Source organism: Sylvia atricapilla, chromosome 3 (genome assembly GCF_009819655.1).
Source record: "Sylvia atricapilla isolate bSylAtr1 chromosome 3, bSylAtr1.pri, whole genome shotgun sequence".
Taxonomy (NCBI): domain Eukaryota; kingdom Metazoa; phylum Chordata; class Aves; order Passeriformes; family Sylviidae; genus Sylvia; species Sylvia atricapilla.
In genome coordinates, this window is record NC_089142.1 from 102950259 (window position 1) to 103093895 (window position 143637).

At 46.1% G+C, this 143637-nt stretch overlaps 2 protein-coding genes and 1 long non-coding RNA gene across 6 annotated transcripts in view; 1 reads left to right on the forward strand and 2 right to left on the reverse strand.

Moving 5' to 3' along the window:
• Nucleotides 1–15350: 15350 nt before the first annotated feature.
• Nucleotides 15351–94156, reverse strand: SERTAD2 (SERTA domain containing 2). Of its 4 annotated transcripts, XM_066316473.1 has the most exons (3): nucleotides 93838–94156; nucleotides 37601–37758; nucleotides 15351–20837 (listed from the first exon to the last, which is right to left on the reverse strand). In XM_066316473.1, exon 3 carries the CDS (start codon nucleotides 20831–20833, stop codon nucleotides 19889–19891), a length of 945 nt encoding a protein of 314 aa, XP_066172570.1. In that variant the 5' UTR covers nucleotides 20834–20837; nucleotides 37601–37758; nucleotides 93838–94156; the 3' UTR covers nucleotides 15351–19888. The 4 variants fall into 4 exon arrangements, with proteins under 4 accessions (XP_066172570.1, XP_066172573.1, XP_066172569.1 ...); XM_066316476.1 differs by lacking the exon at nucleotides 37601–37758; XM_066316472.1 differs by lacking the exons at nucleotides 37601–37758; nucleotides 93838–94156 and adding an exon at nucleotides 36808–37131.
• Nucleotides 94157–98196: 4040 nt separating this feature from the next.
• LOC136359648 (uncharacterized) lies at nucleotides 98197–140228 on the reverse strand. The gene is made up of 3 exons (XR_010743312.1): nucleotides 140062–140228; nucleotides 134197–134340; nucleotides 98197–98410 (listed from the first exon to the last, which is right to left on the reverse strand). It is a non-coding gene; the product is annotated as an uncharacterized lncRNA (long non-coding RNA).
• Nucleotides 139769–143637, forward strand: part of SLC1A4 (solute carrier family 1 member 4) — a 25789-nt gene continuing 21920 nt past the window's right edge. The window contains exon 1 of the mRNA XM_066316469.1: nucleotides 139769–140360. Coding sequence (XP_066172566.1) covers nucleotides 139834–140360 — 527 coding nt within the window. The 5' untranslated portion in view covers nucleotides 139769–139833. The remainder of the gene's footprint in view (nucleotides 140361–143637) is intronic.

The window sequence follows — 143637 nt, forward strand, 5'->3', positions numbered from 1 at the left end:
GACTCTTCCATGTCTTTACTATGTGCTCAGTAGTCACCACCAGTTCATCACTTGACATCCAGTTCTGAGTAATCTCTAAGCGTGGGTATTTTTAATCTATCATTCGAATTCTTTATTGTCTGACAGCACTTGGGTCAGAAAAGCCAGAGTTTGATGTCATCAGCTGGGTAAGCTGAAAGGTTGTCCTTGCAAAAGGAAGCTTTTTACTTGAAATGTCCTTGAGAGACTAATGCTGGGGTTCCATCTTTGTGAATGCAGGAGTTTCAGTAAGTGGTGGCTGCTCAGAATTGGGAGGGCAGCTCCTATGGCTATGGTGAAGTTAATTTGTAAAGGCTAAATTGTGTCCTTTGCCCTCTAATTAGTCCTGCAGCATACAGTGATGTGGTATCAAACTGCACCCTGTTATAGCAGAAAAGGTTTAAGCAAAAGCCATCTGCTTTACCATGTAGCCCTAAACCCACTTCTGTTTGCTGTTTCATTACAGCACTGACTTCATGCCTGTTACATGTCAAAATTAGCCTTGCTAATCTCCCAGGTTTAGCACAGTATTCTTTAGTGCGTGCTTATTATATCATTTTGCTCTGGTGTTGGGCTGCTGTAGGTTAAAATTGGTGCCTTTGTTTCCGTGGCTGTGGCGTGTCCCTTGGAGCTGGAGCAGTGGGATGACTGCAGCACTGAGCTATAGCTATTGTTTCAAGGAGAATATGTTTAGGAGCTGACTCATGATCCTTGTCTGGCAGCGAGTGGACTGAAGTATTAAGGAGAGGTGGGGGTGGAAGTGCCAGCTGCAAGTTGATCTTTAGTCTCCTCACAATTGCCTCCAGAGGCAGCTGCCCATTTGTCTTCCAGTCTCTGAGTGCAGTTCTGGTGGCCTGCCGTGGCTGGGGGAGGGGGGAAAAGGAGATTTCTATTGTGACTGATGTACCAATCTGAAACTTTGTGAAACCTGGTAATACCCGGAATGTGTTTATGGGATTTTTATGTTCTCTCTGCATCCCACAGACTTGCAAAAGCTTACGTCCAGATTCAGCCTTTTGGGCTGGATGCTGCTTGCCTTAAAATGTAGGACTGCTTTTTGTCTCCTAGCTTAAGCCTCATTTTTTGTTGTTGATGGTGGGGTGGACAGACAGCATCCTCTTGCCTCTCTCCTCTGTCTTGTACAGGCAGCTTTGTCCATATGCAGAAAGTTTTGGCTGACAGATTCAGCTGCATCGGGGTTGTCCTTCCATGCTGTTCCCCTTGACACAACATGCCTTGTCTAGTTAAATCTTGCCAGTAGCCTCCTGGGCAGGATGGCAATTGATACTTTGTGCACATTTGTGTTGCTGTGCGTTGCCACCAGACACGTCGGGGTGCATCTTTTCCACCCCAGAACTGGTGTCACCGAGGAGAGAGTGCTCGTGTGCCCATCCAGCACAAGCAGCAGAGGACACCTGGCTCAGATGCAATTCCCTCAGCTGGCACATGTCCATGAAGCAAAGTCCAAAGGTCCCGCTGTGGAGTGAGCTGCAGGCTCCTGAATGACTGCTGAGAAGGGCTGGGCTCTGCTTGTGTTATCTGAAAGACTCTGCTGTGAGACTTGGGGTTTCAGCTCTGCCTTGCCCAGAGCACCACCACCTGCTGCAGGTGCTGGCAGTGCTGCACTGCCCACAGCACCCAGAACGTTCACACCTTCTCAGAATATCATTATCTCAGCAAATTCATGCTGAGATGCCAGAAGTAAAGCTTGCAAATAATGTGTGTACGTGTCCTCAAATGCAGTGAGTGTCTACTGAAGTTAACTCTTCATCACATGGAGTTGTTGCACAGAATTTTGCCTGGTAATGAAATCCTCGTGTGGAAAGTTGGACTGCTGCACTTGAGCTGAATATCTGGTGGGCTTTATAGGATGTGAGAGATGTAGCTCAGTGCATGTGAGCACCATTGGTCCCTTGGTCCAACCATTGGTCCAGCCATTACACTTTGTGCCAGTTCTGCAGCTCTGCATATATATCTTCTAAATTTCAGAGCATTTTGAAAATACAGGATAGTTGCAAAATACACTTGAATATATCTTGTAAAAGCATATGCCATTGAATAATTGCATAGTACCTGCTAGGACTGTCTGCTACAAAATCAGAGAAATTTTTTGTCTTCTGGCCTCTGCCAAAGAGCTCAGCCACTACTAAAGGCAGCAAGCAGCTTGGTCTGCTCACTCCAGAGAGCCTGGAATGTGGAAGGAGATGGGAAGAAACACATTTAAATTCAGAGGGCTAAAAACAAGGTGGGCAGGAACTGGAGGAAAACACAAAGCAGGAGCTCAGCAGAAGCTCTGAGTAGTGGAAAGAGGAAGGTGAAGAGTATAGGCAGCTGGGATAGCTGTAGGAGGAGCAGATGGTGGAGAAAGTGGGATACAAGCATGGGGAGCAGGAGCATTTGGAGAGAAGGGAAAGCCTGGGCTGGATTACAGGTGCACACACTGTGCCCACTGGCTGCTTTCCTCCCAAATCTGGAACTGAGCCTCAGAGATGTAAGGATCTGAATTCCTGTTGTGCAGAGGAAATGTGTCACAACCATGGGGTGAGTGGGAGCTGCATCACCACAGCCCCACTATTGCTGTCAGTTCCTGTTGGTAGAGAGCTGGACTGCAGACTAAGGGGATTAAATGCAGCCACTGGTGCCTTGTTGTAGCATTGATACCAGTCCAGATGTTACAAGACCTTTTTTAAGAATTATTTTTAGATAAGGAGGTACATTAGAGTTGCTCACTGTAGGTATAAAATCAAATCCTCCAAAGCAAAGCTCTGCCAGGGATTTGGAACTGCAGCTTCAGTCCCGTCATGTGTCTGCAATGTGACAGTTGTTGCTTACATATCCTCCTGTCTTCACCTGATCCTTGCCTCATGCCCTGTGCAGATTTATTCTCTGAATCAGCATCGTGCAGTGAAAGTCTTCTCTGAGGGGCCCCTGCTTCCTGCAGATGAAGGGAATGGAGGTGGCCCTTGGTGGAAATTGCAGAGAAGACACACTGGAGTATGATGCTCTCCTGGCTGGAAGCAGCTGGCCATGCCAGCTTTTTTTTTCTTTTTTTTTTTTTTTTTTTTGCAGGAGGTCACTTGTGCACTTCTGTCATTTGGTACCCAGCATGAGTTGCCTGATTGGGATGTGCAGAAATGCTAATTTCTCTGGGATGTAGCTTAAGCAGTTAGGAGCTTTGCTTGTTTGATACTCAGTCGTGGCTCTGTGGCACTGGGGGTCGGGTGCACGTGTGACGCATCCAAAACTGATGGAGCTCTTGCTTTCACCTTGTCAACCTGTACTTAAAAATGTAATATATGTTGTTAACCCTGTGTTACAGGTGGGTTGCAGAGATCAACTCTTTGTCAGCAATATGTGAGGAGGACTGGCACAGGTCTCACACACATTTCACAGGCAGAGGGGAATTCTTACTGTGAAATGTCTGGATTCACTATATGGTCACCCAAGTATTTTTCCTAGTTTAGGGTGTCTGAGACTTCCTCTGCAGCTCCACTGATTCTGTCAGGACCCTGCTGGCCTGGCACGTGTCTGCAGAGGCTCCTGGTGGTGTACACCACACAGTCATTGGATGCTGTGCCTCAACTAAGGCTTGGGGGCACTTACAGAATATGAAGGGGCAAAAAAATTATTTTTCCTTGAGCTCCTTGGTGGCATGGATGCAGCACCTTGTGCCACACTGGGGTGTTTGTCTGTTACAGATTTTAACTCCAGGAGCAAAAGGAGCAGACAAATTGGCCTCTCCCATGCTAGTTCCACATTGCTAATTGTCAGCTGCAGCTTATTAGTATAAGCAGCCCAAAGAACCCCTAGTAAGGGTCTCTCCTATGGCTTGAGGGAGCAACTAGTCTTGGTCAGAGCAACACAGGGGAAAGGAGGGCAGTCCTGCTGCTCCTGCCACACAACTTCGTCCCAACATGTCTTTCCAAAGGCAGGGGATAGCTCTATGATCAGAGGAGCAGATTGAGGTACAGTGGGATGTGCAGAAGACACGTGTGTGGTCATGGCAGAACTGTGTCTGTCTAATGTCTATGTTCTGGTGTCCTCTTGGGCTGTCACTGAGGTCTGCAGAGCTGTGGTATTGTCTGAAGTGTAATCTTGCTGTGGTTGGAGCTGGTTTTTCAGGTTGTCTTCAGCTGAGGAAGTCTGTGAGGAGGCTGCCTGGAAAGAACAAGTGAACGCTGGCAGCTGTGTGCAGATGCTCCATGAGTAGCTGGACTGCTGGTTTTTGTTGGTTTTTTTTTAATTTATTTCTTTATCCTCACCAGTCCAAGGAGTTTACAGAAGTCAAAGCAACAAGATTTGCTGAATCTCTCCCTAAAGCACTTCGGTTGCTCACGATGGTCTTAGAGAAGGATGTGGGAGCTCCTTCCACAGGAATTCAGAGCAGAGTGGAAAGTACCTAACAGGCACTTTCACAAATGCAGAGGCTGGTTCAGGATCCATAAGGCCTTTTCAGATCACATTTTGGTTTTAAACTACAGAGAGCCTTAGCACAAAGAGAAAACACAGATGTTTTGGAAACAGATCAAAAGCAGTCATGAAGTGTCCCTCTAACACCTTCAAATCCTCCCTTTCCTCTCTGTCTCCAGCCCCAAATATCATCAAACATTTTGTCCCAATCTCAGCAACTTGGACCTGAAACCTGTTTGCACATGAATTCTACTACCAAAAAGAGGGTATTTTTTTTCAAGGCTGTGTTGTTTTCCTGGTGCAGGGGCTGTGTTTTCATTAGGAGCACTAAAGCCTTTTGTCACTTAGTTAATGCTGAGGCAAGTTAAGAAGCAACGTGCAGCTGGCGACGGGTGTTGTGCAGCTGTTCAGACCCTGGCAGGTTACTTGGACTGAGCTGCCTCCCTCTGACAATGGCCAAAGGAGCAGTTGTGTGGCTGCTTTGTGCTCCTACAGGAATATTTTCTGCCCCTTTTCCATTTTGAAGGGGTGTCCTCTCCCTTTCCCTCTATCCTTGGCCACCTAGATGAAGTATCTTCTGGCAGCTTTCCCCCTCCTTTGGCTGGGGGGGAGGAAGCAGGGTGGAAAGGGAGGAACAAACAGCTGTCCTTTAGGTTTCAAATCAATGCAGCTCCTCAGCAGGCTGAGCTCAGTCCTTAGGAAAGCTGTTGTTTCATTCAGGAGGCAGCCTGAGCCAATTCTCCCCAATCCAGGGCTGAAGAGGTAGCGAGTTTGGTCTTTTCCAGCTTACAGGACCATTGCAGCTGGCACAGGCTCCTGTTTATTCCCTGTGTTTGGTTTGTGCAGTGCACTGGAGGACCATGCTGGCACAGGGGAGGTGAACCTGTCTCAGGACACTGCTGAAATGTTGCAGTGTGTGTGTGTTTAAATTTTCATCTCTTCACGAAAGCCACTTTCCCCTGAGACTGGGAGTGGGTGTAGAGAGATACCTGGGGAGGTGCAGCACTGCCCAGGCCAGTCTGACACCAAAACAGGAGGGGAGAGAGTTCAGGACTTAGTGTCAACAAACTCCTGAGCGTTCTGATCCCTGGAGTGAGGATCACAGCTGAAATCTTGCTGGCAAATAATGGGCCTGGTGTGCAGCAATCTGCCTCACTGACATACTGGTCTTACTCTGCCACTGGTGGTCAGCAGGGTTGAAAATTTCACCCTTGTGTTTGCAAGTGTGAACACGATGTGGCTGCCCTGGTTTGCAGGTGGTGGTGAGAAGAGCCGTGGTGTGCAGTGGCAAGGGGGATTTTAGTGTCTTTGCAGGAGGAATTTTACTGTTCTGGTGCTGTTGTTAGAGAAATTCCCTTTTTGGTGGATATAGAAAATGCTGTCTGCTGGGATTCCAAAGGTAGATGTGCCTGTAATAAGGCATCAGGCCTCATTTAGCTGCAGAAAGGTTGATCAGTGAAAAAAGTACTTTTCTCTGGTGCTCTCTGGTTTTCCCCATGAATTTGGGTGTCTGAATATCTGTCACCTGGCACACTGCTGAGTCCCAAAATCAGAAATGGTCCTCAAATCTGAGAGATTGCAGGGGCAGAACATTGCCACTGGCAGCAGATAAAAAATGAAAAAAAATTCAGTAATGCACTGAATGCTGTGTTATACTGCCCCAAATTAAATGTTTCCACCTTCAAAAGCAGAGCCCTGCTCCCCAAATTTTAAAGAAACCTTGCAAACTGCAGCTGAGCTGCTGGCAGGGACAGATTTGCAGGAAGGGGAACTGCACAGATGTGGCATTGCTTCAACTTAGGTGTGAGCATGGGATTTTCTGGCCTTGCAGAAGATCATCCGCTCCCCACAAACTTTTGAAAAATAAAAAAGGATAAGAGAAAGGGCTGGATGGGGGAAGCCTGGTTTTTTTTCCCCCTGTAAGGGCTGAGTTGGTTCTGCAGTGATGACTGTGATGGGCAGAATCCAGCAAAGCTGCACTGAGGGTTTCTCTCAGTGGAGCAGGAGCGTTTGGGCAAAGCTGAAGTATCAAGAGGTGGGGAAAGGCTTTGATTTATGCCTAAGTAGGGTTTAGTCAATCCTTGGTCTGCCTCTTTTCCTATTTTCTGTTTGCATTGCTTATTTTGTGAGCTCCTCCCAAGACTTCTCAGCTCGTTCCCGTTTAATCTCGGTGATTTGTCTACAGCCCCGCTGGCTCTAATCTCTGCAGGTCACCGTGCAGGGCACGTGGGGTTCTCTTTGGCTGTTTGCTGCCATCAGCACATCTGATCGTGGCTGAATTTACATCAGAGGAGCACCTGACAAAGCAGCCGGCCTGATAATGGGCTCTGGTTTCTTCTGAGCAGCCCAAACAGGTGGAGGAGGGCGAGGGAACGCTCCCAACAGGGCTTGCTTTTCCCTCCTGCCTGACAGAGCACTGCACACCCCGCTGCTGCTGTGAGCTCCCCAAAAAACAGAGCTGGCCCTGGAAAAGAGGAAAGAGAGACAGAGGTAGGCCTTGCTCTTCTCCTGCGAAACAAACTTGTATGTGGGAAACTAAGTAACTCACAGAAATAAATGTTGAGGCTCTGCTGCAGTCGGTGTTGTAGCTGCAGAGGTGCAGCCCCGGAGTTAGAGGTGTCTTTTCACTGCAGAGGGAGATGCCAGGTTAGGAAGGATGCTGCAGTCACAGTGTGATTGTTTGCTGCCTGTTGGAGCTGGTCACAAAAGGGGCTGATGAACCCTCTAGCCAAACACTTCCACTTACATGTCAGATAGTAGGGATTTGCATTTGCTTTTTTGTGTAATTTGTGCTGCCCAGACCATTTTCCCTGTTTAGAGTTTGCTGTGAAGGGCTGATTTTGAGTAATTACCATACACAGTTATATGTGATTATACACACACACAGGATTGATACAGGGAGACTTGTCCTGGAGTTGGAATCATCCTGAGAGGTCCTGGATGCTGTTTGGGCTGGTACAGATGTGTCTCATGAGCACAGTGCACATGGGAGCTGCTCATCTCAAGTGCTGCAGCAGTGACCAGAGTGCTTCCAGCACTCCTTGTTCCCTGCTGGAAGGAGAACCAGTGGCACCACATCCCATCTCCTATAAGGTTTCACCTGCTGCTGTTGGGTCCCTGATACTCTGAGGGCCAGAAGTTCTTGGAAAACTCCCAAGAACTCCCTCGCGTTTTTCAAGGAGGGAGTCTGTGGGCTCTCATCTCTCCTGGCAGGCTGTGTGTGCTCACCTTGGGCTGGAGAGCTCTGACAATGGCAAAGCTCTGCTCCCAAAAGGCTGTGAGGGGAGATTTGGAGCAAATCTGGTTCATGCCTCTGTTTGTCTGGGGATGTGAAACCAGCAGTAAGTGCAAGGGACAGGAATGTGTGTGCTGGGAGCTCCTTGCAGCGTGTCTCTCCCAGGGGTGTGGCCAAGGACTGCAGAATTCCAGGAATTCCAGCTCTCCACGCTCTTCTGCACAGAACCAACCATGTCTATTCTTTAAGTCAGGCTGGGAAGCCCCTCTGCAAAGCCTGGGTGTTCTGTGGGGTGCTGTAACCTGGAGGGGAAGGGAGGAGAAACTGCTGCCTTTGGCTGAAGGACAGAAGTGGTGACTGCAGTCAGTGCTGGAACTCTCTGGGCTCTCACTGTGCAGGGCTAAAAGCCACATCCACCCAGGAGGGTTTTCATCTCCTTTTCACTCTGAGCAGGGTTGGAGATGCCTGGTTCCTCTCCCAAGTGCTGTTTCCTGGGAGAGCTGAGGCTGGAAAAGCAGGACAGCCCTTGACACCTCACCTGCTGGAAGGCCCGAGGGAGCAGAGCTGCCCAGCTGCTCACCCCTAGCCCTGCTGTGCTCTTTGGGGATCACAGGAGCTGTTTAAACAGAACACTAATAATATCACTGCAGGCAGGTTTGATTTACTATGTAGGGACTCTGCTATCCAAATGAGCCCATGATAAATGGAAGTGTTGCCTCATTAAATATTGCTTTGGAGCTTGCCCTCGGGAAGGCTACGGTTTCATAGTGTAGTGGTGATTTAAGATGGTCCAAAATCTTCTTTGGGTGGGTGTTTTTGTTTTTTTTTTTTTTTTTCTGGTTTTTTTTTTTTTGTTACAAGGATTTCCATGGGTTTGAAGCCACTTTCAGTTAAAATCTGTTAAAACAATTTCCAGCAAACTGTCACTGTCTTTGTCTCTTTATGATATATGAAAACCAGTTGTTTGAGGTTTTTTTTTCTTGCTGGTTTTTGTTTTTTTTTTTCCTACTGTTTAAAACCCAGGCTTAGGTGAGATGTTTGGAATATCTGCTCTTTGCTTTCTTTCCACTGAGGAGTGTGATGGCATGTCTGGGAGCTGTGAATTATGGAGGCGAGCTGTGCTATATAGCCTGGCTAATTTAAAAGTACAGCAGTTAGAAAAATGAATTTCAAAGTACAGCAGTTAGGTGCCTCGCCCCCACTTCTTCCCTGGCATGTGAAACAATTGAATTCTGAATGAAAGGATTAATAAATCTGGATAAATCCCATCTCTGTCTCTGGTCCCCTAGTGTAGGGCAGTGTTCCTGTCCCAGCTGGCCAGCCTCTGTCTCCGAAGGCATCAGCAAACTCCAATATTAACCTCCCAGTGAAAAAGCCAAAACCAGGAGAGGGGTGAGGCCATCCCACTTGTACTCTCTGGAAATCCATATGGATGGGTGCCTTTTCTCCTCTATCCCAAGGGTTTAACTCCTGCTTTCCCTGGATCTTAAACATTTACAGCCACAGGGTCAGCTGCACCTGCAGAGCCCAGGCAAGCAGAGGCTTCAAACTAAACAAGGCAGGAAGTGAAACGAGAATCTCAGTGTGGCATGGCATTAAATGCTGGATTTGCATCAGGCTGAGTGGAGAGTCAGGAACCTGCATCCCCAGATTAAAAACACCACGGGCGTTGCTAATTGTGGGTTTACAGGAGCAAGGCAGAAACAGGCTGAAAAGTTGGCTCACAATGCCACTTGCTGCATCCTAATCTCCTGGTTCCTTTCTTGCCTTGTTAATAATAAGTAAGACTAATTTAATTTTCACAACATCCCAAATCTGTGGCTCTATGATTCAGAGACTTAATAAGATTCTCTAGCCGAGCCAAGAAAAGCTTAGTGGTTTTGAGCTTACTTTCTGTTGGGTTTCAGTTTCAGGACATTTGTGCAGTGTTGTTTGTTTGGGGTTTTTTTTCTTTTAAAAACAAACAAAACAAACTTGTATTCCATCAGGATTACTAGTGCCTCTCTTTAAATTATTGAATGTGTGAATTGGTTGTGCTGAAGCCGGGTAAAATCTTGAGCAATAAAAGGCAAATTTTGGCAAAATGAAAATGAGTTTATTTGATTTGCCACGCTATTTTTTTTCTTTTTTTTTTTTTTTTCCTAGCTAGAAAAGAAACAAACCTATTTTGTCTCAGTCTTTTCTGAATAAAAGGCTTTGAGATTTTCCTCTTTGAAGCAACTTTTCGTTTGGAATGATCTTCGGAGCAACTTTTGTTAAAGGGGCTGAAAAGTCAAAGCGAAACATTTGTTTCAGTCGACCCCAAATGAATATTTTTTTTTCCTTTCGAAACTTTTTTCAGGGTTGCCAGTGAACCGAAAAATCAGTTATTCACCCAGCTTTTATATCCCATATCCTGAGAGAAACTTCAGAGCCCCACCGTGACTGTTTATGTGCTGCAGCTGCCCCTAAGCCCTCCGTTTATATGTTGGTAAATTATTCTGCTTGCTCGGGGTGGTGTGAGACACTAAACCAGGAGTGAGTGCCTGAGTTTCCTCCCTTGGCAGTGTTTTACTAAGTGTTTTTAACTCTTCTTCTCCATGGCAGGTGTTGCCTTTGCTGGCCCAGGTACCGTTGCAGGGCCTGTTTCGTGCTAAAGGCTGTGTGAGGAGCTGGGTTTAAAGCAGCAGAGTTGAGCTCGGCTTTAGGGGTAGGTGTGCTTCAAAAAGAGGAGTGCAGTAATCAAGGAAAGTCAGTCCCTAATTTCAGGGTTAACCACAGTCAAACCCCACATTTAAAATGTGCTTTTCTTATGGTTACTCTGGGTGATAAATTATATATTACACGAAGCTGTTGGGTTGTTTTAACTCTTTTTGTCAGGGCACATTCTCTCTGCATAGAGAATTATCTGCAGATGGCACAGGGTGTTCTGGAACAACAGAGCCAAATTTGCCTGTTTGTTTCACTGAAGCTGGTGGAAAAAAGTTTGGATCAGTTGCTTTAGGACAGACACCACAACCAGAAATGGTTGGGCTGTGCTTGCCTGGTATGGATTGGCAGGTCTGCTGGAGAGGAAGGAGCCTGGCCAAAATGGGTTTGTTCCTGCTGTTTATCTCAAATCTTAATTTAGGCTTAAATCTTAATGCCTCTCCCTTGAAGCATTTAGAGCAGCACAAGCAAACAGGCTCGGGGTGTGTGTGTGTTCCTGAGGCTGCAGTTTTCCCTTGGTGCCACTGTCCCAGGAAACCCTTCCCAGCCAGCTGAGCACCTCCTGGCACCCAGAGCTGGTTTTGTCTGGGCAGGGCAGCTGGGCAGGCTGGAGCCACCCTGCCTGCCCTGAGCCTGGGGATGTCCTGGAGAGAGGACTACTTGTTATTTTTAAATTACATCTTTTTCATCCTCAACTTGGACCCTGCCCCAGGTCCAGGCGTGAAGTCAGAGCCACGTGGATTTGCCATCCCCAGGAGCAGCCCAGGGAAGGTTGCTTTTTCCTCCCATCCTTTCTAAGGGATGATTCTGTTTGGGAAGTCCCAAGCCCTTGGAGCCCTTCCCCTCATCCCCTGCTCCTCTGCTGCCCACGGGGCCCTGCCTGGGAGCAGCTCTGTGGTGGCTGGGCTGGCAGGAAGGTCACATCAGGAGCACAGGGCGTGGGAGGGGAGGCAGGAATTGGGAGTTTCTGGCAAGAGGGAGCAAGCTGGGACTTGCCACCTTTCCAAGCTCATCCCCAGGGCCACATGGAAGAGTTGTCCCTCCTGCCCAGCACGTTTCTCTCCCTTTTTCCCCTGCTGCTTTGCCTGGGATGACACAGTCCTGGGCTGTCTTTGCTTTCCTGTGTGGAACTCCAGACTGGTTGAACCAATTCGTAGTGGATGATTCACAGGGCACGTTTTGGCCCTTGCTTTGCTCCTTGAAGAGTCTGGTTTTGGGGCCCTGCTGTGGCTACTGTTCTGCATCTCTGCCATCCCCAGAGCCCCTGGGACACACCACAGGTGTGCAAATCACTGTGTTCTCCTCTCTGCAACTAATTCTGGGTGTGCTGGTCATCCCTATCCCACTAAGTTGAGGCATTTGAATAACCCAAACTGAGTGGCAGAGGTGATGAGGTGATTTTTCTTTATTTTTTGGTTGCATTGGAGTTCTTCACTCTGGTGTAGCCCAAAGCTGTGTCCCCACAGCCACCTAAGGGGGGTAGGATGCTCCAGTGCTTTAAAAATGAAGTTTTTAAAGGACAGTCAGGACATGTTTTCTCCAAACTGAGACCTCATCCCTGGAACTGGAGCATTAACCTGAGGCTAGAGAAGACAGTGGCTGAGGTGACCCTCAGGGTGACAGAAGCAACTTCTTTGCACTTTGCAGAGGCTGGGCTTTAAACTGGCTGGAAATGAAACTCCCCTTCCATTTGTGTCCCAAGCCACCTACCAGCCCTCCTATGAAAATGCTGCTACCAAACCAGTCAGGACTCACAGCCCCCTCATCCACAGCCCCTGGGTTTGTGGATTTTCCCACTGGGGCCTCCTACTTTCCCCCTCACATCCCTTAAGGTTATGTTAGGCACATCTCCTTCACCAAGTTTTCCCACCAAACAGCAGGCAGGGCAGGAAATGCAGACCCCTGTCATGTGGCAGATGTAGGTGGAAACCTTTGGTTGAAGTAAGGTGCCACTTTGGCTGCCACGATATTAACCCCTGGCAGGCAGGAAAAGTGGTGGTAGCTGCCTTTTTCTGCCATCAGGGCAGGGGGAAAGGGGTTTTATCCCTCTGTGCCTCCAGGAAGGAGCAGGCTGGCCAAATTAGCTCTGCCAAAAGGTTGCAAGCCAGGCAGTGAAATCCCTTTGGAGCAGCCCAAATAATCCCTCCATGCAAACATAAGGCAGCAGGCAAGGAAATCAAGAGCAGTGTTACCCTACCTGAGTATTGTCTTCTAGCAAGCTTCCAGGGGTTTGAGGCTTTTTTTTTTCTCTTTTTCCTCCCCCTCTCTAATAAATGCAGAGCTTGGCACAAGCCCACAATCCATGCCATCCCTGCCCACACCAGGAAAGGGACAAGGGCTGTAGGCCAAACTGTGTGAAGCACAGGGGAGGAGCAGGGCGAGGGGGAGCAAGCCCAGTGAACAGGGGGAAAAGGAGAGGAAATAGTCTAGGGAGAGTAGCATGAGTTGGGGAAGGCAGGGCCAAAAGAATGGCAGGAGATCCTTGCAGAAATGGGCCGTTTGAAAGCTTTGTTCTTTCTGTGCCTTCCCCTGGCAGATGCTCTGGATCTGGAGATGTTTGAGGAGGAATCAGCTGATTTTGGGGGACGTGGTGGTTGAAAAAGGGAGAGGGGCAGAGGAGCAAAAGGAACCCTGCCTGCCCCTGACCCCAGAGCACCTGGCACGCCTGGAGTGTGCCAGCCCAGCCCACTGCAGAGCCCCTGTGGCGGCTGCACACGAGGCCTTGAGGCTCCTTCCCCCACCGTGGCCACCTTGTTCTTGGGAGGAGAAGGAAGGGTGGGAGGGAAAACCCATGATCTTGCTGGCCTGCTGCCAGTTGCTAAGGCAGTTTCTTCCGAAGGGAGGGGAGCTGTGGAAGGAGGCAGAGCTGCCTGGAGAGGAGGCAGATGATGAACGCAGGGACCAGGCAGAGAGAGGAGCCTGCAGCCACCAGTGATGGAGACAAATGGGACTGAGTGGGAGCAGGGGCAAGGAGCCCAGGGGAGAGGGGTGAGGTGGAAAGGGGCAGGGGGAGCAGCTCCATGCACAGCTCAGCCATGGAGCCAACATCCCAGCAGAGCTGTCTGAGCTGATGGGCTCTCTGTGGTTCACAGCAGCTCCACGAAGCGCTGCCTGTGGCAGGAGGGGATTTCACTCTCCAGCGATTTTGCCCTCCTGTGTTGGCTCTGGTGAGTACGAGCTGCGTGTGGGAAGCTGGCTGTGCTGTGGGAGCAGGGCTGGCTCCTAATGCCAGTGCTGGAGGAACACATGGACGTGTCCCACGTGGATGTGCAGACTGTAGGCAGGGAGTGTTGCCCCTCCTGGGTGAGGGGGTGCCCATAGGTGCTGCTTTTGCCGTCCCCTCCTTGCCTCAGAGCCGTGTTTGGGTGTCCTCCTGCCCACACAGCATATACTGGAGCGAGGTCTGTGACAGCTGTGGCTGCCTGGCCTCAGCTCCCTGATCTTCGGGCCCCGAGAGGAGCTTGGTTTGGCTCTTGAGAGCCCTGGAATCGCTGCCCTGACTGGTGACACCGAGATCTGCAGAGCTGAATGCAGACCTGGGCCAAAGCTGCTGGAAAGGAGCCAGTGCCCGGTGCTCTGGTGCCTCCTCTGCCTGGAAACGCCACTCCCGGGCCGCAGCGGCACCACCCGCGGGCGAGAGGGACAGCTCTTCGGTCCCCAGGTACCCCAGGGCCCTGTCACCTCCAGAAACAAGGTGAGTGCCTCACTCCTCCGGTGTTGGTGTGAGAGATCCCGGGGCTGAACCTCACCCAGCCCGTTCCCGCCTTCCTCGTGCTCCCCGCACAGCGGGCTCAGGGCACGGGCTGCCTGTGGGCAGATGGCCGGAGCATTGCTCTGCTCGGGGCACACACTGCCGGGAGAAGCAGCTCCCCGCAGGGTTACCCATCTGAAAAGGCCACAGCGGAGGTTTGCCCTCGCTGAGGTGGAAAGTCGGAGGGTTGGAGTGGGTGGGAAGCTGCTCACGTCAGGAGGGGGAAGAAGGGCTCTGTGCACAGCCTGGGTGTTCTGCGCTGGAGGCGGCTCTCGCTGACAAGTCACCAGTGAGGAAATAAGCTCTTAAAAAGGTGGGTGGCAACAAAACCGGGGCAGCTTCGGGAGCGCGACAGCGGCGTCTCCGGCGGCCCTGCCTGCAGCGGCACCGGGCCGTGCCCGTCCGGAGCTGATCCCCTCGGGGCCGCAGTGGGAGCCGAGCCCCGGGAAGGGTTCGCTCCATCGCCCCGGCTGCGCTTGCTGAGCAGACAGAAATTCAATCTCGGGGCCGGCTTTAATTCTCCCACTTCTCCTCCTTTCTTTGCGTTTCTCGCGCCCCGTGTCCCCGCAGCCATTTGTCCCCGGGCGGCAGCTGCTGCGCCGCGCCGTAACACGAGCCGGCAGCCCGGGATGCTGCACGTCGGGACGGGGACACCTCGCTGCTCTTTCCCTCTGCTCTCTCGGTTCTCCGGAGACTCAAAATGGAGCAGTCGGTGCTGCCGTGGGTGCGGGAGGCCGGCCGAGGCGAGCGCAGGGGCTGACTCATGAGCTGAGCCCCGCGGCCGGCCCGGGGCGCTCCGGGGCTGCGCGGGCACGGCCGCTAAAGGCAGAGAGAGGAGATGTCCCTCCTGGCTGGCCCGGAAAGCGAACACCAGGCCCCCGGGGGAGCGGGGAGGGCGCTGATAAACGAAGCGGTGGATGAAGGTATCAGATGTTTCCTGCTGGGATTGAATGCCCCGGGCGCAGCTCCCACCTGGGCAGGGCCGAGCATCCCTCGGCGCACGGGAAAGGCCACGGCGGGCACCTCCCTGTGCCGGGAGCACAAAAAGCCTCTCAGCAGGAACACGCCTCGCACAAGGCGATGTTCCTCCTGTTCTGTCAGGCGGAGCGGGGTCACACCGCGCTGTCCCTCCCCTGTGCTTTGCCACCTCCCGCGGGTGCCACCTCCCGCCCCTCCTCCTGCAGCCCTCGAGGGGTTATTCCTTCCCCTGACCGCCCTCTTTCGTGGGGGGAAAGAACAAAGCCGGAATTCATTTTAATTGTTTATTGTATAATATAAAACTACAAAAGTAAGACTGCTCATTTCCATGTACATTTGTCCAATTGTATTTTTGATTACAGCCCATACCTACATGTGAATACAGTAATCTGGTTTCAGATGTCTGTAATATTGCATAGAAAAGGCACAGCTCTAAGGTCTGTGGGAGGGGAAGGGGAAATACAGCCTTTTTTTTTTTTCTTTTTTTTTTTTTCTTTTTTTTTTCTATTTTTTTTAACAATAACAAGCCCTGTTCAAACAACCATGCACTGAACATGTCACACTATTTACACCTTTTCCAGAATCTTGGCCTTTGTAGGCACTAGTATGGAATACGCTCAGAACTAGATAGGAGTTGAGGTTGGGATTTTATCTGCAATTTGTGTTTTAAGAGGTTCCAGAACTTGCATTAGGCTTATTTTTAGAAAAAGAAAAAAAAAGTGCTTAAAAAAGAACTAATTTATTTTAAAATGTTCAGTCTCGTTAATTAATAGAATATTGAAAGCAACTTGCACAGAAGCAGGATACTGAAGCCTGATTTGGGGGGAGAAAAAAACAAAAAAGAACAAAAACAAACCAAAAGAAACCCTGTAACAAGAACAAAAAGTTCAAAACATGCCAGAGTGAATCAAACCATTTGTCAGACAGGACCCCATTGCGATTTACTCAATTTAATGGTCATAAAGTGTAAACTTTGTATTCAAAACGATCAGTTTTAAAGAACCCAGGCTCTTACCACATTGAGGGGGGAAAACCGGATTACCTTGGACAAGGTGCGAATTTCTCCTGACACTGATTGCTTCAGGCGGCGGCGTTGCTCTCCCAGCTGGCTGCAGGCGGAGCTGGGGGATCCAAGAGGGATCTTCTTCCACTTTCCTCGGCTCCCAAGTCCTGGACTGACGCTGCTCTCTCCCCAAGAGGGATCTTCTTCCTCTTCCTCGGCTCCCAGGTCCCGCCCCAGGACACGGAGCCGGGGCGGTCGGTCCTGCCCGGCCCCACCTCCGGGCAAGGACGTGGCTCTGGCACAACTCTTGGGGCAGGAGGGAACATCCTGCCCTCTCTTCTATGGGCGTCCAGCCCCCAGGGAGTTCTGCCGGGCCTCCCATGAGTGTTTAAAAAATAAGGAGAAAAAAATATCATTTTTTAAACCTTTCCCAGGCCTGCGTGATGGAGATGATTGCATTTGTTCCTGTAGCGTGCCAAGGGAGGCCCCTCTCAAGAAGCCAGTGGGGGAATAGGAGCCTGATTAGGACTAATTTTGGACATAAACCTGTCCCTCCTCCATGCCTTTTTTTGCATATTTCAAACAACCAGACCCATATTAGAAAAAGGGTGTAGGGAAAAAAAAAATAATCCTGTGATCCATGCACATCCTGACTGGAACTCAATTCATTCTTTCTGAATCTGGCTCCCATACCCTTTTTCATACAGATTTACATTCCTACAAGAGGATACATTCCTACCATACATTCTGTACATGTTACAATCCAGATGTTGTTAGCTTCACAATAAAATAAATATATTTACAGAAGAAAAAAAAAGGAATAAATAATTTAAGAAAAAAAATCACTTCAAATCCAAAGCTCTCTTATTCTGCTCCCATCTTGTCACTTCATTGCACGTTAACGTCAATCTCCATCCCTGGTGTAGGTCTCAGAGGAATTCCATGCTTGGCTGCTGTTGGGACCACAGCGCAGGCCCAGCTGGAGACAGCCAGTGACTGTGCAGGGGGAAAGCCACAGCCCAGGCCTGCACCAACCTTCCCAACCTTCTGCTGAGTCCCACAAATCAAGTAGGTTTTTGTCCCGTGGGATTCCTGGGGGGATTCTGCCACAGGCCGTGTGCTTCAGCACCAAGGAGCCACAGACACTGCCCAAGTGGCAGAGTGGATTTAGAGCTCAGCTCCTGCTCTCTGGGTACAAAAACTTCAGCTGACTCCCCTGGTCTCTGAAAAGGCCACTGATGGGAGCTTTTGCCTGGCAGGTGGTGTTTATGCAGGTGTAAAGACTTAAGTAACCCCAAAAAACAGGCGGCTCCAGTGTCCTGTAAATCAGTTTTTCACCACGGTAAGGTAAGTGCTTACCAAGTTGTTGTGTGAGCCTGGTGCTGTTCAGGTTTGTGCAAGATTGTGTCCCCAGGTGCTGGAGGTGTGGGGACAGAAAGGCTGTGGGTTCTCCTGCTGTGGAACAAGGGCTGGGTGGGAGCTGGAGCTGTCCTCTTCCTCCCCACCCTCCCTTCCCCTGGCCCCTAAAGCTACACTTGGTCAATGGTTCTCCTTTTGAAGCAACAACTTCCTTTCACTTTAGTCTGTGTCAAATGACTGCGAATCCATCAGCACCCCGGAGCTCAGCTTGGGAAAAAGGAGAAGGCAAATCCACCCTTGGGCAGTGTCCCCCTCCTCCCCCAGCCCTGTCTCTCCCTGGCAGATTAACTGGGAGGCAGAAGCGCCTTTCGCAGCTGTGCATGATGCATTTCATCTCGATTAGGAGTTCCTTCATTGCAAAAATGTCTTTGCTCTCGTCCTGTGTCTGTGTGCATATCTGTGTTACATCTATCTATATACTAATAAATATATATGGCCCGTTTTAAAGTGCCAATTTATAAAAAAAAAGCTGCCTCCTTAAAAGGCAGGCAAGACCCAATTTCATCCATGACAAGAAGGGAGCAGAATTGACTGAATATTGCCAAATGACGTAAAACATAATTTAAAATTTCTTAAATAAATATAAAAGTTATTCCTAAAGAAGCCATAGGCATGTCAACAATACAGGTTGTAACCGGCACTCAACAACTAAAGTACCATTGGAAAACTAAAATGCCATAGCGACTTCAGCAATAGGCATGATACATTGCAAACAGTTTTTTGTTTGTTTGTTTGTTTTTTTTTTTCTTTTTAAATTAAATGTACACCACAACGAACTTAGGGAAAGAAAACAAAAACAGAAACAAAAAGACCCCAACAGCTATTGGTGCAGTAAGAAGACTTCTCAGGTGTTACAGGGGAAGGGACCATGCATAGAAAGCTGTGTCTGTATATTCCTTGTTGTAAAACGGGTCTATAAAGTGTAAAGCAGGTAACACAGTTGATACAAGAACCCAACTCTATACGAGATGCCAAGTGGTGTCACACGACTGGCTCCAGTTTCGACAGCAATGGATATTAAAGCAAGTCCATCCAGTGCAGGTACGAGATGAGCTTCACTGCAGTAATACTGAAGCTGCCCTTTTTTTTCAGCACTTAGCACAGTGAGGTGGGAGGGGGGAGGAGGAGGAAATGCTCCAAGAAAGGGCGAGCGGACGCTCCCAGCCCCGCTCAGTCAGGGAGGCGCAGGGCAGGCGGGATCTCGGTGGGCTCCGGGCACGTCGCTCCCGCTCTCACCATTCCCGGGAGCTCCCGGGCGAGGAGGTGCCGATCTCGGCCGGGTTAAGGCTCCACCTCGGGCGGGACGGGGCCTGGCAAGGCTCAGGACCTCGGCGGGTGAAGTTCCACAACTGTTTCCTGCCAACTGCTTCACGTACGTGGTGGAAAAGGACATGGCTCTGAGTTTCAGGAATCACAGTAGTGCGCAGTGGGTACAGCAGGGAGCAAACACTTGTGAAACTCCGACAGAAGCAGCTCCCAGCCCTTTCTTAAAGCACTTTTTTTGTTTGTTTTTGTTTGTTTGCATTCAGGGAAACCGACTGCAGGCTTATTTGATCCAATTTTCTCTTTGCACCATACACATATAAAACATTACAACTCTGTATAAAAGTACAAGTGGTTCTTGTACATCTGAATTATGCAGGAACTATGTGAGCAAATCCTATCAAAATAGCTATTTTTTTTGTGTGTATAAACAGCATTTGTTTTTAGAAAAAACAATACCATAAACTGCAGAATCTGTACAAAAATATAAAATAAATTTGGGCAGCAGTTTCTAAACAGCCATGTAAATGCAACACTTAAAGAGGAGCAGGTTAATGCCTCCAAAAGGCTGAATTGCTAAAGTCAACCTATACAGGGCTAAAATGGTATTGAGATTATCTAAATAATAAAATTTTTTACCTCTTGCAATAAAACTTATAGAAAAAATAGACAAGTATGCACATGCAATTTACAGCTTTCCCCAACATAATCCTTGTGCTTAGCTTTTACCTTTTTTTTTTCCTTTTTTTCTTTTTTTTTTGTAATAACATAACATTGTCTACAATACATATTCTTTCCTATACCAGGATATTCGGTCTTCCTTGAGGAACCACTTTAAAAAAAATACATTAGAAGTGGTCATACATGGATGAAGGCACTCCAACTCTGCTCGAAGCAAAAACTAGTGTGATCCTTTTCTTTTCAAAAAAGGCAAGCAAGGATGCATGCACAGTGCTGTGAATTGGGGCTGGGAGGGACTATGGAAATACTACCAAGTGTATATACTGGTACTTAAAATTATTTAAAAAAAAAACAAAAACAAAAACAAACAAAACAAAACAAAAAAACCCAAACAAAAAATAAAACCAACAGAAAAAAAAAGTTGCTATATTTCTTAATATTTTTAAGACCCAACAAGCACCTCCATGATGTGATCCAGTTCTGTGAGATCCATTTTGAAAGGCTGATTTGGAGTTACTGGTTGACTGCTGTAGGGAGCGAGAGTCTTGAGGAGCTCATCTGCTGAGACGGGAGCCATTTTTGAGGCAGCCCCCGTGGCAGACGTGCAGGGGTCAAAATCATACATGGACGTGTCAATGTCAGCGAACAGAATGTCATCCAGGGTCAAGTCTGTGAGGAAACCTGTGGAAGCCGTGATCTCAAAGTTGCCAGGCAGGGGGTCCATGAGTTTGGGCTCGGCCGTCCTGCTCTCCGGGAGGCCCTCGGGCTTGGGAACGTTGGACTCGCTGGGCTGCGCCTTCGGGTCGCCGGCTGCCGCTTCAGCTGCTACTGCCTCTGCGGAGGTAGGTGCTGGACAAAGCTCCTCGATTTCGTCCAAGGCTGAGGAGAAGCTGTCCTTGACTGCTTGGAGAGCAGGAGGTGGCGGCTTGGCGGGACCGTCGTGCTGGGCAGCCGGGGAAGTGCAAAAAGTGTCGTCCTCGAGCAAAGAGGCCGGGGTGAGGCAGGACTCCAGGGGCATAGTGCTAACCAGGTCTGCGGGCAGCAGCGGCGCCGAGGCCAGGTGGCTGAAGGCCGGCTGCGCCTCGCGGAAGTTGTCGCTGAGAGGGTCGGCAGGCTGCGAAGCGGCCACGAACATGGGCCTCAAGCTGCCTTCCTGTTTGAGTTCTTCCTGGATTCGCCTCAGCATGTTGTTAATTAGAACTGTCTTTTGCAAGCTTGGCTCGGTTAATGGCCTGTGGTTATAAAGTTTCATGAGGGAAATGTTGAAGATAGTCTGGCGCTGTAAGGTGTAAGACACCTTAGAGGGACCGTCGGTGGGAGACACCACTTTGCCTTCCAACCCATCTTCATGCTCGTCAAACTTCCGCTTTCCTCCTTTCCCCAACATATATCTGCGAGGGAAGAGAGGAGACTGATGAAGGCAGCGAAGCAGGTGCACATCTGTGCCCATCAATAACTCAGCCTTGGCCCACAGCAGCATGACACCCTAATGCAGGGCTCTGCTCCATCCACGTTTAGGCATGGCTGTGCTGGTGAATTCCAAGCAGGAATTCAGACAGCATCTACAATACTCAAGATCTGGCATGCTTGGCCAGATGTCCTCTTCCTTACATTAAGCAAATACCTGTCCATGGAGGCACAAGCCACAGGCACTGTACTGACCGTTCCCTCACATTCCCTGACCGAGGCAGTGCTATGCCTGGGAGTACAAAGGTAAAGCACCAAGGTTCTCACAATTAATTTCCTCTTTTTATTTAAAAGTGTGTTCACGTGGGAAGGGAAGTGAGGCTCAAGCAATTGTGTGTTGGGAGAAACTTCCCCAGTGAGGCTGGGAGATGCAGCCCTTTGGTACACCAGGATATACACACATGGGTTTATTTAGCTGATCACCTAAGGACTCAACTACCAGAGCAGGAAATGCAGTTATTATACTCAGAAATAGATAAATTACAGATGAAGATCTGTCAAATCTTTTAGTCTAATCCCCAAGACCACTCTTTGCACTACACTCTGCTGCAGGTCAGATGGCAGATTGTGAAGGAAACAAAGGGGATTTTATCAAACTTGCCCACATTATAAATAATTTCTGAGCTAAGATTAAGTAGGGCAGTTTAGTCCCCAGTGCCAACTCTTCCAGGATGTTTCAGAGCACCTGGAAATGCTCCCTCTACACAGCCCAGTCCCAACCTCATTTTGTCACCATTATTTTTGTGACACAAGGATCCCCTCCAAACACAGAGGAATGAAGAAGTCACTATGCTGTGACAGTAGTACGACCTAACGTGATGCTCTCTTATTTTCCCAGGTAGAGTGGTGAGGTGCTGGAGCTCTAACCCACTTACTGTCTTTTAATATGCTCACAAGCAGCTCCCTGTTCATTCCTGCCTCCCTTTCTCTCTTTAACAGATTCTTCTGGCATGAAGAATTCTGCCTTGTTTAAAGAGACAAAAAAAAAAAAAAAAAAAAAAAAAAAAACAAAAAAAAACCCACACCCAAGTAGAAGAGGCTTTCTAGCCACAGGTATCCGGAAAGAAGTTACAACAGCCACATAGATTTTTACCCCAGACTTGACCCATCTCACATTATGCAGCTATCATCTGGGAGACAGAATTTGCCTTCCTTATTTGAGTACAATTCCCAACCCTCCCAGTGGGATTAATGCCTGCAAAACAACTGCACTAGGCAGGTCTAACACGGTTTGGTGGTCACACACCAGTTCAGCAGACAGGCAATGTAGTTTAACATCACCAAAAGTGACTGACAAACATTTAAGAGCAAAGAGACCCTTGGAAAGCAGAAGAGGGGGCAAAAGAAGTCAGGATTTCAGCGCTACAAGAGCTTCAGAAAGTGTTTGCTGGGTGGTAAATCCAAAACCAGATCGGGTGAAGTGAGCCTCCTCTGGTTAAAAATAAGTCCCAAATCCAGATAATTTTCTAGCATATTATGCAATTAAAGAAAGCAAGGCGGGGCGAGGGAGCAGGCTGAGCAGAGCTGAGGAGCAGGTAGGCTGCCATCCAAGCTCCTTGGCCAGCTCCCAGCAATTCCTGCGCCTGGAACCTCGGGTGAACAAAACCTCTGAAATTTAGCACTACTGCTGAAGTCTGGTTTTTCTCTGCTCCCTAGTGTCACTTCCATGGACTGCTCTGGAGCTGTGCACGTGGGTCTGGGGTGCATGCTGGGGGGCTTTGCTACTCCAGTGCTCACAGTAGACACATTTCCTTTCACTTCAGACAGATAAGAGCAAGAAAGGGAGGATTGGGCTAGTGAGAATTAAAACCCCTGCCCAATTCCAGCACGTTTTTAAAGCAGCAAGGGGTTAGGAGGAGAGTTAACAGCTTTCCATCCCTTCCTGCTATCTCCTCCTCCTGAAAAAAGACAGACTCTGTCCTAAAGACATAGCAGTGCTCCTTCCACAATGCTCTATTTAAAGAAGACATTTTTAAATGGCTTGGGGACTAGAAGAGTTTGAAGTTTGTCAGCCTCTGCCAGGAATGTATAAAAACATTCACTGCACAAAGCAAACCTTTTCCCCCATGATAAAGAAAACAGCCCAGGCTCCGTTCCCTGCACTCAGTTATTCATCACTGCCAGGTGACGCTGCCAAGCATTTCCAGCTAACCCAACCGAGCCCATTTCCACCCAAGACTGAGGTGCTGGTAGCAAACACATTTCTAAAGCTGATCAGTAAGAAACTGTGGGATCATCACCGAGTAAATACTACGATAACCGCACGACGTCATTTTCCAGGAAGCTCAGAGACCATTCAAGATTTCCTGTATCTGTGACTGTCAGGCTTTCGCATCTCACTCGATCTTCACCGAGCTTGATTCAGAGCTTGCCCTTCTAAAAGATAAAATAGATCAGGCAACTCCCAGTCTAACCTACTGGCTTTTCAGCACAGCTTTCGGTTTCCTTTTTCCCCACAGATACTCTCTGAAGGGGGTTTAACCCCTAAAGTACCTAACCACGATGTCAGCCTGAGCATGGGGGTTTTATTCCACCAAGGAGAGGGCTCAAATAAGCACTGCTAGGCTCTTGGCTTTATAAAGTTTTATTTTATCCCCTTCTCCTCTGGCGTGCCAATGGGAATCGTAAAGAATGTTTTCCTCCAGTTTCCATAAATCACTTCATTCATGCCTAATGAAGCAAGGAGGTGATATCTTTTTAGACCAACTGATAGAGTTGGTAAAACCAGACATGTTTGGGGCTTGCAAGTCTTTCTCTGGCTATTCATAAAGGAATTTCATAGTTTCCAACCACTGAAGCTTAAGACAAGGTTGCCTGCTTGTTCTTTGCAGTTCAAGCCATCCCTTCCCTCCTTCAACCAACCTGCTTCATGCCTGCATTAAAGGGATCAGTGTTGTATGTCTTAAGATATACTGAATAATGATTAAAAAAGAAAAAGGATGCTGTACAATTTGATCTGAATCAGTTCTGTTCATCTCAAAAACTTTGCTCCTAACCTTTCCAGCCAAACCTCCTGCTGGGAAAACAAAAAATGCCAAAGTTGAAAGATCAGCTTGACTAAAGATCAGTACAAAATGAGACACCATCCTAGTGTCAAAAGAGTCATGTATGACTTGTCCAACCAAGTCATACAGCTGTGACAAGGGCAGCCAGACAACACCAACCCACCCAAATGCAGCACTGCACAGGCAGAGGTAAAGGGTAACATTCAAGGAAGGTCTTTCATGCATCTCTTTTGGCTGAGTAGCAACTTCAGCCAGATGTATTTCTGCTGCATTTTCACCTGTTTGCTAAACATAATTTAGAGGCCAAGTGTTAAGAGTTGAGACTGGACAACACTTTGTTGTTGTTGTTGTTGTTGTAATAAAGGATGTTGCGGGTTTTTGGTCTGCAAGTGAGTTTTCAATGTTTCTTAAGTATGTGGAACTAGAAAGCCTAAGAAAGAAAATAGAAAACCTGCATCTTTCTGGGGACTGGGGCAGGGGAAGTTACTTGGAGATCTTCCCCCAGTATTATGTACCAGTTGGCTCCAGCTCTGGAAGACCCAGAACCAAAAGCAAAACTGTTGCTGCTGAGAAAGATTCTACTTGCTTTTTTGCCCATTTAGGGCGATTGCATGCGCCTCAGCGCCAGAGAAACCCTAGCATTGTTTGGGAGTTGTCTTTCCTTAATTGAAAAACAAAAGTAGTGTATTTTTTTTCCTCATTTGCGTGTCATTTAGCTTCCTTTTATTGGCCCTGCATGCTCTTCAGACAGAGCTGGAAAGAAATGCAGTTGGGGCTCAGTAGAAGAGATAATCAGCCTGGAGCGGACGGTTCTCCGGAGTCAACCCTCATCGATTAAACACAGAAGAGCTTGTGCAATGCCTGTGTCTCTGAGCCCACTTAGTGATGAATCCTTTGCTCTCTGGAGGACAGGGGTATGTGGAGATGTGAGAGGAGCACTGTGTTGTTTATTGATTGTGCTTCGGACACTTTGACACCTCTGGACTATTTCTCGATTCTTTAATACTCGGCACTTTGGCATAGAAAAGCACCAGGTACGTAAAAACTGAGAGGAAAAGTGATTTTGCTCACCCAACAATAAAAATAACCTTTAATTTTAATTCCCAAAGACTTTGAACAATTAAGTTTAAAATACCTCTCAAGGCTGAGGGCTCATCTTGGAAATCAATTCTACTAATCAAATCTACTAGGCCCTCGCTGCTCATCGAGACAGACAGGAAGGGAAAAGAAGAAAGAGGAACTGAACCCCAAGAGGAACAGCGGAAAAGGGTTTTTAAGAAGTCACATTCCCACTCACAGATTTACCCCACCCCCTCAGTCAGTCCAGAGGATGCACAGCTGAAATAGAGCTGAGGTTACCTTTAGAACAAACACCACACTGCTCAAAAAGGTAAAAGCATCAAATCCCTGAGTCCACAGGCAACCATTCCCTCCAGGCAGCCGAACACTGAAACACAGGTGTGAACCACAGGGGCCTGTGTGAGAAGAGGAGTTTAAAGCAGGACCAGTTCCCTTCTGAAATCTTAGGTAATTAAAACCACAGGGGGGTAAAAAAGGAGAGAGAAAGAAAACAGCAACTTGGGAGAATTCAAATAAAATGCTACTTTCACACGTGTGCACGAAAAAACCTAACAAAACCCACAACAACAAAAAAGCTCCCATTAAAAGCCCCTTAAAGTGCAATGAGAGCACTAAATTTGTACACTTCATTCCTCTGAGTTTCACAAACCACAGATTAAGTGACCCTCACCAGGTTTTCTCAGAGAACCTATCCAGTGAATTATGGAAGTGTTCTGTGTCACTTCTGGCACATGGAATATAATTTTCCTCTCCTCCATCCTCCTCTCCTCATCCTTGAGGGTTCCTTTGGTTGTGTCCTGGCCCAACGGTAGTCAATGGGTGTTTTGTTACTGACTTCAGCAGAATCAGGGTTTGGCACAGATAGCTACAGGACCAAAATAAAAAGGCCTTTTATGCCAACTGGGTTCAACTGGCAAGACAAGGCCCACATCCTCTGAGCTAACAGAGGCAGGTTGAGCTGCTGAGAGTGCTGCTGGACCCAGCCTGAGGGACCACCTGAACTTGTAACCAGTCTCCACAGCTTCAAAGTATCTGTCCCCTAGAGCTAGGGAGGCAAAGCAGTAAACATCTCTCTCCCTGTCTCTGTTTCCACAGCCAGAGAGAAAGAGTGGACACATCTGTAGAAGAACCCTTGGGGTAGCACCATGGCTCACCCACTACAGAATGATGCTCCTTGGCCTGCAGGATCCTGGCAAAGCACAGCAAACCTGCCCCAGCAGGTGGAAGCCCAGACATCTGAGAGCACTGGCACCCTCCTTCCATTCAAAGTTACAAAGGAAAAGCAGAGGGGAAGGCCAGGATAAACCTGGCAGCTTCTCCCAGCCTCACTCAAAACAAGGAGGGGAAAAGCTGCACAGCCCAGATGTCCCAGGTTTAACTCCAGCACTGCAACAAATAAGCAACATGGACTTTCAGAGGCAACAAGCAGGGCTGGATGGAAATGACCCCTCCTTGGGGATTTAATCTGCTGACACCGGAGTGTTTAAAGGCTGGCACGGCAGCATCCCCGGGAGCTGGGGCAGCCTGTTCCATGCAGAGCTGCACGGCCACGCTCCCTGTTCTGCAGCTGGCCTGCAGGGTGTGAACCGACCAGTGGGGATGGGAGGGGGGGTGTGCAGGGGTGGAGTGTTCTTTTTTTATTTTTTTTCCCTCCACTAGGCTGCTTTCTGGGGATCTGATGCACTTTTTTACATGTTTTTCACGTGTTTTTACAGGGTGCTGCATCCATGTTGCCAGGCTAAAGAGGACTCCTGACAAGGCTGCCTGGTAAGAATTGTGTCTTGTGTCACATGTGAGTTAGGAAACAAATCCCACAACCCCCAAAGAGAGGCAGAGGGAATGGAGCTGTGCAGGGGGTTCTGTCCTCTCCAGAGCCAGTGCTCAGACATTCTGTATTTACAAGGTTTGTTTTCCCTGACACATTTTACATTAATTCTGGCTGCCCCCCTTTTTTTTTTTTTTTTTTTTTTTTTTTTTTTTTTTTTTTTTTTAACTAAGTGAGGTTTAATAAGCACTTACAAAACTCTCCTTTAGAGTATATATAAAAATTGGCCTCCTGGGCAGCTCTCTGCTTCCAGAGAGTACAGGGGATTGTTTTTATGTTTGCAAGTCTTCACTGCAAGGCTGTCAGTGCCAGCAGTAACTGTAAGTGGCAGGTATTTCTCACACATATTTTACAGAGACCTAACTCTTCCCATCTCCTGTGGTGGATGGGTAAACCTCAGCTTTCCAGCTGAAAACAGAGAAGCAAGTAAAGCTCCTCAGCACCTCACTCCTGCATTTAGCAAGAAAGGCAGCTTCTCTCTCCCAACAGAAACACAGCCCCTTGCTTTAGGCACTTCACACAGAGTGAAGACTGAGTGAAGAGCAGCTAGCAAGCTGACAGGGGTCTTTTTTTCCTCTCCAGCTAAAATCAAAACAAGGAAAACCATAGTGGGTGCCTGTTAGAGGCTAATCTATGTAGAATTTATTTAGGGACCTTGCAAGGAAACCTCTGGCAAACAGGAGACAACAGAGGAAGCTCAGACTCTCATTTGAGAAGCATCTTAAGCCGTGCAGGTCTCACGGGCTTTGCCTTTGATACTCAGAGCCTGGAGTCCCCAGGTCCCCGAAGGAGTGTCCATGTTAATCAGAAAGTAAGGTGAAGCCTTCCCTAGCAAATAAGCAATGCAATTATAAAGCCAGTCAATAGTGTAACGCCAGCCAACGTGTTCCAGCGATATTTTGAAACTGTAATCTGATCCTACTGTTTCCATCCTCGTGCCTTGCCTGCTCTCCCTTGTTGCATACTGTACTATTTGAGGCCCAGAGGGCAAAGCAAGCTCTTGCTGTTTGTTCATGATCAGAAACTGCATTTGGAGCGAGAGCTTTGTGTGTGCCGCCCACACCACTTTCTTGAGAGTTTCTTCAAACTTGCAGCCCGCCGGAGCCCTGCTAGAGGGATGTCTGCAAAACAACCAAAAACACAAACTCCACTTCTGCCTTCAGCTTGCAGCTCCTTTTCACCAGGCTAAAAAAAGGCAAAGCCGCAGTCTAAGGCAATCTCTGACTCTGCAGTGTGTTAAGCCTTGCAGGAAACATATGCTTCTATTAAATTGGAAACAGTTTCTAATGCTGTCAGTTTGCTAAATGTAACACGTTCTCCTGGAAGAAGTGGAGCAGTTTTAATGTTTTTTGACTAACTGCACACATCCAAACAGAGTATGTCTGATAAAGCTGGAATGGGCTCCAACAAATATAGCTTAGAATAAATTACAGCCTCATTAAGTAATTGTTTGGAAAAAGGACAGCAGGTTTTCTATATTATAGCCACGTTATTAAAGGTGTTTATAATATTAGGAATTCTATCACGGTAGCAGAAGTTAATGCAAGTTTAAATTAGAGGAGCACTTGTTAGCTTGTTAAAGCATTAAAGACTGCCCTGGCAGAACCAGAAGGTGGACAAGACTGCACAGGTTCTGAGCATGGAAAGCCAGCAAGGCACACTGCAAACCACTGTGAGGCTGAAGGCAAGAGCAAAAGCCATGAGCAACTCTGACAACTCCTTTTCAGTGCAAAGCAAGAGGGACGATATACCTGGGTAACACACCAGGGTTGAAAAACATTTATTCGATAGTCACATACAGGAAGGCAGTTGTCTTTACTGGAAAAAAAAAAAAAAAAAAAAACCCACCAGGTTTGGATTGCCCAGCAGAACTAATTTCTGTCTCAAAGATCTCAAAGCCAAAATGTCAATCCTCACATGTTCTGCTTTAGACAGGACTTCCCATGTGCTTCCTTATAAAACAGTGCCTAGAAGATGCAAACAAGCCCCCAACCTGCCCTTTTTTGGTCTTGTCCTTAACTGGAAGCTTTAGGAATCACACTGTCCAGGATTGCCAATGCTGCCACAGCTTTTCACGGGTCTGGTGCAGACATGACTCCACTGACCACCAACCACCTGCTTTGAGCCAGAGCAGGGTGGAGGATTCCTCCCTTTCCCAGTACCAGAAGATGCTTTGTTAGGGTTACCTGCTGAGGGGAGAGAGATTTTCCAGAAGATGGCAAAGCTGCCCTCGTTTCAGGTCACCTCTGTGCCAATTCTCCTTTACATCCTTTCCCAGAATGGCTGCACACACAGTCTACTCACAACAGTGTCTGAGCCTCCTCCCTGGGCTTCAGCTAAGCTGGGCTCTGTGCTTCAAAGAGCCACCAAAAAGAGCTGGGCTGAGGCTGTTTTGAAATTTGGGTCTCCACGTGGCAGTGTTAAGGAAACAGTCAGGTCTGCCAAGTGTGAATTGAATTCTATCATGTGAACACATGGGGTAAGCACTCTGCTGAAGGACCAGGAGCTGCTTTACACACTTGGGCATCAGCAGCAGGAAATCAGAGCTGCAGTAAAGCAAAGCAGCCACAGCACCGGGCCAGATCCTCTGACTTTACTATGTGATTAGCTGATTACTCAGCACACTCTGCTTGTTGTCACCCAAAAAATATGCGAGGGCTTTCACACACAAGCCTCCCTGGGATCAGCCAAGAAGCTCTTCCAGCTCCACACCACTGCTTCTTCCCACAAGTGCAGCCTTCCCCCAAGGCCTCCTAGCATGGAAGCAAGAGGTGCTGGTCCCACAGGCAGGACCACACCACCACGAATTCCCGTGTCAGTGGGCAAGGAGCCACACTGGAGCCAGTGAACACAGCTCCATGCTGGGAGAACCAGAGCCATCTCCTCAAGAGGTGGAGCAGCAGCAATTAAGATGGCTGTGCACTGCGCCAGGGCCCAATTCAGCCAAGACTGCCTTCCATTCCCTCCCACTGCAGAGCCAGCAGGCTTAAAAAAAAGAGACATCTCGTTTGTAAACGAAATTCAGAACAATCTGAAAGAGCTACCAGAAAGTGACACAGGCTGGGAAACACACACACACACACACACAAACACACACACTCCTTTTTCACTGCTAAAATTACACGCCTGTAATGACAAGATGCTACTGGTCAGGCTCTAAGGGAGAATGATGAAATAGCCAGGCAGGCTGTGCATCCCTCCTCCCCTGCACTGGCGCAGGGAACAATGGAATTACAGCAACGTGGTGTTGTATTGTACAAGACATCTCTATTGGCACGCACGTGTCCAAGGGCTGCCTGGTATTTTTAGTGTTTGTAGGGACTGAGCACTGCAGAGCCATCTCCACTGGACCTGTGCAATTCCTGCAGAGGTTAATGAGAATTGTGCCTGCACCCACGAGAGACAAGACCCCTTCGTGGATAATGAGGGAGAGAGTTTTTCTCACCTCTGTATAATTACTTTGTTTGACTCCTATCGTCGCATCTTTTTCCCCGAAGATACCTTGTTTTTCCCCCTTGTCATAGACCCTTAATAAACACATGGTGGGCGGGGGGGAACCCTCACACTACTGAAAGAACTGAATGGTTTGCCAAAAAGTAGGTTATTGCTCTGAAAACAGTGTTGAATAAATTATCAGAGTCAAACTGAAAAGCAGCAAATGGCAGGAGGTAAGAAGATGAGAAAGGAAACAACAACAACAACAACAACAAACCCTCTGAAGAAATACATACTTCAAATGCAACATACAAATCCCAGCAATGACAAGTCATTTTCGTTTCTGGCCTGCAGATTTTATTTGCTAACCCGTTTCGCACTACTGAAAGTTAGGAGAAAATAAAGGTGTTTCCCTGGCATTTCTGAAAGCACATGAGATGAGTTGTTTTCAACATTTTTCCTCAAATAAACAAATACATTCTATGTAAAAGAACCTGCTCACCCTGCAAGTTTCTCTTAAAAGAGGTGGAAAAGTTGTTGAAAACAAAACAAATTAAAAAAAAAAAAAAAAAAAAAAGGTAGTTAAAATTTGACAGGAAAGGTTGCTCAGATGGTGTTAAAATGATGTTGGACAAGATGATAACTGCTGGCCTTTCAGTCCAGTGCACTAAAGCTCTTGCATTTGTTGAAATACAGCATATGCTTCCATGTCCTACAAAGGAGCCCTCTGAAAACTGATTAAAGGGAACTTTGGCCAGCCTTGAACTATTCTCAACTATTTCACAATTAAAAGTACTACACCCAAGTGATGCTCTTTAAAACAGCCACCATGGGACCCATGTCTCGTCTGTGTGGAGTAATTTAAACATTTTCAAGTAAATAATTTAAACTTAGATGGAGACACCCTTTTAACAACATATTTTGACAACATGTGTATTAAGCCTGTGTTCTGAAGCATGTTTAGGACAAATTAATTAACATAGAGCAGAGAAACTTAACCACAAACTAAGATTTTGGAAGTAGAAAATACAGAAGGAGAACAGCTCAGGAAACAGAATGTCCGAAACTTTATTTCCTATTCAGTCAGGCACGACCCATTCACCTCACCCATGACAGCATTACACCGATTTTCCCCACAATTAAAAGAAAAATCTTCATCCAAGCATACATATATCACGTGTGTGTCCCTGCCAGCAAGGGGAAGCAGAGCAGTGACAGGAAGCTTGACACTGTGTGTCACACACAGAAAATGTTCTCTCTCTTGTATTCATTCACCAGCTATTTGTGGAACACTTTAGTTAGGGAAGGAAAGTGGAAGGGCTGTTTAGAAGAGTTTTTACCCTGCTGTTTCCAAGCAGATGGAAAAGGAGGGGGTAAGGGGGAGCCAGCAGGGTAACCCAAGCAGGTTATTGGACCCCTGGGACAGCCAGCAGGGAAGTACCCCGGTCAAAATTCCCTGTAGGCTCCTAAAGCCTAAGGCACTGCCCCAACAGAGAGCCAGGGGCAGGCACAAGACCCGACCTGCAGCAAATCAGGCCGTGCCAAAAGTGCTGAAATAGAGTGGCTTGTCTCACACAAGGCCCACAGAGCAGTGAGAAAGCAAAATGTAACCACCACTGTTCAAAAAAAAAAAAACACCACCACTGTGGTTTGCACACAAACGCCAGTCTCCTATCTTGATGGAATGTGTGTTTGAAAAATATGCAAATGACATGCGTGCACGTGGACCTGAACCTACTAAAGGCTTTTTTTTTTCCAAGGGAGAAAGAACATCTGTAAAAAAAAAAAAAACCACGTGAAAAGTAAAGTTTGCAGAGGCACCGGAAGATGACGATGATGTATTTCTGAATTAGGATTTAAAACTTCATTTTGCAGCTACCTGAAGTTAAGACAAAGCTGCCTTTAGGCATCTCAAACTAGTCAGACCTGCTACAGCAGTTGCACAGTCTGCTTCAAATATGCCCTCCACGCTCCTTTCAACCTCCACCCCAACATATATCCGCATAGTTTACCTCCAATCAAGGGTGGTTCTTGCTATAGAGCAGTTCACTCAACCTCATTGCCTGCCTGGCACAGGAGGGGCTTTTTCAAGACTAATGTTACAGGCTACTATAAGAAACTGTAGGAAAACAGCCAATAATTGTCACATTTCCATTAAAGCTGTGTGAGGTTCAAACAGTATAAGGGTTTCTGGGGTGGGGTGGAAAATCTGGGATCAAGAAAACAGTTTTTAATTGTTACATCTGAGGAAGTATTAGGGCAAGTTTAGCTCTTTCCACCAGTTCAGGGCTCTTGAAAAAGGGAACTTCTTTTTTCTGGTACTTCTATATACTGCCCAGTTTTCAAAATAACATTAAAAGAAAACAACCCACATTTTGTACTCTTCTCTCTGTATTCTACTATATCAAGAATTCAATTTTTATTCTAACTTCACTGGAAACAAACTGTCAGATGAAATCCAACACACCTTACTGCTGTTAAAGCAGAGTAAACAGGTTTTGGCTCCTAATAATTACACAGACTAAGACTCATGTCATTCAATGCCACTTAGAACTCAATTCCAGAGTGATATTAAGGAGAAATTTGTCTTTAAAACCATTGGCACTCAAAACACTGATCATGTTATACGGGGAACTTCTGACATTCTATGGCAACATCCCGATTTTCTGTCCCAAGCTGAGGAGGGTATCAAACCTCACCCCTCACTGGAGGAACAGTGGTCTCACCTTGCCTAACACAGGGCTCTGAGCATGGTTTTAATTTCACTGCAGCACCTGAATCCAGTGTCACTCTGATGTGGTGGTGGCTGCTGCCTCACCTGAGCTGGATGAGCCTCACCCTCTAAGACAGGTGAAAACCAAAAACTTGCTCTCTGGTGATTTGACAGTTTCTTTGGCCCTTTCAAGCCTTCCCAATCCTAGTCACAGCTTAAAGCTCTTTCTGAGGGCTCATGAGGCAGCACCCAATGCCCCTGAAGACTGCCCCAACTCTCCCTTGGAAATGCCCCTTGAATCAGGTCTTCCCCACCCCAAAAATCCCCTTTGAGTGGTAGGAATGTCCCAGGCAGCACTTCTTCACAGCTCCTCCTGACCACTTGGCAATGACACCCAGCCTCTGACACGCTCACCAGGAGCCATCAGTGAGGCAAACACACAGTTTAATACCCACACAGCCAAGAGACAGGGCAGGGACCCTGCTGTGACACAGCCTGTTTCTTCCACCAAACCTCTGCTGTCCCCCAGCCACACGTTTGCTTTGGAGCTCAGTTTGGGCTTCACTTCAGCACACCCGAGAGCAACGTTAGCACAGCATTTACAGGCCTTGCCTTCCCCACTCGTGTTGAACAGCCAAGCATTGTTATCTTATTTTTGTTATAGTGTTTGCACTGGTAATGCTGAACAAACCTGAAGCCTCCACTACAGCAAACACAAAAATTGACTCTGTTTATAAAAGAATAAAAGAACTCACGCATGTTGAGAGTCTCTCTCAGTTTATAGAAAACAGGCACCTCTGCATGACAGCAGTTTCTCTGAATGATGAAAGTTTAGAAATCAAAAGAAGTGGCAGAAAACATGCAATTATATACCCCCGAAGAAAATGAGCGCTGTGTTCAGATTGGCAAATTTCATCTTCCACAAACCACTAATTAGCAAAAGATTCATCAAGACTAAAGATCTGTGCTTAGTGCCAACCTGCTTACATTGAAGCTGGACCTTGCTCTCTCCTTTGAAACACTCCTGATCTTTGGACTTGGTAACTGAAAGCTGCTATTTCTGGCACTGATTCGTGTGCATGTTAAGGAACCACTGCAACTGGAGCTGTCTCCTTGTGAGCCATTTACACTATAGAGCTGAGTTAAAAGGAGGTGTCTCTCTTGCTACCTGGCTCTTATAAGAAGTAGATCACCAGAAGACTACTCGCATTTTCAAAGTACTGCATTCTCCTTGTTTGACAGATTACACTTTAAGATGTTACATAAAAGCAAAAATAGTCACAAATACTTTGGATCACCTGTCTAGTGTTAGCACTGCCAGAGATGAACTGTGCCAGGAGTGCTTTACATCAGTGTGAAAAAAGTCAGAGTTCCTAAAAAAGAAATAAAAAACGTTTTCCCAATGAAATATTTATTGAAAAAATAAAAGCAGCTTGTGTGAATGATGGCAAAATGCTTCAAACTAGATATCGCATAAAATCTGCTGTAGTTCATGGAAGTCAAAAAAAATACATTTTGAATATGAAGTTTGAGTGTTTCCTTGCTATTAGGACATTATCTCAAAGTCCTTGATGCCTCTCAGGCAGACAATTTGAGCACTTGGTATATCTATGTTATTATTTCCCCTATGAAACTCTTTATTTCATCTTTCCCATTAAAAAGAGCAGGTGTATAAAGGAACACAATTGCAACTCTTAACAAATCAGCACCTACAGATGTATTTAATGCTCTTTAAGACTGCTTCATCTACAGACAAAACCTGAAGAACCTATGGCTATCAAGTTTCTTTTTGTTTGTTTTCCATCAGCTTCAGAGAAAAAGAAATCAGCTTGACACGAAAATCAAAGCAGTGTTTTAATATGCACAAAGTCTAGCTTCGTTCTTTAGCAGTCCAATCCAGCTCCTGCAGAAAAGGAGTGGGTGGTTGCTGCTACCAACTTAAATGGAAGCAGGTTCAGTCACGAGAGGAGGAATATCTAGAGCTGTTACACTGGATGCTGCAATACTTGCCCGAACAATGGGAGTATTCCAAAGGACAGGTTATCAAAGGATACCTGTCCAGCAGCACAAACTCCTAATCCTCCTCCTATCTCTACCACCACCCCTGGTTCATTATGTTAAATCAGAGCCCACAGATACCATCCGATTATGTAAAAATGCATGTATTTTAACTTCAGCCAGAAAGAGCTACTTTCAATTTACCCTGCTAAATCAGTTGGCTAATTTCTATAGCAATCATTTCAAAGAAAACACAATTCATTTTTATAGTTTGCTTTACCATGTGAAAGCTTCCTGTGCCCTTTAGATGCAAACTGAGGTGCCTCTGTCAATTTTGTACCCTGGGAGAAGTCCGTAAGACACAAGAACCTTCGCTTGTGCAGATGCACGCCTAAAATTAGCAGAATTAAAAGAGGCAGAAAGCGATGTCTGAACTCACAAACATAGCAAGTGTTCAGTCATTTGAGAGACACAAACACAAAACTGATGTTCGGGGCAGCCAAACCCTCTCTCCAGCGTTGTTTGAGCAATTCTAAAGTGGCCAAATCCAGCACCCACTGACGGCAGCGAGAGTCACCCTGATGACTGCGCCAGGCACCGGATGAAAAAGGCTGGATTTCCCTGCTCCCGGGAACCTTGGATCTGCCTGAGCACACGCCGCCACACACAACAGCCCTGGCGGGCTGCACTCGAGTTCGGGTAAAGAAGCTGTCGGTCCCCACCCCGGATGGAGATAAAATGGGCAGATTCGCCTTATTTTACACCGGCAGCTCTATATCAGCCACCAAGGGGCCCATTGGACAGCACACAAGACCATCCAGAGATTTCCAGCTGAAGTGGTCCTAGGTTTTCCAGCTGTGTTCCACAAAATGCAAGAAATGACAGCAGGTAACTGAACTCCTATTTTCATGTTTAAGAAGAACTTATTTTTCCAGATCCTTGATGTGAGTAAAGCAGCCAACGCTCTAAATCAAAGTGGCACCGCAAAAGCATTTTTTATTTCGCAAGCGTTCACGCAGCCCGTAGAAAATCCTAATAAATATACATTTTTTTGCCGTGGCTTCCAAAAGACGAACCACCTTACTCACAAAATCCACCCCCCCCAGACGCCTGTCTCTCCGTGCTGGCGGTGCTCCCAAGGAAGACCCATGCGCGCTATTGCTCAGGGAAAAGACAGGCTAATCCCCTGCCCTAACACCAACCCCTGAAAAGGGCCAGGCAGCGGGGCCAGCCGGGTCCTGCCCAGCCATATGTCAGCTCTGCTACAGCGCAGTGAAAGTCTCCCCCAGGCCCTTTTAGCTCTCCCGGCACTACGGCACGCACTTTCCGGGGTTCCCTGAAGCCCCGGCTCTTGGTGGGAGAACGGAGCCAGGCTGCAGCCCCAGGCTCCAGGGGCTCCCCGGCGCACACGCGAACTTACCGGGGCGGCGCGGCTCCCCTGGCGTCCGAGGGAGCCCGGCTCCGGAGAGCACAGCCGGCCGCACTACCGGGGCCGGCACAGCCACCTCGACCGAAAAGTGTATTCCAGCTACCCGCAGCACCTGCTTCGGCTCGGGATCCCCCCGCATCGGCGGGGGAAGGGGCGTATTTTAAGGTCAGCTCCACCGCTCTCCCTCCTCTGCTCATCTCAGCGCGAACCCACCCTCCCCTCCCCAACCCGGAGGAGAGGGGGAGGATCCCCGCCTCGGGCTCTTTCTGCCCGGGCACCAGTTTAAAGGTAGAGATAAAACAAGCCCCGATGACTCGCAAAGGCAGAGGGGTCGGGGGACTGCCGCCACCCCGTGCCCCCTTCCCCCACCCACGGCCCCGATGGCCCGCAGCCCCCCAGCCCCACTCACCACATGCAGCTCCACCTGAGAACTAAAGCATGGAGAGGGGGAGGTCGGAAACTCTCGCCCTAGAGCAGCTCCATATGTCGCTCCTCGCCGCGCCGCTCCGGGGAGGGGCCGGGTGGGATGCGGAGGAGGAGGAAAGGAGGAGGAGGAAAAGAGGAGGAGGAGGTGGAGGCAGGAGCAGGCGGCGTGAGGATTCAAGCCTCCGCTCTGCCCCGGCGGCTGCGATCACGCAGCATTATACAATGGAGGAGGAGGAGAGGAAGGAGGAGAAGGAGGAGGCACCACCAGCCCCGGCTCCCAGCACTTGCCGCCAGCACTGACGACAGGGGCGGCTCCGCCGAGCTCCTCACCCTCCGGCCCGCGTCAAAGCTCCGCCTCGGCCCCGGCCTTCCTCCCCCCCCCCCCCCCCAACCCCCGCGGCTGCTGCTGCTGCCTCTGCTCCTCCTCCTCCTCCTCCCCCGCTCCGGCTCCCCGCGCTGCCCACGCGTGCCCCGTGCCCCCGCAGCCCCCGCGGCTTCCCCGGGGAGCGCCGGGCCGGCACAAAGACGGGTGCCAGCGCTCCCCGACCGCAAATATGACAAGTATCCCTGCTATCCGGTGGCGGGGATCCGGCCGGCACACGGGGCTCTGAGAGCCCTGCTCCCCGCGCGGGGCTGGCCCCGGATTGTCCCGGTACAACCCAAAATGCTCCCCGCAGCACCTCCGGGTCAAGCCCCGGGCCCGGCCAAGCGGAGCGAGGGGGAGATGCGGAGAAAGCCCGGAGCGCTGCCGGTCGCCCCCCGCCCCAGGACCTCACCTGGGAGCCGATGGAGGCGGCGGCCCCCGTCCGTGGAATCCTCGCTGCTAATTTGGGCTGTGCAGGTACCACCGAAGCACAAAAATGAGGCCAAACGGAGATGTTCCGGCGCGCGAAGACTTGGGGGAAGGAGGGAAGCGCTCGGCACCAGGCGCTATCTGGAAAGAAGATGATTCTTTTCAGTCACCTCAATTGATTGTGTTTGGGAAGGGGCTGCAATCCCAGCCGGCGCTGTTAAAGGCGATTCAAACACCTTACAGTTTTGGCTGTAGCCCCTGCAGGCATCTCGGATCGTTCTGGCCTTTCATGTTCCACTAAACCGGCTGTACTTCGGGACAATAAAGCTTTAAGACCTAATATAAAGGCGATTATTAGTCGTTAATACCACGACTCGTTTAGGCATTATGCTCAAAACGGTCGGTAATGATTTGTGATCTATCAAGATGATGGTCTTGCTAGAAACTAAGTTCCATTTTCAGATAGAAAACCGGAAAGGAAAAGAAGGATGCTTTTAGAAGAAAGGTTTCCTTATCCTGGAAACTGTATCTGACAAAAATCCACAAAGGAAAAACAACACCAAACAATTAAAATAGTGAATCTGCCAAAATAAAAGCAGACTAAGTGCTGATTTTATGGATCTTTCAAATTAGAATTGAAAAAGTCCCATCGAATTGATGTTTGAACACCAGGACTGGCACTTGAGCACTCTGCTGAACTCACTAAAGAGGAAGGAAAGGGCATCAGATCTAAAACGTGTTTTATTTTGCCGGCTTGGAGGCCTCAGCACACCTCTCCCTTTCCATCTCTACTATCAGCCATTCCTTTGCGGAGATCCAAACTCTCTCATCCGTATCTGTGGCACAGAGTTTGCCCTAAACCGATCTGCAGAGCAATTCACGAACCGTTTACTAGATTTTGACGAGTGATTTGCGAATTGCCCAGGAGCTGGCAAACATTAAAACCAGAATCTCCCTGGCTGGATACTTTCCAGCAGCAGAGCGCTGAAATTTGGTCCTTTTGCCTGCCTGAAATTACCCCCATCACAATACAATCACTAAATAAAAGGAAAAGCTTCATTTTCTTTAGGGTCTGAGCCACACCTGCTCAGTGGGCTTCTGCCTACTCAAAAGCCACGCGGAATATCTGTAAAACTTGCACATTGTTGGCTGGGTTGTTTGGGGTTTGGTTTTTTGTTGGTTTTTTTTTTTTTTTTGCACTGAATTTCAGGGCCCCATTCCTCTCTCCTTTACACCAGATTTGTAACTCAGCGGGATCTGGGCCTTGCGCAATTGCGCCGTGGATGCGCCCAGCCGAGCAGCGCCTGCCTTCCGGAGCTCAAAGTCCGCGGCAGGTTTACAATCCCCGTGCCTGGGTGTGTGCACGCTATCGCCGGCACCAGAGGCAGAACCACAAACATTTGCTAAATAAGCAGCTGGGCTCCAGCCCGATATGCACAGCCCTGCTCTTGCCATGTTACGTTCGGCAGTAAAAAGCCCCAGCCTGTGCCGCTCGAGTTTTTAAACGCTTCTGACTTCGCTCGGTTGCTCCAATTTTACACCGGCATCAGAAAAAGCTCACCGCCCCTTCTGTTTCCTACTGTAACTCTCCCGAGTCTTTCTTGGCAGGAGTTGATAGTCACGCTGTAACTCAGATTGTGCCTCTGAACGCAGCTAGTACAACCTGCATCCACGCTCAGAAGCACTCCCAGCTGAGCATAGGTCACGATACGAATCGATATGAACAGAGCTCCTTCCTGTGCTTCGTGCACAGCACAGGCTCCGGCGTGGCGGGACCAGGTTGGGCTACTCAAGGAGAATAATCCCGCTGCTGACTGCTCCTCACATGGCCTCGCACCTGATGGAGGGAGACCTTTCTGGCCAAGAAACTCGGCTCTGCAGCTCTGGAGCAGCCTGACCAGAAGGGAAGACCCAAATGCAGTTTGCCCGAACACGTCAGTAAGCAGGGAGAAGCAGGCTGCAAGGGAGCCACAAAATGCTGTGCTAGGAAGTGTGTCGGCAGAGGTTTCCAGAGCCTGCAGGAGCGGGAGGGGGGAAAAGTCTGAGTGTGTACTAGGAGGAGCCACTCAAAATTCATCCCATTTCAGAACCATCCTTGCATGGGCTTCCCAGGCAGCAGCAGCGCAGGTTTAGTTGTGCAGTCGTAGCCTTGACACAGGCCCTTGAGCTGCTCACATGAGAAGATGACACAGTAAAAGAGAAGGAGCTGAGCTGTGTCTTTCTGCAGCACCACTGACCTGATGTGGGCTACAGGCACAGCCTGAGTGCAGCCCTGTCTTTGAGCAAGGATGGTCAAAGCCTGTCTGATTGAGGCCAGGTCTCATGAAAATCATTCAAAAACCACCCCTGCATCGAAGATAAATAAATTAACAAGGTAATAAATGAACAAACAGAAATCAAAGATTGGGAAGAGGGAAACAGACACTGGACTTCATGGATCAATTCATTAGAAAAACTACAGACTGCCAGGTAATCTGCCCATCAACATGTGTGCTAATTAGGAAAGAGCTGCAAAGTTTGATGTGCTGGAATGTTGGCATCCCTTGCATTTTTAAAAATAGAGGGAGTGAACTGCTTCCTGTGCTTCTAATTGCATCCTTGGCCTTTTCCTTTCTGATTGCAGTATATACGAATAGTACGAGATTTCATCAAGTAATTGTTCAACACAACTTCATTTTCTGCCTGGATGTCTTTGCTTTGGTGCTGGCAGGAGCTGGCAGGCAAACACCTAATACTGCCCCCAGAGCAGACAGCTTTTTGCAAATAAAGACCCCCTCAGCACTGGTAACTTGGGAAAAGCTAAACAAAGAGCCTGCCTACTGCCAGAGCTGCTCGTTCCACTCGAGCAGCAAGGCTCTCCTGGGTAAGGAGAGAGCATACTGCAAGCAAAGGCACGATTAAACACTGCTCACACCTCGTGCCATCTCTGTTCAGGCTCTGACCTCCCAGAGTAGAGCCCTTCTCGTGTGAGGCTCAGCCACAAATAAAAACAAGTTCTTCAGTAAAAAACTGGGCTGCTGCGTTACTGCAGTCTACACCTGTACATGAGCAGGGAGTTGCACGTGGGAGCTGGGCTGCTTTCCTTGGGATTTCAATGGCTTTTTCTTCTTTTTCTGTTGGTTTGTGCTGCAACTCTTCCACTCTAACAAGGCTGTCCCATGTGTCCCAAGGCATAGGAATTAGTAAAAACCAAAGGAAGGAATGCTCCTCCCTTTCTCACTCCAGTTTTAGCTGTTTTTTCTCCCCCTTCATTTTCTGCTTTAGTTCAGATTTTTCTCCTTTAATGTTTTTGTGGCAGTAGGAGAAACACCATTCCCTAGAATGCATAATATGCTTAATTATCATTCTCAGTTAGTTCTCTAGGAAAAAAAAAAAAAACAACCTACAGGAGAAATCAGTTTAATTAATGAGTATGACCAAATGCAGCCTCAGTTGTAATGCAGTACCATATATTATATGTCCAGTTGGGCAGTTGATCTTCTTTGGGTAAAATGAACAGCAATGCAAAAAACGAGGGAGCTCATGAATCAATATTCTGAGTGCAACTAACCCCTTTTGTATAGTTATTCTGAGCTTCCTACAGATTTTGATGACAAGGTTGGTTCCCAAATACTGCTTTTGGCTTTGGTAACACAGGATCAGGCCTGTTCAGTCTAGTAATAGGAAGCTATTGCTTGGCACTACCAAAGGTTGTGCCACATGGTAAATTTGTTAAGTAATTAAGGAAAAAACCCTTCAACCCTTAACTTCAGGATACTCTCAAATAGCCATCCCAAATAAAAACCCGCAGTGTGTGTGAAGGACAGAGGTAGCAAGGTTTCATCTAGATTGGTGACTTAGATGCTTTTCAGAAGGGCTACTCTTCACGTACTAAATTATTAAGGAAATATTATGGAACAGGATTATCAGGAAAGAAAAAAAAAAAGCAGTGTGCATTAGCTGGCTTAGTCAGAGGAGGTTTTGCTGCATTCCTCATGCACGGAGATGACTCCCTCCCTCTGTAATTCCCTGTGCACTCCCAGTCCTCTGGAGACTGTTGGTATGCATCATCCTTGCTCCAGCTGAAACACTGTCCTTTGACAGAGGTCTGAGCTGCCTACCGTTGCTGTACAGCTCCTCACATCTTCCTGCCTTTTGATAAAAATCTGTGTTCCTTTCCAAATCCCATTCAGGCTGCAACCCCTGCAAGATGTGCCTCATTCCTGGCCCAGGCCAGACTGTTCACACTGGCACTGCCTGTACGGCACACGGGCTCCTGAAACAGCCTCCCCTTTCCAACCCTGCTTCTTGTCACACAGTGGATTGTACTCTGCACTGAGCTGAGTTTTAAACAATTTCAGGCTGCTTTTCTTTCCCTTTCAAAGCTCACTCTGCAGCCTCTATCAAAAGCACAAGTCATTCTTTTCTGGAATATTTGGTTAGTTTTTTGAAGAGAAGCTATGCTGATGTCCTGATATTCATCTCATACCAGGGCCAGTGGATCAAGAGGGGAGAAAAAAAATCTGGAGATAAAACTGAAGCCTCTGTTTTAGAGCTGAGGAGAGAATACTTCTAATCAAGAAAAACCCACAGAAACGGTGGGGGGAAATAAAGAGATGGCCATTCTTCAGGCCTAATTAACCACTGGTGTAAACAGATGTCGCTGCAATCAAGCCAGAAGACTTCGGGCCACCCACCAGTCTTGAGCACAAACCCAACACAAGCCTGAAAATCTTAACAACGTGGGGCTGTCAAACATGCAAAGCCACACACACTTCAGCACAAAGGTCACCACCATGTCCCCAGTGCTGAGGGACCACCTGCTCCTTGTTCACCAGGGGACAACAGCTCTACTGCTCTGCCTGCACAGACTACAAAAAACCCTTTCCTGAAGCAAAGCTACTCCTACAAAGCTTCCGTGGAGCCACACATTTCTGGAGCACAGATGGCCCCCACACTTTTCCTAAGCATTCTTGAACCCTGAAGGAGGCCTGGGTGCATAGGCAGGTTGGAATATGTTTAGCACTGCTCAACCCTGCTCAGATCCCAAAGACCAAACGGGGCCACCAGTGGGGTGACCAGAGGCTTCTAGATGTGGATGCTCCTGCCCAGATTTCTTGGATTAAAGCATTGTACAACAGTCACAACAAGTTTGAGGCTGGGAGGGCACAATCAAAATGGTGTTGTGGCTACAGTGCTGTAGGATGTAGGATGTTACACAGCATCTCCATATGTTATGCAGGATTTAAACCGTGTCACAGGAGTTAAACATGTTTGTGCTCAGATGCATTACCAGAAAAACAAAAATCTAAACCCAAACCTACAACAAGCTATTTCAATCCTTATTTATACGAAAACACCAGTTAATACAAGGACATCTAAATTAATGCACTCACCTATAGCTGCTTTTCCTGGCTGGAATACAACCTGTAAAGCACATTAATGCTCCTACTCAGATTTGGAGGCTTGGGCCTGTTGTTTAAAACTAGTTTCTGCAGCTTCTTAGAGCCCCTAAATTCAAAGAATGCTTACCAAGATGGAGGCATTTTCAAAGTAATTCAAATTTGCAATGATAAATCCTTTCTCTGACTGTCTCAGGTGTAAAATTCTGTGCAGACGATGTTTATCTGTATTCCTTTCAGGCAAAGGTTTCTGAGGGTCTAATTTTAAGCAAGTAGTGAGTGACCTACATCACTTCTTAAAAAAAAAAAAAAAAAAAGCAAAAAGCCAAACACAACAAACCCCAATAAAACAGAAGTTGAATCTGTGGGGCCAAAGTCAGAAGAGGAAGGAAAAAAAAAAAAAAAACCAACCCAAAAAAACTAAAAAGGAGCTGGCAGAAAACCTAGCACAAGAGCATCAAATGTAGCAGCATTAACTCCCACTGCCATTCTGTTCCTCTACAAATAATTGAAGATCATATAGAACTGAACTCATTGAGTCAATGCAGTGAATGCACAAATCTTTCTGTTTTAACCCTTCACAAAAAGCGTAACTCCTTAGATTATGTGCAAAGAGGAGACTTAAAAAAAAAAAAAAAAAAAAAAAAAAAAGACTGAATGAGTACATCAGATGCTTTTAGTGACTATGCCTGTGGTAATGATTCATTTTGTCTTTCTACATTCCCTAGTGCTAGCACGGCTAAGAGTCAGCAGAAGCTCATACTGTATATGCAGGTAAACAGACTGTGGGTGATGTCTGCATTTCTCAACTCTACCTAAAACCACCCCGTAACCATCAGAAATGGATTTCATCTTTCTGAAGAAAAAGGGAACTGCACAAATTAATTTAGGTTCTCCTCGAACCATTTTTTAAAATGTTCTTCCACTTTAAAGGAAGCTGTTTATTTATAGTGACCATTAGCCAAGGGCTAAAAGAGGTTTACACCTAATTAATATTCCCAAGCAAGGATGAAACACTAAATTACTGCAAACCCACCCAGCATTTAGGTCCTACCAACAGGACAATGGAAAAAGCTGAAAATCCACCATTTATCATCAGATTCCTCTTCCTTTCATACCTCTTCATGGTCTCTTTTCTTCCTCCCACGATGGCTCTGGGGTGCTAATGTCCTTGAAATGTGGCAAGGGTCTGGAAGAGGGGAGAGGCAGCTCTTCTGGCTGGTCACACCCATGTGACATAACACGTGTGGGCATTTGCAGGAGTGCAAAAGAGAATAGTAGGAAAAAAGAAAAGAAAAAGGAGATGTCCTGAGCAGGGATGGCATGGAGGTAGGGAAGAAGGTGCTGCATGTGGCATACGGCTCCCTAAAGCCTATGGTGGTTTTCTGGTGACAGTCATTAGCAGGTTGCTCAAACAGTAATAATTGTCCCCTTTTATTTTTATTTTAGCCTTGGCAGGGGACAAAACAGAGACATAATTGGAGCACAGAGGGGAACAAGTCAAGGGAAAGTTGTGGACCAAGAAACAAGGATGAAGAGCTGCATTCCCATTGTTGGTGCTGCTATCAAGTCCAGGGTCTTCCTTTGTTTGACCACTGGACAACAGCAGCAGAAAATAACATGAGGTGTATCACTGAGGCTTTCCCTGCTTCTTCTCCCAGCCAGAAACTTTCCCAGCACATGTGGGATGGGTAGAAGGCTCCAAACCCCCTCTCTCTTTCGCAGAGACCTACTTTCCTGCAGAAGTCTAACCTCACAAACCAATTTCTACTGAATTCATTCCGGTCTGCAGAGTGGAGAATGTGCCCACCCAGAGCAGCCAGCCCCCTCTGCCAGAGACTGACAGTAAAGGGCCAAGCCAAGGAGGGATGATTGTCCACCTATCACTCATGCCTCAGTGCATTTTCCAGTCATCCACACCCAGGGGACAATTCCTAGTGTGTTTCCTGCTAAGCAAAAAAGTCATAATAGACCCCAATTACTCTGCTTGCTTACCTACTACCTACAGTAGAGTTAACGTTCATGTTAAATATTTTTCTTTTTTTCTGCTAACTTTACTATACTCTTGCTGGATGTTCAGCCCCTGCCACAAGAGCAAAAGAAGTTAGGCAGATGACAAAGTGCAGAGAATTTGACTCCACACACATGCCCAAATACTATTGCCAGGAAGTTCAGCATACAGAAACTTCTTTTTGCTGGCATTGCTCTTCAAAGGAAACTTTTCATTCTCTGAGCAGCTGGGAAAGCGCAAGTGCCTGCTCCTTACTTGAGTTGTGGGGTTCATAGAAAGAGCTGCACCCAAGAACAGCAGTGCATTACTCCTGCCAGAAAAAAGGGAGGCCTGGTATTTATGAGGTTGGCTTCTGTTTTAAAACCAGAACAACCTAAACCAAACTACCTCTGTTAGAGAAACATTATTCTCCATGAGATGTTCAGATGAAAGACCTCAGCCTCCCAAGATCTTTTTGCTAGCTGCCAGAGCTGATGTGGACACAATAACGAGAAGGAAACGCATTTGTCGTTTTGAACTTCATTTTCTTTCATTTCGTGAAGATTCCCCTTAAATAAATGGAAGTGGGGAGATCTTGGAATAAGCCTTAGCAAGTTTTAATCACACTTTTTCTTCTTGCAAGCGAGCCGTCATTCAGTAGCTAGGTGGTTCTAAATAAAGCACTCTAGTCAACAACAGGAAATAACTCCCACAGAAAAAAAAGGGCAGAATACAAACTCGCAGCAACTCTCGTACAGAGCTCACAACGGCCTTTTGTTCCATGCACATTAAGTCTAAAATCTTTACTTTCCAGAACATGTTCTTACTCTAAGTAATTAAAACTTATTTTTAATTTGCCGCAAGTACGGATCCCTTCCTTGCCTTCCTCCCAAAAAAGTCATGTTAAGAGTCAGAAAATCACTAGCTATTCCAATTTTCCCTCTTTCATTTAGTGTATATGTATGGACATTCTAGGAATGCCACATGATGACCAGGATTTTAAAAAGCTACTGATGGTGGGGGTTTTATCTTCTTTCCCTTTTTTTTTTTTTTTTTTGGCAGGGTGAGGTGCACTGTTGTGTTCTCAGCTGCACTTCACATCCTTCACAACGTTCAAAAAACCACTGCATGTTCAGAAAGTACAAAGCACCTGGTCTGTGGGAGGGGGATAGAGGAGAAACCACACATCTCTAGCCACTTATTAAAAACTCAGGCTAGTGTCTAGAATTGTCAGCTTTTAAATCACGCGACACATCACACATAACAGGCCAATGACTGAGCACAGGCACTGAGCACAGCGTTCAAAAATGCACAGCCAAAATCCCTTAAAGGACACACTGGTTGATTCCATCTGGCTTTGAAAAGGTAGGGGTTTAGTGTGCCAGGGGGGGAATTTTAAGATGGCTGCTATGGATAGGTCTCTGCAGGAGGTGGGAGAGCTTCTTTAGGAATGTTGCTATCACTTGTGGCAAGTATCTTCTGGAACACAAACACAGATCTAGCAGATTTTAGTGGCCAGCTGATCCCAGCATCTCTCCATCAAATCACCTGATGTGGCCCTGTCACACTGCAACTGAACTGCAAAACCAATTTCCATTCTAGAAATAGAATGTTTGAATTATACAGCTGCAAGAACCAGGGTTACAGTTCCAGGCTGGATTTTTGTCTCTGGAATATGTGAACTGGCTCAGTGTGCATGTGTGTGTACTGTGTATTCATGGGTACATGCAACCATCAAAAGTTTACACAAAGAGCAAATCACATTTGCTTCCTCATGCACAATGAACACACAGGAGCAACTCCACATTCAAAACTAGCCCCAAATTGGTGGTTGTACTTTAAAGTCCTCAGCAGTGGGTTCAAACCTGAGCTTGCAATTAGAGCCATTTCTTGTTTAGAAAATAGATGTCACTGCTGACAAATCCAAACTCCAACTGAACCTTCAGGAAGGAAAAAAAAATCGACAAGGTGAAGTATCCAAGAGCAGCTGTCCTACTGTTTCCCAGCTTTCACTCATGAGGTTACATACTACAGTGATTTCAGTGGGACCAGCACACTTTAAAAGATGTAGTCTCTCTGTCTTTTTTCTCTCTCTCACTGAATGATATTTCTGCCCACATGCACTGACACATACCGTGTCTAACAAGGCTGTGATTCATTTTCAGTTCTAGTCATGCTCACAAGTGATGCAGTGCACTAGCTGTGCCTTCAGGATCTGCGTAATTTAGCTTCATTTTCTCTGCCCCCACCCTGCATTAAGTGAAGTTCCAACAAAGCCAAGTCATCACCCACCAACTCCCCCTCCCACCTACTTGGGGGATGTGTACAGCAGGAATCTGAATAATAATAATAATAAAATTAAATTCGTTTTTTTAGAAAGAGAGAGGAGGGGATGAGAGCTTGAGAAATATGATGAATTGTTAGAAAGCTTTCTAACAGTGAATAATGTGAGTGAATAATGATAATGGGATGTATACTACCAGATCACTGAAGCAGCTGTATCAGCCCTGAATCATCTCCCCATACATGTTAAAAGCAGCGCAGTGTCTTGCATCGTGAACATCCTGCAAGTTCATGCTAAAAAATGATTGACATTAAACCTGACTCCCTGATTCACAGAGGCAAACACCTCCTCAGCCTCTCCCAGGGTAGCCTCTGGTGACCATCCTCTGGTGCCCTGCCCCTTGCAGTCACTTTGACCAGGCACAAACGTCAGCAGGAGCCGTCAGCACGTCCCAACTGCAAACCTCTCGCACTCAGTGGCCACCATCCATCATGAATTACACACGGTTGTTTTGTGATACAAATTACAAGCTGCTTCTGAGCTAAACTCCATGTATCTGAGGCATGAGGTCAAGCTTGAACAAAGTGAAAGACAGGCTTTTTATTTGATAAATCTCATTATCTCGCTGGCATTCAAAATTCATCTCAGACACAGAAATGCATCACAAAGTAGTTCTCTAGTTACTTGGAAGAGCCAAGATGCTTTAACATGGAAGTTAAAAGGTGTTTACTCACCCACCACACTAACATTTCTAGCTCTCCTCCACCCTCAACCTGGAACTATGTTTTGATGGAACAGAAAACTTGATTTTCTAAAGAAAAACAAGTAAATCCCATCTCTTCAGCAAAAACCCCTAGACAAAAGTGGACAAAATCCTTCAAGCAGATCTTAGTGATCTGCATGATTTCCTTAATCCCTAACCAATGACACAGGATAAAAGGAATTAGCATCAAAAGCTAGAAGGCACTTCAACATTACAGGTGTAATACTGAGAGGGTTACCTGTCACCACACAGTTACAGTGAACCAAATGAACACATATCACCTTTCTTCCTTTACATGAAAAATCTACGTGGTGGGAGCTTTGTGTAAGTCAGGCACAGCCTCTCAAGCTAAGCAGCCTCTCCTGTTGCTGACCCCTTTCATGACCAACATGAGCACGCCAGAGCAGGGATTAAATTCTCTACTTGCTGTAGAGGTCCATCTCCTTCCCTTCCTCACTCCCCAAGTGCTGGCACAGTTTGACCGTGCACTTGCTGGCACGTTCTCACTTCAGGTCCTGTAAAGAAAGAATCCAAGAAGACACCAGAATTTTGGGCTACCCAAGGCTTGTCCAAGCCTAATGGTTGGGGGAAGTGGAGTTCTTCTTTCTGCCTTCCCATCAACATCCTCCTTTCTGCCAGGACGAGCCTGGGCTGATCAGGAGCTGAAGAAATACATTTCCTCATGGTCATTTATTCCCTTTCCATTCTCCTCCTCAGAAGCTCACAGCTATAGCAAAGGAATGAAGGAGTGACCACAGCCAGGGAAGGGCTGATCTACATTTCTGATGTGTAACACAGGGAAGGGACCAGATGACCCCACGAGGCTGGGATCATGAAGGGCTCTGGGAGCTCTGAAACATTTGGAGGAGGATAATTCCCAGGGCTGGATGCTCATTGCGAGTAACGGGTCAGGCAAGGAGAGCAGCGGACTGTCATTTCAGCAGATGGACTACTGCTTCATTTTGCAAATTGAAGAAATGAAGCACAGGGAAGCTACGGGCTGGCTTATTGTGGAAATGAAAGTCAAGGCCATGTGGTTTGATTTCCTGAGCTCTCCACACAAGTCCAGCCTTCCTCATCCGCGAAGTCATGCTGTAAACATCCTCAGGGCAGGGCCTACTCCTCTCATTTGCTTTATGTCTGTGGCTTCCAATCTTCCACAGTTTGCAGATCCCTTCACACTTCCCAATAGGGCTGTGCATTTAAACCTGCTGACAACAGGCTTGCTTTCCCTGGCTTTCCTGCACATCTTGCACGTAGCTCGTGGATCCTCATGAGTCTGTTCTCTGTGGCCCTCTGCAGATCCCTGTGCGCCCCTCTCTTCCTACCAATCCTTACACACCACAAGAGCCAGCAGCAGGCATTTTCGAAGTGGCCCTAACTCTGTCTAGCTGCCCTAATTCAAGACAAAAGCACAGAGCTTCCCTGTCATTTCAGCATTTCCCATCTCAAGGTATGGGAGCTGTTGATCTCCCACATGAAAATGCATTATGCTGTCAGCCCAGCCTAAGGGCTGTTATTTAATTTACTTGAGGAGGTAAGTGAAAGCCCCTTCATGCAAATGCTTACAATGTGATCTGGAAAACAGCAGGCGTAATTAGATAAAATGGCAGCAAAGCCCACCAGGGAAATAATGTTAATTCATGAGGATTTTCCTCTCCACCTCCCTCTCAGCAAGGTTTGAAGCCAAGGAAGGGAGGAAAAAATAAAAGAAAAAACCAGAATGCACCTCAATGATCTATCAAGCAGGAAAACAGGACAGCAACCAGTGGGGTCATCTAGAAGATGCTTCTGCACAACACCCCTAGCAGGACCGGCAGCTCCTCAGTGATGCAGCACTGAAATCAAAAATTGCTCTGTCACTGTCATAAGTTAATCTGAGTAGAGACATAATGAGCTATCACCCCTAAACTTCACATCATCTCCTGACCAAGGCCTAGCCAGGCCATAGAGATTTGTCACATGGGAACATCACTGCAGCCCCCTGCCCCCACTAACAACAACACCAGAACTCTTTTGCAAGTCTTGACAGAAGATCTGTCATTTCCAACCCACTCATGAATTCTTTCCCTCAAAAACATCCAGGAAAGGGTTCTGACCAAACTGTCACAGCATTGGTGGTAAAGGGTATCACAAGGACACCCCGATGGCAGCAAATGTAACACTGATCCAAGGGAGAGAAGCTCTCCCAGTGACCTCAGGAAACCACAGCTCTGTGTTTCTGGTGCTGCTGCCTTCTCCCTCCCACCTAGAAGCCAGCCAGGAAAGCCACCTCCTGATCACTGACCTGCCACTATCAAAATGGATTCCAATTAGCCAACTCACTCACAGCTATTAGGGAAGAGAGACATTTTTTGTTGTTGAGTAATTACTCCTCATGAAATGGCTTACATCCCTAGTTGATTAGGTCACAACACACTGTGAACAAATTGATGTAACAGAGATATCTTTAACCTGATAAATTAAGGCATACTTTCTCAATATAGAAAGCTTAATTGAAGCCACGCATGGGGTATTTACCAAAGGCATCTAGAAACAGAATTGTAACATGCACAAACAAACAATGGTTGAGATCTGAAGACAGCAGCCCATACACATCCAACTTGCATATTTATTGGAGGGGAGGGAAAAAAAAGGCTAGTTTGTCTGCTTACTGTGAGGATAGTAAATGACTCAAAGTGAACAGAGTAGTGTGACATCAGCAGTTAAATATGTAAAGGCAAAATTCAGGTGGCACATGTGAAAGAAAAGAGATTCAAAATTCAGGTGGCACATGTGAAAGAAAAGAGATTTTGTTGGTTTGCTTCCCTATGTGCTTTCCCCTACTTATCAGAGGAGAAAACCTTTTTTTTTTTCTTTTTTCTAGCCAGGGATTTACTTGCTGAAACAATTAGAGATACACAAAATATATAGAAAGCCTGAATAACCACACAGGAAACATGCCACAGCGAGGGTTCCCAAAATACAGCCCATGAAGTTCTCCTAAAAGAATCTTGAAGTCAGCCTGGGTTGTATTGCAAATAAGTTTGATTATTCTACATTTTCTCTCCCTTCACTCAGTTCTAATCTTTAGTGCTCCTCCACAAATAAAACTTCATCTGCCTGGAGAACAGCAGCTCCTCCAGCATTTCTATCAAGTCATCCATTGTAGCACACTGGTTTATTTAAAACCAAACCCAATTGCCCAAGCCCATAAATGCCGACTGCTTCCTGATTTTGGGACTTGCCCATCTATTAAAACGGAAGCCGTTCACGTTACAGACCGTGGCCCTAATCTTTCAAACAGTTTCACCCGTGCTTAGCAGGAGCACACGAGCACTTTGGTCCAATGTAAGCAATTGCTGAAGTGAGGCCAATGTTTCCTGTTGTAGTTAAAAGCACATTATACAGCGAGGATGGAAAAATATGTCTGCGACACAAAATCAACCCTTCTCTTCCCATTTCAGGATGGAGGGGCTCAGGAAAAGCGCTCTCAGTGTAAATGCATGCGATAAGGGTAGAGTGAGTGCCATGAACAGCTTTATACCGTGTTGGCTTTCTAAGTCGGGAAACCAACTGGGTGTCATTTAATCTCCCAGATTAAAATCACTTAGCGAATATTGTATTGTTCCAGTGCTCTGGCTGTCAGCGCAGCGCTGGGGGCCTCGCCGGCGCTCCGCCGCTCGCTAACTCACCACTAATGAAACCTCGCGCGGGAGCAGCTGCCGGAATCTGTGTCAAACTGCATCTGGCACCCATCTATCTTCCAGCCATCTAAATTCACCTCTGAAATCATACAAAAGCAGCCGCAGAGCTCCCTGCAGCCACTCCAACACACCAGGCTTTGTCTCATCAAGCCTGTTAAGCAATTTAAGGCAATTTATTTTTTTTAATTTGCCTTGTGTTTTACGGCGGCAGCTTTCACAAAAGCGGCGAAGAAGTTAAGAAAAAAAAATTGAGGGGGGAGGGGAAAAAGTGCCCCTTTTGCCTTTTTTTTCCTCCTTTTTTTAAAAAAAGAAAAAAAAAAGAAGCCTGTCAAGCTCTCAGTAGACTATCATTAAACCAGTTTTGGCTGAAACTGTATGTTTAGGGGTTTTCCAATGGAGACACTCTGGTGCCTGCAACACTCAGACAGGGAGGGGAGGCTTCTATACAATTGTTGAATTGTTGTCATGGCTATTAAATATGCTGTAGCACAAATACCCAACCAGGCTGAAGGTTTGTAGTGTATGGCTCTGGAGAGGTATCAAAAATACTGGTATTAACTAGCAGATAACTGAGTTATACAAACACTGAATAAAAGATTCAATCAAAAGTTTTAAAAGGTTTATTAACTTCAACCCAAACCCTTCCCCCCACACCTTGTAATCGGGGCTCAAAGTAGTCTGTAAATTAAAAATATTTTACATTTACTGTAGCGCTAATTTGACCGAGTCTCCTCTAACGTTTGGGGTAAAACTGCCTCTTCTCTCTTTGCATTTTCTGCAGAGGGCAGGAGTTTTGCTGCACCGTCTCGTTAGGCTCATGAGTGGCAGTTTGAGAGAGCGGCACAGTAAAGCCATGACTTGCTGACTAAAACAGGTCAATGAAAAACAGGCTAGTGACTGAAACTGAAACTTCTCATTTCTCTCAAGAAAAGGGTGTATTGTCAAGATAGAGTCTAGCGTGTCTATTAAGCAACTTTCAGAGCAGCAGTGCTCAGCACAGTGAGCTCTGCAGTGGGAGAGGAGGGGACACAGTCCCTGGCACAGCCCTGGCTCGGGCAGACGCCGTCCTCCCCATGCCAGAGCCCAGCCAGCTGCCGGGAAGGAGCATTAAAGAACACAACACAGCGTGCAGAGGGCAGGGGATGGGATGTGCTGGGCTCCCCTCCCAGGCTGAAGTTGTCCATCCAGCCAAACAGGTCGTGATGCAGGCCTCGGTGACATCCAGCCAATACATGGAGGACTCGAGGTGAGTGTGCCAGGCCTTCCGTGAGGGCAGTGGTGGGCGAAGTTTGGGAGGCGTTTCCTAGACTGAATGCTGCAAACTGCGGAAGGAGCAGGAGAAACAGGATCTGTCAACCCATCTAATTAAGGAGCATTTTCCCCACGCAGATTCATACACATCTCTCCAGGCTAGAGGGCCTTCATTCCTTGCCTCAGCCCAAAACAGGCTGACTGTATTTTGCCTTTCTATGACAATTTGTCCTCAGCACTTCTCAGGAAGAAGCGCAATGTACATATCCTATGAAAATGGTCACGTGCTCGTAGATACCTCTGTCTCTGCTGCTAATTCCATTGTGCCCATCCACTGTGCTGCTAACCTTTTACAGCAACTGAAATAATCTGAAAAAAAAAATGGAAGTGTGCTCCTTTCCTGTGATCTTCCCAAGGTAACCACTACAACAAGAAATCCCATTTTTCAGCAAAGGTTACCAGTCCAACTGCTGGCATTGCTTGCTCCTCTGCACACAAAGAAAGAGATTTGGATATGCCCTGCAAAGAGTCACTTTATAGGGATGTCCAAAACAAAAAAACACATCATTGCTAAGAGGCTGAGCGAGTATCCTGAGCAGTCCCCTCCAGCCCTCAGCTGAACTCAACAGCAGGACTGACAACAGCCCCAGGATTGTGGCCACCAGGAAAAGTCACAGAGATCGACAATTCATTTTTTACAGGCCAACGGGCTGACCTCTGGGCAGCAGTGGAACAAGTCAGCATAAAGGCGACAAAGCTCTGTATACCATTATAAATCATCCTAACCGACCAGCAGAAAACCCGTGCGCTGATCATGTTAGCTTATACCTCCCCACGATTTTTACCCTGTGTAAACATCATCCTCTCCCCCATCACCTCCCAGGGCCCATCTGGAGGGATCACGAGGGGTGTTCTCACATCCTGCTCCCTGAAGGAGCCGGTCCTGCTCGCTCGGTGCTCACCAACGTCACGCCAAGTGGTGACGCAAGCCGTGACTGTTGTCCAGGTGGTGGTGGGGTGTGACCTATTTCTGGGCTTACAGGGGTTTGGTTTGGGAGAAATGTGCAATGTCTAGTGGTGGAGGTGGGAAGAGGAGAAAATTGTGGTAAGAAAGTCAGGAATTGATCATATTCTAGGTATTGGCTCCATGTTTTTAGAGGGAAGTAAGAGGCCAAAACAAAAGCAGTGTCACAGCCTCAGGATTTTAACATCAATCTGGAGTGGAAGTAAGAAGGAGAAAGCATCCTTACTGTAGGAAGGAGAAACTTTTGCTGTTTACAGAACTAACAGGTCCCGAAATCTGGTTTCCTTAACAGTATCATCATCAAAAGGAGAAATACTTTAAAGACACAAGGCATTTCACTCCTCCCTCTCCTGCCTTCCAACAAGCACATTCATTCAAAAACAACCTGTCCATATGACTACCAGGTGTCTCAGGTTTTATGCATGAATGAGCTGTCCTGTAACTGGCACAAATATTCATTTACCAAGTGGAGTATTTCTTCAATCACTCAACTCTGACATGATAGATGCAACCAAATAAACTCTGTAGCAACAAGGTAAATTTTCACAGCTGATTCTCCCCCTTGCAGGATTTTCTCTTTGGTATTGGGCTGAAACATCTTTGGTTTGCTTGCCACTTGTTGATTTTGCCCTATTTTAGAGCAGCTATGCTGACCCAAAAGGACACCAGCACACCATCCTACACAAACAAACAGTATTTCAAAATTCACAGCATTGCCCTCAAGTTGCAGTCCAGAGGGCATCCCACCGAGGTTGTGAAGAAAAGGGAAGCAAATGCACTTGATTTGCACAATGCACAGCACTCCTTTAATTAAAGGACACTCTCAGTTGGTCTGTACCTACTTTCCTGAAATCTTTGGGGCTTTCCAACCCTCCCAACCCCTTCATCCACAGGGAATTCTCTGCAGATACCTGTGCTAGCATTTCGCTTGGTATACACAAGCCTGAGAGAGCTGTGGTGGGTTTGTATTATGTGGCATGGGCACACTGCCTATCCAGGAAACAAACAAAACCCCTCCAAAATACCCCGTTCCCCTCTATTGATTATGAAAAGCTCCTCAGTTCCAATTTCCAGGAACTCCTAGAAGAGCAGGCAGGCCTTGGTGCCTACATCCCTTAAATATAATTTGAGGGGAATTATTGTTTCAATAATAAAAGGAAGCGTATTTTTTTTTTTGTAGGGGAAACCAGAAAACCAAATAGAGCTTCTTTATATCAGGTGCTGTGTTCACGTAATGAGTTTTTCTGTGGTGTAATAGTTTTCTAAACAGGACAGCCAAGAATTGCCTTTTTCCAGTTATCTATAAATCAGGGTTGGAGAGAAAAGAAACAGTTCCAGAGTATGGAATGCATCAGTCTGAGCAATCACTCCAGCGAGTCATGAAGGTAAATAGCTACCATAGCATCAATTAGCAACACAAAAAAAAAATTCTACAAACCAGGGTACAGGGACAAAAAGCTTACAACTTTGCCAACTGGCCACTTATCTGTTTGATAAGAGCAGGGAGCTACTTCAAATTGTGGGGGTCACCAGAAGGCACAGAGATCAGAGCATGGAGCAGTATGGACAGAGCAAGGGGGAAAGCCTCCTGAATGGAGAGGAAAATAAAAGCTAGAAATTGGGCAGGGGGCTTACAGGAAAATACGAGATTAAAACAGTTCTATGTATACACACACAGCTGCAATTTGGCACAGAAAGAGCTCCATAGCAAGACGATGAGGAGGGAAAGGCAATGGCAAGAGAGGGATCTAGACCTGATTACAGCAGAAAAGAGTTTGGGCGCCTTTTCTTTTCCCCCCCCCCACATTCATCTGGATAAAAATAATAAGGACTGCAGCGTGAGTCTAAGAGGCCAAGGATGGGAAAATTTACCACACTAGAAGCAAAAGATGACCCAGTTTGGACAAGAGGTTTAAGCAGAAGAAAATCAAGAGGAGAGAAGGAGGCTGGAAACTTGTGTAGAGAAGATAGCAGCAGGATTTAGCAACCAAAAGGAATAGGAAGGGGGATGGGTAAGGAGAGGGGAGTTAAAAACAACAGAGTTGCAGCTATGTTTCATGGCACTAATTCAGCAAAGAAACAGCCTCAAATGCATGTAAACAATGGACTATTCATTAGGGGTTTCATTCCCTGCAACCCAGCAAACTATTGTCTGCAAGTTTTAAATACTCCCTTCAAACACACACAAACTAAATTACAGAAAATGTGAAACATCAAGATAATCTCAACAACGTGTCTCAAAATCACTGCCCTCAAGCATGCACTATGCTTGGCAGACTCTTCTTCCAACCATCTGCCAGCACGTGGAGGAAAATAAATAATTAACACACATCTGGGGTCAGACTGTGAGCTACAGCACCCAGCCTGAAACACATGCCTGAGTAAAGGACAGGCAGTGACTAACAGCTCATGGGGATTGAGCTCTGGGGAGCCTTTCCAAGCTGTCCCACCATAAGCATCCTGTCCACCTTGCTATAGGAGCCTCCCACACTGACAGAAGATGATGTGTGTTCTATCCCACACTACCCTTCTGACATGGCAGCTGAACAAGCAATCCAAAGTTTGGGGCAACATTTTCAGTTGCAGAAGGTTCAGATTTCTCCCGATGACAGTAAGGGACAGCTTGGATAGGTAGAAAATATGTTTGACATCTGGTTTTGCTCATCTGAGCTTCATCTCTTATTGCTCTTCAGCAATACCCTTTCCTGAGCACCAGGGTACACTGCAGGGCATGCAGGTGTGATCCAAATATCCTGGTTCTCAAAGGTGATTTGGCTCTTTGGACTTCCCCAGAGCAAGCCTCCAATCCACAGGCCCTCAGAGGGAAAGGGTTTGTGCTTCCCAGGGAAGGGCTACCACCCGTGGGAGGCATTTGTAAGGGCAAGATGAAAGAAGAGGCAGATAACTTGGGCTTTCTTTTTCCTCATCTATTGAAGGCATCTGCATAAAGGACTTTCCACAGTGTGTCCTGACTGTATTCATAGGCAAAGGCTCAAAGGACCTATCCAGTCTGCAGACCTGTGCAGAGCACAGGTTGTACATCCTCACTCAGCATCCCTCATGCCTGGTAGGATCTGACCCATCTTCCAGGAACCTGGAGGACTGCAGGGAGAAGCTCCTGACAAGAGGCTGTCTCACAGCTTTTCCTCCTCTTGCCCAGGTCCAAAGGTACATCAGCACAGTGACTCTGCTCAGTGTTACATCACACTGCTCCCCCCAGGAATTACACAAACACACTGAGACCTTGGACTCCCTTCAGGTTTTCACCCAACTTCTTCAAACTCCTACTGCTTGCACTGAAGGTCTGTGAAGACGAGGGACAGAATCACAGGATCTGTGAAGGGACAGCTGGAAGGGACCCACAAGGGTCAAGTCTGACTCCTGGCCCTGCACAGAACCATTCCCCAAGAGTCACACAAGGAATGAGTCTTTTCTTATCCTTAGTTTTGGGCAACAACAAAGCACCTAGTTTTGTTTTGTCTGTTATCCAGAAGTGCCATGTGTTTCACTGAGCAGCAGCAGAAGCACGCAAACAACACAGAACACCACACAGGGAAAAACTGGCCTGGAAAAGTGGCAGGAGGAGAAGAACTCGAAGTTTTAATTCAATTTGTGTCACTCATATTGTATGGACTCTCTTTGTTCATGCTGCACAGAACACAAGCAGCACCCACAACAAATCACTGTCCACCAAACTGGGAAAAATAAAGAGAGAAAAGCTGAAAATACACAGATTCGTTTGTGGTTCCCTTCTGATCTCAACGTGCTTCACATTTAGGGTTCATGGAGTAATCTCAGTATAGCAAACACACACTGACAACTACTACAGTTTAGGGACACCTTCACTACTGCCACATGGGCAGCAAGAAGCAAAATCGTTGTGTTCAACACAAACTCCCCTTTCCAGCTCTCTGATAGCCCACAAGGTTTCCCCTAAAGACAGCCTTTGGGGTTACAGGAGACAAATCCCAGAGCTTCTGCAGCTCTGTATGTGTTTTAATTGTAACATGAACTTCCAGTGGGAAAGAAGACAATTTCTACTTCTTTTCACTGCAAGGATAGCCAATAAAATGTGAACTGAAGTTTGGGCAGAAAAACTGAGAGCGGGTGTTGTAAGTCACATGTGGTCTCCAGCATATGGACAACAGTCACACTCAAATAAGGAAATCAAATTTCAGTCCACTACTACTCTGTCCAGAATTAATCTCTCTACTGATTCCCAAGGCTATGCAGCTTCAAAAGCTGAGTGCCTGGTTGCAGGAACAGACAGACTGCAAAAAACACAGAGAAATAACTGCAGTTTGTTCTGCTCCTCTTTTACCCAAAGTCCTTTTTATTAAGTGCTTTTCACTGAGCTGTACAAGAAAAGGAAGCAGGAGAAGAAGGGGGCAGAGGGAGGAGGGAAAGGAGAAATACAGCATTTCCCATCAGCTCTAGCAAAGGAAAGGCATGGTGAGGAAACAGAAGAGCTGGCTGCAGATCATTCCCAGACAGACAAGTGCAAATGAGCAACAAAAAGGACTAACACATGGGGATCAGCAGAAGGAGAACCAGCATACAGGGGAAAGACCAAGAAAATACATAGGAAAGGAAAAGAGGATGTGAGAAGGCACTTCTGGCGGGACAAACTACTGAGGAAACAGCCAAACACACACCATCACTAAGAATCAAACATTATGCTTTCTTTAAACCTTTAGCTGCTCCTAATACAGAGAAGAAGAGGTTCTGTCTGAGAAAAAAAATGGTCTTGAAAACCCCAACAAAAAATAAATGCTAGATAGGAGGCGATAACAAGAATGTAAAAAAAAAAACCAAAACAGGGGTTTGGCTTTCTTTTACATGCTGTAATCTTCACTCAAGTTCAAGTCTAGTTTGGAGAGCACCAAATTTCAATTTCAGCAAAAAAGATCCCAGTTTGAATCAGTCAGCCCATAAAGGATATTTAGTCACCACCTCTAATCAGCCTCCTATCACAACCAAGGACATGCCAAATATCTGAAGAAGACTAGGTTTAAAAACTAAAACAGTACCAGAAATAGTAACAATTCCTGGCTGAGTCACATTTTAAGCTACACACATTACCCATTCAAAGGATTTAATTTGAACACTGTTATTGTTGAAACTTGTTGGTTTGCCTTATTTTGGTAGCTCAGATGAGTAGGAACAACATTTCCTGTACTATGGACGAGATGCTTTTTGATCCTTACAGGGTTTTTCCTTCCTCCTGTTCCCAGCCTTAAAACACCTCTATTGATGGGAACTTTCCTTGCAGACAGCATCCTTCCCAAGGACAGACATAGAGAAAAGAGGACTTCCCTTAGAGTTTTAACAGAGACATGGGGGCTGATGGAAACGTTCGCTTGGGTGTATGCACTGTGTGAGCCAGTGAAGCTGCAACCAAATGTCTTCACTCTTTCTCCTGTAACTTGATACCTGGCTTTAGCGATCCCTCCAGCTCCTGAATTAGGAATGGAAAATATGAGAGCTCTGTTTCACAGCAAAGGTTTAGAGACAGGGGAAGAAGAAAAGAAATAGGACATATTAGGGCTATTTGCAAGATGGTATTTGCTTTACACTGGACTTAAACACCCAACAACAGCACGTGTAGGCTCTGTGTACCCATGGGCACCCATGCTACAAAGCACTGCCAGCCATGTCAGAGCTGGTGGTTGGAAAACTGACCCCAAATCAGGCCTAAAGCCTGATTTCTAAAGCAATTCCCTTTATTTTGTACCTCTCTGCTCCAACAGTTCTGGGTGCAAATAATGGCATCTGAAAGCAAGCAGCTATCGCTAGTGCTGAAGGAGCAAGATATTAAAAACTCCAATAGCTGGTTTTGTGCATTACTGCAGTTTGTCGTGAGAGTAAAACAGGATGCTGGGCTGAAAGCTTTATGAAAATGGTGTCCCTAATTGTCACATTCCATTCCCAAGTCCTTTGAAAAAATATTTTTTAAAGCATCTGTCTAGTTATATCTCTTGTTACGTGCTCTCAGCCACAAATTGGCAGATTTCAAACCCTGCAACAGAGGGTTCACAAGAACCCTTCCCCAAACACGAGCTCTCGCAGCACTCTATGGTATCCCTGGCCTTCCCAGACTGCTCTCGTGCACCAGGGAAGGGTACAGCGCTCTCGCAGGCTCACCAGGAAAAACCCTTTTTTCCCTGAGCATTGTGGCTCAGCCATTTCAGTGACACAATTACAGCACTTGCCAAGGAGCTTGCATCATGTAACACGCTGCGAGGCTTTTCACGGCAACGCGGCTCGCAAGCTTCCCTTCGGGGGCCCAGCCCCGAACGCCCTGCTGCAAAACGCTGCAGCTCCCAACCCCCGCCAGCTTCTCCCACCTCCACAGGAACAGCAGCAGGGATCCTGCACCTCTTTTGCTCCCTCAGCCCTGTGGAGCTCAGTTTGACTCTCTGCTTTATAGCGTTTACAGGGAAGGATGGCTGTCGCTTCTCAGGACGTCACCGGCCGTCTTCAAAAGAAGGTAAAATCGATGTAAATCAGGTGGGGAAGTGACAGAGAACCAGCAAAAAACACTTTTTGCTGTGTTCTCAGGACTAGGAATTTGTGGTGCTGCTGCTTGTTGGACCGAGGTTAAATTTTCCTAACGCAGGATTAGACACTGTCCGTGGAACCACACGATGCTAATGGCAGGTAGTGCTGAAGGTCCAAGTGGACACAAAGCTTAACTTTGCCTCCTTCCTCTGATTTACAGACTGGTGACAAGATTTCTAAAACAATGGGCTACAGCCATGTCACGTATCAATAAAGCTGGAGCTTTGCTGGGATGGTGAGGAAGGAGCAGTGTGCACTGCGAACTAAAAGAGTACAAAAACCCAGCAAATTAAGCAGTTTGTTCCTGAGCTGAGGTTTGTTGAGATCTGATGAGCTGCAGGATATTGGCTCTCCATCTTGCTTCCAGCTGCTTCTACAGATGTCCAGGCTCCTCAGTGCCAAGAAGAGCTAGGAGGCTAGTGAAAGCAGCTGGAAGAGAAGGAGCTGGAGGAGGAGTCAGGCTTGCACCCTCTGGGGAGGGCACAAAGAGGAGGAGGAGGGAAGCAGGCACTGCCCACACATGCTCTACAACTCCGGCTGAAGGTGCTGACCACCGGGAAAAGGCATAATGTCCATGGAGAAAGGAATGAGGAACTTTGGAGTATTTTTTCTGGGTTTTTTTCTTTTTCTTTCCCCCCTCCCTTTTTTTTTTTTTTTTTTTTCCCTAAGGAAGCTAGGGAAGAAAATTAGGTCATTGAGTAGCATCTCTGCAAGAATGTGGGAGCAATGAGGGCAGAGATTCAAGAAAGAACCAACAAGGAGAGGGAGGGCGTCAGAGAATCAGAGAGAAATAAAAGTGATCAAATATTAGTGGTGTATGCAAGAGCAAGAGAATCACTGAGCAGATGGGAGGAGGGAAGAAGAAATGATTAATAGGGAGTGTGAGGCCCTTCCCCCTCCCTCAAGCAGGACTAATCACGTGGAAGACAGCTAAAATCTTACTTCCTAATATTGCTTTGCTGCAGTAGCTGCTACATGATGGAGGAGAGCAAGCCCATCCCCAAGACAAAAATCCCCCTAAAAGATGGGAACAAACCCCTCAGAACAACACAGCCACGATGTTTTGGCTGCTGGTGCTAAAGGGACATCTGTCAGGATGGATCTGTCACATCCTGAGAGCTGATACCTGGTGCTTCTGCAGGACCACCAGGTCCTGCAGTGAGTCTAAAGTCACATTCCTGCTTTCATGCTGGTCACCTCTCTTGCCTCTAGCCTAAGAGAGCAAAATGACTGGCCTTTCCATGCAAGCCAAATGCCTATGTTCAACTCCACTATACCAGCAGCCAAAAAAAAAATCTCATTGCCTGCCATCAGAGCACACCTCTGACCAAGCATTTGTGGGGCTGCACCTGGCTATGAAAGTGCTGCCTGCTCAGCACAAAAGCAGAGGGTGAGCTTTGCCATCACAGCATCGATCAGAGGTGCAGGTCAGCTCTGCAGCTGCCCTGCCCTCCTCCACTCACTGGGCCACAGCCAGCTCTCCTGCAAGGGGAAGCACAGGCTCCCTTCCCACCATGTGTTTCTCAGGCTTGGCCATCACAAAGCAGGAGAGAAGAAGGGCCATTGCCACAGAAACAGTTCCAGATAAATACATTTGCTAAAAAGAGGCTCCCGTGGATTTCTGGTGACAGCCTGTCACCGGGACTGCTCTGCACAAAGCTCCCACAAGGCTCAAGTACACAGTCCTCTTCCTGAAATATATGCTAAACAGCTTATTCCTTCCCACATTTTACAGGTGCTAACATGTTCATCCATCCCCTCACTTTCTTCTTCCATGGACTGAGCAACCCCAATACCCACACTTTCTCTGTATCTGCTAAATCATCCATTCATGCTATTTTCCTTTTTTTTTTTTTTTTTTGACCCACTTTTGAGTTGTTTTGCTGTTTTTAAAGGCTGCGAGCAGAAAACTGGTTCAAGACTCCAGCTGAGACCTCACCAAGCCGAGCTGACTGGAAGGATCACCGTACCCTTTTGGTTAGAAGCCTCAGCTTGCCTTTTTCACAACTGTACGAGGCTGGTGACTCACAGTCAGCCTGGAATCCACCATCAACTCCATCCCCCCTCTGCAGAGCTGCTGCTCAGCCAGCCATCTCCCATTCTGGGGCTGGGCAGCCCATTATTCCCACCTAAGTGAACAACTTCGTGCTTGTCCTTTTCTGAACAACCTCTTGTTTTTTCCAAGCGATTTCTCCACTCGGTCAAGATTTGAAATCCTAACCCTGTTCTCAAGAAAACTCGAGAGCTCCTCCCACGTCAGTATCATTTACAAGTGTAATCAGCACCCACAGCAGAAAAATCCCCACTGTGTGTCACTTCTGGGGAGGACACACAGGAGTTGACCACTGTGGACACAAACTGGTCCTAAGGGCATTTGTGACATCCAGTCCCTGGAATTTATCCTGGAGTAACCTGAGAGTCACAATAAAGTGTGGAAGACAAAGTTATTAGGGATATCATGCAAATATGCCCTGCTCATGATGGACCATTGTGCTCTGCCATGGCAATAATAAAAATAATTCAGATCAAATGCCATGCTGCTGTTTAACCCAGTGTTAGGGAGATGACCACAGCTGATTAAAAAAAAAAAAAAAAAAAAAAAAAAAAAAAAAAAGGTGCAAAAGCCTCAGCAAGACAAAAGTGGACAGGAGCATTTACCTGATCATGATGGTGGAGCATCCAGCAGAACTGTGATGTTTCCTGCAAGAAACAGGCAGGTTCCCCTAAAAACTCTCACCAGGAAGCATCACTCTTCCTGCAGTACTCATCAAAGGTATTTCAATCCACACAAGACATCATTTCCACCAGACATTGTTTCTCTCCAGGGCTTTGACACTACACTCTGATGGCAAATACTTTTAGACTGATACAAAGTGAGCAAAAATTGAGTGGCTAAAGGCGAGGAGGCAGAAGGGGTGGCTGTGTTTGCCTCAGACAACTGACCTGGAAAAAAAGGACCTGAAGACATTTCACACCCAAGTTCTGGTCACCATATATAGCTTATGGGCAATATGGCAGAAGGGCACTTTGATCCCAAGCAGTGTTTTAGGGCAGCAAATTGCAGCTGTCCTACAGAACACCACTTATTAATCCTGCAACAAAACGTACTGGGCTACAAATTCCAACAATTGCCCACTGTTTAGATAAATTAGTTTCCTTTAGAAGAGGAGCACGATGTTATAAACCTGACTCAACCCCATCTGATCCCTCCCCAGTTTATGCAGGTGGAAATACTTTGGACTTCACATTCAATGCTCAAAATTTGACATGTCCTTTTACTCCCAGAGCTAACACAGAAGACAAAAAAAGTACAAAACCTAGTCTGTATTTGCTGTTTGACATTTGAATCAGTGGCAAATGGGACAAGCCCAAATGCCAGGAAGGTGAGGAAATCCTGGATTCTAGGGATCTCCAGCAGAAAAATATCTAGTCATAATGCCGGTGGGGGCTCCAATCCTCTCCCTATGAATAAAGGGCTTTTTTTAGTAAGGTTGCCAAGAGATTATTCATCATCACAGCCACTGCAGACCTTTGCTTTGGACGGTTTTAGCCCCAGAATGACCAACTCCTACCCCTGAGGCCAGATAGTGTAAGCACTGGTAAACTAAACAGTACCCATGGTGTTCTGAAAGATGATGATGGTGATAGCCTAGAAAGGCACCCCAAAGAGACCACTGAAAGCAATGAGAACGTATTTTATTTATTCCTTTAAGGCCAGATCATTTCAAAATTGCTGCAGGAAACTGCAGTAGAGATAAATTTAAAGTGTTTGTTTGTTTATTTCTATTTAGGGTAGAGCAGACTCACCAGCACAGTGTGGAGGGGAGAGAATAGGGAAAAAAAAAAAAAAGAGTTCCACACTCTCCCTGATTTTTTAAAGATTTCTTTCCTAAGCTTGACAAAGCTCTGTAGCTTTTCACGCTCCACACACTGTATGACTCTCCCGACCAGAGAGATTTACTGCATTCGGAAGTCCAGGGTGGAGTGCTCCAGCAGAACTGGACCAGCGCTACAGCCGGATCTAAAGTGATGTCAGGAAATGGGTGGGGGCAGGGAAGGGGAGCACAGCGAATGACACAGCCCCACGATCAGGAAACTCACTTGGCAAGATTCGTGGAAAACCCGGAGGTACAGAGGAGTTCAAGCCCCACAAAGCAGCGCCCCGGCTGCTCCCACCGCTAATGTGCTCCCGTTATGGGAGCTCAGAGAAAAGAGGACAGTTGCCAGCTCCGGAGAATCGGGAGCGGTGCCAGCTGACGACACGCTGTGATCGGCAGCCCATGGGGCTGGGTGAGGTCTGCTGTCATGTGATGAGCGCTTGATAGCGAGGGAACAACAGGAGGAAAGCACCCACTCCAGACAACACCTCCGTCTCGATACCCACTAATGGGAACAAGGGTGCAGGAGGAAGGGAAGAAAGAAAAAAACCCAAAGCATCCTGTTGCTGTAAGGCAGCTACAGCAGATAATTATGACAGAGGTACTTCACCCAGAGAGGGCAAGGGCCAGGAGACTTCACAGCAGCACTCAGGCAACATCAGCCCAAGCCAGAGGTGGCTGCAGCACTACACCACTTTCAGGGGAAAATGTGCCAAGGCAGAGATGAGGTAGTGAAGCCTTTAACACCTGCAGACAGCCCAGCAAAACCCCTAAACCTCCCAGAGAAGGAGAGACAGAGGAATCACCCCAGTGGGTTTGGGGCTCTCAGGTAACCAGCACTCCTTCTCCTTAGATGATGTGTGTTACGGGGGCTGGGGCGATCAGGGAGCCCCGGGGAAGGCGAGGGCTGGATGTGGCAGAATGCTCCTAGGATGTGCTGCAGCAGCTTGCAGAGGAGTGTGACTTTCTTGTTCCTACACCCAGGAGTTACCTAGAGACAAGCAGCCTCAAGCACAGGAGCTCCCAGGATGGGAATGTAACCACTGCGGCTTCAGGATGGCGACGCTGTCACTGCTGTCCTGCTCTCGAACCCAGAGATCCATGGGCGTCCATGTCTGGACACACAGCCCCGTGCCCAGGCATCTTACAAGCTAAACAGACATGTCAGAGGGACGGGAAAAGGAAATAACACTCCTCAGGAATTAAACAGCAAAAGAAATAGCAAATGCAAGAGAGCAAAGGGAACGTTTTAAGGCTGGACACTCAGCTCAGGTCTCCTCATTTGCCTTCTCATCCTGCACACCCTCTGCCCTCCCCACCTGTTTTAGGGGTATTTATAAAAGTTATTCTGCTATGGAGTATGTTAAGGAGGAACCAAAAAGTTTTTCCCTCTGTAGAAACCAGTAAACCCAAAAGCAACACAAGGCAGCTTCAGAAGCCAAAAAAAGGTATTAGCATAGCACAGTAATGACAGATTTGGAGCAACAGAGATAAGATGGACATTCATAGAACATAGACAAGAATTAAAGCTAACACATCCACAACCAAGCTAATTCAAAGGAATGAAAGTCTCAGAAGTTATAGATATTCTCACAACAGTCTGTGGTCACAAAACATTAGATACCAAACAATCAAAATCAGGTCTTCTATTTAAGAGCACCTCGGCCTGGAAAGATACCTCTGTGGGCATCAGATGGCTTTTGGTGAGAAAACAGGAGTGTGAGATGCATAAACAGCTCTGCACTGCACACAGAGACTCAAAGGGACTCCTAGTAAATCTAGGAGCTCAACAAGGTTAGAAGCAAGAAGATCACAAATGGAAATTTTACCTACAGCAGGTCTGACTTTTCACGAAGGCCCATATGTAAAAGAAACAAAAAAAGCCTCAAAGACTATGCATGCCTTGGAACATCCTACTCAGTATGCAAAAATGTTTTATTTCACATGCACAGTATCCCCAAAAACTAGATATTTTTCATTGCTTCATTTCACTACCAAGTAGTTATTCACTGAAAACACAGGGCTGAACCTCCTTATACCATTCTACTAAGCAAAATAAATTTTAAAAATAAGATAATAATGAAAAAAGCTTCCTTCCTCCCTTATACCCTCACAGAGAATGGCAAGGTTACTTTCCATAGCTGGTTTTTCTCATACACTGACACAGATATGCACATCTAAGAAGTGAAGGCTCAATTAACATGTAAGTGCTGGTACTTTTTGATAGAAATTTACCCTTCCAAACCAGCCAGCCAGGACAACCCAGCCCTGCACATTCATGGCAGATATCACTGATGGTTTGGCAATCTAATGTCAGGCAAGCAGATGATTTAAAACCACATATCTGACTCTCCAAGAGACAGAAAATGCTTGGATATGCTTAGTAAAAACACAACTAATGCTGAGATTATATTCTTTTCGAGACTGTTTAATTAGGCTATGAGTCACACATGCTACAACAACTCACAACGAAGTTTGGAGAGAACCAAGCTCTATTTACAACTGGAAGATGGTGAGGTATGGTCCCCTTGGCCTAGAGGAATCTGTTTTTCCTGCTGATCAAAAGAAGCCAAAATTAGAGGCACAAAAATCAATCAATTGTGGCTGTCTGAGTGGTATTTGGAAAGCTACTGCGGGCACTATAACCTAACACTCCCTGTGTACACTCTCTCTGCCAGGCAAAACCAGTACAGTCACTACCTGAAACTAGAACCACCAGTCTGGTTTGATTTTGTATGTCTAGTTATTGGAAATTCTCTCCCTCTTTAGGTGTCTGCGCTCCTGCTTAATTACCCCAAGTCTCTGCCTCTGGGCAGCGGCAACTCCTGTAGTCACACACCCGTATCTTCTGTTACGGGAAGGCAAACATCTTCTGCCCCCTTTACACACCAAGCCTAAACTCTTATTTTAATAAAAGGGTCAGCAGGTGACACTGACTCCATTACAGTCAGTAGTAGCTGACTTTTCACGGTCCAGGTTTCATGCCAGCTGTTCAGCTGATGTCCCAAAAACATTATCATCTCCATGGAGTAACTAGCATATTTTAGTAGCTGGTGGCTTCAAAAACTGCACAAACTTCAGCAACATTAGAAGCACCAGACTTTCTTTTTGCCTTGCTTTGCAGTTTGATTTGTCTTCAAATCTGAAAGCAAACCTCAGTTTTTCGTGGTTTAGATTTGAAATCATGCACAGATACTGAATTTTGTCACATTTATGCCTAATTTCTATATCCGGCTCATTTCAAACCACTGCTGAAATCTGTCCATTAAAAATTATATTAAAGAGAAAACCTGAATCAAACAGATCTTTGACCAGTTTCTGGAAATGAAAGAGGAAAACAGAAGAGAAAGTGGTTTTGGTATATACAACCAAGCAAACCCAAAGGTTTGAGAAGAGCATGTGCTTCTAGAAGGAACACTCATCACTAAAAATATTTCTGTGTTCATGTATACCTAAACACAAAGGGTCATTTTATACCTGGAGTTTGACCCCAAAATTAGCCCTCCTAAACCCATCAGCACTGTCTGATCATAAGTAAGGAAAAAATTTGACCTGTTAGGGAAATTCAAGTCAACTGAAAGAAAGTTGACAGTGAATTCACTGTCAGAGAGTGGCAGCTCAAAGGACCAGCCAAACTGCACAACAAAGCTCAAGCTGAAATAACAAAAATCCAAAGACATCCTCTTCTTCTTAGAACCTCCACACACATTGCTTTCCTTCTGTGAATTCATCAGTAATTTTTGCCACTGCAAACTTTTTCGTATATCATCCACCAGAAGCCTTGCTAACAGTATAGAAATCACCAGCAACCATGGCGAGGAAAAAATTCAAGGCTTGAGCTCCTTGGATCCCTCCAGAATGAGGTCACTTCAATTTAAGGCTGAATGACCCAGTCAGAAACCCATAAGGGTATTCTGCCCATATTTATGTCCATGCAAATTAAGAAGAATGCTTTGTTAATGGTTCAGTTAAGGGATTTTGGCCATTCTTTTTCATCACACAGCTCTCAAGAAAACTATTAAACATGCTGTACTAGTAACAGATGAAAAAAGAAATGCATGAATATATTGGCTTCAGCATTCATTAAGAACACATAGAGCAGCATAGAGCTTCCTGCTCATTGATACCATCAGTGTCAGACCTTACACTTCCATGTAAGCCTACAGCCATACCCCCTTTTTAGCTGTGATCCAGGCAGTTCCTGCAAGGCAAGCAGGGTCAGGTGGGGTTAATAGGCAAAGGAGAGGCCCCCGGGGAAAGATCCAAGTGCTGCAGACACTGGAACTGGTAGGGATGTAGCAGCAGTGCTCTGCTCTGCTCTCTCATGGATGCCTACCCCCAGGGAAGCTGCTGTGTGGATCTGCAGCACGGTACCTCACAGCTCTGAGCAGAGACTGAAGGACACAAGCGACGCCCTTATGCAACACACAGAGCTCCGCTTTTCAAAGCTGAGACCATGTTATCCATACAGCAGAGGATAAAACAGAGCACCTTGTACCTCACCCTGCACACCCCATGCCTTGGCCTCGTTATCTGCCCTGTAACCAGTGCTGCAGTGAGGAAAGTTGAACCAAAGAACGAGCAAGTTTTTACAACTCAGGAGAGAAAAAAAACAACCAGCAACCAACAGTCTTCGCTCTGCAGAGAAATGAAACTTCCCAGCCAGCCAACTGTTAAACCCTCATGTCTTTATCAGCTTCTATTTTGGGGTAAGTTCTTCACCATTTCTACAGGACATGGTGAAATTCTCCCACTTTTCATCCCAATGCCTTGTGTGCTGCCACGTCCCACTCCACACCAGGCTGTGGCAGAGGAGACAGGAACAGCTCCCCTCTACAAGTATCCACAGTGCAAAGTGTGTTAAGGTGTCTGTCATTAAGCCTATTAGAAGTATGCACTCCTGAGTTGTTTTTGTTAGTGTTATTAATGTCACATTCTGGGGAAAGGCACCAAGAAAGCACCAAAACTCTTCTTCAGCATTTATTTGTGAACAAGCTCCAAAATCCTTTGGGAAAAGGTTACAGCAACCCTTAGTCTCAGTTAATACCATAATTTGGTTAATACACCTAGTGTACATGGGCTAATTCCTGCCACCCCTGTCAATTTGACTTGACTGGAGATGATACGAACTCTGAAAGGGACATGTTTCAAAAAAACCTTTGTAATCCTTGCAACAAAAGGGAACTCTAAGAGTCAGATGAGGAAAATCCCCAGAACTCTCAAATATCGCCCCCGCAGAGTCAAGGTGATTTCAGAGTCACGCAGCTTTAATAATGAGACTTCCTCAGGGACACAGTATTAAACATTTGGAGAAAGCATTTGAAAAGAAACTGTATCATTAGCCTGATTTCCAATCTTTTCACTTTCAGCTACTTAGAAGTACTATGAAGTTACTTCTAAATGCTGCCAGAGTGATGATGGTTGGCATTTTGCAGGGGCCATGGGTGAGGGGGGGACATACTCAGCTTCTCTCTCATTAGTATTTCCTACAGATAAAGAATTTAATTTTTATTGGCTAACACCTTTTATTTATCCATCCACTGGGTTGTTTTCAATATTAAGGAATGGCACCTTTGATAGAACACTATATGAAAACCAAAAGAACTAACAAAACAAGCCCCAAAATACAGTTTCACTTTCCTCTGATCTTGCACTAGGTAGTCCATTAGAAACTCAGCCTTCTCGAAAACATATATGAAAATGGAGGGGACAGGAAGAGAAAGCAAAAGCAAACCACGGAAGCCCTTTTCTGTGGCAGCTGCCTGCAGGCTCCAGGATCATTGCCACACACACTCATTGTGTACTCAGAAGGAAGAAACAACTGAATTATTCTATAAGGCTGATTGGAAGTATAGGATAGTGTGACTTCAGGCTGCCTTTTGATGTTGTTACAAGAAAACCTCCAGAAAAATCATTACAAGAGTCTTTAAAAATTCTCAAGTCGGGAAATGGCACATAAAATAGCCTCAGGAACTCCCCACCCATCCCCCAAAAAACACATCTGAAGCATCACCTTACTGCCAACCTAAGAGCAAGTAGCAAGATCACTACTTGTTATGAGCTGACAAGTCTGAGATAAATTTTACTCTTAGATGCACATAACTTTTCCCATTGACTTCACATGTGACATAAAATATACCAAATCCCCAAATATTCCTTAATTTTTTTTTAATTTGATGAAAAAAATTAAAAGTATTCAATCAACCAGTTTTAAGAAGAGAAACTCTATGCCTTGCTTTAAAAAAGCAAAAGCAAAATACTTTTTGTCCATTTTGTCCAAAGGTAAAACTAGCCAACTCTGAAGCAAACAATTAGAAAATAAAGCAGGGTCTGCATTTGTCTTTACAGATTCTATGTCTCTGTGAAATTATATATATATATACACACACACACATTTACTTTCCCTTCAGGTTGCTCTGGAAAATACTGCCACCATCAAGGAAATCTGACAGAGTAAAGGGAAAAAACCCACTAAAAGCCCCATCACCTAGTGAACCACAAAACACTGTTGAAAGGCAGAAACGAGTTAAAGAATAAATTGTGAAAGAACAGCGAAGTCAAATTTATAGTAACTTTCTAAATCAGAGCTCGTAGAAAATATTTTCAGATTCACATGTTGATCTGTTTATCCCTCTCGGCTATTTGGCTTAAAATAACACTCATTATGCACAAAGAATAAAAAAATTAAAAAAAAAAAAAAAAAAGCTAACCAGCCTTCCACTTTGTGAGAGCTGGGGCCTGAGAAGGCAGGAGGAGCTGAGCAGACCCTGCCGGGCTATCGCAGGCACAGCTCGGCTGAATTCAGCCCTGGCTCGGCAAAGCCACGCTCCGTGCTTGGCACAGGGTCCTGGCTCCTCCGCACGGCCCTGCCAGAGCCCGGCACAGCAGGAGGAAGGCAGCTCGGGCCAGCAGATGTTACTAACACTTACGCCTGTCACGAACAGAAAGGACAAGAAAAGTCTTGAAGAGGCAGCGACTTGTTTTCTTTGTCAGGAGTTGGGAGATGGGGCTGGGGAGGGGAGGGAGCAGGACGGCACCTCTCAGGATCGCTGCTCCTTCAAAGCAGTCTTTGTCGGCGTGCCATTGCTTGGCTATTATTGCTACCGAAAAGGAAAATAAAATCGTGCTATAATTAAAGCCACTCAGCCATTTCAAATCAACACATTACTGTAGTAATGAGAAGACGGAGTTTTTAGCGGTAGAAACAAACATTTCAGTTGCAAGAACTTTTTGTGTGTGTGTGTTGGTGTGTGCGTTGTTTTTTGTTGTTGTTGTTTGGGGGTTTTTTTTCCTCCTCAAAATCATACTATTTTATTTCAGGTGAAAAATAATCCACAAGGAATTTTGGTAAAACTGGGGAGCCTCAACAGGGAACCATGTTGTACAACAGCAGTACCGTGGAGCTGAAGAGAGGGCTGTGCATTTTGCTGTCCAAATAGCCCACAGATCCCTGTTCTGCTCAGTGTAGATCCATAAAAGTCCAATTTCTCCTGCTCATCTGTCCACCCCACCCTCTGCTCTGGTTTTCTTGATTTCTTCCTCCATGATGGGCTTTCATGGCATTGCCAACAAGAAGAAATCAGTAAATTTCCTGTGCTTGACACCACCTTTAAAATGACTAAACAAGAAGGAGAACCTTTCCAGTTGGATGAAATGTCTATGGGGGATTGTTGGATCCCTCTGGGTGGGACGGGTCTCCTGTTCAATGAGACATGAGCAAGGGAGGATGTGAAGGCATCACAGGACTCCCTGCCCACTAGGGAGAAATAAATAAAGAGCATAAAAAAAGCAAGCAGCAAGTTATGGTGCCTGTCTCTAAGCTTTGAAACTGGGCCTCCCTCTTTTATGCTCTTGCTGGTCTCTTCAGCTGGACACCCACATTTTATATCAGTGAGGATATAAAGGTAGGAAAGTGAGGTCAAGGTAGGAAACCATGCCTGGAAAATGTTCTTGGGTTTTTTGGAGTTTAGATAAAGTCAATGCAAGTTGCAAAGTTATTTTGCTCCTTCTCTTCACAGAAGTGTCTTAAACAAGAGAACCACCAATCTCCAAAATCTACTGGAGACTGCCCTCTGCATCGTTAAATTCACTGACGTGTGTGCTGTAGCAGACACAGAACAGGTCTGGGAGCAGCTCTTGCAAGGCTCCAGTGGCAGAGGCTGGTAAGGATCCTCCCCCCCTCAGTCTTGCCCAGAGCTATTTGTGCTTTGCATCTCACATTGTGATCAAGCATGGGGAGGAACCGTCTTTATGATGATCCCTCACTATTCAGAAAAGCTATAACATTTCAGGAGCACAGAAGGGACAAGGGCAGGAGCATGCAACATTTCCAAGTGCTGAGAAGCCACTAAATAAGAACTTCAGCTTTACTACTTTTCTTACATTTTTTTATCCCTTTATGTTACCAAAAAATCTTGAAAATATCATCTAAGAGCAAAAGGATGCCCTCAGCATCATTTCTTTAGAAGCCTTGCAATGTTACTTTGAAGGGTCTAACCACAAGATGTTTCTGAATCTTTGGGGAAGGGTAATTCCTTTCAAGATGCATGACAAAGCTGCTCCAAAATTACACCTTAATAGCAAACCAGCCTATTTGGGAGCCTTTTTACAGCTTTTCCTATAAAACCAAAAGCAAATTCAAGACCCTTTTCAACTGATTAAAAATCCGTATTATTGGATACCTAGTCACTCTAAAGCCAAATTCTCTTGACACAGAGTGAACCATAACCTCAACAGCCATCCAGGAGACTTTTTGTTACATGCAGAGACAAGCAGGGCTGAGCATCCCAAAGGCCATTCTGAAGGTTTCCAGCAAGAAGAAACATGCTACAACACGTCTCTGGCTTCTGGGTTAGGTCAAGGCTAGTGAGAGCAGCTCTGGCTAACTCTTACCACAGGCAGCAAATGCAAATGTTACCCACTTGGAGGCAGAGAGAAGTGTACAGACCTTTCCCACCACTGCATCTCCCTATTTAGAGCAGTAGCAGGCTGGTTAAACAAGATGAGAGACAGTAAAGGAAGGCAAGGGGAAAACAAAACAAAATAACATAAAGGACCTTTCCTACTGCACATGTCCTCCCGGTTATGGGCTAATATCATCTTCAGGGAGGCTGCAGAAGAGAGATTAACTACCCTTGTGAGCTGCTGGTTTGGTTTTTGGAGGCAAAAGCTCTGCTCAGGGTTGTGGTAAGTACTCAGGACTGCTGAAGTGAGCTAGGATGAGACTCCTGCTCAGCTACAGCCACTGTAAAAATTTCACAGGGCTACAAGTCCCAGTCTTCCCTGTGCAGGCACAAGCCAGAAAAGAACATAAGCCCTGCAGGCTGCAGGGAAGGCATTGTCTCAGAGCCTACCAGACACAGAGAAGTGAAGAGGTCACAAACAGACCTAAGGCAAGCTGTTCCAAAGTTTGTATACAGGTCATGCTGCCCAGCCTGTGTCACACCTGCCTAGGAAGGACAGCTGAAGAGGTCTGTCCTTCTCCTACATGCTGGCAAGCTCACCTTTGCACAGGGCCAAAGCTGTGATACTGGAGTTGCATTTGGGCCCTGAAGTGTAATAAGTTTGAGAGTTTTGCTCCAGCTAACTTCTCTTGAACAAATTCCTTACCTGAGCTGTCAACTATTCTGCTACTGTAAGCTCTCAAGCACAAGCTTTCTGACAGCTTGGCTTTTGCTCTCTTCCAGAATTGGGCTTTTCTCATCAATCAAGTGCAGTCAGGCCCTGCCACATGCCAGCCCCTCTGGGGAGCAGGATGTCAAGCAGCCACACAAGTCTCCAAGGACAGTCAGACTCACAGAAAGCCAGGACTTCCCTGTTTTTTAAAGACCTGCTGCTCACCCCTTCCTTCCCCTCTGCAAGATCAGCAAAGCCAGTTGTATCATTATGAGACACACAGAACTATCCTGTACCTGCTTTTGATGACTTTGAATTCACCAAGAAGACAAGTCCTCACTCTCTTGCCCACTTTGACAGAAGCTGTGAACTTTCAAGACTTATGTTGATCAAAAGGCTCAAAAACTACTCATAGCACAGACACAGTCCTAGAAAGAGTCCAATTTTTCTTTCCCTCTTGCATTCTTGTCCCTCCCTGCAAAGACAGATTTTATGATTAACCTAGTCTGAATGTACCCTAAAAGCAGATGTAAAAATGTGTACATTAGAAAATGTTAATATTGGCAGATATTCACATTCCTTTCCAGGGTTTCACAAAACTCTTAAATCCCTGGTGACAGGACCTAAATGGAACATGAACTTTTTGCTATCTTTGCAGCCATACAAGAAACAAAGCAGAAATTGATGCACTATTATTTATATCCTTGAAATCCTTGCTTGGAAGTGTCTTGGATTCAAGAACAGCCCATCAGATAGTTATTCTAGTAGGTTTATCACCTTCTTTTACTTTAACATTCTGATTTTCTGTCACACAACACAATGATTTTCATGTTTGTTTTTCCTGTTACCAGAGCAAACCATTCATTTTTAACTGTTGATTTTGGCATAGGAAGATCCTAAGTTCATAATGGAAATGTGTTTTCAGCAGAAGAACTGAACAATAGAAAAGTCTCTTTCAACTGTCTGGTTATGAGGAGAACCAGCTGTAATTAAATTTAAGTCATAGTGGCTCTGTTTCAGAAATGCAATAGTCTTCACTAACTTTGCAGTAAGGAGTTTGCAGTATTTCAGGAAAAAAGCTACTTTTCTGAAGGCCTTATCTGAAACCAGTCCCACAAAACAGTCCCTTTATTCTAGCCTAATTTGATAATGATGAATACCCAAGCATCTTTCAATAAGCCTTTTCTGGGTGTTGTGGCCACAATGTGGGGCCTCAATGACTTGTATCCTACTAAGAGAACTGGAATATACAGAAACCAGCAAAAATCTTGGCATTTCCAGGCTCAGGTTCTTTGAACTACATCTACAAATGAATAAAGCAAACATCAGGAATTGAAATCATAATGAAAGTGCTTAATTCAACACATTAGGAAAGTCAAATTTCATCATCTGCTTGATTGACTGTTCTACTGCACTTTAATTGTTCTCCAACTTCCAACAGGGCATGAATGTGAATTCTACAGAGCAGCCAGGATTTCAGAACCTGGAGAGAACGACTGCAGCTGATGGGCTGGGAATCAAAATACCCTTTGGTGTAAGACTTAAAAATCACCTCTCCACCCCGTATGAAGTTATCAGGAATTGCTCTATTATTTCTGTCATTAACCAACCATTCCTCCCCCCACCTTTGCACCAAACCCTCTCAAGTGCAGCCAGAGATTATCAAAGCCAGCGATAGCCTTTCAACAGCTCGGCCAGTTGAAAAATCTCTCAAGTTCTGCTGCTATCACCGCTGCCTGAGCTGACGTCAGGCTGTTGTTTACTGGAGATGGGATGGTGCCAATTTCCACTGAGCTGAAGACAGCCTCGTCCAGCCTCTTTTGGCTGTGCACAAGCAAGAAATTCCTTGTGTGTGCTTGCGTGCATGCGGAGAGCGTGCACGCCTGTCTGCTCGTGGGCACACACAAATGTGGGGGGAAAAGCGATTGGCTTTTAGTTTCCACTCAGATACCAGAAATAAAAACAAGAGAAAAAATAAATACAGCACTTCATCCTCTCTGAGAAATACAAAAGGACAGAGAGGGAAACACCGCCAGTTTTCTTATAAGAGCTGTCCTAGTATGGATGAAAACACAATTAAAAGCTTAGGGTACCCCTAAAATCCCTGCAAAGAAGTTTATGTAGTCAAATAATTTTAAAAACCCCTAATGCCTGTCCACCCATAAAAGGATTGAGGTAAAAATTTAAATACTTGACAGAATAGAAGAAATAGCCAAATTTTACAAGGACTGTGTAAGTTTTCAGAGTAACTTCATTGCCTTCCTCTTCTAAGACTATGAAAGCCCAGAATCAGGTATAAGTACAACTACTTAATTGAATTTTTTGTATCCAAATATTCTAAATCATTAATTGTCCAGAGGAAAACCAACCAACCAAACACAAAGGGAAGAAATGCAATCACGTGTGAACTTTTCGTAACTTTCATTCATTTACATTATTCTCTGTAAAGGAACACATTTTACACAATGGCATCAAATCCTGTTTTCGAGCACAACTTTTATATGGTACAAATGTAATTATCTCCATGGCTGTAAGGTTCCATTTCAAGTTTTAAGTATTACACTGCCATTTCTGCCTGGGAAAACACTCCAGCACACTTGGATTTGAGGAATACTAAAAGCAATTATTGGCACCTCAGGTGAAGTTTCCAGTATTTGCATCGAAGCGTGGACTGCCACTGTCATCTGAGTGAAAGAATTAATTGTATTGAAGATTTTTGGTTCCACTTAATGGCTTCTTCCCCTTAGCACCTAAATACACAGTCCTCTGCCTTCTTACTTTCCATTAATGTATTAGAAAAAGGATTTTCATCTACACACCAACTCACCCTCCTGATTTTAACTCCATCTAGTCCTCTCTTCCCATGGAACTTTTCTTTTAAATGTAAATAATTTTTCAAAAGTTTCTATCGAGTCAATTATCTGAAGAGGTTTTGCAGAGCATTAATACTGCTCTGTAGGTTAACCACAAACAGCATAAATAACTGTTTTCCTCTTCATTTAGGGAAGTACTGAGCTTGAGATCCCCCCTCAACATCAGAAGTAGAGTGCACATAGAAAATGCACAAAAGTGGGGAAACTTAATTTGAATCAAAAATAAGGATCTATCAGAAACAGTGACCTTTACTCTGTAGGTTCAATTTTCTATATTTTACTTACATTTATCAAATTATCTATAAACACACCAAGCTGAGAATCCAGCTAAAACATGAAAGAAGCCAAAATATTTAACCTTTAACATAAAAATTCATGAAGAAAGCACACTGACTACAGCATGCAGGTTAGTTGAGACACTGCAGACAGCCTTCACAAAAACACCTTCCATCACTCCTGGCCAGTGGTATTAAATTGATACTCTAGCAGACAATAAAATACATGCTGCCTTTCTAGAGTGACAAATCTTGTGAGTTGGTGACAAATTTCAATACAAAAGTTTAGGAACTTTTACTCTGAAATGATACATACCACCTCTTTACATGTCACTGACTGTTTCCTCTCAATTATTTCTCCTCAAAGATACCAGACAGGATATCACCACCTAAAACAAAACTGAGAACTGGCATTTTGAAGTCTAGACACAATTTCCTCTTTTGGAAGCCTCCTCATCTCAGTACCTTCCCCATGTAACCACACTCTCAAGGTGGCCTCATCTAGACCTCCTGTATACAGACAACAGTTCAAAATAGCATTTATTTCTGTACACCAGAACCAAATGTGAATAACTTGGTTGATAACTACATTGAATTGTCAATTCTTACTTTTAAGACTTTCACCTTTTCCTTCAAATCTCAGGGAAAAGGGGGGTGCAGCATGGGTCATAAACACACTGTTGGAATGCCAGGACCTATATCAATATCTCACACAACTTCCTTAATCCACTCTTCCTTGACATGCTTCTTGTGCTCTGTTTCTGTGGTGACCTCAGTATTATGTTCTGCAGCTACATCTTTTTGAACTCCTGTGTGCATTCCCTGCTTTGCAATCTGTTCTGATGACAGGCTTTCAGAAAGTACAACTGCACATATTATCTACACATATACGGATTATCTATGCATGGTAATATTCCCTGGGCTGGTTACCTACATTTCACACTGCACTCTGTATGTATTGCAAATAGGTTTAGCCTCTGTCTCCATTCACACTGCAGTTTGACCTTTGTTTGGCTGTGCTCTTTAGCAATTTTACTGCTTTGTCATTAGGGAATAATTTTCACTTGCCTTCTACATGCACACTGCTCTTTGGAAAATAAAAAATAAAATAAAATAAAAAAAAAAAGCTCTGTTTCTCACATGACAGACTCTCAGTTTTGTCTGTCTGTTATCAGTTCTGGGAAGTTTTTTGGTCTGGAGGACTATCACAGAGATGTGTGCAGCAGTGCTTTGAAAAAAGGGAGCTGAACAATTGTGATTCCATTCTCATGATACAGGAGACATTCTGGGGGGACTGCAGCACTCTTTCCCTCTCCCATGTTATATTCAGCAAAATGTGGATCCAAGAGGACTGAAATAAATTTGAATTCAGTGAATAGCCATAAAGATTATAGTTTCCCTGAAACTAGAAAACTGTTTTCAATCACTTTAACCTAAAGGACTTTAGACAATCCAAAATACTTGGGTTTAGGACTAGCCAAAATCTTAATTTTTCATGTTAGCAAAAGAAACATTTCGTGTTTCAGGTCAAACCAATCCTCATTTTTGATTCAGCCACAATATCAAAAGCAACACAGTTAATCACAGCTCTGATAACTTCTATTACTACTCCTCAACTTGTTAATTAGTCAAAAATAAAATTCCCGTGAATTATTTTTACACTGCTATGTAAGGCTAGAGAAAATGGTCTCAGCTGATCTCTTGTTCTCTCTAAAGAACCAAGAATACCCCTTTCTCAGGTGGTATTCCTCACAGAGCATTCAAACAACTTTTGGGGAGCTTAAAATCTACTTCATTTCTCCCACTGAAGCCCACAGTAAATCTTGGGGTTTGGGATTCACAGGTATCATTTAATTTTGTCTGGCAAAACGAGACTGGCTTCTAGCACTATTAAGGGGATAAAAGGATACACTTTGGGTAGCATTCCAGCTGTACTCACTGACACACAGGCAGCATACCAAAGCATGGAGTGATGTATGAGAATATAGAACATCAAAATCTCTCCCACTGCCCCACGCAGAACTATATAAAAATTGATGGTGAAGTGAGTTGACCAGAAGGCAGCCCTCAGATCTCAACTGCAGACCTCTGAAGTCAACCAGATCCCATGGAAGGTTAAGGTCTACTTCAATACCAATAAAATCTCTTTCCAAAGACCCAAGGCACCAGGGAAAGACCACTGGCTGCAGTCTCCAACCTGCACACAGCCTTGGCATCACTGCAGGTCAAGAAAGCTGACTATTTTTTTCTCACAGTCAGCAACAAAAGCCAGAAAATTACTTCTACTGCCAACTATTCTTTCTACAGGCATCAAAACACCAAAGGGACTCTGTGGACTTGTAAACTGCTTACCCAGAAGCTTGTCTTGACTTCCTGGAACAGAGAGGACAGAGAAGGGCTTTGCACCTTCAGTGGCTCTTGGTGAAGTCAGAAACCCACGTCATGAGCATGATGCACTGGAGTTACACAATCAAATTAAATGCTGCACTGAGAATCCAGCCTCCTCCTTACCATTCCCTCTCACACACGCAGTGGGAAAACCTACTTCAATTGGTCCCAGAGATCCCTCAGTAACCCAAGTTTTGGTTCCCCATTGAAAAGGAAAGGCTTCCTCGTGGTATTCCCTTCTTCAGGGACAAGAGGTTCAACAGCATCAAGTCAGAAAAATGGCACAACTTGTCTTCCCAGAGGGGCAGCCTGCTTTGTACAGTGTGGCTGTGCTGGAAGGAGGCACAGGCAGAGCAGATCTGAGCTGAGATGATGCTGAGCACAGATGTGACACTGGCCCCACACACAGCTTCTGCTGCCTGTGCCTGTAAAGGTGCCAAGGCTGGACACAGCAAAATACCCCAGGGTGAGGGGAAAGCCCCAGAGATTTTCAAGCCACAGCTGCTACACCATTTGTTCAGTAGAGAAAGGCCTTAGCAGGTACAAAGATGCAGAAGGGGCTGGCAAAGGAATGAAAGTTTTTCCTTGCTGTCCTTTTCTAAGCAGTGGCAGATGATCTTGCTGTCTCAGGTGTCCTGAACAACAGCTATGGAGCCAGGCCCTGTTTTGGTGGTAGAAAAGGAACTGGCTTTCTGGGGAGAGCCAGAGACAAGCCAAGCCAGTTTCAGATTGACATTTTTCCCTACTGGCTCATTCTGCTCAAATCACAAGCTAGAAAAACTGGAAAGGTAAGCAGTCCAAATTAATGGGAACATCAAGTGAACAGGTTTGTTTACACATTGGTTTAACTGGAATAGGGAGCACAACTCCAGCTTTGGGCACTAGCTTTGCAGACATTCACTTAACTTACCTTTCCAGCAGAGAAAACCATATGCAGGCCTGAATTATTCCTGGTCTGTCCCCCAAAACACATCATAGTCTCTTGAAGCTTCAGGCTTGCATGGCACCCATGACCACAACTCTTATTATTGGATGGCAACATTCATATCCTACCAGCTCACTCTTCCAGCTCCGTGTAATTAGGAGGAAGAAAAATCAGGAACACCACAGAGCAGGAAGTTGTCTTTTTCCTCACACTGCTCTTCATGCATTATTGTTGCCACATCTTACCTGCAGCATTGTATTTGCCCACCAAATTGATATTTTTCCTACAGAAGAAAAAGCAGTTTTTTGGACTCCTACAACTGGTAAAATAATCGATTTAAGACTAATGATTAAAAAATCCCCAGGTATATATTTATAGTTAATTTCTACCATGAAGCAGACTTCACCAGATGCTCAATTGCATTTCATCCTTAAGTGCAAACAAGGGCTCCTGCAGATGAGCCCTTTCCAGCAGAGCTGCTGCAGATGGGCAGATCGTGGTGTCCTGCTAACTATCCCCGAGACCACTGTGGTACAATGATTCCACTTGCTAAAAGCAATAACTTAAAACAAGCACCACAAAGGGAAGAAAAGTGACATGGATCTTGCACATCGTTCCCCTTAAAGCTTTTTACTTAAAATATTTTATAAACTGCAGGGTGGAGCCACATTCTGCAGACAGGGAAATTTGAGCACAGTGGCTTTGCTGCAAAAACTCAGTGAAAAGAGGGAGTGCCTGATATCCCTGTACACACCAAGGGCTGGTCATCCTCACCATATTCCATATGATCAGCAATCCCAGAGAGCAGCTGCTTCTGTGAGCACATTAGGAACCTGAATGGGAACATAAATGAGCCAAACTGCCTTGCACACTTGAAAACTACAGCATGACATAACTGCAAGTCATTGTCATTAAAAGTTTAGGGAAAATAAATCCTCCACCTGCTAAATACAGCTCTGTGGTCTACTGCTGAGTTTTAATGATAACTAGTGCATCTTGGAAAGCTGCTCAATAATAAGGGAGTACATTTTCCCTCCAGGACCAGAAACCAGGTACTGTCACTTACCTACACAAAAGGCATACACAGGAAAATACCCCAAAGCCATGTGTCTCATGCAGCAATCAAAATCTTGGACACCCTCTGCACACATAAATTTGCTCTTATTACAATATATTTCAGTTGGACAGCATGCTAAAAATCTCCACTCAAGACTTCTAGCTTTTCCAATTAAGCTTATAGACAAAAAGTCTTTTTTTTTCTTTTAATGACATTGCCATTTATTGCAAAGCTATGATGAGTTCTTATCTCATTGTGGTGCCCCGTGGTAACTCATTATTCACTGAATTCCACTTTTTGATGTATGATGAACAGCAACATATACTTAAATAGTTCTATTTAAACTGGCCCTATAGTTGAAACAAATCATTCCAAGAACAGCCCTGCATTACACTCAGAAGTGCTCAAAAGCTTAGGCTACGATACTCTTCAGTATTCACAGAGCTTAATATCCTCAAATAGAAATTACTCAAGCTGATGTATCTCTCATTAAGTCAAAGTTCTTCCAAACGAGAAGAGGATGACTGATAGTCAGAGATTACCAGGGCCAACACAGTGGGAGATCACACTCTTTTTGGCCACAAGCAAACCCAAGAGGGCTCAGTCCCCCACGGCACAAAGGCTGCAAAGCAACCTCAGCATCCCTGAGAGCCCCAAATTCCCCCTCACTCATCACCAGGTCTGTCTGGTGCTGATGGGTAACAGAGCACTGACTGCTCCTTCCAGGCCACAGCTGCAACACAAGCTTTCAGATTTTGTGTGAGATGGAAAAACAGGAGAATGCACAACAGCAAAAATCCCCAGAGGCAGAAAACAACACATGTACTAGCACAGCTCCAGGCCTCTCCCCACCCCTCCAGTTACTCTCCAGAGGGTGAAGTGAGATGTCAGGACCTTTCCAGTAATGAGCAGCGCTGCTTGGATCAGATTCTTTGCTCTGCCTAACATTGAAGGGATTGGCTTGAGAATTCTAATTGGTTAAAGGTGCAAAGTCTAGTTTGGGATTTTAGAAATACTTTGGAAAGTGAAATATGGTCACTGGCCTGGCCTGTTCCTAGCAGCTTCCTACAGCAGATGCTTCTGGCACACTGGTATTTCAGGAGAAGAGGAGCCAGATTCACATGTCCTAAATTGCACCTAGGTCACCGTATCTTTTATTTCCTTCCATCTGACTCCTGGCCTTTAAGCACAGACCCTTAGGCACAATTTAGGTCATGGGAACCTGGTCTTCTGCCTCTCAACAAGTGGAAATACCCACAGCTGACTCGGGCTAGGAAATACCGAGCACTTTACAGGACAAGCTACACCTGCTGAGTGTAGCCATACACACATGGCAGAGCAATTCTTCTGCCTCAGGGGTCCCCAGGCTGACTGTGAGACAGAGAAAAGCAAAACTGGATTTATACACATGGAGCTGGACACTGCAGGTGAAGTGTGCAATGTGAACATCCTCCACCTGCTGACAGTGCTCTGCAGGATGCAGAAGCCAGTTTTCAAGAGACTGAATGTAACACCCCTCATCCCTGTTACCACTGTGCTGCATACTGAAGTCAAAAGCATAGGGAGTGTTATTTCTTTCCAAAGCTGTTACTATCAGGAAAGATCATAATCAGATAATATCTCAGGCACAGGTAAGAAAGATGACAGAGTTAACATATCCAATTTTTTTCACATGCAAGCACACACCCGGAAATAAGTAAAAAAAGCTAATTGTGTTTATTGCACTATAGTATAAACAGCAATTATGAAGCTAAAGAAAGTAACAAAGCATCCCTCCCTGCCTGAAGGGTCTTCTCCGGGCTGTCATGTGTCAGAAAAAAGATACACACAGAAGCTTGAGACATAGTCAAAGAAAAGCTCTCGATACAAAGTCCAACATTGTACCCTAATACACAAGAGTATTTCACTCTCCAGGGTGGAGTGGCTTTTCACAACATTTCACATCCTAGATGCAGAGCAGCCCCCCAAAAACACTTTGGGAGGCAGCAGACAGATACGCAGTGTTCAGGTTCAGTGGCACCAGAGGGTTTCACAGTCCCTGCCTGCAGTCACAACAGCTCCAAAGAAAAGGGGCACTGCTGTTCTCACCTCAGAAGAGGAGCCCTGCTGCAGAAAGCCTACAGACCCACCAGCCATCTCTCTCTACCCCAAACCCAAAGTACATCAAGGAGCAGGACAGTACTTTGAACTCCTGAGGTCAGCATGTCACTGTGCAGAGTCAGCTCCTAAGAGATGCCAACAGCAGGGCTGCACCTTGAACCCACCCTTTGCAAAGAAGCAGAAAGGAGGTTTCTTCATCCGTGCACTAAAACCTGTCCTTCAAAAAGCTGAAGTGCTTCATAAACAAGGCACTAAGCAGCCTGCATTCTCCATGCTGCAGAGCAGGACCTGGCACTCTCCAATAAGCCAGGCTGGGGATTTCCTCCCTGCCATTCCCACTGTGATCCAAGTCAGCTGAGGTCTTGCAGGAGCAGTGCCCTAAACCTCCAGACTATCCAGTGTGAGGTGGAGATGACCCTCAGCTCCTGCAGATGACATGAGCCTGCCTTGCTGAACAGACACTGCTTAAAAAGCAGAGCAAGAATGAGAGGCAGAGAGGCTCTTCCTGTCTGCAGAGGCATTCCCTCTACAGGAAGAAAAGCCACTGGTCCCAGCTCTGAGAACAACTGGTCCAAAACACAAGCTCATAACTGCACCAAAGACCCTGAGGGCAGGCAATGAATCCTGGACTCTCCCCTTCCTCATCTCCAACCACCCTTCAAAAGAGGGAAGCAGCAAAGATATGTCCAATCCCTTGGGCAAGCATTTGGTGAGTTTCAAGAGTGCCCCAAGGAGCTGCAGCAGAAGAACACCCAGTTTCTACGTTTAGGTTTGAACTACATACAGAGCTGGCCACTGCTTGCAAGACAAGGACATTCCCAGTCATGGTCAGCAAAAGAGAAAGGTAACAATAGAATTGTTAAAGCTGAGCACTGAGATTAAGGGGCCCTTCTTTCTACTGCCTATTCTGACAACACATTGAACACTCCTGTACCAAAAAAAACCCCAAAAACCCCCAAACAAACAAACAAACAAACCTCAACAACAACAACAAAAAACCCACCCAAAAAACTGCAATTAAACCCTTTTTTGACATCACAGGAACACTTAAGACTAAGTTAACTGATTCAGGGCCATGGCCTTCCTGCCAATCAAGCAAAAGACAAAATACACCCAAGTTGACGTGAACAACAGATGACATTTTTAAAAAATCAAACCTTATTCCCTGTGCACTCAATACTACTGTGTTTTTCCTTGTTCTTTGTAAGGCATACAAGTTTAGAAGCAAAACAAAGTCTTCTCCCACACTTGATGTCACACTGGCAGTGCCAGATGCCTTGCTGCTCCATCTTCCCACACCTGGGGATGTTCCACAAGCACCTCACTGTTCCAATCCACTCCACGTCATGCTTAAATCAAGGAAAACAGTTTATCAGTGTTATTCCCTCTTCCCAGTTTTTGTGCTGCTGAGGAGGTACCACAAACAAAAGGAAACAAGAGGCAACAGCTCCGTTTGCATGTCCCAAGGACTGGCTCTGCACACTGGTGCCTGAAGAACAAGCACATTGCAAAAGCATTATGTTTCCTTCCAGTGGCAAGATGGATGGGAAAAGTGCCAGCCACTTGCTATAACCCTTTTGTCATGCCAATTGCTGGCTGCTATGAGGATGTACTTTAGATACCTCCTTAGAAAAGAGCTCTGCATCTCATCCTTCCAGATGGAGGAGGAATGATTCATACACACATAAGCATGCTAGAATGATGGCAGAAGAGAAAACATTTTCTTTATGTTTTCTGTTTTGCATTACAGACATGCTCAGGGCCTTAATCACAGCAAAAAAAGAAAAAAAAATGAACTGAAGTCGGTGACACCTCATGCCCCAAAGATGTTTGTACAAAACCCCAATGGTACTTCTCCCTGGCCATGTCAAGCCTCACAGTGCAGGCACACACCTCATGTGCCTCATCCCCCTGCTCTCCCATTTTCACAGCATTTCTCTGCAGAGAACACAACAGAATAACTCCACTGACATATCACACAATAACAAATCTGGGGAAAGGATCCAAGAGAGAGGGATCAGGAGTGAGGAGCTCTAAACTGACCACAGACTGAGTTGCAATGCAGAAAAAAATGAAAAGGATCTCTTTTCTTTCCAGACACACCAAGTACTGTTTCTTTCCTGGAGGCCACTGCAGGCATCCTCCTCCTCCTCATCTTACCTGCACAGCACCTCTGTCACACACTTCCCCAGCTCTCAAGGGCCCTGTATCCTGTGAATCTCGTTCTGCTTCTCAGCACTCAATTCCCACCCATTTACTTTCCTCTGGCCTCTCTGACTTGTGAAGTCCTTGGAGCAGAAATTATCTGTAAGCACCTGGAAAGTACCTGAAATATCCCTGAGTCCTACTGCAAATAAACAAACAAACAGCAGTGCACAGTATGAGTATTAAGCCAACCATGTAACAGTCATCTCTGACATCAAAAATTAGGACTGCAGCTTCTTCCTGTGGACCAGGAAAACCTTCAGATTTGCTTTCTCTGCTATTCACCTCACTCTTTCCCCCCATCACGTTATCCATTTCTGGAATCCATGCCTCACTTTTTATTATAAATTATTCTAATCAGGGTTTGTGGCATGGCAGAAATCCAGCATAACCTTCAGAAATATACATGCATACTGGCTATATAGCTTCTTTATTTCACAGGAGCCTTTCAAAGAACCTGGTATAGGGTCTGGGAGGATTTGGCATCTTTTTTTCAGCACCATCCCTGTGGTGATGACCCTTTCCTAAAGGGTGCTAGATGCATTCACCTACACTATTTCCTCTCTTTGTAAAAATCTCTCATTAAAGCCAGGAAAAAGTGTTCAAGCAGGAATTTTTCCTCAGCGGTTTTTTAGGTTGAAATAGTGTGACTTGGAGGTGGCAAAGGGGATAGAGACAATATCTGAAGTCAAATGCAGACCACCTTTCCCACTCCATCCTCCTTTGAATGGGAAGATGTAAGATGGGCTGGGTAATTGCTCCAGCTCCTTCACAATCATGGTTCAAGTGGGAAAGAAAGGCAAAGGAAAAATGAAAAAATAAAACAAAAACCACACAATAGCCCCAGAAATTATAAGGAATCTTAACTTTTCTTGCCCAAGGAGAACAGGCTACTTTAGTAGCTCTTGGAAAAAAAAAATCTCTACACTTTGTTCCCTCATGCTGCAATAGTTCCAGAAGGAATCTGGATCTGTGGCTTTCCCATAAAAGTAATAAAGAGGTTCTGAACCCCACAATGGGGAGGGGCAATAAAAAAACCTCACAACAACAAGCAATTTAAACACAGAGCACTGCCATCTTGTTAAATAATATGTTAAGAACTCATCTGCAAGTCTGTCTTGGCCTATGAGGGACATCAATCAGGAAGATACAGTAATGCTCTCTAGCATGCAATTAGTCCCTGCTGTAAGCACTTCAACTCTGGATTTCTTGGATTATATTGTTGTTTGTAACAACTATTACTGTTGCTTTGTAGGAGTGATAGGATAGCTGTCCAAGCACCACAATCAAATTATGCCACCAGGACATTTGGGCAAGGGATTATCACAGCAAAGGAAATGGATTATCACAGCTTTTATTTTGAACAAGGATAAGAACAAGATGAGATATCATTTTGAACATGGCAGGAGGGACAGAAGAAAACTGTATCTGAGATTTACTTTTCTACCTCCTTCCTCTTTTGGATTTTTCAAGATTGGCAGATTTTTGTAGCATGCCTATCTGAAAAGACAGAAAGTGCCTTTTCTAGAATTTGCACTGAAATATCTGGGAACAGAATAAATTTAAAATATTCCAAATCAAAGGACAGTTAAAACAGCCTCCTTGGATTGGCTGAATGCCTGTTCCTGGGCATTTTCCCACTGCATATCTGCCACTATTTCTTTCACTTGACATCAGGCAACAACCATCACCACCACCAGGTTTAAAGACTTCAGCTCTGCTTTGAAAGTTTACCATCACATCTGTTCCCTGTCACAGGAAGGAGGGCTGCTCACCTCCCTTCAGTTGAGCAGGTTCAGCAAAGAACTGATGTGCTCCTTTAAAAAGGTTTAATAGTTAAAAGTTCTCTGAAAAAGGTTGCATCTTTGCCTATCTCATTTGACACCTTAGTTCTCACACTGCACCTCAAAACAAGTGTTAGCTTTTTTCATTTTACAAATCTTGTTTGATTTTTGAAAACAATATTTTGGTATCTTCAACACATACCCTTTTGGTGCACGCTGAATCAACAGACCCTGATTCTGACCTAAATTTGTTTGGCCAAATATTCTAGACAGGATGAAGGAAAACACTAGATTTTTACACCCCTGCGATGCAGTTTGAGAGGTCATTAATAGCTATCACATATTACAGAGAAGAAAAGACAAAACCAGAAAAGACAGCCAAGTTTAGAGAAGCAGAAAAACGAAATTTTTAAAAATGTGAGCTCTGCAAAGGCTAGAAGAAGCAAAAACCCTGCTTTGTTACAGCACAGGGCATAAGTCTGAAAACTGATGACACCTGGGTATAATTTCTGGCTGTGGCCTTGACTCCTTCTAGATGATTGCACCAACTCAAGTCACACCTCCAGCAGGTTCTCCCTTCACATTTTCCACTGGGCTACAGGTCAGCAGTGGTAAACCCTCCCCTTGCCAAGGACAGAGGACACTAAATATTATAGGCATGACACACTTCAACATGGACCTTGCAATTCTATAGGCAAGCAGCAACAGTGGTAGTTGATTAAGGCTGGAAGGACAATAACAAATAAAATAAAATTAAATTAAATTTAAAAAAAAAACAACCCTAGAAGGAAGTGGAAGGAATCAAAACAACAATTCCAAAACAGGAGTTCAGTAGGATAGGTGATTAAAAGGTTCTTAGAAGGGACAATAACACACAAACAAACAAAAGACGAAAGAGTCAAAGGCATCCACAGGAATATCTGACTTCATTTGACAGGTGGAAAAGAGGGTGAGTTCCTTTTTTTAACAACAATGCTGAAATTGGGTAATCCAACAAGCAGTATTTTATTTTGCCCCACAGAAAAGACATGAATATAGACGTGTACATTTTTAAGAAAAAGACTTCAAGTTCTCAGTGCACTTGTTTTCAGAACCAATGCTTTAACCACATTAGCAAGGCTATGACAAGACCACAGAGTAACTACAATTCCTTCTTTATCTAGAACCTGCTTTTTCAGAGTCACAATCACTAAAAAATTTTTAAAAATTTTGCAGTTTTGAGAGACTTCACCCTTGTTGTTTCTAGGGATTCCTCCCTACTTTAAATGGTAGGAGCTAAAGAGGTTTTGTTCTGGTTCAGCTAAGATCTCTTTATCCTTTTTCCTTTCCCTCTCCCCTGTATTTCTGTGCTTTTTAACTGGACACACATGGCCAATGCCAGATATGAAGTACTGTGGATCACTACAGCTGTGGGTAAATATTTTAGAGAATCAGGAATTTAATTGCAGATCACATTACTTCAACATCTCTGCCCTTCCTGTCACTTCACCTGCTTGTAATCATTAGAAAGCAGAGTGTCATTTCTAAGCTGTAGCTGAGCACTAAAAGCACCATGCTGGCCTTCCCTGGATCTACTTAATTAGAGATTAGCAGAAACAAAGCATAAGGAGACTATAAACATAATTTTGCCAGTTGATCAGCAAAACAGGTTTGGGTCACCAAAGAGATAAGAGTAAGGCTGCTGTTTTATCTGGGTGGCAGGACTTGGCACCACACCTCCATCAAAATTCCGTCTGAAATGTCAATGTGAACCACAGAACCAATTTCCCAAGCCACCGACCTTTAGTGTCATCTGCATCACACCCCCAGCATTTGGGACTGTTTCTCTTCACACAAGAACATGCTCCACAAGCCTCATGAGACTCGAACTCTGTCCCACAGGCTGCTCACAGGTCACAGAAGAGAAGGAAGGAATCCGCAGGGTTGGACCTTCTCAGTCTCACAAAGTCCCCCAAATTAGCACCCACCACAAAGGGGTCCCCAAAAGTAGACCTTAGAGTGAACAAATCACTTCATCAAGAGTCACCGCACCCAGCTACATTAAAACAGAATCATTTAATGCCGAATTTAAGTCCAATTTGAATCGGGAAGAGGAGAAGGAAAAGCAAAGCCCTCGGATTAGAAGACAGCCGTTCCCATTTGCAGCTCCTCCCAATTAAAATGTTTTATATAGATCATCAGAACCTAATGCATGGTACACGTTCCACAGCGTGCAACATAAGGCTGCTGGTCTGTCATGTCTCTGTAAGAGCTCAGTGTGATGAATGATCTGGATACTTGTCGCTCTGGTATTAAAAGCAGGAGAAGCTTTGAGACAAAGAAATAAAGGCCAATGCATATTGCACATCTTACAGTGCTCAGTATCATTCCCTCTGAAAACAGTTAAGGTCACTATTTCTCTTTTATTCTGAATGCAGATTTAGTATCCTCCAAATCCTTGGGAGAATTTAATTTAAACCAGAAACAGGAACATAGAGCATTGGGGCTACAACAAACAATGCGGCACCAGCACGTCATACAAAAAATAAGTGATCTTCCCTTTTGCCTCTGCTGACAAACAGACACACATGAAGCCTCTTGCAGGCCAGGATGTTAGTGAGATTTCTGGAAGACAATCTAATAAATAAAGATTTTAAAAGAGTTTTTAAAGAAGCAAAACAAACCAAACCTGACTACTGATTGCCAGAACTGAAAAACCTGCCTTTCCAAATCAACTAATGGCTTGGCAAGCCTATGTGAAAGGCAGGCAAACAAACAGCATCTTTCCCTTTTAACGTGGAATCTGCAATAAGAAAAAAGAAATCAGCTTTTTATTGATCTCCATAATGCCATCTTCTACAGCTTAACAAACTCACTCAGCTGCTAATGCTAATTCACTGATGCTATGGAGCCTTCCCATATAATTATACACCCTCCACTTCCCTGAGCCCCAGGGCAGTGTTTCTAACTTTCCAGAGGACCACTGCACCAAAAGTAGAAACAAAAAAAATACCTTTCATTACCCAAAGCAAACTGCAAACCAAATTTTGCCTATTTAGATGGGAAGTTAGAGACACTTGTTTTTTTAAGACGGGGAATAATCTGCCAGTCTGCATGTATTTTCAGATGTGATATCATGACAACCAATTCCCATTAAAACTCTCCCTGTCTCTGTTACTTTTCTTCCTAAGAGTACACAAGAATACAACGTATCGATATTGCAACCATTTTGACTTCCAGGGAGAAATTTTGAAGTCCTTCACAGCTCAGAAGGGTTACAAGAGGATGATTCGGAAACAGACATGGAGACTTTCATGAATGTCACTACAACTAACATTGTAAAAAAGTTACAGAATGTTACCATTGCTACAGGGATGTATATTTCAAAGATGTTTTTCTTACGCTTTTCTTCTAAAAAGGCAACCCTGGAACACCTTCTAAACCAAATTTAAGGAACATATCTCCTCCAAGTCTAAAATAAAAAATGTCCTAAATAATTAATGAAGTAAACTCTGCCATTTTTCTCCATTTCTCAAACAAATTCAAGCAGGCAGCCCCAGTTTATTTCAGCGAGAGTTTTGTTCAATTATGGACGGCAGGATTCGGCCCAGTTGATCTAGTACTGTCTATCTGGAAAAAATGTGATGGAGCTCTGCAGTGTAAACACCCTCCCCGAATGACTGTACCTAGAGTCCCCTATCCTGCTCCCCCTGTTTGCCCTGCCTAGATATTTCAGATCCAACCATACTCGGTTCACCACATCCATCAAGATTCAGCGAATAAAACTTGATTTTGCTATGGTTTCCCATGAATTAACTTGGAACCGGTTAATCTGTTTCCTCTGAGAACGGTGAAATGCGTGGATTTTTTTTGTTCAACAAACAAACAAGTTGACAGTATCAATGCAGAGTTGGAGAGCCTCTAAAAACAATCTAGTTTGCATAATTAATGTTAATTACAATAACATCTCAATCAGTGACACAAAGGCTTAGCAATGAACACAGTCATACGAGGAAGTGAAAACATGAAACAAACACGAAGGGATCTCGCCTTGTTCCGAAGGAGTATCAAACAAACTTCCAAGAGATATTTATGAATAAGTACAGAAAGGCAGAAGACAATTCTGCTTTGTTAGGCATATTTTCTTTGCTTAGCACGGAGCTTTTTTGTGAGGTTGTAGCAAGGCAGTGGATCTATGAGCTAAGGACACACCAGATAGTATTATCTTTCTACAACATCACATCCAAGTCATTATCAACTGCTTTAAAGAAAACCAGCCCAGGGCCTGATGCTCCTGCCAGTGATTTCAATAGCAAACACTTGAACAATGCGATGTGAATGTTTGGGGAGTGGGGGAGGCTCTAGAGACAGAGGGGAATTAAGAAAACAACTCCAACTTGAGCACCAGCGTATAAGTATGGAATCCCACAGGCGCAGAGGAATTTCAGGACAAGATAATTAATTTTTCAACAGTCTTTTTCCTACTTTCCGTAGCGACAAAAGGAAAAGCTAAACACACAGAAAAAACTTACCTGCCCGTTTCACTTGGCAGAACAGTAGCCTTACACAGGGGAGGTTTTTGGTACCTTCACTTAACAAAGCAGATTTACATTTAATCCTCGGAAGTTTTCTTCACAGCCCAAGGGGGAAAAAAAATAGTTATCCAACAAGTTGTCATTTCAAGGAAAGGTAATAAAAGAGGGAAAAAAATAAAAACAACCAAACCAAGCGCCACTCTTCCTCACCCAGATTGGCACTGTAGTACACAAGTAGTCACACAAGCATCGCAGGGAGCACTTGCGCAGTAAAGTGGCACTCTGGAGTGAGTAAGGGTGGTGTAATTGGGTCTGATGAGGGGAGGATTCACAGCTTGGCACGTCATTACTACACGGGCCTCTCTCTCGAAACGTGAGTTTCTTGATTACTCCTCGCATTAATGCAAATCCGCTCTGTTGACGAAGTTACAAACCAGTTCGGCAGACCCCTCGTCACAAAAGCAAAATGTAGGAAGTTTTCAGGTTATGTTGGGTAAGTTGCCCCTTGGGAAAATGACTGATTTTCAATTTCATGTCAATATCACAGCTAATTTATTTTTGTTTCCCTCCTTCTATTTATAGATGAAAGCAAGAGAGAATTTAGTAAAGATGTAATTTTCTCTAGAAATTCGCTGACCTTCTGCATACACTTGAGTACTCACTGAGTAAAGCCATACTTGACTAGGACTTATTTGCAAAAGTGTTTGCCTTCAGAAAGAGAAACTTTATGTGCAGGATTCCCAGAATGATGCTGGCCTTTCCTCTTAACAAAAGTTCAGTAGATTTTTTTTTTTTTTCGGATGCCTGAGATAGATGATTTTTGGAGCTCTGTGAGGTTTCGTAAACCTTCAATCCAGCAATTAATTTCCAGATGATACAAATTACAAAGATCGAGCAATTAATATTAATAAACCCAGCAGAGTACCGAGGCTTTGGACGCCCTGTGCATGGAAGCACTGCTGTATTTGCTGGGGTTTTCCATGCCTCTGTTTGATTTTAGCTGCTCTGTAGGCACAGCACACGAGAACGTATACCACACTCACGTTCTAAAAATACATTAAGGAGAGGGGGAGGGAAAAAAAAATAAAAATCAATAGCAGTGAAACAGAGACATAAGCATTTCACATCAAGCGCTCCCAACACCAAGCCAAGACACCCAAACTCCCCGCTGCGGACCGCGGCTTCCCCTTTCCAAACACGCATGTTCCTGCCACGGCAAGTGAAGCCCAGGTAACAGGGAAATATCCAGGGATGACAGGGTGGGAGGAGGATGGAGCACCTAGAGATACAAAAGGTGGGTTTCCCCGCTTTTCCAGGACGGACAGAGTGGCCAGAGCCGGGCGCCTTTCAGGATACCCTCACGTCAACCATCACCACAGCCTCGACCAGGGCGGGGAAAAAAAAAAAACAAAACAACCAAACAAAATAAAATCAAAATTACAACCGTGCCGGCAGCACGATTAGAAGTTGGCAACGACGCCGTGGGGGTTATATCTATATCTATTTTTTTTTTCTCCGCCTTCTTTCGCAGTCCGAGAGGGCAGCGCCAGGCTGCGCCGTGAGGGGAATGCCCCAAGTTTGTTCCAGTTGCCGGGGCTGGCCCGGCCCGAGCCCCCCGCACCCCCAGCCCCTCAGCGAGCCCGGGAGGGCCGTGCCCGGCACTCACCCGCTCCGGGGGCTCCGCGGCGAGGACCGGCGAGGGAGGCGCCCGGGGGAGCGGGGGCTCGGCGCTGAGAGGGGGCGAGGAGGGACACGCGGGGGAGGGATTTAAACCGCGGGGAGGTCAATGTAAAACGAGCGGCGGGGGCGGCTGTGCCCGGCTCTATCCCATGCCGCCGCGGCGGCCCCGGGCGGCGGCCGAGCTGAGGAGGGTGAGCCGGGTCGGCAGGCGGCGGGGAGGATGTGACACGGTGACAAGTGCGGCCCGCCAGCCCTGTGCCGGGGGAGGGGGGCCGGGGCAGCCCAGGCAGCGCCGCCCGCCCGCACACGGCATTGACGGCGCTGCCGTGACTCACACACGGGAGTTGGTCACAGGGCGGCACCGCGCGGGCGGGGGCGGGGAGAGCGCCCCGCCCCTCGCCGGCCCGGCAGCCAACGGCGAGCCGCGGCCCGGCGGATTGGCAGCGCGATCAGCCAATGGGAGCGCGCGCCGGCCGGCGGCGGCGGAGCGGCCACTCCGGCCCAGCGAGTCTTCTGAGGACACTCCGCCGCCAAGTGCCGGGGAGGGCCGGGGGGAGCCCCGCGGGGCGGGACCCGCGCGCCGGCCCGGCGACAACCAATCAGCAGCTAGAGAGGAGTTGATGGACGGCGCGGGCGGCCAATGGGAAGCGCGCGGGGGCGCGGCGGGGAGATGGTCACGCAGGGAGCGGAGGCGGCGGAACCTCGGCGGGCGAGGCGGGGCCGGCGCCTCCGAGACCCCGGGGAGGGGAAGGGCTCGCCCGGAGCCGCCTGCCGAGCGGGAGGCGGCCGGGGCGGATCGGGGCTGGCCCCGGCGCCGCCAAGGTCGTTTCCCGCGGGAGGAAAGGGAGCGGAAAAGCCGGGGAGGCCCCGCTGGCGGCGGTGGAAAGCTTGAGGAGGGGGCTGCGAGAGCCTCGGCTTCCCCCGGGACACCGGGCTCTGGAAGTGGGAAACTGCGAGTCGCCTGTCTTTGACAGGTGTCACGGCTCAGCTTCTTAGTTGTTCCCTAATTCTGACAGATTTTTAGAGAACAAAGCGCATCCCAGGATCCGGCACGGTGTCAGAATTTGACCAGGTGAATGAAAAATAAAATAAAATAGAAATGAAAGCAGTAGCACCGGCAGCGCAGTTCCTCCTCTCCTGCTGCTGAGAGGAGGGCGGGAATTGACAAGTAGGGGCAGCGTCGGTGGTGTTAAAAAAGCGACGCCGTTATCACAAATGATTAATACTGGAGGAATTTCTTTGGGGCACGAGGAGGAAGTAATGCCCAGGAGTTTCCAACAAATGCTGGAAGCTCACCAACATTTTAATCCCCGTGAAGGAAATGGGATACTCAAATTGTGTTTCACCTCTTCGTCTCTACATATAAACTCTAGTACTAAGACCTGGTTTTTTGCAGCAAAAGCATAGAAGAGCTGATAGACTTTTGTAAGATTATGAGATAACAGAATAAAGGACTACATCGGCGTTTTCACAGGCTGAAAAATACAAAATTATGTTTGCTTTAAAAACTTGTTCCATCAACAGACTGCTGTAAATACAGATTTTTTTTTTTTTATTATTTTCACACCCACAGTAATTGAAGAACTGAGAAATGGTAACCTGCAATAATTTCTTCATGTTTTTCACTTCAGAAATGGTGGGACTAATTGCAGGTTTTTTTCCTGCTTGCTTTTATTGAAATCCAAGGGAGTTGGAGGGGAGATTTCACAGTTCCTCATTTGAAGCAGGTGTTGTTAAACCATACACCAAAACAACAAAACAAAAAAAGGTTCTCAGATTTGTGTCTTAGCATCGAAGGCCCCATTCTGCCAGCCTTGCCATGGTGTCTTGCAAGAAATCCAGGATGGACAGTGCACAAATTGCTGTAATGTGAAAGGAGGAGAGGATAAAACCATTAAAGCCATCCTGTCAGAATAAAAAAATAATAATTAAAAAAAAATATGTTGGGAGTAAGGTTTTCCTTTCAACCAATCATTGGGAATAAGGAAGGATGTTTATAAGTGACTCCCACCTTTGAATTGATAGCAGAAGCAGAGAATTTAGGATGTGTCTTTTTTTTTTTTTTTTTTTTTCCATTAGCAAGAGGTTAAAATACTTGCAGGGTTCTGCAGTCTTCAGCAGTGCTCAGCCTGACTCATGCTTGGAGACTTCTGAAGGCCACACTACAGAGAGCTTTGCATCAGGTCCTGTGCAATTTGGCAAACAGAATGAACAGAGCATTGACCATTCACTGATAGATGGGAAAGAATATATATACATATGCACACACTTCTTCAAAGAACTGAAAAGGGTGGGAATCTCAGGGCAGACAATCGTCTTTTTGTAGCTGTACCTTCTTTAACAGCAACAATCTGACAGAGCTGAGACAGGAATTGAGCTCGTGAGTTTGGGCACGATTGTTTCTGGCTGGTGAAAATCTAGAAGCAATCATCCCGTGCTCCTGCACAGCCTTCCACGGGGGCTTTGCACACACTTCCAGAGACAGCAGCTGAGGGAATATTTCATATCATCACGGCACTGCAGCTTTCCCAATATGCAGCAGGGTTTTTTTCAGGGCCAGGCTCTGGCAGGGAAGCAGTTGTATGAAGGCTTTTACTTTTCAAGCCTCAATTTCACAGCTACAGAGAAAAGTTTGAAAACGTGGCCTGCCTGCTTAACGTGATGGTGAAGCTTTTCAATTACTGTGGATGTGGAAATGAGAGAAAAAAAAAAAAAAATCTGTATTTACAGCAGTCTGTTGATGGAACAATTTCTTAAAGCAAACAAAATAGTATTTTTTCAGCCTGTGAAAAACCAATGTAGTCCTTTATTCTGTTATTATCTTACAAAAGTCTATTAGCTGTTTTATGCTTTTACTACAAAAAACAGGTCTTAGTATAAGAGTCTCTACACAGAGATGAAGAGGTGAAACACAAGTTGAGTATCTCTGGGGTGGTTTGGGCTGGGTTTTGCACGTTTGGGGTTGTTTAGGATTGTGCTTGCTCCAGCTGAAGGGAGTTGAGCCACTCCTCAGTTAGACTGGGTTTAGAAATTCCAGCTTTTCTACCAGGAACTCAGGAGTGCTCACAGGTAAACCCGGACTTCTTAGACAAGGATCAGCTCTGCAGGGATAGTTGTCCCAGCTCTGAGATCCAGCAGCTCTCCCCCTGTAATTTGTGTGTGGGGTAAAACTGCAGGAAGTAAAACTGCCTGGAGCTGGGGTAGGTCCCAGGGGCTTGATGCAGCTCTTCCACCTTTGTGAGCAGGGAATAATTCCCCTGAAGCTCACGGGTTTGAAGTTTCAAAGCCTGATTCAATTCAGGGTCTGGCAAGAGGGCCTGATCCCTCTTTGCTCACATCCATGCACATCCAAGCAGTCAGAAATTTTTGATCCCATGCAGGTGCCCTGCTGACATAAACTTCACTTTTAAATACGTCTTTTAGGGAGCATCAAAAAGTGTGTATCATGTTGAGGGGAACAACTGCAAAAAAGATTTGTTCTTCGGAGCATAATTGAGATTATTTTGTCGATGGTTTCACACAAAGACCTTGGAGCCTGGCTTTTTTACTGCACCACAGCTGTTTACAAAATAAGATTGTTTAGTTAGTTATTGACCTTAGGGAATACCTTTAAAAACCTGCAAATACTCACTTGTAAGTGAATAAAAGCAGTGATTTTCCTTCATTTACATTTACTTTTTTATAAACATTCCCATCAATTAGATTAGTGGCTAGAAATGTTCATGGAAAGATTTTTAAGCCCATTCTAGAGGGTATTCATGGAAAGCAAAATTTTATCTCAAAAACACAGTCATCTTACCAGGTGTTACTTTATGTTCTGAGAATGCAATCCAGTATTACGTGTCTGATTTGTTCAGGATTTGTAGCTCTGCTGTTTATCCAGTCTTGTCTCTTTTTTCTGCCATGCTGATTCCAAGTCCTCTGCTGTGCTAGGGATGGAGAATTGAACATTTTGTTTGTTCACTTTCACACCTTCTGCATTTCCCTCTTGAACAGAGGGCTCCTTTCTTGAGCAACAGTGAAACTAAACCGCTATCACAAAGCAAACTTGGGGCCCTGGAATATAAAACCACTCCCTGCAATATTTAAATTCCTTTGAAAACCATCCTCTGCTATAGGCCTATAAACATTGTCCAGCTGCAATGAGTTTACCAATTCTCAGAAACCATCTGTATTTAGCAAAGAAATAAAAATTCTACGTGCTGAAACAGGTAATTGCCATTTCAAACACTTCATTTAGATATTGGGTACTTTTGATCCTTTCACTGTGAAGTAGAACTAGGAACAAAGGTATACCAATATAATATGCTTACTTTTTAAAAATAGCATTCATCTTTCTAAGTAGTTACATGAAAACCACTGGGTTTATTACGGGACAAACAATTTAATTCTACAGTTTGAGATTGGGATTTAAGTTTAATGTCATTACTACCATCACATAATCATGCTCAGGTGCATTCTCCAGAAGTTTAGCATCACATTCCCAATCCCTTTGCTTTGCAAATGACCAGGAGAGAAGATCCAGAGCTCTTGTTGCAAGAAAACAGATCCTCCTTTACCTGAAAGGAAAAAAAAAAAAATCTGTAATGTTTTATCCATAAATCATGCCATTTATACACATTCATAAGCAGCTCTTCACCTTGGACTCTCTTGGTTCTGTTGGTTACAACATTTTCAGCTGTCCAGTGTCTGTCTCCCCACACAGCACTGCCAAACACCAACTCCTCCCATGACTTTAAAACTCAAATTACTTCACTAATATCTTGTAAATGCTTCTGCTCACACAGCTTTATTGCCTGGTTTGCAAACATCTCCAGCCTAATCCAGAATGCATAACACACTTCGTTGCTTGTGTTGTTCCACTACCAGAAACCACATGACATTTACTATATTAAAATATTACAATACAGTAGTGAACACCTCACTCTTATGTCCAAGGTCTGAAATGCAATTTAAATATGGGGGCTTTTCCCCCTCACATTTATTGTAGAAATTAACAGAACTTTTATGTAGAGCTCTGAAATGCCTAATGGGTGCTTGTGTGCAAACTTCCCCAGCCATGTGTGCCACCTGCAGCACCTCTGCGATTAGTAGTTGTCCTCTGACTGCAGTTCATCCAAGGCAGAGCCTGTTGTGGTTTTTCCTGCTTAGGAATGGGATGACACAACTGCAGCACTGGTAAAAATACCATAAATGATGGCAATGAACCGAGCACATTTCTCTGTCAAATGGCAAGGGTCAGCTACTGGTAGCTTTTGTGTGGTCCATGAGAACAAGATTTACTTTTAGGAAACCCCAGTGAGAAAATTTCACACACAAAAATCAGAGAAAACAAAGCAGCATATGGACAAAGATGCTGAATTCAAGAGTAGGTTGAACCATCTTAAGAGGTTTTTGTCCAGCTCAAGTTGCAAGTCCCTCAAAATCAGGATTTTATTGTAGGAGAACTACTGGACATTAATTGTGAATCATGACCACCTTACACATTGGTGCTGGCAGAAGATGGGGTGTAAATGAAAGGAACAATTTTAGTCATATGGCAAAAGTGCATTTGCATTTGAATTGCACTGCAGAAAGGTCAGTGTTGGATCTTTGTTGGTGGAGGGATCATTTGCTTTGATGGTTTATGAAAGTGCCTCTCTAAAACTGAGGGAGTAGGAACTGAGGAATAAATCAAAATTGTCCTGTGCAGGTTGTTGCTTCCAATCTGCTTTTAAAACAGAGGCATCCTGAAATTTTACTGGCTTATCCCACATTTCCAGGGTGACCATGGAGTTCTCAAGGCAGGGCTAGAGCATCTCCAAATTGAGAAAGATGCAATGATGAAGTGTCCTGGCTGTCATTTGTGGCAAGGGGAATCTGTATGTACTAATTTGCCTCTCAAAAAGGTTCTGTAGGCTTTCAGCAGAGAAGTAGTGTGAGGAGAGGGGTCAGTGGGGTACATGGCTCTTCAGTACCACACTGTGCACCTTCCAGCACGGTCAGATGAGAAGGGGAGCTTTCCCTTTGCCAGGACACTTCCCATCCCCTTCCCATCAACTTGTTCTTGACCACTGGCAGCCCACTCACCTTGGCAGACACAGCAAATGAAAATCTGTGAAGCCTCTAAAGGAGCTGCATAGAAGGAATAAGAATTTCCTTCCCTTCACCCTGTTTTCAGTCCCACACATCCCACATGACCTGGTCGTGATACAGCTGCAAGTAAGACACCTCTAGCAAGAGCTTCATTCACATCAAGGTTTAGGGATGGGACTGGAAAGTTACAAAAAGACAGGCTTGTCAAGAAAAAGTAGAATGCCCTTGGTTCTGTGGCCAAAGGTTAAGCACCATACCCATGTTTAAATGAATTTCCTGCATTTCATTTTGCTGAGCTACAGAATCACAGAATGGGTCAGACTGGAGAGAACCACAGTGCTGAGATCCCAACTCCCTGCTCAGGCAGGGCTGTCCTAAAGCACACGGCATAGGAGTGTGTCCAGATGCTTCTGGAATATCTCCAGTGAGGGAGACACCACAACCTCTCTGGGCAATCTGTCCCAATGCTCAGGCATGGCACAGGAAACAAATTTTTCCTCATGTCCATGTGAAACTTCCTGAGCCTCAGCTCCTGCCCGTTGCCTCTGGTGCCACTGCCCGGCCCCACCGAGCAGAGCCTGGTCCCTGCTGTGAGCCCTCCCTGCAGACACTGACAGACATGGAGGAGGTTCCCTCTCAGGGTGTCTTCTCCAGGATGGACAGGCCCAGCTCCTTCGGCCTTTCCCCAGAACTGAGCTGCTCCAGTGCCTTGATCAACTTCATTTCTGCTGGACCAGGAGCTGGACCAATGTCTCTTTTACTGAGGAGCCCAGAACTGGACATGGTAAATACTACAAATAATAATAATAAATTTGAAAAGCATAATGCTTTAACTTTGGGACCAGCTGTTTGCAGCTGGGTGTGCCATTCCTCTCTGAAAAGAGAAAGACCCTGGCCCTGTTATTTGTCTGCCTTAGCCCTCTGGGGATGTGCCTGGAGTTGGTGCTGGACATCCTGCCATGCAGTGGGACAGAGACCTGGAGCCTGCAAGTCCACAGAGATAAGCATGGAGCAGGGTGCCATACAAAAACGGAGAGGTAAAGTGATTTAATTAAGGATAAGGCTGAGAAGACAATCCCACCCCTTGATTGCTTTAGCCCTGAAGTGCTGATGGAGCTTCAAGGAATGGAGCCTCTCAGGTGAGTCAATGGTTAATTCAGTGAGAAAGCAGAAGAATAGCTTGCTCCAGATTCAATTCCCACAGTCGTCCTCTGTTACTTCTGTTGTAAACCTGAGGGCCTGCATGCAGATGGGAGTGTTTCTGTTAGAAATGCTTCTGAAAATAAATACTGTGAAAATCAGCATCGTTTTGTTAAAAAAAGAATGGATGTGCACCTCCAGTGACCTCTATTTTTTCACTTCACTGAAGTGATCATAAATGGCTTTACTTCTCCATCAGTGCCTTTGCTGTGGACACTAGGCACTGTTTTTATCTCACTGCCCACATCCAGGTGTACTGATGGTTACTCACGTTTCCAAATGCTGCTGGAGCAGACTGTGCTTTTGCAACAACAGCACTTCAAAAACTTATCGCTGTGGTTATCCAAGCTGAAGGAGGGGCCAGGAATGGATGTGTAGGTACAATTTCCATCCACGGCTCTGCTTAGCCCTCCCTGACTCACCCACCAGCACGGGAACAGGGCAGGGGCTGGAGACGGGTGACGAGGGTGGGGACCACGGATCTGTCCTTCAGAGGGGGAATGTGGGAGCTGAAGCCTGGCCCTGCAGCCAGGAGAGCATCAGATACCGTGGGCCAAAATAAGGGTCAGGCTCAGCCCTGAGTGTTGGAGAGAGAGACACGCACACAGAGGGAAGCTCCTGGCAGGGACTGGGGAAATCTGCCAAGCTCAATAGAGAGGTCTCCCCCTCTCTGGTCTGTATCCAGCCCTGCTGAGGAACAGCCAAGCCAATGCCAGGAACTGGAAAGTGAAACTGCGCAGAGAGGAGGAAAAAAAAAAAAAAAAAAAAAAAAAAAAAAAAAAAAAAAAAAGGCAAAACGGGAAAGAAATCTAGGCTGAAAAGGAGGAAAGAACACCAGAGTGAAAGGCCGGCATGCTGGAAATAATTTGTTCAGACTGAATCCGCTAGCGGAGGGGCAGAAATTTTTGCTGCGCTTGGGAATGTCGCACTTGGAACTCGCTGCTTTACTGACAGCATTTCTTCTGCTCCCCCTCCTGCGCTGAGCGAGATGAAGGGAGGGAGAAAAAGCGAGGCCAAGAGCTTTCTGCGGTCGGTGGGGGCCTATAAATAGCCGGTGAAGTCTTCTAATACCGAGCGGGTGCGTCAGCAGGGCCCTCCCCGGCCCCGCTCCGCAGCGGCCGCGCCAGCGGGAGCGGGAGCTGCGGCGGCGCCCGGCAGCTGCGCTGGGCACGGCTGGAGCCGGGAGGTGCAAAGAGGCTGGTTTGAACGTCCCCTGCCGCAGTCAGGATGGAGGAGAAACGGGGGGAAATGATCCACGAGCCCGTCTTGCCTCGCCCCGGCGTTGTGTTGTGGCTGCTGCTCTTGCGACAGGCCGGCGGCGTGCTGGGGTAAACGGGTGTTCAAAGGCTGTGCCTCCTCCTGACTTGGATGTTGGGAGGATTTCTGGAGTCCTGCTGAGCTGTTTGCTCGCCCACCTCACTCCTCCTCTGCGCAGAGGAGGAAGATGAGGAGCTGAAGTTGGGCAGGATGCACAGGCTGGTTCAGTGCCATCGCTTCTCCTCTGCGGTTTAAACGCTGCTCTCAAAGCTGACTAAAGGCAAAAAACAATCTGAGGGATGCCAGTGAGCATTTCTAGCCCAAATTTCTCATCGATGTCACCATCACTCTACGCCACTGGAGAGAACCCTCCCGAAAATAAAGCTGCTGCTCCTGCCTGGTCCTTTTAAACCATTGCTGCCCAATGCAGATTTCAGGCCTGGAGTGATAGAGGACGTGCCCCTCGCTTTCCTGAGCTCCTGCTCTCAGCCCCCGTAGCAGCAAGCTGTGGTAAAGCACTTCTTCCACAGAACTTGTATCTAAGACAGTATAAAAAGCTTGTGTAATCATGGGGATGAATTTTTATACTGTTTAAAATGAGTTATCTCCAGTTATTTCCCCCACCCTCTTTTTTTTTTCTTTTTTTTTCTTTTTTTTTCTTTTTTTTTTTTTTTTTTTTTAACAATGCTATATTTTCTGAGCATCTGACCTGCTCCATATCAGTCATTTTCCCATCTCTTTTGTATTCTTAATTCCTCCTTGGAAGGTTTTGGAAACTTGGATGCAATTTGATGTTTATTTGGAGGAGCCCAGTTAATAGAGTTCTCCCTGTCTTTTCCTAACTTCTTAGATTTCAGTGACTCACAGTGTCACTGATAAAAGGATGAGGATGGACTAGCCAAATCTCACCAGCTTCCACCCTCTTCCAAAATAAATTCTAAATTATGGGACATTGTTGGTTGAAGTTGCTCATGTCAATCCAATGGAAAGAAGCAGAGTAACCTGAGGACAAATTCTTCTTATATGGGTCTATTTGCTAACAATTAACCTGTTAAGCAGAAGATGCCAGGTCACTGGCATGTCTTTCTTATCAGCCAATGCCTTGAGATGTGCCCCTTTTCAAGGAAAGTGGGAATTTCTCCCAGATAGTGGAGGAACCATCTCTCTGTGACATCACACTGCACCCAGCAGCTTGAGACCTCTTCAGGCATCCTCATTTCCTAAATTCCCTGAAGCTGGGGAAGCTGTGGAGCAGTGTGGAGTTGGCCAAGTGCAGCCTCTGCAGGAGGTGATGCAGTTTTCTGTGGGTATTTCAGTAGCCAGCAGGTTTAGCAGTACAAAGCCCAGCACAAAAAGGGGATGATGAGGTTGTGGTTAATCTTTTTTTGGTATCATTGGAGATTGGTGGCACATAAGGTGGGCTTTGCTGTGTCAGGGGACACTTGCAGCAAGTGATAAAATGTCACTGAGAGAGAGCAGGACCATCTCCACATAGGAACAGCTCACTTGAAGCTGGGTCACCCCAAACATCACTGTTTTCTCAGCATCTGAAAGCTTAAAAACACTTATTGTTGAGAATTTTTTAAAAGGATGGGTGCAGAGAGAATTAGCAATCCTGCCTCCCCCCTCCAAAAAACCCACCCTAAAATCCAGTGAAAAAAATACTTTATATTAAACTTATGTCTAGTCTGACTTCTAAGAGGAGACAGTGGAGATGGAAACAATCAATAAATTACTATAAGGATATTATCTCATTCTAAAATGTAAATGTAATAAATTGTGCACTGAGTGTTCGAGCCAGGCTCACCCTCAGATGTGCTCTCCTGTTTCCCTTTCCACCCAAGCCATGTTAATTAATCTAAATAAAATTTGAGTATGTATATTTTTTTCCACAGGGAAAAATAAAATGGGACTTAGAAGAGGTTTAAAACTTTTTTTTTTTTCTCCTAACAGTGAGGTCCATGCTGACAACAGGGTGATACCCGCTGGGATCTACCTTTCTGATCTGAAATCATGAGGATTACTCACATGTCCAAAAATAAGCCCATGCTGAAATTCCCTTGTTGGATTAAGATCTAAACCCTGCAATTGTCACTTTTCCCACCAGTGTCAATGGCTTAACTAAATATACTGTCCACATTGCTGCCTGGCATTCCTGACATTTCCCCTTTCACTGGATCTTCTCCATGTCTCTGTAAGTTTATTTTACTTTTTTGTTGCTTGCTTGTTCTTTTCACCAATTCATCACCTTTCCTGATACATTCCTTTCCCTGGCCATACATGATCTCCCATCCTGTCCTTTCCATTCCTTCTCCAAGTTTTGCCACTTTGGGAGAAGATATCCAAACTACAAATTTCTGCAGGTGGTGGGAAAAGTATACACGGATTTACCCTGGATTTGTGTCTCTTCCATGCAAGAAGGGGTAGAAATGTTCCCAGGGTTGGGCCAGTTTGCTGGTAGGGACACTCTAATGTCACAAAAGCCTTGTGCTGGCACAAAGTCATTTCCAGGTGACAGGCAATCTTTTGGATCACTCTGATGAAAAAAAGTGGACTCATGGTTTAGTCACGTGTGCAGAAGCAACTAAGAGCAGACACAGGGCAAAGACTTCACATGAGTCCAGTGTTTTATTCTGTGTTTTGAAATAAAGGCGTTCACAAACAGGTTTTTAAACTGTCAAAGATGGGTGGAGTTTGACAGCACCCATGTGTGAGGAGAATATTAGCCAGTCTTGAAGCACAATTACCTCTACAGCCACTCTTCCTGGGTGAAAACCCCCCAGCTCTAGTCTTACACAGGAGGAGTTAAGTCACAAACATCATTTCTCATAATGCAGAGAAAGCTCCCCCCATCCTTGTTTACAATAAATAACCATCCCTGTCCGGAAGGAAATCATTTTCCCTCTCTGAGCTGCTTATTTTCTTCCTCTTGGCCTTCCTCACCACTGCATTGATCAGTGTCTCAAAGAGGTCTTAATTTGAGAATTTTCCTAATGCACAATTGTGTGCGAGATTAAGCTTTTTCCAAAGATTTGCTGGTACAAAAGAAATATATTTCACAATAAGAAGAACAATTGCCATTCTAAATATCAAAGCATGATGATACACACTTTGTAGTTCTGCTCCAAAGAATGCTTTTGTTTCAAAATTCCCTCTTTTCAGGAGCTGCTTCTTCTGAAATTTCTCACTGTTGTTAAGTAACCCAAAGGGGGATTTTGTGCGTCTGCTTGTGTGCATGGGAAGTTTGGCATAATTCATTCAGGATATTGAGGTAATGGGGTTATTCTAAGCATGAAACGAGCTAATTTTCATGCCTTTTGGAAGCTGTTCTCCCGTTTGCCTAATTTCAATTTGTTTCCCTCTTTGAAGGGTTATTGCAGCTGATGTGTCTGATGTGAGCAGGGAAGCAGGGACTGGCCCTGACATGGGAACCAGGCTCTTCTCCATCACCTGGAGAAATCCCAGCATCACCTGGAAGTCTCGTGGTACCCCCCAAAACAGATAGGAGTGTCCTTCAAATCTGGGAGATGCTCAAAGGAATTTTTTTCAGGCTCATTGCCTCCCTGGGCTGAGTGAACTGTGATTTTTACTGTGATTTAGAGTGCACTCAGACCCTCTTCTCCTTACCAAAAAGAGGAGGCAAGCAGCTGCACCTGCTCTTACAAGGGGCACATTCTCCAGCCCATCCCACCTCCTTCATGTCAGTCCCATGAGCCACAGGTTAGATGTTTTGAGTGTATTTAGAGGACTAGAAATGAATGAAACCTAAAATCCCACTGACAGCACAGGAAGTTAGGTGCTGAACTGGTGTATATGCTCTCAGACCTTCCCATCCCACAGCAAACTTCTGCCAAGCTCCTACTTGTATTTTTAAAGGATGAAATTGCGAGGTTGAGCCATGAGCTTGCGCGCTGTGCTTATGTGCCTTTGCTTAAAGCCTTTGAAACCCTTTCCCTCAATTTGATAAGACAACAATTTACAACTGATTTATGCCATATCCCAGTCCTTCTCACTGTTATCCTGAAAGTACAATTGCGGTATGCCTGATTCTGATTTATAACACCCGTAAGCACTGCTGCTACTTCAGCTAAGCCCTGCATTAACTCCACAGTCCATATGATGCTGTTATTACGGACATGACAAGAGACCCTCAGCGATTTGGGCAGGCCAGACCCCCAGATTCCAGCATGGTTGGGAGCTGCATGTTCTGCCAGGCAGAGGAGGGATGAAAGGTTTGCCAAGGGAGGTTTCATTTCACCTCAGAGCTGTCCCCATTCTGCAGCTGGCAGGGGACCAGTGCAGCTCCTGGCATCTTTTCTCACCATTCAGGGTGGCTCTGATTTATGCCTGGCTCCAGTGGCCTTCCAAGGGCTGTCCCATCCAGTGACATCCCCTATCTCCTGGCCATCTCCCACGATTTCCACCCAAGCCTGGCTTTGGGCAGAGAAGTAAGGATTACTCTGCTTATACTTGGCATTTCTAGAGATCCCAGTTATACAGGAGGCTGTAGGCTTTATGGCATACAAAATATTTGTGTGGCACGCGAAATTAATCAATGAAACAGCTCTTGGTAGTAGAAGTGAGCATGTGTGTCCCTGGCAGCTGAGAGGGTGCCTCCCCAACCCTCGAAGTTTACAAAACAAAACAGATTACCCCTGAAAATTTAATTCCAAACTGTGAAATGACAACTGAAAGAAAGGCTGTTGTTTTCCATCCTTTTTTTTTTTTTTTTCTTGAGCTGAACAGTACCTAACTGTTTAACATGCAGGGGAAGGATTATTTATGTAGGGCTCTTGTGTAGGTAAAGCACCACGTCCTTGGCCCTCTGCCCACGTAGCTCAGCTCGGGATCTCTTGTTACAAATTGCAGCTGTGTAACATAACAGGAAACGTGAGGCTTTAAGTTATTCCAGTGGAAAGATTAATTATTTGGAAAATAGTTATGCAGCAGCTCTGTGTATTTTTGGAGCAAAGGTGACCAGCACCATCTTAAATTTAAAGAAAGAAAGTTGCCGGGAAAAGAAAAAGAGGAGCTTTTGGGACAATTTCATTTTTTATTCTTTATAATAGTGATTGAAATGTCTGCTATCATGGAAGGATATCATGGAAGGATATCATGGAAGGAGCAAAGCTGAGCAAAGCTGAGACAGCCCTGGCAGGGTGAGGGTGAAGGAGGAAGGGGATCTCTTGGGTTCAGCTGGACATTGACCCTTCCCATCCAAAATCTCATCCATCTACTTGGGAGGAAGGTACAGGAATCCTGCAGACTGGGGAGACAGATGAGAAGTGAGTTGTGAGAAGTGAGTTTGGAGGCACAGGCTCAGTGTGGCAGGTAGTGGTGTCCCCAAAGTGTGCTGGGACGGCCCATAATAAGACACCGTATTCTGGGGACCCTCTTCCCTCCAGGCAAACACTCTTGGAAAGGCAATCATGGTGTCTGGAGGGCAACTTTTTCCATGGGGCAGGGGATGGGGTGACAAGTGACACCTCCTGCGTGGGGTGTCACCCAAGTGGCGTGGCCAGCGGGACCACAGCAGTGATTGTCCCCCTGATGCAGCACAAGTGAGGCTGCACCTCAAACCCTGTCCTCAGTTCTGGAGCCCTCACTACGAGAAAGACATTCAGGTGCTGGAGCATATCCAGAGAAGGTCAATAAAGCTGGGAAAGGGTCTGGAGAGCTTCTAGGGAAACACTGAAATAGGCTGCCTTGGGAAGGGGTGGAGTCACTGTCCCTGGAGGTATTCAAAAGACGTGGATGTGGCACCTGGGGACACGGTTTAGAGTGGCCTTGGCTGTGCTCCATTAATGGTTGGACTCGATGACCTTAAAGTCCAATTCCAACCTAAAGGAGCCCACAGCTCTGTCCCTCAGCCTCCCCCGTGAGCTTTTCCACAGAGCTAAGCTTCCAGGATTTTTAATTTGCTTGTCTGCATGTGAGCCATCACCCCAATTAAAGGAGACCACTCCTAGAGCCAGCTCACTGCTGCAGTGCCTCGGCATGGGTGACAGCCAAGTCCTCCCAGGGCCTCTGCAGATGCTTCCCAGTGACTTCAGAGAGATCTGCAGCCAGATCTCCCTGATTAGGATTCCTCTTAGATCCAAGTGTGCTTAAATACTGGAGCCCTCTGGAGGGATGTGGTTTGGACAAAGACGTGGTAGTTATTTTTAGGCAGCACAATGCACCTTTTAGTAAAGTTTTTCCACTCAGACACTTAATGCACAGTTATTTTGCAAGAACAGCTATTCCAGAGCTAGCTTGGAGCTAACCTGGTCTCCTGGGGCTGCTGCCCACTGCAGTGACAGGGACCTGGTGGTCCCTCTCTGTTTGCTCAGCTATAGCTGCTGAAATTAAAGCCCCAAGGGAGAAACCCTTCTGCGTGAACTTCTCAATGGCTTTGGGGGTGAAGCTCATGAAAACCCTGACTTCTGGCCTGGCAGTTCTCCTCTTGGGCCCCTCCCCTCTCCTGCAGGCAGAAGGAACAGGCAAGAGGTGCCCCAGGAGCAACAAGATGTAGAATCCAAACCATGTCCATTATCCCTCCTTCCATCAGCAGGCTGGGGAAGACTGTTTTCCAAACAGCCCATTTTCACAATCCCTACTGGGAAAAGGAAAATTAGTAATAATAAAAAAAAGGTGAGTTCAAGGTGTGAATGTCTCATAATTGATGCAGGACAGTCCATTATTTTTAATTTTTACATTTCAGATCCTGGCAAAGTAGAGCATCAGTTTAAGAAAGTTTCCTATAAAATCAAGAACGCTTTCTACGTAAGTAGCAAACCAAACAGAGAGAGCAGTCTCTTAACTTTCCAAGTTTTTTATTTCTGCCTCATTTGCTGCTACCTCAGACTAACCAAAATCTCCATGTTTGTCTAATATAAAACCCCATATTTTTGCAAAACTCTTCAAGCCACAGCAGTTTAGCTCTACCACAGTAATTTGACATTCTACTGCAGCAAATGTTAATAGATGAAACAAAACACCGTATATTTAAGGGAAACAAAATAGAGGAGGAAATTATTTAATTTAATGTAGTCATTTCAATGCATTTGACAGAAGACAGGAGGCATGTTGGAACCAGCCAAGAAATTACACTAGTCAAAGGCCACTTTCTTCACTGCATTTGCACCTCATGTGGCTGTTGGCTCTTCTATACCCATAAATGCAGACTCCACAAAATTCTTCTGCTCTGGGACCTGAAGAATCCCACCCTGCCCCATAGCCCACATTGCCTGAGTGATGCCTGGACAAATCATCTCTCGGTATCATCACAAGTGAATTACAAGTCATCTCTAGGCTCCCTTGGACATCAGTGCATACCACTGACCTGTCTGAGATAGAACCATGGCCATTCAAAAGGAAAGAAGGGCCTGGAGAGCACCGTGGTGCCCAGCTATAACTAACTCCTGCTGGGAGACATCTCTCTTCTCTTTTCTGGGGCATCAGCTACAGGGACAACCCAGGATGGCAAAACTCCTCATTTGGGTTTTTCAGAGAACTGCTTGAAGCTGGATGAGACAAACAGAAGGCAAGAGTGAGGTCTGTGTGGGAAAGGCCAGTGCAGAAACCTTTTCTGAGGAAAAAAAGAAGCCACTCTGCCTACAGAAAAGTGGTTATGTCTGAGGCTAGCAAAGGGTGCAGCTCAGAAAGACAAGGACAGCATAAATAAGCTGATCTTTCAGGAAACCAGGTCTTTTGGGCAAAGCAGCCAATCTCCTACATTCAGTAGTCACCTGAAGACAGGAGGTGTCTGGAAGGGCAAGCTTTTGGTGCCAGCTCATTGTACAACCACAATCGACACCAGAGAGGTAGTTTGATGCAATGATCTCTGGAGTTTGCCAAAAAGGCCAGATGTTCCTTGCCATAGGGGAATCATCTTCCTCACCCCGGCATCTGGTTCCTGTAGCTGCCTTTAAAAGAAGGGGACAGGCATGATGTGCAGAGGGGCAGGTGGCACATTGCAATGGCCTTTTCAAATAATTACCAAGAAGAAGCATTACAACAATTTTTTGGCTGAAACCATACAGATAAACACTGTGAACAAGTTCTGTGAGCATGGCTTAGGGAATCACTGAAATTAGTATTTATCTCTTGGTATTTCAGAGTGCTGGGGTAGATGATTTCAGGAATTTGGCACTAAAGCCTTGTTTCTGGTGCTGTGCAAAGAGCAGACCCTCAAGTGAGCAGGCAGGCCATGAGCTATCCTGTGCCCACTCACACTGATTCATACCCTAAGGGCAGAACACCAAGCTCTTGCTCACCTTCCTGCAGGGCTGGGCATTTCAGAAACCACAAAAGAACAAGTGAAGGGCTTCAAAAATAAGGCAGAAAAATACCGGTTCTCTTCGTACTCCATTCGAGCAATAAACAAAACATTTGTGGTAGAGACTGTTACAAATCTGGCGCCTCAATTACATGCTGGGGTCAGACTGCTGCTTTCATAAAGCTGCATGGGGTCCTCCTCTCAAGGATGGATTTTCCAGGTGAGAAAAGCAGTGTGGGCACAGGAACCAAGGCTCCAGGTGCAAATCCCTTCCTGATGGGGGAGGCTTTTCTGTTGCAGGTCCCCACCAGCCTCAGTGCTCCTCATCCTGGGTCCGAGGCTTTCCAGCCAGTCCTTCCTACCTTTCCTTGGCTGCTGCTCCTCCACCATCCCCCTTTGGCCCTTGCTGATCTCCCTGGAGCTCAGAACAGGGCAATGCGGAGGCCTTAAGGAAAGAATTCTGGAAAAATCAGGAATGCTTCCTAAATCTCTGGCTAGTGTGACATCCATCTGCTCAGAGCACACATTAGCGGGTTGTTTCTTCCGAACTGAAAGCTGTGATAAACTCAGCCGCTGTCGGCTCATCACCATCTTTATCCTTCAGAGTTAATTGGCTGAGATGAAAGGGGCTATTCCCACTTCACAGATAACTCCTGGTCTGCATGCTGGGGCAGAGCTCTGCATCCTACTGTAACAAATCCTGAGCCTTTTTTGGTTTTCCCAGAGCTGCCAAGGGAGCAGGGAAGGGATGTGAGTGGCACTGGAATGCAGATTGGACCACACGTGCTCTGGTGGTCCTGCTCTGCTCTAGAACACTGCTGGCAGAATCCTGGTGGAGCTTGGGAGACCTTTGAGACACCAACACCAACAATTAAGTGTAATTATCTGAGGGGAGAGTGTGTTACACGGAAACACAGTCCTGCCAGGAGTGATGATGTTCAGAACTGAGTGGGGATATAAAAGTCAACCCTCTTAGATCTTTTTTTTTTTTTTTTTTTTTTTTTCATACAGGCCTGCTCACCTTTACAGAGCTGAGCCTTAGGGGGTTGATTTCTGTACAGAGACAGCGTTCAGGTGTTTGTGGTTCAGAATGACCTCAGCAAATCCTACCCGTGGGGGGATTGGTGGAGACACTGCCCTGAGGAAGTGAGAAATCTCAGGAGTTCTCAATGCGGTGGGAATTAGGGTGGAGGAGGTGAGGGGAACATCCAAAGAATGGGTGAAGATGGGCCCTGAAAACTGGGAGTTGCCCATTTTATGGTTTTTATGTGGTTTCAGTCGCCTTGAGTGGGACTGAGCAGGAAAGGTGAAACAATGACCTAGATAAGGGCAAAACAAAGGACAAGATGTTTACTGGGGAGTAGCTCCTGGCTGGCTCCAGTCGGGCTGCAAAGAGTTTACTCTTCTCAAGACTAAATCTGAGGTTAAAAGGAAGATCTCAAACATTAAAGGACCCCAGGGCCCAGCCAGGGCTTGGGAAGGAGGGGAGTGCAGAGGCTGTGGAGCCATACCCACTGAGGAGAGCAGCCACATCTTTGAAATAAATAAAAACAGCTTTACTTGCATGGAGCTGGTTTGATGTTAATCCACCAACTGGCAAAGCTCATGTGCCTTCAGACCTAAATGGCACAAAATCCTAGGCAGATGTGCCAGAGCCACCTAGGGGAAGTGTTCCTCTGCTTAGAGGGACCACTGTGCCATCTCCCCTGGGATCTCAGGTGTTGGACAGTGTGCAACACATCAAAAGAGATGCCAACCGCTCCTCACCCTAAAGAAGGAGCTCCTGGGAGAAAAAAAAAAGCACTGCAAGGAAAAATTGTTGAGAAACGTCTCTCTTTGGGTTGAGGAAATTTTGGTGGTATCAGGCAAGATTTTCAAAAGTGCCTTGTAATTATATATATTAAAAAAATAGAAGCCATGGGTTTGTGCCAAAGTCTCCTGAAGTTACCAGGGAAATGACCTTGGATCTGTCTCGATCAGGATTGAAAGGGATGGTGCATTATATAATATCAACTTTCTATTACAAATGCCTCAGGGCATTGGGGTTTTTACATATCAGGCAGAGTACTTGGTGAGAGGCTTTGAGGTGGGAATTGTAACCCTCTGTTTTTCTGAGCATCACAGAAATGTATCAAGGCCTTAGGGAACATTAATATATTTTATTGGACAAGCCACTAGAGCTGGAAACATCTTGTCAGCTGTTGGGCACACAAAAGCTTCCAGAATAAAAGCAAAAAATCCTTAAAAGCTTTTATAAAGTTCCCAGAAATCTCCCACTTGTGCCAACAACACCTTAAATAAACCATCAAAAGTAGCCAGACAAAAACTAAAAATATTCACAGAAGCCAAAGAAGTTCTGTAACTGTGGATCAACTTTGGACAAATTATAGCTGCTTTGCTTCAAAAGCAATTTTTTCCCTACACAATAACAAAAAACCTGCCTTTTTTTTTTTCTAATTTTCTATCAAGACATGAAAATTTAATGACGAGATTGATTGAAAACCAGCCAGGCTTGACACAGATGGAACTCTGACCTAAGCAGAGTTTTTATTGATTCAAAAGTCTAAATTTTTTTCTAAAAATAGCACTATAGGAAATCCCTGTGGATTGGCAGGGTATTCTTGTGGTTGGTGGGAGGGCCTGAGCTATCCAGATATCTTGAATGAACAAGACCTGATGGTGAGATAAATATTAATATTATGAATGAACCTGAACTAGAGAATTCCAGCTCTGGAGCTTCATCCCATTTTGTGTTTGATCCTCTTCAGTGCCCAGGACCAGACAGCTCATAGGGCTGAATCTCTTCCAGTCATTGGACTTGGATTTCTGAGAAATTCAGTTGAAAAGACAAGTTAATTCAAGGCAAAAAAGAGAATATTTCTCATTTTCTGTACATCCTGCTTCCCTTGTTTTGTGAGTTGTAAGGCAGATTAGACAATTTCCTGTGAACCTGTACAGCTGAAGAGTTACTTGATCACTTATTACTGATCACTTACTACAGGCAGCACTTGCTGCCTGCTTTGCCTATCTAGAAGTCATTAAAAAAATAAAAGTGTTTGCCCAAGTAAGAGGTTGGATATTACTTTGGCATTTCTTATTCAAAATCTGCCATGTTGGGTCAAGCTGTAGGGTTTATCCCTGCATCCTCTCATTCCAGACACCTCTCCATCAGAAGAAAAGGCAGATATTGAAAGCAAAGTCCACAGGCTGTGCTTCTTGTTTGCCCTGCAAAAGGAATTTTGAGTGAGGCTGACATCACAGTACCACCACTGGCACCAAGGAAGGATTCCATGATCCATAAGCCAGGGTTGGAATGAGGACTGCAGAGCAGCATCTCCTTCTCTTTGGGCCCCTTACTGAGCTGAGGGTTTTTTTTTGTCAGAGGCAAAAACCCCCAGCCCCTTGCAACGTCAGACATTTGTTTAAGTCATGGTGGCTGCCAGAAGATAATAGCTGTCAGTGTAAAATTACAAATCATTCTGCATAATGCCAGGCTGATTACCATGAAAGCAGTGGCAGGATTTGAATTTTGCTCCTTTTTATTTTTTTTTTATTTTTTGCCTTTGTTGCTGAAGGCAGCATTTTGTGCTCAGGTCTGCATGGCTGGCCTGACATCACCTCTGCATTGCTCTTTTGCTAGTTGATAAAAAGGTTCAGCAGGTACCTTAGGGCAGGTGGATGATTCTACAGCAAAGCATCCTTATGAAAAGGGCTTCTACTTGGAGCAACATCAGGAAGGGGAGCAATTTTCACCTTTTTTTATGGAAAGCCCGGAGAAGGGAAGCACAAAAGCCTGAAATCACTCGCCCTTGCCTGCATTCACAAGTGGCAAAAAAGGACTTTGCACTTGGATGTTTGGAGCCATGGGAAGTGACACACCAGCCACTCACCCGGGGATCCCTCAAGTGCCTGTAGCATGATGCTGCCACCCAACAGAGCTCAGCTAACACCCACCACCTCAAGTGTTTGCCCTCAGCATTGCTCTGTAGTCCTGGCTACCCTTCCCACAAAACCTGATTTAGATCCTTTAAGACGAGCTCAGGTTAAACCATGACATCAGTGTCGTCGTGTTTTTGGCAGTAGGAAGGTCCTGGAAATTTTGACCAGGGGGATAATTAATGAGGGAATGCTTGGGAAGGTGCTGGTTTGTGGTGAGCATTTATCTAAAGGGAATCCTCGGCCAAGAGAGAATATTTAGTAGTCATGACAAAAGCTGGCACTTAATTCTACTTGATGTGAAGAAAAAAAGATCAGTGTCAACATTTATTTCTCTCTGCTAGAGAATAAGAGACTGCTTGACTCAGGGACTTTGCTGTGGGGAGTCATCTGGATTAAAAAATAATTAAGAAACTGTGCTTTGCTGATCCCTACTCCCAAAGATTCTTCTCAAAGAAGGGTGGAGAGCCTGAGGATGGGATTTTTGGACTCTGAGAGGGGCTATGGGTCACAAGAGCATGTGGAAAACATGCCAAAAAGAGGGTCCTGAAATAAATAAAAGGCATCAGAAGAGCTGAGGTTCCCCTCCCATGCAGGATTCTCTCTGTGTAAAGTAGAATCCACCACTGGCTCACCAGGGGGCTTCCCAAAGACTTGGAACACACTGTAAATGAAGCTTTCTACCCTTTAACCCACCCCTGGAAATGTTGTTTTCTCTCTTGCTGGCACCACAGAGTTGCCAGCGGCGCCATTTCAGAGAGCAGAGAAGAGACGTTCATCTTCTTCTGTAACACCCTCAGTTTTTGCTTAGGTCAAGATGTGCTCATCTACCATTTTCTGGTGAATCACAAGCCAGAAAAAGATTCTGGGTGCTTCAGAGAAGGGCTGCACGAAGCCCTCAGTCACCATGAGTCACTTCTCTGCTAAATGCTAATTTTGCATCAGAAGAGTGTTTTACTTTTGAGGGGATTTTTTTTCTTTTTTTTCCCTTTTTTTTTTTTTTTTTCTTCTCAGTTCAGTCATTCGAGGACACATCCTGCCTGGGAGGTGGTGAGCACCCAAAAATCCTGTGAAATTTGTGGGTGCCAGAGCTTCTTATGTGGGATTTGGGACTAGAGCTTCTTTGGCTGTTACTTAGTGTAGCCATCCTGATTTCAGAGAAGCAACTTAATTTTGTGATCGGGACGGTGGTCTAAGCAGGATGTTAAAAAATAATCAGAAAAGGTGAAGCTTCACATAGCAAGGATGAAGATTTCACAGGGAGTCCTTGAAATCACATCTTTGTTTTCCTTCTTTGAACTATTTGCTGTACTTGAATAAAATCTTATTCCCAGTGGCAGCAATAAGGGTGCCTGGCAGGTTTTATGGCATTTTCGGGATTTTCTTCTCTCCCTGTAGAATCTGTAGGCTTGTGTCCTTCTCCCTTTCTGTGTCCTCATTTCATCAAGCTAAACCACTTGAGTATTAACTGCCCTGGTAAATACGTGTCAATGAGTAAAATTCTCAATGCCCAGGGTTACAACACTTGGGCTCTGCTGTTATTTCAGCAGAAAAAGGAGAAGGTGAGGGGGGAAACTGTGCTTAACCAGCCTGAAAGAGGTGACCAGGCGGGAGTGGTGGATGTTCTTCACCCCATTTTCAGCCAGGCTTTGACACTGTGGCATCCCCCTGGACAAAGTGCAGGTTAGAGAAGGGCATGGCAGGGCGGCTTGAAAAGCAGCTGAATGTCTGGCTCCAGAGGGTTGTGGTTGGAGGCACAAAACCACTTGGGGGAAAATGGTACAGCCAGGGATTGGCAGTGGAGCCTCCCACATCTCTGTTAAGGACTCAGGGAGAGAATAGGGATGCATCCACAGGGAATTCACAGGTGATACAGGACCAGGTGACCTCCAGAAGTCTCTTCCCACCTCAACCCTGCTGTGATTCTGGATTTCCTTTCTGACTTGTTCTTCCAATGAGGAAGCCTTCTCTGCCTCAGGCTGCCTATGTTCTTCCAGGAATCGTCATCCAAAATTCCCAGTGTGGGGAAACTGAGTCCTGTTCCCAGGGTTTCAGAGGCAGATATTCAGCAAGCAGTACTAGCTTTGATCAGGTATTTCACTGCTCTTTCCAAAAGAGATGATATATAAATCATAATCTTTGGAGGGTTTCAGCAACTGTGGAATTTCTTAATCTAGGGAACCAGAGCTGTATTACAGCTCCATGATATTAGCAGAGCTTTCCTGCATTACACCTTGCCTGTAAGTTTTATTTCAAGAGGGGAAACCATTTGTTCCCTGCCACCTCCTGAGTTGGCCAGACATTCACAAGTCTATTGCTAACCTGCTTTCTCTAATGAAAGCATCAATTCCCAGCAGCGATAGTTGTCATTAAATCAATAAGACACGCAACCCATTCTTCTGGTGCCTCACAAAAATGCTCAAGCAAATTGTTAACAAGATTTGCTAATGCTGGGGTCCCACAGTCCAGAAGTCTCTGCAAAAAATAATGGCATTTGGCTCACAGAAGAACTTTCCTGGTTCGCTTTGTTCTCTGAAATATTTTAACCCTGTTTTCCCTACGATTTTTTCAGTGTTTGAAACCTGTGGAACAACTTTGCTTGGGTGGAGGCAGTTCAGGCTGGAACAAAGCACTGACAGCAAATATCAAGGATAGTTTTCTGCTAGTAGTCAAACACTGCCTCAGAGACTGTCAGTTCTTGGTTTGCCCAGCAACTTATTTTTCCCCCAGGAAAGCACTGAACTGGCTCCTAGTAATCCCCAAGGTGTTTCCTTCTCTCCCTGGGATCTATGCCTGATATTTTCCCTAAATCACTTGAATGTAGAAGTATGGCCTCTTGCAGTCTCACAACACTCTTCTGGGTGGTAAAAACTCCATTCCTGGAAATCTGGAGGCCAGCTAATGTTCTAAGGATGAAGAGATGACCCAAAGGTTGGCAGGTGGGTGGTTTTGCCTCCTGAATATTTCTGACATTAAAGTGAAGTTGATGTGGCTTTTCTCTCAAGCACTGGGAGCAGCATATGATGACAAGGGAGTAATTCTATGGTAAGAACCAGCCTTTTTTTACTGGCTTTACAGGGTTTTGCTGTCTGGGCCTGGTGAAAGACCTCCATCCATGTTTGTGTGTGCACTGACATAGTGGGATTGAGGGCTGTGAAAATAAGGATCCTACTGCTGACCTTCTGGCTTGCAGACCATAATTAGTTAATGTCCAAAATGCATGGCAAGAGCAAAACACATCATGTGTGTCTGTCCAGAGAGGCAAGCAGGGAAGAGAGGATGGTGACGATGCTCGAGGAAGAAGAGAAATGTAAAAGGAGTGAACAAGCTGGCAAAGGGGCCAGGACTGCTCAAGAAAGCTGATTATGAAGAAGCAGAGGCTGTGCTTCAGAGCATCAAAGGGGAGCAGCACAGAGAGGCATGCAGGAGCAGGGCTGACAGGGAGATGGATCGGATGGGCAAGCCGTGCACTGGAGGAGAAGGCACAAAAGGGCAAGGATGGATACACACGGCTTTGCAATTAGCAGCTGTGATTTATGGTGCCTCCTTTGTCTTATCATCCTCCCCTGGCAGATGTCCTGCCAGCAGGGGCAGTCGAGGGGTAGCTAGGGAGGGGACAGAGGGGGGTTTTAAATAGTCAGACTAACGGAGAGGTATGGAAGGGACTTTCTGGTAATCCGTACGGCCTACCCAGGCAATTCTCATCAGCAATATCTAAATTACATAGTAGCTGACTTTTTTTTCAAGAATTTTAGGAAATTTCTTCTCCATTTATCCCAACATCTGGGCTTCTCACAGGTTTCTGTTCCCTCAGACAGAGCCTGAACACTCAAAGCTGGTTTGGGCATCGGGTGGTGGCTGGTGAGAGGCTGGGGGGAGTTAAACAGGAATGCAGGTGTCACAGAGGAAAAACGTCCTTTGTTGGCACAACTGCTGCACTGATCCTTTCTCCTCATCCTGATCATCCCCTTTCCTCTGTAGACACAGAGATTTCTGTCCTATCCCTGTGCCAAAGCTCAAAGCACTATGGTTGCATGGCCATCGTGCAAGGTAAGACTGTGAGGATGCAAGAATGTAAGACTGCAAGGTAAGACTGATGGAGGAGCTCCAAACCAGGAGGAGGGCTTAGATATTTAACTTTGATTTATTTTCACGGAGTTGTTTGTACCTCTGCAAGATGAACACCGTCAGCAGGGAGCAATGGGCTAATCCTAACCTGGGGCTGCCCCAAAGGGAGCTCCATCACTGCCAGAGAGGAAGGGGCATCTGAAGGAGGAACTGGGAGATACAGGAGACAAACAGTGAATTTGGGAAAGGAGGGGTGCACTCCCTTGGGAGCAGAGGTCAGAGAGGCTCCAATGTTCAGAGAGAACCAGCTGCAGCCACAGCAAAGGCGAGTGGTGTGGGGCAGGGGTGACCACAAGCTCCTCTGCTGGGTGTCCCTCAGGGAGTGAGTCAGGACATGTGGCCTCACTCTTTCCTATAATAGCTAGGGCCGAGGGTGTTTACCCTGTCTGCTTGGGCAGCTCGAGCACAGGCACCCTTTGTAGTCCTGCAGGAACCCACCTGCAGCTCCAGTCTGATGGGCTGCATGCCCAGGGCACCTCAGGACTTGTGTCCCACTCAGGGGAATCAAGAAATAAAGCTCCTGGTATTGACTGTGTTAATAATGTCACCATAGACATTTATGTAAATGTATTATATAAATTTACATGAGTATATTAACTTTGCTTCACTGTTCAATAGCTCAGGAAAGCTGATGTTTGGGAGGAGCACACTTCAGTAAATCACTCCCAAACACCTTTTTTTTTTTTTTTTTTTCTTTTTTTTTTTTTTTTTTTTCTTTTTTTTTTTTCCTGGCCTAGAAATGAGACAAAATGCCTTTTTTCCCTCTCCCTTAATCTGCTTTTGAAATTTCTGTTGCTGTTTTTCGTCTTATCTGCAAGTCCTTTAGAAGAGCTGCAGATACCTGCTTCTCCAGCTTGACTGCTTTTTCTTGATATCCCACACTCTTCCTAGTATTCCTTGGAGGCTGTAGCAGCTCCCATGCCCTTAGAGGAGCTCAGGAGGAGCTTTGCCCGGGAAATGGGGATTTTCTGCCTCTTTTGTGGGCATTGTGTGTAAGAGATACAACCCTGAGGTTTTCTGTCTGGTCTGGGGAATGGGAAAATCTGTATTTCCTGTAAGGGAATCTGAGACCAGAGATTTAGAAACGCAAGTCAGGCGAATTACAGGTATCCCCATTGCCCGTGGCAGCTTTGAAAAGAGTCACAATACCCAAAAAAGGTGTGAACAGCTGCAGGGGACAATGTCCCAGGCTTGCTTCTAACAAGAGCTCATCCCTGTGCTTGGAGGTAACTTCTCCCAGCTGAGTCCTGCTTCCCCCTGGAGCCAGGAGCCTGCAGCAGACTCTTGAGAAGATGCCTTGTTAGAGGTGCCTCAGTCAAGCACCTGTGGATCTCAAATTAAGAAGGAAAAGTGAAGTGAATCCATTTTTATCCTGGAAAGCAGAGATTACTGGCCCTGCCTGGCTCAGTGGGGTGCTTCCAGCTCTCCAGAGGACAGCTGGGGTTTGCCCTTTGCCTGCTTGGAGCAGTTTTGGCAAGTTCAGGAGGGAGGGAAGCAGTGGGGAAAAGGATGGGAATAAATAAAATAAAGACAGGAGAGAGAGAAATTGTTTATGTTAATAGTCACTGCCCACCTGCAGAAAGAGAAAGAAACGTGCTTGGGTGTTTGTTGCCCTTTCAAAAACACATAGAAATGAAAGTGCATAAATTGTTAAAAAAAAAAAAAAAACCAACAAACCAACACCTGCCAAACTGAAGAGGAGGAGGAGGAGGGCAGAAAAGAAGAAGACATCAATTGGAGGGAAAGTGGAAAATATTTTGATTGAAAAATGTCAACAAGCTCTCCTAGAAGCAACAACAAGCAGCAGTGATTGTGTTTGTACAAAACAAGCCCTTCTTCCTGATGTAGAAGATTGATTTTATTTTTCTCATATGAAAGCCAAATAAAACCCCCCAGACATCCCAGCTCCATCCAGCTGAACTCCCCAGAAAACTTTGGGTTGCAGAGCGGAGAAAATAAAGGGAAAAAAACCCCTCAGGCACAAAATATGACAGCAAGGTCCAGATCCCCACTGACCTAAAAATAGCCCTGAGGGCTGGACTCTGTGTTGGTAATGACGTTTCAGTGGAGAAGCTCTTCCTGCACATCCTGGCTCATCGCTCAAATCCAGGCACAGAAAGGGATTTTTGAGGTGTTTGGGTTGTTTGCAGGTTTAGTGCCTCACCAGTGACTCCTAGGGTTTTTTATTCCGTAATCCTGTGTGAGCATTGTAGGCAGAGAGAGACATAATCCAGACTCTTGAATGAATCTCGCTGAGTTTTGTTCTTAGACAGAAAATGAATTAGGTTAAGCAGGGATTAGAGGAGACACACCACATGCCCACTTGACCCCATGCAATCACAATTGTTTATGTGTGAGCTGGTGGAAAAATTGGTTTGGGAAAAAGAGTAGGTGTAAAGAATTCATGGGTTTTCCAAAGAGGAGAGGGAGAGAAAAGTAAATAAAAAGTAAGCTTGGAGGGTTGGGGAGCCTTTCTTCATATGGCACTTCCCGTGGTACTGAATAGCCCTGGAGGTGTGGGGGAAAATATATCTAGGATGGAGACAGTATCCATGGAAAGATGGAGGCTCAGTGGCTCTGGGAATATTGAGACAAAGCTTCCCTGAGCTAAGAAGGCTGGAATGGGAGGGGATACCTTTAGACAGCGAAGACCATGAAGATTCAGGTGGTGTTTTACAAACTGCAGCAGTGGCCCTGTGGCATTTCTCTGGCCCTGTGAGGCCAGATCCTGCCCTGCCTGCCATGCTGGAGCCGAGCTTGCTGAGCGTGGAGCACAATGCTTGCTTTCTGGATTTTCTATTTTCAGCAGCTTCCGTCAGAGGTGAGGAGTTGAAAGTTGCCATGCCGACAGGGAAATTTCAGGCCCTAAAATAGTCAAAACTTGCTCCTGCATCATGTGAGTGTGCCTGTGCTTCCTGCGAGGGAGGTGAGGATCCAGCTAGGAGGGCACAGGGAGGCTGTGAGGATCCTTCCTCTGCAGGGAGGGAAACCATCCTCTCGAGAAAACATCTGTAGGATGCTCTCTGTCTCCTTTCTTATACCTACAGGTAGCTGGATAAATTAAGCAGCAGCGGGCAACAAACTGCATCAACAAATTTGGGATCTTAACAATCACAGTGTTAAAAACAATGATTCTTCCAGTTTTCACTGTTACTGCCAGTGCTAGAGTTCTTAGGCACGGGATCTTGATAAGGAATCCAGTCCCCAGGGGAAGACACAGAGAGAAGAGGAAAATGAAAGGGGTGGGTTTTAAGAGGGAATATTTCTCAAGGAGTCCTTGCAATGTGCTTGTGGAGCATTAGTGGTCCGTCAGGATGTACAAGATTTGCAGCTGTGTGCTGGAGATACCCAAAGGCTGCACCAAGCACTCAGCTGCCTCCTGTCTGTCATGAGCCTGAAGTCTCCCAACATGCAGGGCTAAATGGGCTCGGGTTTGCCTTTTCCCTGCTGTTCAATCCCATTTCACCAAAAATCCCCAAATGTGGAATTTTTTGTGTGCATTTTTTAAAACGGAGTAGGCCCTGCAGAAATGCCCAAGCTATTCAAACCCGTGACACAGATCAGCCAGTGCTTAGGGGACATTTTTGTCCCTTGTCCATGCTTAGGTGAGGTTATTCTCCAGCCTCACAGAAGCACCAACACAAATGCTGTTTAGACATCCCCGAATGAGGAGAAAATCTATTCCCTCCACATAAACGAGGCCCAGCAGAGCCCAAGAAGCTCCTCGCTGCATTTTGGCAGGGAGAAATCACAGCTCACCTTCCATTTCCCACACTCTGCCTTTTTTTTCCCTCCCTCCCTCCTGTTGTTTTTTCCCTGCTCGCCCCTCCAGCCAGTTGTCGCTTCACAGTCCACGCTTACAAATGTAATTTCTTCTGATGTATGAATATTTCACCAGCGCTCCCTCCCCGGGGACGCTGCCTGTGAGGAGGAGGCAGCCTCTGCAGGGATGGGAACGGTAGCAAATGACAATCTTAATGAAAGATCTCTTCTCCAAGGGCATCTCGGCAGAAGAACACCATCCTACAAGAGCTCCCAGCTCACCAGAGCACGCCCTGCTTGAATTGCCTTTGGCCATGGGTGGTGGATGTATAGAAAAATACAGCTCAGGGTTTTTTTTCCCAGGATACACAGTTTTGTAGCTTTGGAGGGTCTTGGGATGCTCTGGTCTGAGCTCCTAATAAAAGTGTTGGAAATGCCTTCCCTTATGTAGATGCACAGTGGCATAACCCAGAGAGTGACGTGGTGCCGTGGGTGAAATATTTTCCACTCGATATCCAGACAGAAGAAATTAATCATGTAATTCCATCCATTCTGATACATATAATGAGCGGATATTTAAAATACGTATCTATTGCAAAAGACAAATTAAGCATCTCCAGTGAAACCACCACATCTCCATCCCCTCCCAATCTCCTTGACTATCCCTCCTACACCTGTAGGCCACCAAGGGGGGCTGGCACCCAACTGATGTGTTTTCCCACACACTAGTGACCTCCAGACCCATCCAAAGTTTTTCCAGCGAGCTCTCCTCCTCGCTGGATCTCCACTCACTTCATCTCAGCTTTCTGTGACCCATCAAGACTCAGAATGGTGCACAGATACTGATGAATGTAGACAATATTTATATTATATATATATATATATATATATATATATATAAAGTATATGCATATACAACTGACCCCAGCAGTATGTATATATTTGTGTATATATCCTACTGTATGCAGAGAGCTGCCTTATAGGCAGTTGTCTCTCTTAGATATGAGAATGATTTATCTCAGATAAATACCTTTTGTTACTGACGGGAGCAGCAAGCGCCGCCCAACCCGCGCAGCGGCCGCGGTGCCGTCTGCCTCTCCGACAGTGGGTGGCACTGTGAAATCAAAATAGCTTCGCTTTTCCCATTATTCCGCTGCCTTCATCCTCCAGCCCGCTGGGGTTTGAGCCCTGCGGTGCTGGAGGGACAAGGGGCTCCAGTATCGACAGCATCTCAAAGCTGAGGTTCACAGGGTGGGAACTGGAGGATGATTCCTTATAAAAACCAGAAATGGTTTGAGTTACTCCAAAAGGCTGAGCTTGGTTTGAGCTGTGCTCTTTATTACTTCTATTACTTTAGGAACAGTAAGTATTTATTTGGATAAATCAAGTAAGATTGCTGCTCCCCCCCATCCCTTCCTCTTTTTTTTTTTTTTTTTTTTTTTTTTTTCCTTGAAAAATGTGGAGAATAATTTCTGGTCTACCGTTCCAGGATGATGTTATTTTGTGACACTCTCTCTCTTATGCACAACTTCAAAATATTGAGACTCAGTGTCCTGACTTGCTGCTGATAAGAAGAGATGTGGAACTTGATTGGCATCTGTTGCAATCATTTTTATTTTTGTTTCACTTCTGTTAGAGATACAAGGGAGGTACTTGAGTCTGACTTTCATCTGCCCTAGTATTTTCTCAACAGCAAGGCCTCCCTGATTAACTCCCATTGCAAAAATTGAATTTGGCCACGGGCCAGCTGGACCTCAAGTGAACAACAGCAAGACAGTGTGGTCTGTGAATCCCTGAGCAATGGCACAGTCAGGTTGATCATGAGGGGAAAGGGGAATCAGAAATGTTTGCCCAGACTGCTGGGCTCGGCAGCTGGGCTGGGCTCTTACGAAAACACTGTTCTCAAAAAAATTAAGAAAAGTTCTGCAATATTAGCCAACACTGAGCCACGTGGCAAGCTGTATTTAAAAGCTGAATGGATTTGTTTTAAGCTAAACAACAACCTTGGCAGGGAGACCACGAGTTGATAAAGAAACAATGAGAAAACAACCATGAAAATGCAGAATCTCCAGACACCTCAAAGCGAAACACCAGGTTCCAAGGTGGCCCATGCAGCAGAGTAAATACCCCAAAGCAGAATTTCTCAGGCAATGGCTGGTGAGAATTTCCCAGTGATAAACTACACCAGGAGGTGTCAGTGTCTCCTACCTCTGCTCTGTGTGTTTGCTGGGGGTGTTTATGGCAGGAGCTGCAATAGTTTGCAGCTGGGATTCTGGGGTCTGTTCAATGGAAAGCTGCCTCCGCCTTAAGCAGAGGAATGGGACCAGCTTTCAACAGCAGCAGAGTTTATAGGGGTCAGTAGGGGAATTAAAAGTTCTGTTTGGTTTTCCAAATGGAACAGGGGGATAACCTACCTGGAGGAATGCAAGTCCTGGGTTCACCCCAGTGAAAACGATCCCTAAATAAGAGCAGAACACTTTAGTCAGGCAGCCCAAGTTAATGTGGTACCCTGCTGAAGGGAGGTTTGTAAAACAACAAAGTGCATTATCTCTCCGGAGGGCATTTTACCTGAGGCCCTTCCACTCTTGTCAGCCTTGGCCAGTTCAACTTTGCTGAGGCAGATGAGGACCCAAGTGAGGAAACTGCAGCACAAATAAGTTCTGAGCCAAAGATGTTGTGTGCCCCCAGGAGCTGCTGGTTGTACCTGCAGCACCTTGGGCTCAGTTTAAAGGACAGGCTGTGCCCAGCCTGGCACACTGACTGTGAACACATCCATCAGCAAGGATGGAAGTCATGCCTGGGCAATAAAATGCAAACGGAGTGAGATTGCTGAACTGGAAATGCTCAATGTCACACAATGGGGCCTGTGTTGGTGCTGGCAGCCAGGAGGGCTTAGGGTAGCCCTGCTTGTGGTGGTGACATGGGATCAAGCTTCTTTTCCCAAAGAGAGAACCCCCAGGACCTCAGAAAGCTGTAGTTTACTTTGGAGCTGTGCAGCAGCTAATGATTCTCTTAGATGTTTGGAGGAAACCTTTGGAAGAATAAGCGAGCTTCTTTTGAGGGCCCAGACTAGAGAAAAGACTTCCACAGCACTCAGAAACCCAGTCCCTATGTGCAGGGAGAGCAGCAGATGGTCATCAAATCCCTCTGAGGTGCAGCGAGAGGCTGGGCAAGCTTACACAGGGTTGGTGCCACATGGTGGGCACTCACTGCTAGACCCCAGAATGAACTACACCACCCAAAACACATGCCTGTACTGGGAGAGTCCTGCTTTTTCCATTTCCAGAAGATACCTCCTTGGCAACTGCAAAACACACTCCACTTTTGCAGGCTAGAGCAGGTGCTCTAGGTACCACTGTGTCCACCTCAGGGGATGACAGCTGCTATGATGCTGGCCCGTGACCAATCCCAAACCCTTTGTGCACACAGTGTGTCTCCTTTCACAGTCATACCCTGCTCTTCTTTATTTGAAAGTAAATTACTCTGTAGGTCTGATGCCAGCACTTCAGATTCTACAAGATCCTGATGTAGTGTAGCTCCAGTAAGGTTCATCTTAGTGGGACTGGAGGGGAAAACAAGAGGCTTTTGTCCTAGGGGAGATGCCTGGGTGAGAGAAAACACCAGTTTCCCTGAGGCACACTGGCTTTGTACACCTCAGGATCCAAACTGGCAAAGACCTCAACATAATATCAGTTCCTCTGCTCCCTCTTGCAGAGGATCTGGGGTTCAGGGGTACAAATCACATGGGCCAGACTTTCACCCTCTCCTTCACAGCATCTCTTCTGCTTGGGTGGGCAGTGCAATAGCAAGGGAGCACCGAGTGACAATACCTGCTGCTATGGTTGCTGTCCTTATGGTTATGGGTTTTGTGTATGCTAGTGGAAAAGCCAAAATCTGCACTAGTAGTGAAATCTGTGAGGTTTTATGGAAAATCTGGCAACTATGGCCCTGTCATCTATGCCAGAGCTGGAGGTGTCTTGTAATTTTCTAGAGTTTCCCCTGAGATCCCCCCCCACCAGTCTCCCATCTTTCTTACTCCAATGGGAGCAGAAGCTCATCACCCAAGATCTGTCCCATACAACATCTGCTTCACTTCCTTTTGCCTGGAGTGCCAAAATTAAATTCTGCCTCTGCAGCTGGGAAATGTCAAGCTTTGCCCAGACCTGTGCCCACACAGGCTGCAAAGCTCAGAAAAGCCCAAGGCTGAAGCGCTCGGCTCAGACTTGTTCTCCTGGCTTTGCTCACCATCACTCCTCATCACGCCAAGTGTGGACATTGTGGTGGCTGTGGTGGAGTCACAGCCCTGGCCTGAAGTCCTTGCTATCAACAAGATGCCCTTTATGAAGTGATTTCTGTCAGAGTCATTTAATGGGAAGTGTTTTGCCTTGTTTTATCTCAGTCGGATGCCTCGGTGGGACCGGTGGGAGGTTTGCTCCAGCAGGGTCAGTGTCTCATCCAGGAGCCAGAGGCTCTCAGAAGTGGCTTTTCTGAAATTTGTGACTCACAAACTTGTGTCTGGCTCTCAGACGAGAGAGAGAGATAGAGGAAGGATGAGTAAATAGGCAGACTGGTGCAAGTTTCATTCTAGGCTCTGCAAATTGCTTTAGCTACATTAGAGGTGGTGGTGGTGGGCTTTAGAGCAGCAATTCCTTCCTGCTCCTTCCCTCTGAGCAGAAAATGAGAGGGTTTCACTTCCTCAGCAGGACCAAAGCATAGGGCTAGGAAGGGGAAATGACTCCTCACACTTACATGCTGTGGGGGCCTGAGAAGCAGCACGGCCATGAGAAGTGCACAGGGCTCCATCACTTGTTGTGTTTGCCCAGGAAACCTTCACCAAAAATCTGTTGCATTTCCCACCAGCCTTCCCCCCTGCCTGAGACCTGGAGGAGGAAACTCTGCATGACAGGGAGGAGTAAGGAAAGAGGCAGCAACAAGAAGCTGGGTAAAACTTCATGTGTCCCATGTCCCTTCATGCTGGATACCTGCTTCACACATGGCGGGCAAAAAGCTCCCAGGAAATTATTTCAGAATATGCACAAGGTTAAAAGAGAGTTGTTGTTTTCCTGCTGGCTACAAGAGAGTCAAGAGTACAGCTACACACCTGGCTGCAAGTATTTAATTATTGGAAATTTGAATTATTGGAAATGTGAACTTCACTTGATGCATTTAGAAATAATAGCTGTATTTGCCAGTAAGGCTTCTGATACAGTGACAAGAGAAGCTCCTAAGATATTTGTGGGTTTTTCACTCCTGGAATTGGTTTGTCTGGTGTTAATGAAAGTCTAGGCTATGTTTACAAGTTCCTCTATTGCCAGTTGGAATTGTTTTCCATAGATTCTATGGGGAAGGGGCCAGAGTTGTGAATATGGCATTTTCTGCCTGGAAGTTGGATCTGTGTACCCTAATAATGTACACAAACTAACACATCCCTTCTTGTTTATCTAGTTCAGCCTCTTGTGAAATATTTCTATCAGATTCTGTGCATTTTCGGTCCAACTGCTCTGAATTTAATTACCCAATCTTGCTAAAACTGTTTAAATGCAATTAGCCAATGCAATTAGCCAATAATAGAATAAGTCAAAAAATTAAAAGCAGCAGAAAAAAAAAAAGAGAGGAGGACAAAAGAAAACAGAGGCATTTGCATCAGATTTCTTAAAATTAATTTTCCTATTTGACAGTATGGAGGGAACAACCCTCTGCAGGTAGAAAAAGATTGGTTTCTAAGTGGGAAAAAACTAGAATCATCACTAGAATTCATTCTTTGAAAATAGTTTCCCATCTGAAAATGCTAATGCAGGGAAGACTTTGTGCCATTTTCCCTGAGGTCCTCTTCAGGCCCCAGGAGGCACAAGAGATGGTGTTGCCTTGTTCCACATGAGCGGGAACAACAATGGTCAATGTCCTGTGAAGAAAAATGCATCCAGAACTTGCTGGAGCTGGCTGGGGATGCTCTCCCACGAAAGATGCAGAGTTCTGGGGGAACCATTTGGGGATGAAGTGGGAGCTTTGCTCCAGGTGTGCAGGCAAATGCTGTGTGATGCCCAGCAGCAGTATCTGAAAAGTTTGATCCCCCTTCACCCAAAATGGTCCTTCCAAGGACATCATATGGTCACTGACTCAGCCTTTACTGAGAGGCCCTGAGGCTGAGGGCTGCTGATCAGCTCAGCCCCTTTCTTTGCTGGTGCCTCACCATTTTCTGCACCATGTGAACAACCACATTAAACCTCCAGACACCAAATGAACACAGCTCTCCCGGCTCAGTAACAGAGGTTATAAGCCAGATTAACAAGTCAGGACTTAATTCTATGTATTCACTTTTCATCCTTCATTTCACTAATTAAGGAAGAAACCTGGGCCATAAATTAGTATGATTAAAGCAAATTAAGCAGTGTAGAGTACACCCTTAGCTGTACAGCTCATGTAACTGTGCAGATCATAGGTTGCTCCATCTGTACTTGTTTGCTTAGCCCACTCTGGACAAAGTCCTAGTAGAATTTGAGCATTTAATTGTCAACTCTTCTTTTTTTATGGTTCACTGCTTGTGAGCCCACAGATTGGACAGACATCCAATCTGTGACAAAGGGACAAATCCTGCCCCATCTGTCCCACTGGGAATGAACTGAATCAACAAGACAGGCGACTGCTCTGCCAAGGGTGGGACATGGCGATGCCCGGCTGCTCCTGCTGCACTTTGGATTGAACAGAAACTGGAGGAAGTGGTCTTTTACCCTGGAGGGATTTCCTACCTCCTACCTACCTTGCAAGACCCACCACAGGGACCTCTTGTCCCCATCACCTTCCGCTTTTCATAATTTTGAAATTTCAAATTTCTCAAAATTTTGAAATCTCAAAATTTCTCCTGAACACTTTCTCTGTTTCCAGCTGGGAGAAAGTCCCAGTCTCCCATCACAGGACTCACAGTGATAATTCATCCTTGTGCACATCCTGGAGAACCCTTGCTGCTCCCCTGTCTTTCTGCTCAGAACCAGATCATTCAGGGACCAAATACCACCCAGCCACCACTTGCATTAATGTGCTGCAGCCCTGGGGGCATCCAAACCCTTCTTGGCAGTGCACACGGTGTCCTGAAGAAGAAATCATAAGAACATCATCATTTAATTCTGAGGAGGTAAACCAGAGAGATCAAAATGATTTGTACTCCCATCTCCAGGCTGCACTGAGGTGAAAATGCCATGAGGCTTTTGCAGGCAGATCTCTGACCGATCTCTCCTTAGCTAAGCCCAGCTGAACATCTACCTCCCTTCCTGTCTTGTTAGGAGCTGTGGCCCCTGCAAAGAAAGGCAAGTCGGGATTTGGGATGGATGCAGGGAAGGAAGGGCAAACCTCCAAATACCAGTATTTTTCTGAGCCCCTAGGGTGTAGGTGAAGCAGTGCATCTGCTGGCTTGAAGTGGATATTGTTAGTGGAATTTTGGATGCGTTTTGGATTAAGCATCATGCAGCACTCATAAGGCTCCACTTAGCTGACATGTCTGAGCCCTGCCTGAAAATCTGATCTCCCTGTCATTACTCCTAAAGCTGTCTTTGCCTCTCCTTCTTTCTTTTCTGATCCTTTTCATCCTGGCCAGTTGTAACACGCACCTCCCTGTTATGTTCTTCAGTTGCGCTGCTCTGTTTTTACTTGAACTAAATCGTACTCTTTGCTCTTTTCTCCCCCTTTCCCAGCATTGGCTGGGAATTTCCTGGTGCAGGCAGTTTGTTTTCTATGGTTTTACTTCAGCTGAGTTTGGTTATTAAATTTGGTTATTAATTTTGGTTATTAAATGTGCTTTCTTCTTTCCAGGGAGACTCCTGGTCCAGCCTCTGAGCTGCTTTTCCAACACATGAAGTGTTTCCTCGTCTTTCCTCCACTCCAAGATTTTGTTGTATCCTTAAAATGGTAGCAGTAACCTTGGACATCTCTATTCCTGTCCCATTTTCAAAGGACACAAGGTTTAGTTAAGGGTGTAACATAGTAAGCTATGTTTACTATGTGTGGAAATAGTTGCTGATTCCCCCACTTGAACACATGAACCAAATTTAATGAAGGTGGATAGAGGGTCAGAGGGCTCAAAGACTTCAGGTTCTGAAAAGTCTCATGAATATATCTGAGTGAGCAGACAAGGAAAGTGCTCTGTGTTGCCTAACAAAAAGGCAAAATAAACACTGAATTTTGGGCTAAAAACTCAAAAATATGATCCAAATGTTCCAGTACCAAAGGCAAATTAAGAGCATGCACTTATTTTTCTTTCAAACTTTATGCTTTTGAAACCATAAAGTCTCATGCTTTTGGAGGGACCTGACTCTTGAATTTTAAACCCTCGGGTATGGAAGTGGTCTTGCTGGAGTCTCCTTGGAGCCAGGAGTAGTTAATAGACCATCTCAATGCCCGGAGAGCAGAGCCTCATCTCCTTCTTCCTGCTGGTTCGCTGCCATACCATTCCTAGAGGCAGGAAAGCAATGCTCACAGCCTGGAGCTGCGCTATGGAGTCTGGATATGTGATCCAGGTGCCAGAGGGGACGGCATGGGACAAAGCAGATTTAAGAGCTGGGTGTACTGGGAAATCCTGGGCATGTCTCTTCACCTTCCTGTGCCTCCGCTTCTCTACTCATCCCACAGAAACCCTTGATAGGGTGGGGGTTTCCCTGATGTGTCTGTACAGCACCTACTACTACAGAATTCCAACCGTGAGCGTGCAGGGAGGGAGTGCACCAGGTCCTAAAACAAACTAGTTACAGGCACAACAATCTCACAGGATCGGCTTCACCTTAGAGAGCAAAGGGGACAGCCTGTCTTGTAAGAGTCATTGCTCCGGGGCTTTGTTCCTTGGATGGGTTCCCCTTGGCTAGGGCTTATCTCACAGCCACTCATCCCAACAACACCGAGGAGATAAAAAGCTAAGGCGGGGTAAGAGGAAGAAATGTAAGAGCAGGCAGGAAAGGAAGGCAGAAACTGGGACAGTGAAAGCAGGAGACAGCTCTCAGGTAGTTGCTGATTCAGGGCAAGATATTCCTACTGGAAGACTGAACGCTTCCTGTGTGCACATCCCCGGCATAACCAGCCAGCCTGGAGAGGGTCAGCAGTGCTCCTCTGAGGAACACGACTAAGAACAGCCACGTTTGCTACCTACAGTTCCCACACGAAAACTCTCCTCAGCTGTAACCCAGCTCCTGCCACCATGCAGACAGCTATTTACAGGATTTCAATGGGTAGGGCCGAAACGACTCCATGTCCAGAATTGCCACTGCCAAAGGAAGGAGATGGGGGTCTTTGCAAAGGGCTTTAATAATCTCTGTGTTGCTTTGGCTGGCAGTTTTCGGCATGCATCCCACATTCTTCAGCAGCCCTTTCCTTAGCAATGAATGGGCTTTTTAGCACACTCTCATAATGGTCTCTTTTCCTGTGGCACTCAGAAAAAAACTTTCAGTCTGCTCCAGCAGCTGCCTCTGCTGCCTCTCCTTACCCACCAGAAAGATGTGGTGGTTCTGCTCAGCATATCCTCTGCTCAGAAAATCCTGTGCTCAGCAAATCCTCTGCTCAGCATATCCTCTGCTGCCAGTGGAGCCACCTCTGAAAAAAGGTGGCACATGAGCAAGGGGTGGAGGGTGGCTTTGCCTCTCTTCACTTTTCTCAAAGCTCCTTTGCAAGCTCGGGGGTAACAAGGCTGAGTTAGAACCTCTACACTCACCCCCAAGAAGCACCAAGACCATGTGTCCCACAGATCAGCAGCCCTGGTGCAGGATCAGGGGCTTCACTCTGGGGCTGGACTCCCTGCTCTGTGGCTGCACTGGGCCAGAGGTGAATTGCACTGCCTGATGCAGGAGGTCTTGGCTCTGACTCAGGCAGGTGGAAAGTTCATGCTCCTCTTGCCTTGTTTTTCTCATCTTAATTCCCAGCTGGGCTGTTATTCCAAAACTTGCATTAACAGGACTGTTACATAGCCACAGTGGTGTGTAATATACTCTGCACAGGTATGTTATTGTTTGTTTTGTTTTGCCTGGTCTTCATAATGATGCTGCCTCATTAGGGAGCTAAAATTGCTTCAGTTCAGGTGAGTAAGAGGGCCTTTGGAGCTCCCAGCAGGTATCTCACATACCTACAATAGCCTAGGCAGCTTTGAAAATTGTACAATAGATAAAGTAAGCTCATATTCTCAAAAGCTTTGAAATCACTGAGAAATACACACCCCAGAAAAACATCAGGTACCTATGTACTTTCCTAGGTCCAGCTAAGAAATGTGTCTGAAACTGTGGACTTTAGCAGCAAAAAGCTAATTTTCCATGATGCAAACACGTTGGGAGGAAAGGGATAGAGCAGCAATGCAACACCCTGCTGGGACTTCAAAGACTTTGAGGTTATTTTCATACTAACCTGCAGACTCATCACACACAATTCTGTGTTTCTCCTTCCTTTTAAGAAAGAAAATGCATTCTGAGTGTGCATTTACCATTTTCCTTAGCTATATGCCACTGCCCTGTATTTCCACACATTTTTATGGCTCTTTTCAGGATTAAAGAGAAAATCTGCATCAGCCATTCCCCCATATCAGGATAACTACTTTGTGAATCACATGGAGAGCTGGGACAACAGTAAACATAAAGGTAAGTTTTAGCTAGGTACATTGGCACACACACTGGGAGATGTGTCTCTGCTTGACTCCACCAACCCATCCCTCATTAACAGCATTTGATTCCAACATGCAATTCCATAACTTGCCGAAGGGTGGAAATCTCACAGGAATTGTATTTCTGTGAGTTTCACAAAAATAGGCAGGATGTCTGATGAGAAACCTCTGCTGAGGAGCTGCCTGAGTTACCTCTGAGCAGAAAGTCAAGGACTGACAGCCTCAGAGACCGACAGACTTATTAGACTCATGAGCCTAATAATGTCTCCTGAGCCAGAATGCCAAATTCCCATCTGCATGAAGGAGGGAATTGCACTTGGTGGCTGAACAGCAGCCTTGGAGGACAGAGGCAAAAGACTGTAACACCTTCTTAAATCTGTATCTCAGAGACTGTAGCAAACATAAAGATTTTCAGTGGATGCAGTCCTAGTAGCTACCTGTCTCCACCAGGAGAGGTGCAGAGGGTGACAGAAGCATGCAGTGAGCTCTGCAGAGGACTAATCACTTCTCTGGAAAAGAGATGATGGGGTTAAAAACCACAGCAGATGAATTTCCAGGTGGAAAATTCATGGAAGGCTTTTAAATCAAAGCACCACCTGGAAATATCTGAGTTGCAGATTGTTGGACACTTGGAAAGCATTCTCTGAAAATAGCACATTCTTGCTGTGCTTACCCTTATGTTCTTTTCCAGTGACTTCTCAGAGATGTGCTGGCTCCCACAGCTCCTTGGTGTGGCCACTGTCACATCCTACAGTGAGCTGGGGGTATGGGAAGACAGCCTGACAGTGGGCAAAGGACAGCTGCCCAGTCCTCTGTGTTCCTTGGCAGAAGCTTTGTCATTCCTGCTCGCTGTCATCCCAGTTTACTGTCACCCATAATCAGGGATACACTGTTCATTGTCATCCCGTAATCAGGGATAAAATATGTAAGGATAGAGATTCCCCTTGTTGCTTCTAGCCACTGAATCACAATCAACACTCAGAAATTGCTCTCACTTTTTTTTTTCTCCCCCAGTGTAGCTTTTTATAGCATGTAAATTAATGCACACTCTGCTTGTGTATGAATCCTTGAACGCCAGGCAAACCCTCAGATGTCCAACTCACCCAGTGACAAGGGACTCTGTCAACCCACTGCCGTGGAAGAAATCAGCAGGCACTTGGAGCATTTTCAAGCTCTTCATTCAAGCATGCTTCCCATGGCTGAGATGCTCTGGTCGCTTCCCTCACTTCTTCAGTAGCAAAGCTTCACTGTAAGAGATCACACAGCTTGTTTTCACATCAGCCCTTGCTTGTTTTTAAAAGCCTGACCCTGAATTTCCTCCACCAGCTAGAGGCAATGTCCCCTGCTAGGACAGGTTGTCACACATCCAAGATCTTGAATGTCTGCACTTGTTCTTGCCCTTTCCCCCCCTACTTTTCCCTGCTTTTCCTTGCTTTTAAACTCAAAGAAAAACCTCAGGGAGAGCTTATGAAGGAGAAAATTCTACTGTTCTTGGGGGGTGATTGGTTTTTCTTCATGTTTTTATATTATGATGGTTTTAAAAAAGGGAAGAACACACACAGTTGTAAAATTACTCCTGCCTCAGTATAACTTTGTTTCCAGAGCCATCAAATGATCCTTAAATAAGGTACGTGTGTGTGGGTATTATTCTATATTTTTCATCTTCTTTCTGGTAAAACTGCATGTGCCTTTGAAGGATAAAGTTAAATATTTACCCTGGGTCAACCATGCCTGTCTGCAGAGTTTCTATTTTGTCGGAGTTTGGGCAAGCAAGTGGTATTTGCAAAATTCCTTGCCTGCCTCTGCTATTAAAAAATGCATTTACAGATTACTTTTTTTTTCCTACTCAGAATATTTTTGATCAGGTGTGAGCACTTAGCCAGCCTGGAGAAATGCTAAATCAAGATGTGACACTGTGGTAGGATTGTGTTTGCAACTGTGTTATTTCAGTTGCTGGCCAGGAACCTAAATGAAGCAGGACCAGAGCAATGTTCTTTGGTTCTGTCATCACAGGAAGCCAGGGGGTTTCTTTCTGTGTTTTCAGATGTCTTGAAATCTGGCTCCTTCTGCTAAATCCAGGTAACTATGCATGGGTGGCTGGTCCTGCACCCAGCTTGCAGTGAAGTGAGCAGGCCAGGGGCACTGGGAAGAGCTGAGGAACACATCTCATGTTCCTCCCAGATGCAAGCAGAGAGGACTTCTGCAGAGGGGCTGGAGTCTCTCCAAACTGCTTGGCATCCCAGAGCACTTTCTTGGTGCAGTCTTCTTGCAAAGTCTTCTTGCCAAACTAAAGTCTGCATACCAAGAAAGTGCTCTGGGTCTTCCTGCCACAGCTCACAATCTGTGGCTCTTCTGAGGACTTCGTCTTGCTCAGTAGAGAACAAGATCTCTCCCATGTGCTCTTCATGAATCCTCCTCAGAAAAAGGCCACACTGTAATACAGCCCCTTAGGACACTGCAGCCTGCCCAGCACATCTCCTTTGGGGTGTTTGGGAGCACCTTTATTCAAGCTTCTTGTGAAAAACATGATTATAAAATGCAACTCCTTCCTGCCCTCTTCCCTTTCATCTTGTTCCCTCCTCCCCACCATGCCTTTGAGGCATCAGTCTTCAAACTGCTTCAGATCAAAGCAGTTGCAGGAGATGACTGAAGGATGACTTATCTGGAAGCCTGCTGATGTTTCTGTTGGATCTCCCAAGAACAGAGAGCAAACTGCAGCCAGACCCAAGGAAAAAGCTGCAGAGGACCTTGCCATTCTGAAGAGAGGGAAATAGAAGCAGGAAGACAGGGGAAGAAGAGATGGCACAGTGATTGTTCCCTGCACTCCTGCTGCTATGCAGGTTTGTAGGAAGCGTGGCCTGAGGGCTACTCTAACCTGTGCCAAATGCTGAGACTTGTATGTATCAGGCAGGAGACTCAGGGAGCTGCAAACAGCTCTTTGAAGGCCTTCCTCTCCTCCCCTGGCAAAGACATTCAAATCTGATTTCTTCTAGTCTTTGTGTTGACCTTCTCTATGTGTGGAAAACAATCACCTCAGTTTCCTAGGGGCATTAAAATCCTACATTTCTAGGAAGCTAGATTACATAGACCCTATTATAAGCATCCATCTGCACTGACGTGCAGATGAAACATAGAAAGGAAGGACTTGATTCTCTTAGAGCCATTAAGATTTTTTCATTCCTTCCACTGCGGTTGGAATTTCAAATATTTACCATCAAAAACTGGTCTCAGGTTGAATTTGACTGGAAAACAGCATGACATCTTCTTTCCTGGGCCAGTGGTGAAAACTATATTGCCTGTTTTTTCACTGAAAGCAAAAAGATTTTTTTAAATTTTATTTAAAAGGGTTTTTTTTTCTGATTGTTTTGTTGTTGTTTCATTATCTCTCTGCTAATTTCTGGAGAAAGCACCCTAGCCCTATGCAGGTCAAAACCACTTAAGCCAAATAAAGAATCTTCAGGTTCCAATGGGGAATGTCAAAATCCCTAATTTAGAAGCACCAGCGGGGTGGACATTGGAAACCCGCAGACTCACTCACTGGAAAGCTCCCAAGATCTACAAGGGCTGAAATGAAAACATGACACAATGGATCAGTCAACGATTACTACTGAATAAGCCAGCAGGCTTCAGGGTTAATCACTGCAGCCATCCATGAACTCTCACAGGGTGGAAAAACAGTTAGCTTTGCCTAGAACGTCTTTGGGATGATGTCCATTTGTGTGGTGGGAGGTTCACGTGCTCTGTCGTCTTCTTGTTGGCAAAAGCATTGTCATCTGGAGATGTGTCAAGAGAGGAAGGATAACTGTTTGGATCAGTATTTGAATCAAAAAAATTAAGAAGGGGGAAAGATGGAAGGGGAAACTGGGGGGAATTCTCATGGTGTCATTGTCCAGGAAGGTCAACATCAGCATCCCTATGTCAAAGTGTTCTTTTTGAAGGGTTGGCTGTCACCAAACAGCCTCAGCATGGTTTCAAGAACTTTTACTGGGATCTACAGTTCTGGAGGTGTGTGTTCCTGCAGGTCACCTGGCTCTTCTCATGGCACTGCTCTGAGCAAGGTCAGTCCCACAAGGACATGGGGGATATTCAAGGAGAGAAGGAGTCTACTCTCATATAGTGGAAAAGGTTCTGTGTTAGTTCTTGCTCTGGTCTCATACACGTGCTGCTATCAATGAGTTTTCTAATTTAATACATTATTCTTGTTGACACTTCCCTGAATTTCTCCCCTTGGTTTCAGTTTGCACAAAGGAAAAGTATTTATGTTTGTTGTTTGGTTTTAGAATCTTTTCTCAACACAGAATAGATTTCCATATTTTTATATTTATTTTATAATTTTCTGTTGTAATTTCTTTTCTGCTTTTCTCTTCCCCTTTTCATGGGTAAGTGGAAAGAAAAAAGGATGAGATCAGGAGAGAATTGCAGGGAAAAATCCAAGGAAAAAGTGAAGAATGATATTTTCACAAGGAATGCTCTGAAAATATTAATTAAAAACCACTTTAGAAATCTTCAGTATTCTTCTGACCGTTTTAGAAATCTCCATGTTCTGATGGAGAAACAATTACATTGAACAATAACTTGTCTATTATTCACAAGCCTATTTGCAGAAAAAATTTCAAACCTGATTTTAAATGATCTACATAATTTTTTGTTCCTTTTGAGGTTTGTAGAATTTGTCTTTAAAAGTGTTTGCAGACACTTGCTTTTTTGTGTAGTCTTTGTTTCCTATCTCTGCTGATTTGATGGTACATTGACTCACAGACTTCCACAAACCAAGTGTTATTCAAAGGGAAAGTTATCAGAGAAAAACAAATCAACAAGAATTTGCTGGTAGAGTGAGTCTAATTTCAGTGCAAGAGCGAATCAAGAATTTTCATCAAGCTCTAAAAGTGGTTGGTGGTGGACACAACTGCTTGTCAGTGGTGTTGTTACATGTTTACACATGGACAATTCCCAGGAGCTCCAGCCATGGTATAGCGATCTTCGGGTCTATCCATGAGACTGGAAAGCAGAAAAATCTTATTAAATCAGGATTATTGTCCCATCACACCCTGTTCAGCCTCTTTAATTAGCGCAGTCTACTTGAAAAGCAGATGTATGGCTGGTTGTTTGCACAGCGTGTTTTCTGCTAGGCTGTGCTTTGCTGATGTCAAGGGAATGAACTGAAATGGAGCCCCTGACAGAGTCCAAACACCAGCTGGAGCTCCTGGAAGTGCCCTTGTGAGCAAACATGACAGTACTGCACCCACGAGGCTCTTGTGTGGGTTTGAAAGCCCCACGTGGCCCATGTGTTGTCACAGAAAAAAAGCTGCTGCTTTTGGCACATCTCAGGTGTCACCCCAGGAACTGATCAGGGTGCTCAGGGCCGTTTCAGACCCAAGTGATGAGAAGACCCAGAAGGCTCAAATTAATTCCTGTGGCTCATTTGTCTGTAGAGAAACTAAAGCAGCTACTCTGATATCTGAATAAACCAGAACTTCTCATCTTTTCAGGGACTTCTTCTCACATCCCATTTCCTCGAGCTGTACCACAGGAGCCATCAGGATCCATCTATCTACACCTGTCTGCTCCTCAGACAACCAGCTAGTGTGGTCAGACATGGGTTTCCTCAAGGAAGGGTGCTCAGAGTCCCTGTGTCCACATCACCCTGTCCCTGATAAACCCACTGAATGTCCTTGACCATGCAGACAGGGGACACAGACCTGTCCTGGTGGAGAGGTTGGCTCCTGCCTCCATGAGACGTTCCTGGAGAGGAGATGGGGACACCGAGGGCACATGTGAACCCCACTGATGGGGACAAACGTGTGATTGTGAAGACATTGAGGGGGTCTCTGAGGGGACATGTGAGCTGTGGGAACACTGATGGGGATGTATGCAGACCACGGGGACACTGAGGGGACGTGACTGAACCACGAGAACACGGAGGGGGACATGGAGAACCTCTATGAGAGATTCCTGGAGAAGAGGACACCAAGGACACATGTGAACCCACTGATGGGGACAAACGTGTGAGTTGTGAAGACATTGAGGGGGTCTCTGAGGGGACATGTGGGCTGTGGGAACACTGATGGGGATGTGTGCAGACCACAGGGACACTGAGGGGACGTGACTGAACCACGAGAACACGGAGGGGGACATGTGTGAGCTGTAGGGACACTGAGGGGCCATGTGTGAACGATGGGGACACTGCAGGGATGTGTACAAACCATGACGATACTGAGGGGGAACAGTGAGGGGACACATGCGAGCCCGGGGGCACTGAGGGGATGTGACTGAGGGGACAGGTGTGACACTACGGCGGTGCGCGCGAACAATGGCGATCCTGAGGGGGGACAACGGAGGGACAAGCGTGACCCACAGCGGCACGAAGGTGGACGCCGTGGGGACCCTCGCGGACTCTGTCACACCGGAGTGGCGTCGTGTGAGCCGTGGGGAGACACGCGGGACCTGAGGGGCACGGAGCGGCCTCACGGCAGCCAGGGCCGGGCCGGGGGCACGGCGGGCCCTGAGGCGGCGATGGCGCGGAGCCAAGGCGGGCCCGGGGCGGGCCGGGGGCACGGCGGGCCCTGAGGCGGCGATGGCGCGGAGCCAAGGCGGGCCCGGGGCGGGCCGGGGGCACGGCGCTCCCTCCCCCGGGCGGGGCCGGCGCCGCTGCCGGGCCCGGGCGGGGCGGAGCCGCCGCTCAGTCCGCGCCGAGAGCGCCGCGCGGTAGCGGCACACGCGGGGCCGGCGGTCGGAGCGGCATGGAGGAGGCGGCGGCGGGTGAGGGCAAGGCGGGCCACGGCCGGAACGGCCACGCCGAGGGCCCGGCGGCGGAGGAGCGGCGGGGCGGCGGGGCCCGGCTGAGGGGCTGCCGCGGGTTCCTGCGGCGCAACGCGCTGGTGCTGCTGACGGTGTCGGGAGTGGTGGCCGGCGTGGCGCTGGGCGCCGCCGTGCGCGGCGCGGCGCTGGGCCCGGCGCAGATCGCCTACCTGGCCTTCCCCGGCGAGCTGCTGCTGCGGATGCTGCGCATGGTGATCCTGCCGCTGGTGGTGTGCAGCCTGGTGTCGGGCGCCGCCAGCCTGGACACCCGCTCGCTCGGCCGCCTGGGTGGCATCGCCGTCGCCTATTTCCTGGGCACCACGCTGCTCGCCTCCGGCCTCGCCGTCGCCCTCGGCTTCATCATCCGCCCCGGCGCCGGTGCGTCCGCGCTCAACACGCAGCTGGAGCTGCAGGGCGCGCTGCCCGCCACCAGAAAGGAGACGGTGGATTCCTTCCTCGACCTCATCAGGTGAGGCCGCCCCGCTCCCTCCTTCCCCCCCTGCCGCCGCCGGAGGATGATGACAGACCCGGCAGTGTTGCACGCTTCGGCGAGGGCTGGGGAGCGCTCCTCTTCCTTCATCTTCTTATCCTCCTGCATCTTCTCATCTTCCTGCACCTACCCCTCGTTTTCCTCCTTCTCCTCAACCTCCTTCTTTTATCTTATCTTCTTCATCTTACCATCCTCCTCATCCTTATCCCGGCTTCTCCAGAAGCAGGGCTCTCCGCCCAAGTACCCGCAGCCCGGGCAGCTGTAGGGCTGCATGATGCTCTGCTTTCTCCCCGCTTTGTTTTTCATTTTCCCTCGGTGGCTGCGAGGATGAGTCGAGGCTTGCTCAGAGTTTTGGGTGCCCGGGCCCGTTTTTTGGTTCTGCCTGGAGGGAGAACCTGGGCGCTGGCTGCAGGGCAGGCTTTGCCTGGCACCTTCCCCTGCCCTCTTGCCTGTTGTTGCCTGTCTCCTGCAGGCAAAGGCTGGGCTGGGTAGCTCTTCTTACCCCTCACACACACCTTTTTCTTCAGTTCTCCAGCACTTCACTCAAATCTCCTCACCCAAATGCCTGCCTGCCTCTTAGGGTGCCCTCCCGTAGGTGTGGGCATGGAAATACAGCCCTGTAATTCCATGGAGGACGTAACCCTAAACATCATCCACTGTGAGGATGCTCTGTAAGTTCATGAGCTTCTCATCCTACCTCTGCATCTTGCAAAGACAAGACTTGCATTCCCCAAATCTATCTGGAAACAAGGCTTCCACTTCTAGTCAGATGATAGTTGTTTTGTGTATCTTTACTCCACTTTGCAATGTTGCAAACTTCACCTTTTTCGTTCTTCTCAAGGCCCATGTCTTGTTGAGATCTGTCTGGCTTTTAAAGTAAGTGCACACAGACAAACGAGGTAGGCATCCAGGTGGTGCTTTGAGTATTGGGCTTCCAACTGCATTTCCTTGTGCTTTGCCCCCAGCTACAAACACAAGAATAAGGGAGGTGACCTGTGTCACAGCAAAGTGGCTGAAAAGCTGAGCTGAGTGGAAATGCTGGTAATTACAAAGCCAAGTGGGGTTTTTTATTATTATTTTGATTGTTTGCTTTGCTTTTATGAGTCCAGTTTTTCAGCTGAGGTACGTTTTTTTTCTCTGTCTAGACAAGGGGATGTGGCAACAAAGATAAAAAGACTTTCTAAAAAAAAAAAAAAAAAACCAACCAAACCCAGAACTGTATTTACAAATTCAGGTTAATGTCCTTTTCTCCCCCTGAGACGAGTATGTTCCCTTTGGACAGAAAGTAAGTCTGGTTTGTTCCATTGGCAGCCATGTAGTCAGTGTCCTCAGCTCACCTCTCCCTCTCTTAAGAACTGACAATTAAGGATCTTTCTTAAGGACCAGCAATTCCTGACAGCATTGTTAAAAAGAAAGAGCAGGACAAGGGGAGTAGGTAGTCTGGCTATAGTGGTGATAATGTTGTTGAATGGAGGGGAGGGAGGTGAAGGAAAATTGCAAAAAAAAAAGAATAGAGACACCTGGGAGAGTTGGGAAGATGCCTGTAGTGGTGGCTACCCCAGCAGATGCTGGCCTGGCTGCTCTACCTGGTGTCACATCCCGGTGTCACCTGGCTGCATGGAGTAGGATGGGGTTGAGGAACAGGCCAGGGATGTTCTGGTGAGCTTCAGGCTGTGGGTAATATCTAAAGTTCAGAGCAGACAGCACTTGGTCTGGGCTGTAGATGCAGGTGTAGAGTTCATCTTCGAAGGGGTTATGACAGCGATGGGATTGAGTCTCTAATTCCAAAGTAGGGCTCATAATGATGAGGCTTGGGTAAAACCTGGTGGGTTGCAGAGGAATTTCCTTCTATGAAAAGAGGGGACAGGAACTTTCTCACAAATTGTGTATGGGGGCCTGTGATTTCAGCTTTTTCTCAAAACTCCAGGGGAGGGCTGCTGCAGCCACACTGTTGGGCAGTCAAGTTGTTACAGCAGTGACAGTGAAATCCAGTCCAGAAAAGCTGTGTTTGGGCACAGCCACCACCAAAACTTTCAGTCTTAGCACACAAATTCCTGACAGACTGAGGGATGGAGAGAGGGTGTGATTTTCAGGAAATAAGACCTCTCTCTGCTGTGTAAGGTTATTTTTTTTAACTGTTCTTGAAAACGTGGGTGTCTTGGTTTGAGCACTGAACTTGGTCCCTGCTGTGATGGAGCTTAGTAGAGTAACCTCATCTTGAGATAACAAAGCCTTGATTCTGTAGGGCCTGGAGGGTTGAAATGATTGCTTTTTGTGTGGGTGAGTCTTGCAGCATCTCGCTCTTTGCTTCTCCTTTTGTCTCCTTTGGCCATGAAACTTTCTATTAGATGCAAGAAAACTCTGTTTTCAGTTGTGGCACAAGACTGACTGTCCTTCAAGGCTTCGCTGCTGCTTGGTTTCAGAGGAAAGGGTAAAATGAGTTACAAATGGGTAAACTGACTCCCCCTACAGCACTGAAAGCCAGTGTAAAACATGACTCGAGGAAGAAACAGCAAAGATGAAATCACAGCTGTGTGTCACTATTTGGTTCTGCAGATCACTTCTGCCTTTGGGAAGTCTATTGGGTAAGGACCAAAGATGTTGCTTTTCATTGCAATGATATCTGGGAGCCAGCTTAGGTCTTGGTTTTCCTTTTCAAGTTCTAAAGCTTCCCCACAAACATGTGTCTAGGCATGGAGAAACAACCTCTGGAAAAAAGATTTATCTTGGACTTTGGTATCAAATGAATAGTGACTCACTGGTGAACCCAAAGGCTGTCTCTGTTTTATTTTGTCTGTTGACCATAACCTCCAGGTCTGATTTGTCTGGCTGGAGGTGTTGGAGCACCCTCCTGGTTTCCCTTCTGGCAAGTGCTAGAGGCAAGCAAGCCTTGAGCACATCTAGTGAGGGCTTAGGCACACTGCCCTCTGCCCCAGGACATGGGGTGGGGACAGCAGAGATGTCATAAAGTGTTTTTGTGCCCCAAAGCGGGGATGCTGATGGCTCATCTCGGGTCTGTAGAGCTTCTAAAGAGGAGCATGGCCAAAGGCAGTCATCGTGGGAGGGGATCATGCAAAAGTTCACAGCAACTTCCTCAAGGCTGATGGCTTTACAAAAAGAGCCCGGAAAGTGGGGTGTTCCCTGAACTCAAGGCAGGATCTTAGAATCCTTAAAATCTGTCAGCAGAAGATGAGGGGAGTGAAAACAAGTTCTAGAATTTCTGGGATTTTCCTTTACTCATTTATTTAGTGGAGAA

What these genes read in the sequence shown, in the direction of transcription:
- SERTAD2 (XM_066316476.1), bottom strand. Translation starts at nt 20,833, where the DNA reads ATGTTGGGGAAAGGAGGAAAGCGGAAGTTTGACGAGCATGAAGATGGG.